This window comes from Ovis canadensis, chromosome 17, assembly GCF_042477335.2.
Source record: "Ovis canadensis isolate MfBH-ARS-UI-01 breed Bighorn chromosome 17, ARS-UI_OviCan_v2, whole genome shotgun sequence".
In the NCBI taxonomy this organism is placed as follows: Eukaryota; Metazoa; Chordata; class Mammalia; order Artiodactyla; family Bovidae; genus Ovis; species Ovis canadensis.
In genome coordinates, this window is record NC_091261.1 from 61187402 (window position 1) to 61315687 (window position 128286).

General features: G+C 46.5%; 3 protein-coding genes, 1 long non-coding RNA gene and 5 other non-coding genes across 10 annotated transcripts; 7 read left to right on the forward strand and 2 right to left on the reverse strand.

The window, feature by feature from the left end:
• Positions 1-14560: 14560 nt before the first annotated feature.
• BRI3BP (BRI3 binding protein) lies at positions 14561-37286 on the reverse strand. The gene is made up of 3 exons (XM_069557399.1): positions 36923-37286; positions 25456-25558; positions 14561-17455 (listed from the first exon to the last, which is right to left on the reverse strand). The coding sequence occupies exons 1-3, from the start codon at positions 37124-37126 to the stop codon at positions 17034-17036; spliced, it is 729 nt and encodes a 242-aa protein (XP_069413500.1). The 5' UTR covers positions 37127-37286; the 3' UTR covers positions 14561-17033.
• Positions 37287-41264: 3978 nt separating this feature from the next.
• On the forward strand, positions 41265-72111 carry DHX37 (DEAH-box helicase 37). 2 transcript variants are annotated; one of them, XR_011250066.1, is made up of 27 exons: positions 41265-41472; positions 44452-44621; positions 47530-47642; positions 48911-49277; positions 52453-52601; positions 53444-53536; positions 54692-54788; positions 55650-55763; positions 58507-58608; positions 58782-58896; positions 59502-59597; positions 59802-59884; positions 60710-60857; positions 61310-61386; positions 61683-61915; positions 63693-63804; positions 65447-65553; positions 65644-65832; positions 66291-66415; positions 66510-66626; positions 67879-68051; positions 68850-68964; positions 69088-69225; positions 69406-69514; positions 69608-69681; positions 71347-71444; positions 71601-72111. XR_011250066.1 is itself a non-coding variant. In XM_069558605.1 (27 exons), exons 1-27 carry the CDS (start codon positions 41367-41369, stop codon positions 71684-71686), a joined length of 3492 nt encoding a protein of 1163 aa, XP_069414706.1. In that variant the 5' UTR covers positions 41265-41366; the 3' UTR covers positions 71687-72111. The 2 variants fall into 2 exon arrangements, 1 of the variants encoding a protein (XP_069414706.1); XM_069558605.1 differs by having other exon boundaries at positions 69420-69514.
• A 4691-nt stretch (positions 72112-76802) lies between these two features.
• TRNAA-UGC (transfer RNA alanine (anticodon UGC)) lies at positions 76803-76874 on the reverse strand. Its single transcript has one exon. It is a non-coding gene; the product is annotated as a tRNA-Ala (tRNA).
• A 263-nt stretch (positions 76875-77137) lies between these two features.
• Positions 77138-77209, forward strand: TRNAD-GUC (transfer RNA aspartic acid (anticodon GUC)). The gene has a single exon. It is a non-coding gene; the product is annotated as a tRNA-Asp (tRNA).
• Positions 77210-78741: 1532 nt separating this feature from the next.
• On the forward strand, positions 78742-80859 carry LOC138422936 (uncharacterized). The gene is made up of 2 exons (XR_011250067.1): positions 78742-79046; positions 79618-80859. It is a non-coding gene; the product is annotated as an uncharacterized lncRNA (long non-coding RNA).
• TRNAF-GAA (transfer RNA phenylalanine (anticodon GAA)) lies at positions 79439-79511 on the forward strand. The gene has a single exon. It is a non-coding gene; the product is annotated as a tRNA-Phe (tRNA).
• TRNAD-GUC (transfer RNA aspartic acid (anticodon GUC)) lies at positions 80016-80087 on the forward strand. The gene has a single exon. It is a non-coding gene; the product is annotated as a tRNA-Asp (tRNA).
• Positions 80860-83414: 2555 nt separating the features above from the next.
• Positions 83415-83486, forward strand: TRNAA-UGC (transfer RNA alanine (anticodon UGC)). The gene has a single exon. It is a non-coding gene; the product is annotated as a tRNA-Ala (tRNA).
• A 6642-nt stretch (positions 83487-90128) lies between these two features.
• On the forward strand, positions 90129-94596 carry UBC (ubiquitin C). Its single transcript, XM_069557163.1, has 2 exons — positions 90129-91086; positions 92010-94596. Exon 2 carries the CDS (start codon positions 92013-92015, stop codon positions 94539-94541), a length of 2529 nt encoding a protein of 842 aa, XP_069413264.1. The 5' UTR covers positions 90129-91086; positions 92010-92012; the 3' UTR covers positions 94542-94596.
• Positions 94597-128286: the final 33690 nt, after the last annotated feature.

A 128286-nucleotide genomic window follows, 5' to 3' on the forward strand; every position in this document is an offset into this window, starting at 1 on the left:
ACAATGGGCATTACTACTACTACTAAGTCACTTCAGCTGTGTCCGACTCTGCAACCCCAGAGACGGCAGCCCACCAGGCTCCCCCATCCCTGGGATTCTCCAGGCAAGAACGCTGGAGTGGGTTGCCATTTCCTTCTCCAGTGCATGAAAGCGAAAACGGAAAGTGAAATCACTCAGTCGTGCCCGACCCTCAGTGACCCCACGGACTGCAGCCTTACAGGCTCCTCCCTCCATGGGGTTTTCCAGGCAAGAGTACTGGAGTGGGGTGCCACTGTCTTCTCCACAATGGGCATAGGTAGGACAAATAAAGTGTGGAGGGACGGGGGGGAATGGGAAGCAAGTTTATCCATTAGACTAATGATGTAAATGCACCTTTTCATTCAATCTCCATAGATTGGTTTCAAATTTTCTGCAGCAAGGGAAAGATGGGTAAAATGAAATTAACAGCCTTGTTCCTAGAAGACTATAGGCAAAACTAAATACTTAATGATGTTCTATTCTATTCTGTTATATCATTATGTGTGTTATATATTAATGTTACAAAGTGCTATAGTTGCACTGAGTGCAACCCCTTGCATAAAAGTCATAGAAACACAATGGGGACTTTTTAAAAATATTTATTTATTTGGCTGCATCAAATCAGTTGCAGCATGCATGATCTTTTAGATATAGTATGTGGGATCTAGTTCCCTGATCAAGGATTGAACCCAGGGCCCTTGTGTTGGGATCTTGGAGTCTTAGCCACTGGACCACCAGGGAAGTCCCTAGTATGGGAACTTAAGGTCAATAAGTCAAATTGAACAAGTGCAGCTTCTGTTGATCAGAACAAATTTACTGACATTCTTCATGTCCATCAATAAAGGAATGTTTAAATACAATGTGGTATATCCATAAAAATGGGATACCATATGCCAAAGAATGGCACAGAACTCTGAGATATATGTACAAAAAACAAAACAAGGTTCAGAAAGTGTATATAATATGCTATTATTGGTTAGATAATGGTACGTACATACATGCTTCTGTAGTCCTTGGCTATCGCTTGCATGAGTCACAAGAAACTGATGAAGAGGTTTGCCTTGGGGAGGAGAACGTGATGGTCACGGGAGCAAGACCACTAGATATTGTTCTCCCAACCCCCTTTTGTTCCTCTGAACTGTGTACTATATGATTACTTATCTTTAAATTTTTTTTTAATTTTTATTTATTTATTTGGGTACACCAGGTCTTATTTTCGGCATTTGGGATCTTCAGTTGTAGCACATGGGATCTAGTTCCCTAACCAGAGGTGGAACCCAGGCCCCCTGCTTTGGGAGCAAGAAGAGTTAGCCACTGCATCACCAGGGAAGTCCCTGATTACTTACCTTTGCCAGCAGGTCTCAAACTTTTGGGTTTCAGGACTGCTAAAAATGGAATGTCTATGTTCCTCCAAATTCATATATTGAAACCCAACCCCCAATGTGATGGGCTTTGGGAGGTGAGTAGGTCATGCAGATGGAGCCACCATGAATGGGATTAGTACCCTTATAAGAAGAGCTAGTTCGCTTTTTTCCTGCCATGTCAGGACACAGAGAAAAGACAGCCTTTTCTGAACCAGGAAGCAGGTCCTCACCAGACACCACGTCTGTGGGTGCCTTTATCTCAGACTTCTCAGTTTCCAGAACTGTGAGAAATAAATGTGCAAGCCACCCAATTGATGGTATTTTTGTTATAGATGCCCAAACAGACTAAGGCAAGGAGCTTTATATATATATACTTTGACTTACTGAAGACTCCAAAATCTTTTGGTTTTGTGCTTTATTAATTAGAATTAGAATCTATCAGAATTAACAATCAAATTAGAAATAATTACCAAATTAGAATAAAAACTGAGAACCTACACACACACACACACACACACACACACACACACACACACACAGTGTTGACCAAATTTCTTTTGGGTTTTTCTTTGTAAAAAATCATATAGAAAAACCTGAACAAACTTTTTGGCTAATCTAATATATTTATTTAAATATAATAGAGACTTCTCTGTCAGTCCAGTGGTTAAGACTTCACCTTTCAGTGCAGGGGGTGCAGGTTCAATACCTGGTCAGGGAATTAAGATACCACAAGTCTCCCAGCCAAAGGGAAAAAAAAAAAAAGAAAAAAAATCAAAACATAAAACAGAAGCAATACTGTAACAAATTCAATAAAAACTTTGAAAATTTTCCACATTAAAAAAACTTTTAAAAATTAATGATAAGTTCATTACATAGTACTGTAAACAACGTATTTTTGGAAAAATAATTACACTTTGCCAAACAAAAAAAATTAGAAGAATGGCATTGTTTTCCATTTTTACAAATCTCTAATGATTCACTTTGCCTGTGATGTTTCCCAGCAACAGGGTCTTTTCCAATGAGTTGGCTGTTTGCGTCAGGTGGCCAAAGTATTGGAGCTTCAGCTTCAGCATCAGTCCTTCCAGTGAATATTCACGGTTGGTTTCCTTTAGGATTGACTGACAGAGGATGAGATGGCTGGACAGCATCATCAATTCAACGGACATGAACTTGGGCAAACTCTGGGAGATAGTGAGGGACAGGGAGGCCTGGTATGCTGCAGTCCATGGGGTAGAAAAGAGTCGGATATGACTTGGCAACTCAACAACAATGTCTCACTTAAGGAAAACAGCAGAATCTTCATCTCTGCTGGCAGAGAGAGAATGCACCTTCAAGAAGCCAGTGCAGGTGGAGCAGAACCGACACACAGAAGGCTCTGTTTGTCAGAATCACCACTGTCACTTAAGGTGGCCGTGTTATCATCGTCTCCTGTTACCTTTCATGTTGACCTGTGGGACCGTTGGTCTTAAGAACTCATCTAAGGGAAAACTATGCAATATTGCTCTTTACAGCATCGGACCTTGCTTCCATCACCAGTCATATCCACAGCTGGGTGTTGTTTTTGCTTTGGCTCCATCTGTTCATTCTTTCTGGAGTTATTATTCCACTGGTCTGTAGTAGCATATTGTGCAACTACCGACCTGGGGATTTCATCTTTCAGTGTCCTATCTACTTGCCTTTTCATACTTTTCATGGGGTTCTCAAGGCAGGAATACTGAAGTGGTTTGCCATTCCCTTCTTCAGTGAACCACATTCTGTCAGACCTCTCCACCATGACCCGCCCGTCTTGGGTGGCCCTACACAGCATGGCTCATAGTTTCATTTATTTAGACAAGACTGTGGTCCATGTGATTAGACGGTTAGTTTTCTGTGATGGTGGTTTTCAGTCTATCAGCCCTCTGATGGAGAAGGATAAGAGGCTTACAAAAGCTCCCTGATGGGATAGACTGACTGAGGGAGATACTGGGTCTTGTTCTGATGGGTGGGGCCATGCTCACTTCAGTTCAGTTCAGTTCAGTCGCTCAGTCGTGTCCGACTCTTTGTGACCTCATGAATTGCAGTACGCCAGGCCTCCCTGTCCATCACCATCTCCCGGAGTTCAATCAGACTCACGTCCATAGAGTCAGTGATGCCATCCAGCCATCTCAACCTCTGTCGTCCCCTTCTCTTCCTGCCCCCAATCCCTCCCATCATCAGAGCCTTTTCCAATGAGTCAACTCTTCGCATGAGGTGGCCAAAGTACTGGAGTTTCAGCTTTAGCATCATTCCTTCCAAAGAAATCCCAGGACTGATCTCCTTTAGAATGGACAGGTTGGATCTCCTTGCAGTCCAAGGGACTCTTAAGAGTCTTTTCCAACACCACAGTTCGAAAGCAACAATTCTTCGGTGCTCAGCCTTCTTCACAGTCCAACTCTCACATCCATACATGACCACAGGAAAAACCATAGCCTTGACTAGAAGGACCTTAGTTGGCAAAGTAATGTCTCTGCTTTTGAATATGCTATCTAGGTTGGTCATAAGCGTCTTTTAATTTCATGGCTGCAATCACCATCTGCACTGATTTGGGAGCCCCCCAAAATAAAGTCTGACACTGTTTCCACTGTTTGTCCATCTATTTCCCATGGAGTGATGGGACCGGAAGCCATGATCTTCGTTTTCTGAATGTTGAGCTTTAAGCCAACATTTTCACTCTCCTCTTTCACTTTCATCAAGAGACTTTTTAGTTCTTCTTCACTTTCTGCCATAAGGGTGGTGTCATCTGCATATCTGAGGTTATTGATATTTCTCCCGGCAATCTCGATTCCAGCTTGTGCTTCTTCCAGTCCAGCGTTTCTCATGATGTACTCTGCATATAAGTTAAATAAGCAGGGTGACAATATACAGCCTTGACGCACTCCTTTTCCTATTTGGAACCAGTCTGTTGTTCCATGTCTAGTTCTAACTGTTGCTTCCTGACCTGCATACAGATTTCTCAAGAGGCAGGTCAGGCGGTCTGGTACTCCCATCTCTTGAAGAATTTTCCAGTTTATTGTGATCCACACAGTCAAAGGCTTTGGCATAGTCAATAAAGCAGAAATAGATGTTTTTCTGAAACTCTCTTGCTTTTTCCATGATCCAGCAGATGTTGGCAATTTGATCTCCGGTTCCTCTGCCTTTTCTAAAACCAGCTTGAACATCAGGAAGTTCATGGTTCACATATTTCTGAAGCCTGGCTTGGAGAATTTTGAGCATTACTTTACTAGCGTGTGAGATGAGCGCATTTGTGCAGTAGTTTGAGCATTCTTTGGCATTGCCTTTCTTTGGGACTGGAATGAAAACTGACCTTTTCCAGTCCTATGGCCACTCAGTAAATCTTTAATCCAATTTTCTGTTGACTGTGGAGCTGTTTTCCCTCCCTGCTGTTTACCTGGAGCCAAACTATGGTGGAGGTGATGAAGATAATGGTAACTTCCCTCAAAAGATCCCAGGCAAGTACTGCCATAGTCCATGCCCCCAACCCTGCAGCAGGCCACCAATGACCCATGCCTTTGCCAGAGACTCCTGGACACCCACAGGCAAGTTTCCTGTGGGGTCACTGTTCCTTTCTCCTGTGTCCTGGCGCACAAGGTTCTCTTCATGGAACAACAGACTGGTTCCAAATAGGAAAAGGAGTACATCAAGGCTGTATATTGTCATACTGCTTATTTAACTTATATGCAGAGTACATCATGAGAAACACTGGACTGAATGAAGCACAAGCTGGAATCAAGATTGCCAGGAGAAATATCAATAACCTCAGATATGAAGATGATACCACCCTTATGGCAGAAAGTGAAGAACTAAAGAGCCTCTTGATGAAAGTGAAAGAGGAGAGTGAAAAAGTTGGCTTAAAGCTCAACATTCAGAAAACGAAGATCATGACATCTGGTCCCATCACTTCATGGCAAATAGATGGACAAACAGTGGAAACAGTGACAGACTTTATTTTTGAGGGCTCCAAAATCACTGCAGATGGTGACTGCAACCATGAAATAAAAAGACTCTTAGTCCTTGGAAGAAAAGTTATGACCAAACTAGCAACATGTTAAAAAGCAGAGACGTTACTTTGCCAACAAAGGTCCGCCTAGTCAAGGCTATGGTTTTTCCAGCAGTCATGTATGGATGGGAGTTGGACTATAAAGAAAGCTGAGCAGCAAAGAATTGATAGTTTTGAACTGTGGTGTTGGAGAAGATTCTTGAGAGTCCCTTGGACTGCAAGGAGATCCAACCAGTCCATCCTAAAGGAGATCAGTCCTGAATGTTCATTGGAAGGACTGATGCTGAAGCTGAAACTCCAATGTTTTGGCCACCTGATGCAAAGAACTGACTCACTGGAAAAGAACCTGATGCTAGGAAAGATTGAAAGCAGGAGAAGAAGGGGACGGCAGAGGATGAGATGGTTGGATGGCATCACCGACTCAAAGGACATGAGTTTGAGTAAACTCTGGAAGTTGATGGACAGGGAGGCTTGGCATGCTGCAGTCCACGGGGTCGCAAAGAGTCAGACATGACTGAGCCACTGAACTGAACTGAAGGGAAAACTACTTCTCTACTCACAACATTCTGACCTCCAAATGAGTGGAGTCTCCCCTTAATATTAGGTATTTGCGACAGTATCTACTTGAGGTTGGTGCAGACCACATAGGTTCCAGGCTCAGTCCACTAGACTGCCTCCCACCCCTATTTCAGATGCCAATCAAAAGTAGTGGGTCCCCAATGATAGTAAAGCAATCAAAGAGGTAATACGTTAAGATCTTATCATTAAAAAATAGTTGTGAGGTGAAAGTGAAAGTGTTTGTCACTCAGTCCTGTCCGATTCTTTGTGACCCCATGGACTGTATGTAGCCTGCCAGGTTCCTCTGTCCAAAAAGAGTGGATATATGTATATGTATTACTGACTCACTTTGCTGTACACCTGAAACTAACACAATGTTTTAAATCAACTATATTCCCATAAAACTTTTTTTAAAAGTTGTGAGGTGGGGAGAGGGACAGTTTAGGAGATTGTGGTACTGAGAAGTAAAAGTGAAAGTGTTAGTCACTCAGTCTCCTTCAACTTTGCAACCCAAAGGACTGTAGTCTGCCAGAGTCCTCTGGCCATTGAATTCTCCAGGCAAGAATACTGGAGTGGGGAGCCATTCCCTTCTCCAGGGAATCTTCCTGACCCAGGGATCAAACCTGGGTCTCCTACACTGCAGGCAGATTCTTTACTGTCTGAGCCACCAGGAAGGCCCTAAATACATGCTGCTGCTGCTGCTAAGTCGCTTCAGTCGTGTCCGACTCTGTGCGACCCCATAGAAGGCAGCCCACCGGGCTCCCCCGTCCCTGGGATTCTCCAGGCAAGAACACTGGAGTGCGTTGCCATTTCCTTCTCCAATGCATGAAAGTGAAAAGTGAAAGTGAAGTCGCTCAGTCGAGTCCGACTCTTAGCGACCCCATGGACTCCAGCCTACCAAGCTCCTCAATCCATGGGATTTTCCAGGCAAAAATACTGGAGTGGGGGGCCATTGCCTTCTCTGAAATATACGCTACTCTATATAAAATAGCTAATAAAGACCTACTGTATAGCATAGAGAACTCTGCTTAATACTCTGTAATGACCTATATGGGAAAAGAATCCAGAAAAAAGTAGATATATGTGTATGTATTACTGACTCATTTTGCTATACACCTGAAACTAACACAACATTGTAAGTCAACTATACTCCCATAAAAACAATTTTTTTAATAAAACTTGAAAAAAAAATTTTAAACTGAAACAATGGGTCCCCCAGGTTACCCACACTTCTGTCCAACCTGGCTACAGATCAGTTTCCATGTACCCCCTCCTTGGGTTCAATAATTTGCTAGTTTGGCCCACAGTACTCGGGGAAACACTTTTACTTACTATTACTAGTTTATTAGGGAGGATGTGATAAAGGATGCAGATGAACAGCCAGTGATAGCAGAGCCTAGGGTAGGGTGGGGTCCGCAAGGGTCCTAAATATAGGAGGCTCTGTCCCTGCAGAGATGGACAACTCCCTCTTGGTACAAGGATGCCTCCCCCAAATTGGGGGTTGCTGTTGTTGTTCAGTTGCTCAGTCGTGTCCTACTCTTTGTGACTCCATGAACTGTAGCATGCCAGGCATCCTGTTGTTCACCGTTTCCTGGAGCTTGCTCAAACTCATGTCCATCAAGTTGGTGATGCCATCCAACCAACTTATCCCTTGTCATGCTCTTCTTCTCTGGCCTTCAATCTTTCCAAGCATCAGGATCTTTTCTAATGAGTCGGCTCTTCACATCAGGTGGCCAAAGTATTGGAGCTTGAGCTTGAACTTCAGCATCAGTCCTTCGAATGAATATTCAGGATTGATTTCCTTTAGGATTGACATCTCCTTGCAGTCCAAGGGACTCTCAAGAGTCTCCAATACCACAGTTCAAAACCATCAATTCTTTGGTGCTCAGCCTTCTTTATGGTCCAACTCTCACATTCATACATGACTATTGGAAAAGCCATAGCTTTGTATGAACATTTGTTGGCAAAGTAATGTCTCTGTTTTGTAATATGCTGTCTAGGTTGGTCACAGTTTTTCTTCCAAGGAGCAAGTGTCTTTTAATTTCACGGCTGCAATCATCATCTGCAGTGATTTTGGAGCCCAAGAAAATAAACCTGGGTGATGCAGTGGAAATTTCAAACCTCTAATGACACCACTGGTTCCTTCAAAGGATGGGTGCTTTATTAGTATAAACCCCTGGGTTGGGAAGATCCCCTGGAGAAGGGAAAGGCTACCCACTCCAGTATTCTGGCCTAGAGAATTCCATGGACTGTATAGCCCATGGGGTCGCAAAGAGTCGGATGTGACAGAACGATTTTCACTTTCACTTTCTTTTCCCGTAAGATTGAAAGGGTCTTGATATGAATAACAAGGGACATTCCCTTCACCATTATCACTAAAGAAATTTCAAAGATTTTAGGAACTCTGTGCCAGAGATGAAGACCAAATACATATTGTACTATCACACCAGGCTTCCCTGGTGGCTCAGACGATAAGGAACCCACCTGCAATTTGGGAAACCTGAGTTCAGTCCCTGGGTTGGGAATGTACCCTGGAGAAGGGAATGGCAACCCACTCCAGCACTTTGCCTGGAGAATCCCTTGGACAGAGGAGCTTGGCAGGCTGCATACAGTTCTGCAGATGGTGACTGCAGCCATGAAATTATAGGACGCTTGCTCCTTGGAAGAGAAGCTGTGACCAACCTAGACAGCATATTAAAAAGCAGAGACACGACTTTGCCAACAAAGGTCTGTATAGTCAAAGCTATGGTTTTCCAGTAGTCATGTATAGATGTAAGAGTTGGACTATAAAGAAAGTTGAGCACTGAAGAATTTTGAACTGTGGTGTTGGACAAGACTCTTGAGAGTCCCTTGGACTGCAAGGAGATCCAACCGGTCTATCCTAAAGGAGATCAGTCCTAAATATTCATTAGAAGGACTGATGTTGAAGCTGAAGCTCCAATACTTTGGCCACCTGATGTGAAGAACTGGCTCACTGGAAAAAAGCCCTGAGGCTGAGCAAGATTGAAGGCAGAAGGGGATGACAGAGGATGAGATGGTTGGTGGCATCACCCACTTGATGGACATGAGTTTGAGCAAGCTCCAGGAGTTGGTTGGAGAAGGCAATGGCAACCCACTCCAGTACTCTTGCCTGGAAAATCCCATGGATGGAGGAGCCTGGTGGGCTGCTGTCTATGGGGTCGCACAGAGTCAGACATGACTGAAGCGACTTAGCAGCAGCAGCAGCAGCAGCGGGAGTTGGTGGTGAACAGGGAAGCCTGGCATGCTGCTGGCCATAGGCTTGCACAGAGTCGGACACAACTGAGCAACTGAACTGAACTGATACTATCACATCATCATTCCCTAGGGCCACCCTCCCCTGCCATGCACACGTGCATTTGTCTAATTCTACCTCTATAATTGGAAATCCTCCAGCCTCATCTTTATCTGAATCCTCTAGCCCCTTGACAGTGGTTTGCAGAACAGAGGACTACTATCAAGCTGGGAAATCTGATGGTGTGTTTAATTGTCTTGTTATCAGGGTTGATTATCCCACAAGGAGACCATTTCTAGACACAGATTCAAGTATAGTTTGAACTGTGCAGATGAAATACTGTCCTGAATTATGAGATTCATTTCTTTCCCAACAAATATGACTTGAGGCTCTATGTCTGGCATTGAACCTCTGTTTTAACTTGCTAAGTAGTGTCAAATTCTCTGTGACCCTATGGACCGTAGCTTACCAGGCTCCTCTGTCCATGGAATTCTCCAGGCAAGAATACTGGCGTGAGTTGTCATTTCCTCCTTCAGGGGACCTTCCTGACCCAGGGATCAAACCCAGGTCTCCTGCTTTGCAGGCAGATTCTTCACAGTCTGAGCCACTGGAGAAGCCCGTGTCTTGCATAAAGATCCCTAAGCTCACATTTCTCTCCTCCCTGGGGACCACATAAGCTCACAGAGCCAGGCATTACTACCAAGATGCTTCAATGTCTTGAGCACAAGAACCTGAGTGATTCATGCTGGCCGTATTCTGGCACTATTTATATTAATATAATTCAGTATAATTATACTGAAAGCCACAAATGCAAGCCACACGCGCAATTTAAATTTCCAGGTAGGTAGGGACTTCCCTGGTGGTTCAGTGGTTAAGACTATGCACTTCCACTGCAGGCTTCTGCAGGCTTCCTGGTCAGGGGACGTAAGATCCCACATGCCATGTGGCCTATTTAAATAAAATATTTTAGTAGCTACACTTAAAAATTTTTTATTGGAATACAGTTCCTTCACAATACCATGTTAGTTTCAGGTGCACAGCAAAGTGAATCAGCTGTTCAAATACTCACATACATCCTTTTCCAGATTCTTTTCCCATATAGGTTATTACAGAATATTGAGTCGGGTTCCCTGTGCCATACAGTAGGTCCTTACTAGTTATCTATTTTATTTTTTGACCGCACCTCACAGTTTGTGGGATCTCAGTTCTAAAAACTAACCACGAGACCACCAGAGAACTAAGTCCCTATCTATTTTATATATAATAGTGAGTATATGTTATCCCAATCTTCTGATTTATCACTTCCCCCCATACTTCCCCTTTGGTAACCATAAAGTTGATTTTGAAATCTGTGAGTCTGTTTCTATTTTGTAAATAACTTCATTTATATAATTTTAATATTAGATTCCACATATATGTGATACCATATATTTGTCTTTCTCTCTTACTTCAATCAGTGTGGTCATCTCTAGTTCTATCCATGTTGCTGCAATTGGCATGATTTTCTTTTTTATGGCTGAGTAATATCTCATTGTATATATGTACATATCTTCTTTATCCATTCATCTGTCGATGGACACTCAGGTTGCTTCCATGTCTTGGCTATGGTGACCAGGGCTACTACGAATATTGGGGTGCATGGATCTTTATTTTAAAAAGATGTGTGCTCTTGCAAAAGGATGAACCACACATATTAATGCACTCAGATGAGTGATGTTATCATTTCTCCTTCTGGTCCCTACTTTCGCACCCAGCACTGATGCTGTACCTCACGGCTACACTGTCTTTCAGGATGTGGAGTCCCGGCTTTTGACTTGTTCTCTCTCCCAGCTAGGCCAGCCAGCGGGCCTCCAGATAACGTCACAATGACTTGCCTCAAACGGTTTTCTGGAGACCACTCTGTGATTTTCTTTGCAATATAAACATTCCCAGGAGCAATACTCTCCACTGGTAAGTGCATTTAATGTCACCTGCGGTCTCACATGGCATGGTATGCCTGTTGTCTCTGGGGAACTGCGGGAACATTTGTTTCTGAATGCTGGCTAATGCTAAGGAAATAATTTTTAGCACCCATGAAAGCATCTCAGTTCAGGGTGGGGTGGAGAGCCGTACATCAGTTGCTGTACCCTGCTAGCATTGCCTGAATTAGCAAATAAAAATACAGGACACCCCATTGAATTTGAATTTCAGATAAGCAACAGCTCTTCCCCCCCCCCCCCTTTGTTGTAAGTGTGTCCTAAATACTGCAGGGCACACACACATACTAAAAAAGTATTTGTTGTCTATCTGACAAATAGACAGGTATCTTGTATTTTATCTGGCAACCCTACCTCCAGTTAAACAATTAAATTCAAGATGGTATGGCCACTCTTCAGATTGGGGAAGAGGATCACGGAATCAGCATGACATGTCAGGATTGGGAAAACTGCACACAGGCTTGATTGGAAGTAATGAAATATATTTAAGAAGTCTGTACACAAAAATTACAATAAACATTTATTAAGATGTAATTTTCACAATATTTTAATTCTGTTCTGAAATTGGCCTACAAATATCTCTATGTAACACCAAAGCCAGTGATTTAATAAATAAGAGAAATGTATGGATTGCTTTGCCAAAAAAATAAGCCTTATACATTTACGCCTATTTATGATATTTGTAGAATCAGTTTCCCAAGCTCATAAAACTAAAGTGAGCACACGCCACATAGGCACACGCACACACCACTATATTAAAATCAGATGGATTCAGAGTATCAAATCAAATGCCATGTAAAATGTATAACCAGATACACGAAATGTGAAGTTGACTCATGAATACACTGTGGATCATGGGTACCATACCTCACAAATATGATTTCCAGTTGAGAAGAGGGAAATAAGTGCTAAGCTGGATTTTAAGTGAGCGCTAATCACCATCACCATCACAAAGAAATCAATTTAATTACAGTATTCAAAGAGTTAACACACATGCGGATATTAAATTGACACTACAATAAAATCTTTAAATCTGCAAAAAGATATTAGGACATATGGTAGAACATATGGGTGAACACCACTAGCTGCCACAGATTTTCAGGAGATGGTGCAAAGGGCAATCAGGTTTTCATACCACCACCAGGGAAACACTGGTCCTGGTGTATCTCCTACTTATCAAGGAATCAGTGAAGAGCAGCGTGCAGACTTCAGTAGGCTGGACAAGCTTTGTTTATTCCAGATCCTATTTATCACATTGATGGTTGTCCAAGTCTAATTTGAAGGCTACTGTGTTAGATCCTGCAAAAGTATATGCTTCTATTATTCACAATAAGGAGCAATGGTTGAAGTACTCAAGTGGCCATAAACAAAAATGTTGCAGAATGGTGATATATTATCTAAAAAAAGTTGGGGGAGGTGGGTGACACCTTTAGGTCTTGGAAATTCCTTCTAATTTTTTGGCCATGCTATTTCCATCAGGGATTGAACCCATGTCCCCTGCTTTGGAAGCATGGAGTCTCAACCACTGGACTGCCAGGGAAGTCCCCAGAAATTCCTGCTAAAGTGAGCTAGATGGATGGCTGTGTGTGCTCAGTTGCATCCCCTTTGTGACCCCATGGACTGTAGCCTACCAGGCTTCTCTGTCCATGGGATTTTCCAGGCAAGAATACTGGAGTGGGTTGCATTTCCTACTCCAGGGGATCTTGCTGAACCAGGGATCGAACCTGCAACTCTTGCATCTCCTACACTGGCAAGAGGATTCTAAGCCACTAGGGAAGCCCCATACTACACTTGGTCTTAGCCAAAAGGCCGAGAAGTGATGGCAAGAGCTGGCTTTTTGGTCAGTCAGTCAATTCAAAACCCATCGAAGAAGTGATCAGGTATCAACCTATAAGGCAGAGAGCCTTCCTCAAAAGCATCTTAAGTAGCAGCAGAGGGAATTATTTGGCAGTCCAGTGGTTAGGATGCCACGCTTTAACTGCAGAGGACCTAAGTTCCATCCTTGGTTGGGAAACTAAGGTTCCATGAGCTATGCGGTGCAGCTGGAAAAAAAGGAAAAACAAAACGTAGCAGGAAGCAAGAGAATGAAATAAAGCAGGATTCCCGATAGTGAGAAGGTGTCTTGTCCATGTTTTAGCTTCTGCACTGGACGTCTGACATGGTATTCCTAACCTCTCTAGAAGGCTACTGAAACACCACCAAAGTGGTTTGCATCTTCCCCACAAGCCAGCCCTGATGGGTAGGTGTACAAAAGTCCTTTCACAATCCTAAGTACTGACGCCACCCTGCATGTTCACCCTTAGTGCCAACAGGCAATGTCTCCAACTAGCTACTCCCTGCCAGTCAGCAGGCATAGATCCTGCTCTCCTGCTTCTTGAGCCCACGTGTGACAGGCTTCCTGTGGTCTTGAGAGGCATGGTATGCCTATCGTCTGCAGGCAACTATGGGTATTTAAAATCTCTTTCAAAGGCACTAACCTCTCTCCATGATGTCACTCGGTCCCCTTCATAAATTAAAGACCCTAGTACAATTCACAAGGCCAGCTTTCAGGAAATTCTGTTGTTGCATTTTGCTACAAGAAATGATAGGGGGTTAAAAAAAAAAAGGCAAGCAAACAAACAAACAAAAAAACCTAGAAGGCAAGTAATGCTGATTGGTATTAGAAAATACAAAAATGGAAAATATGAAAGGCTGAAGTGCCACAATAGCATCTTTGCCAGGATGTCAAGGAAGAGATTGCTCCAAACATTGATCCCCAAATATCCATGGAAATCCAGCAAGTTGGAGTTAACAAATCCTTTTTCTTTTCTGGGCTCTTTTCTGCTCTTGGTATTTACTGTGATATTGAAGCATTGGGAAATTAACACTGATGAACTTGAAGATACCTAAAAAACTGAGTTTTAACTATAAGAGAGATTCACAGTAGTTTTCGTCAGGATGTTTTCATATCACACTGAATGATATGTTACACTAGTGTACTCTACAGCCCTGAAGATATAAAAAATTTTCTCTTCAAGGTATGAGATATGATACAAAAATACATTTCTCATGTACAAAAAGAGAGAAAAAAGGAGATGAGGGGTACTGGGGGAGGTCAATTATCCTACAAGCTTCCAAGGAAAGAAGAAAAAAAATCCAAACTATCTGAAGATAAGAGGATGCCCAAGCAAAAGTCAAATTTACGCATTAAAAGACAGGAGTTATGCATATTGAACCTCCGTGACTTCCATCAGAATTTCAAGGACTATTCTACCCTGAAGTGATACTCTTAAGGAACTAACTTTTGTTAAAAATTAAGACATCTTTCATTTGGGTGTATCAGATTGTTCAACTGGCTTCATAGCCTATACTTAGCCAATCCAGAAAACAAGGTGCATATTATTTTAAGTATTTATTTATTCACATATTTGGTTGCATTGGGTCTTAGTTGCGACACATGGGCTTAGTCGCCTCACAGCAAGTGGAATCTTCCTGGACCAGTGATTGAACCCATGTCCTTGCATTGCCAGGCAGATTCTTAACCCCTGGGCCACAGGAAAATCCCAAGGTGTATATATTCTTAACAATAATTTCCAGTTGATGATGAGGCCTCAGTCTACCAGTACCCAGATATATGAGCCTTCCTCAATTTACTATAAGTTAAAATGATTTTTCTGCCAGGGTCTCAAGACAGCACAGTTCCATCAGGTTTCCAGGTGTGAGGGTGGGCAAGAGAAGGGTAGATGTTGTACCCACACAGTAATTTAAAACTTAAAATCTTTGTGCAGAGAACGTCAATTATCCCACTGCCTAACATGAGCAAAGCAAACACCCAGACATGCCAAAAACATAGAAATCAAATGCACAAAGGGAAAGAAGGCAAACACGACCTCCGTGGAGTTCTCTATAATCTGTGTGAAAACATCTGTCTCTAAGTATCTGCTGCTGCTGCTGCTAAGTCACTTCAGTCGTCTCCGACTCTGTGCGACCCCATAGATGGCAGCCCACCAGGCTCCCCCATCCCTGGGATTCTCCAGGCAAGAACACTGGAGTGGGTTGCCATTTCCTTCTCTAATGCATGAAAGTGAAAAGTGAAAGTGAGGTCGCTCAGTCGTGTCCGACTCTTGGCGACCCCATGGACTGCAGCCCACCAGGCTCCTCCATCCATGGGATTTTCCAGGCAAGAGGACTGGAGTGGGGTGCCATGGACAAAACTGGAACGGCTTCAACACAGAAACCAAGGATAAAGATTTGCCCAGGCAAATTCTAGAGGACATGTACATAATCTCAAGAAGTGAGCTGCAAATGCAAGAGAGTTTGGGTCCCGTTAATTGTGCACCTTAAAAACAGAAGTTTCATAAACATTCTTGAAAAACACCTGCTTCTCTTTTCCCAGTACTTGCAACTTCAAATAAAGCAGCACAGAAACACAGCACGGGAAGAGCTGAAAGGATACCTGGCCCAGAAAGTCTTGGTTCTACCCTATCTGCCAGGGGTCCCTGCAAACCTGTGTACAGGGGCTCTGAGAGGGCTGCCAGGATACACAGGTGACCAAGGAACGCTGATGGAGACGGCCATGAAGCCTAGTAGCAAAACCTGGGTCACCCTTTCCTTGATATCCTGTGCTTGTTTGGTACCCAGAAAGGGCCATCTCCACTAGCCCCTGATCCAAGCCTTACAAAGCCCCCTTTGTTTAGGACCCCCACAGCTGTCTGCCCCCCATGTACTTCTCTTCACCACTAGAGACCACCTAAAATGAAGCCAGCACATATTCCAAACCAAAAGCACCTAACATATATATTGTAAAAATTTCAGATAAAATAAATCTTCTCCAACTCTGGTGGGTTTCTGCTTATTGTTCCTGAGAATGCTTTGTAAGCAGCAACAGACTTGAAAGGTTATTAGCTGCTATGCTTGGTTTTCCTTCTAAGGTCCTGAGTCAACCAAAAACCAAAATGAAATAAGTATACAAAAAACCCTGGAGAGTGTAGCTTTCCTATATCCCCCTAGCTGGCCAATGGTAAAATTAGGACTCAAATCAGATACCTGAATGAGCTTCGATGCTCGCTCAGGCAGTTCTTGGTATCAAACTCCAATGATATTTCTTTGTCTGGTTCTTGAATTTTCCTTTAGAAAATGTGGAGGTTAAAATACATCAAAGTACAGAAAGGAGAGGGAATCTTAGGTTTTCTACAAATAATGACTTCTTCAGTCAGAAATCTGATTGATGGGGGCTTGGTTGAATCATCTAGGATCTCAAAGACATTGAGTTTCAACCTTGAAACCCAACAGTCCACATTCAGAAGCGACACAATTCATCAAATCAACATCAACCAAAAACAACATGAAATGAAGGTCACAGCTTTGGAACATGAAAAGAACACACTCAGACCTCACCCACCAATCCCTGTGCTGCAAAAGCAAACACTTGCCTTGAAACTTTCACAAAAGATCGAATTAGCAATTTCTTCCCCTCTGTGTAAAGTTTTAATAAACTCAACTCGATCTGCCTTTATTAAAAAACCTTACAAAAGATGTATTTAAATGCTTGAAAAAATTAACTTTATGCTCTATGCACAGATAAACTTCTCTTACTGTACAGCTAATATGGTTATATCCTTTGTTTAAAAAATATTTTTTTCCACTAATGACACTTGGTGGGTAGTCCTACATCAACGATCTTGTCAGTTCCTCCTGGAAGATGTCCTAAGAGTTGACATGTGGCCGGAAACACCCTCACAAAGCGCCCCTCTCTTGCTCAGGCATGTTTATTAAGGTTGTTTGGGGTTTGGCGTTCTTTTTTTCCTTCTTCTTTTTTGTCTCCGGAGAGAGGGCGCTGGTGCGGGGGGAGCCGGCCGGCTGGCTGGTTGTCACTTGCTGTTGGGGCGGTCAAGACTCTCCAGCACACGGGTGAGGCGGATGTTGAGCAGTCTGACCTGGTTCTCCAGTTGTTCCAGCTTCTCCTCCACGCTGGGGCCACTGGGGCTGCCTCGCCAGTAGAAGCCCATGGGCCCGGTCATGAAGTAGATGGCCACCACGAAACACAAGGGCAGCACGGCATTCTCAGGCTCGCCCTCATACTTGTGCAGGATGTACACGCAGGACATGGAAAACAGAATGACCCGCACCACCCAGAAGAAGCGGCCGAACACCACGTGTAGGGCGCTGAAGGTGAAGCCCAGGGCCAGAGACAGGAACCAGTAGGCCAAGAGAACGACGCCCACCAGCAGGAGGGCCCGGGCGGGGCTGCTGGCCACCGAGCTGGGGTTGAAGTACTGGGACAGGTTCGAGACTGCAGGACAGAACAGAGGGACAGCAGCCAGTTACAGGGAGTCACAGGGCTTCTGTGCGAGTTGGGCTAGGTGGCTCAGCTCACTGGCTGGGCTTCTTCCACACTCTGAGAAACTAAAGCTGGCTGCCTGGGTATAGAACCCTGGGAGAAGACAGGGCAACACTGTTCTATCATGGGTTTAAAACACCTTTCAGGTAGGGCAGAGCCTGTACACTGGCCTTCAGCTGCCTTCCTTCCTGTTTTCCATACCCAGCATTAGGCTGGGTGCACAGCTGCCTAGAAGGGTATTTCACAGCCTCCCTTGAAGTTAGCTACATAACTAAGTTTTGGTCAAGGAGAGGTGGGCAGAAATGTTTTGGGATGGCTTCCTAAAAGTAGTGGTAATAGGCCCTTTACCTCTTCTTCTTCTGCCTGCTGGAATGTGGATGCGATGGCTGGTAGAGGAGCAGCTGTCTTGGGTCATGAGGGAAAGGAAGTCACCTATTGGGGAGTAATAAGATGGAAGGGGCCTTGGACCTGAGGAGAATGTGCTGCAAAGCCACCTACCTGTGAACTTTTCACATAAGAGAAATATAAGCTTCCATCTTGTATAAGCTGCTGTAATTTGGGGGTCTCTGTTACTCACAGCCAAACCTAATTGTAACTGGTACCCACACATGAAGTTCCATCTTAAGAATGGAGTGAAATGGAGGACGTGCATCTTCTGTGTGCCCGACTTAAGAAAATTTTCAAACAGAAAAGTTAAAAGGATGGTAATATAAATACTCCTAATCAAAATTATCTAGGTTTAACAATGTTAACATTTTGCTCCATCTCTAGTCACATATCCCCCCCTTTTTTTAACCAAACCATTCGAAAGAGGCACACATCATACTTCAGCATGCAACTTTCTCTCCCACGTTTATTGAGACATAACTGACATACAGCATTATTTAAGTTCACGGTATACAGAATGACTTGACTTATATTGTGAAATGATCAAAATAAGCTTTGTTAATATCCATCATCTCCACAACAGTGTAAAGCAAATGTGTTGCAATTAAAAATACATAAGCAAAACAAAAAAATGTCCATCATCTCATAGATAGGGAAAAAAAAAAGTTTTCCTTTTCCCGAGAACTTTGAGGATCTCCTAACTCTAATAACTTCCAACTATACTGCACAGCAGGGTTAAATACAGTCATCACATTGCACATTACACCCCCAGGATTCATTTATCCTATAACTGCAGTTTGTACCTCTTAACCATCTTCCTCCAATTCCCCTATTTTCCATTCACTGTCTCTGGCAACCACAAATCTGATCTCTCAATTTATGAGTTGGTTTTTTTTAAGATTCTATATATAAGTGAGATTATACAGTATCTGCTTTTCTCTGACTTATTTCATTCAGCTTAATGCCCTCAAGGTCCACCCATGTGGTTACAAATGGTAGGATTTCCCGTTTTATGGCTGAAGAATACTCCAACGTATATAGACACGCCAAAATTTCTTTATCCATTTACCTGTCAGTGAACAGTTAGGTTGCTTCCATGTCTCAGCTATTCTAAGTAATGTTGCAATGTACATGACCGGGGACAGGGTGGGGGTGGGGGTTGGCAGTGATGGTGTAGTTATTTCTTTGATGCAGTTTTTTTGTTTCCTTCAGATATATTCCCAGAAGTAGAATTGCTGGATCGTATGGTAGTTCTACTTTTAATTTTTTTTTAAATTTTATTGATTTATTTTTGGCTGCGCTGGATCTTGGATGCTGCATGCAGGCTTTCTTTAGTTGTGGCGAGTGGGGACTACTCTTGGGTCGCAGTGTGTGGGCTTTTCACTGTGGTGCCTTCTTTTGCTGCAGAGCATAGGCTACAGGGCATGTGGGCTTTAGCAGCTGTGGCCCACAGGCTAAGCTGCTCCAAGGCATGTGGAATCTTTGCGGACCAGGGATGGAACCTGTGCCTGCTGCACTGGCAGGCAGGTTCTTATCCACTGCACCACCAGGGAAGTTCTCTGCTTTTAAGAGGAACCTCCATACTGTTTTCCATAGTGGTGGACTAATTTACATTCCCACCAACAGTGCCCAAGGGTTCCAACTTCTCCACATCTTCAGCAACATTTGTTCTCTCTTATCTTTTTGGTAACAGTCATTCCAATAATCAAATTAACATTTCATTGTGGTTTTGATTTGCATTTCCCTAATGACTAGCAATGCTGAATTACTGGTAATACAGTATCTTTTCATGTACCTGTTGACCATTCATATAGAAGGAATGTGTCCTTTTTTTCATAAATATGAAAACATTCATATTCATGTTTCCTTTTTTTGGAAACAATGTCTATCCAGGTCCCTTGTCATCCCATCACCCTTTTTTTCCTGGCTGTACCATGAAGCACGTGAGATCTCAGTGCCCTGATCAAGGATTCAACCCGCACCCTCAGCAGTGAAAGCTCAGAGTCCTAACCACTAGACCATCCAGGAATTCCCTTTTGTCCATTTTTTTTCTTCTTTATTTTTGCTATTGAGTTGTGTGAGTTCTTTATCTGTTTTGGATATAAACTCCTTAACAGATATGTTTGCAAATATTTTTCCATTCTGTAAGTTCATTTTGTTGATTGTTTCCTTGGATGTGCAGAAACTCTCTACTTGATGTAGTCCCACTTGTTTATTTTTGCTTTTGGTGTCAAATCCAGAAAATCACTGCCAAGGACAAGGTCGAAGAGCTGACTGCTTGTTTTCTTCCAGGAGTTTTATGGTTTCTGGTCTCACATTTAAGTCTTTAATCCGTTTCGAGTTAATTTTTGTGAGTGGTGTGAAATAGAGATCTAATTCCATTCTCTTACATGTGAATGTTTTCCCAGCACCACTTATTGAAGAGATTGTCTCTCCTCCATTAAGCATGCTTAGCTTTGTCAAACACTAGCTAACCGTATGTGTATGACTTTATTTCTCAGCTCTATTGGTCTATGTGTCTGTTGTTATGTCAATACTATACTGTTTCAAGCTCCATGTTCTTTTAAAAAATATTTTTATTTACTTATTTGGCTGCACCGGGTCTTAGCTGTGGCACAGGGAATCTCTGATTTTCATTGAGGCGTGCAAGATCTTCAGTTGTGGCAGGCAAACTCTTAGCTGCAGCATGTGGGATCTAGTTCCCTGACCAGGGACTGAACCCTTGCCCCCTACAGAGAAAGTGCAGACTCTTAGCCACTGGACCACCAAGGAAGTCCCTGCTCTAGCAAATTAACTGAGCAGGAGAAGGAGGTCATGGGAACTTCTAGTTTGCAGCCAGTTGCTCAGAAGCACGGGTGATGACCTGGACTCATGATGGGCATCCAAAGTGGAGGGTGGTCTTGTGGGACTGAGCCTTTTGCCTGTGGGGTCTGATTCTGCCTCTAGGTAGACAGTGTCAGAACTGAGTTGAATTCTCTGTCACCCCATGGCATCGGCACCTTGCCAGCTGGTGGGGGGAAGTCTACCTGCACACACACACACTTTGGAAGTTGGTCCAGGAACCTTTTTCAGTCGCACACCTAGAGCAGAGTGGAGCTGGTATTTCAAGGTTGACAGAGCCCCCCAGTCCCCGCCCTGTCCTGAGGCAGCCTCCAAGAGGAATCCCTACTTCCCCCGTATTGTCACAAGTGTCACAAGGGCTCCAAGGCTTCACAGAAAGTCAACAACTTGAAGATGGGAGACTGAAATCCTTCCTTCTGACTCTGGATGCTATTTCCCAGAAAAGTGTCTTCAGCCAGGAGATCAAGGGTGGAGCTAACTGTGCTGTCATTACAGTGGACATCGAGCCTGGGAAACATGGCAAGTGTGAATCAAGATGTGCTGGGCCAAATACAGACTAGATTTCCAAGACACTAGTATGCCCCCAAATCTAAGACACCTCATTAATAATTTCCTATTGATTCCAAGATGAGATGACAATTTTTTTTTCTTGTGGCTGTGCGGGTGGTTTATATCAAATCCACACTCCCTCCAGTGGAAGCGTGGAGGTTCAAGAGAAGTACCAAGATGGCAATATTTTTAATCTATTGGGTTAACTAAAACACCTTATTCATTTCACTGGTTTCTTTTTACCTTTCTAACATGGCAATTAGAACATTTAACGTCACATATGTGGCTGGCATTCTATTTCTACGGAACCACTCCAGGCTAAGGACTCTCCATTTTAACCAGTACCTTGAAACATTCTGAAGTAGGCAATTAAAGGATTGTGCTCACGGATGCATTCTGTACCAGAAAATCCAACTCTGGAGTCCAGTTTCCTGCAAAACCTTTTGCACCTTCAAACATCTCAGGGTAAGACACAGACTCCAGAGGTCTTCAAATGCTTTGAAACTTAATGCATCAAGGGGGAAAAAACCACAACACAGAAGTGAGTTCCCCAGCCACCCTTCTCATGAACATGAGTATTCAGGGCATCTTGGCTGTGGAAGAACTCTTTGATCTTTGATCTTCACCGCGGCATGTGGGATCTTTAGTTTCGGCACATAGGATCTAGTTCCCCAACCAGGAGGCTGACTTGACTCCAGTCTTTCATTTCAAGCCGAGTGCAATTTCTTGCAGTCAGGTTTGTTTCTCCAGGGCTCATTGGTCAGGGATGGAAATACCGAGCGTTTAATGATCTGGGCAGGTGGTGAAAATGGATTCCAAGCGGGATTGCACTCAATTGCAGGAGCCAGGTTCCGTGTTGACTCAGCCGGAGTCCCAGGAGGGGCCCCTCTGTAGCCCCAGGGGGCTTGGATCTGCACAGCAGCCTCTCAAATGGCGATGCTGCTGCCTCTGATTCTCTGCCTAAGGCCTCTCAGAGACTGAATTCGGTGGTTCAAAGCCAGAGGGTGGGTTCCCAGGGATGGAGGGGATGACAGTAGGTACGAACCAGGGTATGGGTTTGGGCCAGCAGCCAGCTCAACTCCAAGGCCTGTCTCTGATCTGTAAGGTGGGAATGCCAGGGCCGATGGAGAGGGCTGGGGGTGGTGGATGGATTCAAAGAGACGGTGCGTGGAACTCAGAGAGTGTATTGATCTCCTTGGGCTTCTGTAACAACGACCAGACGTGGTGGCTTCAAGCAACAGGAATGGAGCCTCACTGTTCTGGGGGCCAGAATTCTGAAGTCAAGGTGTGGGCGGGGCTGCACTCCGGCTAAAGCTCCAGGGGAGGCTCTCTCCCTGCCCCTTCTGGCTCGTCGACTGCACCCCTCCTTCTCCATCTCTGTTTTCACATTCACATGGCCATCATCTCCGTCTGTTGTCTGTGTCTCTGTCCAAATTTCCCTCTTTTTAAAAAATATTTATTTGGCTGTGTTGGGTCTCAGTTGCAGCATATGGGATCTTCGATCTTCATTGGGACATGCGTGATCTTTAGATTCAGCATGTGGGATCCAGTTCGTGATCTTTAGATTTGGCATGTGGGATCCAGTTCCCTGACCAGGGATCAAACCGGGGACCCCTGCATTGGGAGCTCGGAGTCTCATCCACTGGACCACCAAGGAAGTCCCTTCGTCTTCTTATAAGGACACCAGACATTGGATTGAAGGCCCACACTAACCTAGGATGACCTCATCTCAGCTTGATTACATCTGCAGAGACTTCATTCTCCAATAAGGTCACATTCACAGGTGTGGGGGTCTTGGGGGGCACTTTTGGAGAGGGACACAACTCAACTCACCAAAGCAGTGAAGCAGTGGGGCCGACAGGCCTCCAACTCTTACTGACAATGGGCCTTTTTGTACCAGGGGCAGAGCCAAGGCCAAGGTTGCAGCCTGGAGAAGGCATGCAAGACTTTGCTCATGGGATCGCAGAGGGGAGATGAGTAACACACACACACACACGGAAGGAGGACAGGAGGTGGAACAGCACGAGTGTGAGAACTGAGCATGAGGTTCCTCACACAAGGTGGTTAGGAGGGGCTTCTTGGAGGAGGTGCCATTTACCAGAGAACCAAGCATGGGAAAGATGGGAGCAGGCAAAGGGCTGGGAAGACCATCCCCAGCAGGGAACACACAGAGACTGGAAGGCGTCAAGCCGGGTATGTCTAGGAGCTAGGCAGTGTCCTTGGTGTGAACTGTGCCAACTGAAAGTGCATCAGGAAATCATTGGGCAGTTTTAATGAGAGGGACTTAATCTGACTTTTATATTTTGTTTTTTTAAAATCAGTAACAAAAAAAATAGTAATAAAAAAAAATCACTCTAGCTGATTTGTTGAGAAGGGACCCTGGTTAGGAGATAAGCAGGAAAGCGCTCACCCAGCAGGCCTAAGGCCACTTTCCAGAAAGGTTTGCAAGTTGGGCCCTTGGCCAGCATCTGGGAACTTGGATTTCTGGAGCGTGAGATTGGGATGCATAAGAAATTAGTGGCCTTCATCCCCTTTTCTGGCACAGGCTCCTAAAACCCTTACAATTTCCTAAGTGATAAGAGCAATAAAGGTGTCTTGATAATTCACAGCCCCTTTCACACATACCTGTGTTTGTTAATCAGGTGATTCTGAAAAGCCTCTAAAAATGTAGGCTGGTTGCCAAGGGAACCAACTTGGTTATTAGAGGGTTGAGGCTCTCGATTGACCCTTCTGACCTCTCGGGAGGAGGCGAAGGCTGAATCGATCACCAGTGCCCAGTGAGTCAGTAGAACTTGGAACGTGGAAGCTCCGAGTCCTGCCCAGAAACCCTGCCCCATGCATCTCCTTCACCTGGCTGTTCCTGGATTACATCCTTTCATAAAAAAACAGTTATCTACTGAGTAAACAGGTTTCCTGGGTTCCACAAGCAGCTCGAGCAAGTTACTTGAACCCAAGGCGGGGACGGGTCATTGGTACTCTTGATCTATACCAGCCGGTCGGAAGCACTGGTGACAACCTGAACGAGTGTCTGAAGTGGGGGCAACTGTGGGACTAAGCCTTTGATCAGTAGGATCAGATGCTACCTCCAGGGAGGCAGGCCAGAACTGAGTTCAATCTGGGCCTGGAGGTTTTGCACAAACAATGTGGTTCACGCTGATATCTGCTTTCCTTCCAGGAGCCTGGAATTTAGAAGGTGTGAGGCAGAGGGTACTTACATGACCAGCCCCTCAATAAACACCCTGGGTGCTGAGCCTCGACTGGATGTCCCTGGTTGAGGACACCTCACATGGGGATCAAAGCGTGTCCTGTGTGACACGCCCACCCCCGTCCTGGAGAGGGCTCTGGGAGCCTGTGCCGGGTTCCCCAGACTTCATCCCTTTGCTGACTGTGCTGTGTGTCCTTCCCTGTAACCATCACAGCTGAGGGTACCACCAAATGCTGGCTCCTGGGACTCCTTCTAGAGACGCATGGGACCTGGGGGTGGGGGGTGGTCTTGGCGACCCTGACAGACTGCTGCAGGCTTCCTGGAGAGAGGCAGCAGCCTGAACCAGGGCCATGAGCTGGAACGCAAAGGGTTCCAGCAGCTGCCTCCTGATTCCTGGACCAGCACATTGACTTCCTAGCGATCACACGTCACTCCTTCCGATGATTCTGTGAGCACCTCATTCTCTGTATTAAATCGCTTCCTGTCTGAGTAACTGGAGTAGTTTGTTACGGACCCCGACCACCCAAAGACTCCACCTCCAGTTCCCAAGGTTTGCCTGAGTGACAGTGGTGTCCGACTCTTGGCAATCCCATGGACTGTAGCCTACCAGGTTCCTCTGTCCATGGGATTCTCCAGGCAAGATTACTGGAGTGGGTTGTCATCCCCTTCTCCAGGGCATCTTCCTGACCCAGGGACTGAAGCCAGGTCTCCTGCATTGCAGGCTGATTCTTTACCATCTGAACCAACAAGGAAGCCTAGGGACAGACAAGTTGGCACTACCCACCTACACCTTCTAAGTAGCATCTGGGAATCCCAGCTACTTACAAACACAACTACAATAATAAAATAGGTTCTCTTGTATCCCTTCCACCAGTCTTCTCCTGCATCACCCGCCCTAGATACCACTCCCATAATTTGAGAAGCACCAGAATGAAACACGGCCTTCAAATGAATGCCCCCCAACACATACCGTCGAGTCCAAGAACTTCCAAGAGCTCTGCCCAAACTTTCCACACGGTTTCCACAAACATGTCCACTCCCAGCACGAACCTCTCGGTCAGCCTTGTCAGGAACTGCAGAAATGAGAGAAAAGTCATTACTGACTAGGCCACAGCTTCCTTCTTCCTAGTCCGGCCAAATTTACAGTGGAATGAGAAAACTCAGCCAGCTGATGACAAAGGCCATCCCAGGGCTTGGCCAAATCGCCCTGCGGATTAACGGAGCATGGAACCAGCTTGGGGCGCCAAGAACCAAGCGAATATGGTCAAATCTCCCTCCTGGACTTCCCTGGTGGTCCAGTAGTTGAGAACCCACCTGCCAATGCAGGGGACATGGGTTCAATCCCTGGTCTGGGAAGATCCCACCTGCTGTGGGGCAACAAAGCTGGTGTGCCACAACTACTGAAGCCCATGAGCCCTACAGCCCGTACTCTGCAAAAAGAGAAGCCACTGCAATGAGAAGCCTGCACACTGCAACTAGAGAATAGCCCCAGCTCTCTGCAACTAGAGAAGAGCTGCCTGCAGCATAAGACCCAGCATAGCCAAAAATAACAAATAAATAAGAAAAATTAAAAAAAATTAAAAAAAAAAGAAAAATATATTAAAAAAAAAAAAAGTCTCCTTTCTACAGGAGGAGGGATTCATCAGAGAAGCCAGAAGCCCTCTGCAAAGCTGCTCACTACACTCCTGATTACTTCCAGACTCTTCCTCTGCTGACTCTTGTCAAAGTCCCTGCCCGAATTCTCATTTCTAAATGGTGGAAGGTGTTGCAACCAACCTATTTCACCTGGAGGCCGGGTGCTGCTGCATGGGAGCAACTCTAAAGGGCGAAAACGGCAGTTCTCACAGTTGAGTCCCATTGTCACGTCTCGGGCACGTGCAAACAGTAGAGACGCACCTCCATCCCAGTTTTAAGGACCCGGGGGCCTTGGAGGGCTGCGGTAGCTCTCTCAGTATGAACACATGCAGTTTTATTTCACTTTAAGCAATATGCTATACACATGGTATAAAGTCTCACTTCCTACAACCTGAATCCCCCTTCCAGAGACAGCAGCGTTAACACTCGCATATGGATCTTCCCTTATATGCCTAGGTGAAGAATGGCACAGACAGGGACTTCCCTGGTGGTCCAGCAAATAAGACGACTCTGAGCTGCCAATGCAGGGGGCCCAGGGTTTGATTCCTGGTCAGGGAACTAAGATCCTGCATGCCCTGCAGTGTGACCAAAAGATAAAAAGGAAATGACCCCACCCCCCACCTACTAAATTATACACTTTAAATGGAAGGACTGTATAGTATTAATATATGATTTATTCCTCAATAAGTTGCTATTTAAAAACCGGAAGGATACTAGCCTAACACTGCAAATCAACGATAATTCCTTTACTTATTTACTGGCTGCATCTCATCTTTGTTGTAGCACTCAAGCTTAGTTGCCCTGTGGCACGTGGAATCTTATTGGACCAGGGGTGGAACCCATGTCCTCTGCACTGGCAGGTGGATTCTTAACCACTGGGGCACCAGGGAAGTCCTCAACTATACTTCTATTTTAAAAGAAAAAATTTTTAACTGAAAGAGTTGAAAATAATGGAACAGTTAACATTAAAAAAAAAAATCATGTGGGAAGGACAGAAGGAAGTATTTATGTCAGGGAGAAGAAAGGGGCCCTGGACCTCTCTTAGATAAGGGTAGGTGGGTGGGGGCATTTTGGAGACTGTACCATCCCCTGGAGAGAAGACACACTGGTGTCCGTTTAGTTACAATTCTTTTTTTTTATTAGAGAGTTTCACTGACGTATCATTTACATACCATAAAGTTCTTGTCTTTAACATGCACGATTCAATGTTGTTGTTTTTTTTTTAAAAATCCCCCATAATTGAATTTTAGAACATCTTCATCACCCCAAAAGGAGTCTTGTCCCCATCCGCAGTCGCTTCTCATTCCCTCCTCCCCTCAGCCTAGGCAACCACTAATCTTCCCGTCTCCACGGTTTTGCCTTTCCTGGACTTTCTGTACAAATGAAACCAGGCAATCCGTGACCTTTTGTGCCTGGCTTCTTGCACTCAAAATAATGTCAGGCTTCACCCATGTGGCAGCGTGAATCAGTACTTAGTTCCTCTTTCTTGCCAAATAGCATTCCCTTTCAGGGTTCTCCACGCTTTGTTCCTCCTCTCGTTATTCTTTAAAAGCATTACAATTTGTGCCCATTTGTCCACAGGTAGCAATTCCTACATTTTGTTCAAGTGGAGGAAAAGGGAAAGGACACCCTGGGGCACCTGGGAAAAAAATGAGCAGGCCATTCAAGGGCACCAGCTCCCCTAGAAAGGGTGTACGAAAGTAGCTATTTTGGGAGGAAGAGACATTACAGCTTCTGCTGCCACTGACCCTCTCTGTGCCTCAGTTTTCTCAGCTGTAAAATGGGACTAAGGAAGAATAGACATTAGGGAACTTCCCTGTCCACCAGTGGGTAAGAGTCCCTGCTCCCAATGCAAGAGGGCTCAGGTTCATTCCCTGGTCAGGGAACTAGATCACAGATGCCATAACTAAGAGTTCAAATGCTGCAACTGAAGATCCCACGTGCCGCAACTAAGACCCAGTGCAGCCAAATAAATATTAAATTAAAAAAAAAAAAATATGTGGGGACCCCTTAGGTTGTCTGTGTCAGATCTGAGGACAGCTGGGCAGCAACCCAGTGCATCCAGTAAGGTTGGAGGTCTAGTCCTCTCTCCAAAGGAGTTTTCTCCTTCCCACCAAACAACTGTCTTTGGGCAGGTGCTGGGAAACCCACTGGCCTGGACAGGACCTGGCTGTGCTTAGAGGAAAGGTCAGGCATACCTTGGGGACCAGCCGGGGCAGGAGAGGGTGATACATGGAAAGGCTCATCGTGGGCCTTTTGGACTGGATGGGAGGGAACACTCTGCCCCCTGGGGCTGGCATCGCTCACTGTGGTTTCTGCTCCAGCAAGTTAGTCCTTGGCTCCCTTGTCTGTGTGAAGACACAGGAGCCCTGAGGGGTGCTGCAGGCAGCACTGTATTCCTCCAAATCTCAGTGAAGATGAAATGAGGCCAATGTGGAGGACCTGGATCCAACAGGACTGGGGTCCCTACAAGAAGAGATGGGGGGCTTCCCCACAGGTCCTCCAGTGGTTAGAACTCTGCGTGGTCAATGCTACAGGTGCAGGTTCAGTCCCTGGTCAGGGAACTAAGATCCCACATGCTGTGCAGCGTGGCAAAAAAAAAGTTAACACTGCTTTGGATGGAAAAAAAATTAAAAAATTTTTAAAAAAAGAAAGAAAATGAGCCCACTCCAGTATTCTTGCCCAGGAAATCCCATGGACAAAGGAGCCTGGTAAGCTACAGTCCAAGGGGTTGCAAAGAGTCAGGCACCACCATGCCCATGTTTAACTGAATCTCTGCTGTACACCTGAAACTAAACCAACACTGTAAATCAACCATACGCCAATCAAAAAATTTTTGAGAGGAAAAAGAAAATGGGGACACAGACATGCACAGAGAAAAGATCACGTGAGGACACAGGGAGAAGACAGCCATCCGTAAGCCATGGGGAGAGAGGCCTCAGAAAGCAGCAGCCTGGCTTACACCTTGATCTCAGGTTTCCAGCTTCCAGACGGTATTTCTGGGTGAGCCAGCCAGACTGTGGCCCTTCTTCAGGGCAGCCCTGCAGACTAAGGTGGGGTTCAGCGAAGCCCAGAGCCTGAAGCAGTTCACAGAAATAGATGAAAAGCCAAACCAACGGCACGGCATGTTTTTCCTACAACCTATAAAATATAGCCAATATTTTATAGTAACTATAAATGAAGCATAACCTATAAAAAGCGTGAATGTTGTACACCGGGAACTCAAGACTCAACAGCATTGTACAATCATATACTACTGTACATCAACTATACCTCAATTCAAAAATTTAATAATAGAATTAAAACAAACAAAACTTGGGCATTCCCTGGTGGTCTAGTGGTTAGGATTTGGACTTTCACCACGGAGGCCCAGGTTCGATCCCTGGTCAGGAAACTGGATCCCAATTCAAATGAAGCACTTCTGCATAAAGATGTTTTGAGTTGGTCAGGGAAATAGAAAAATGGACTTGGGAGGGTTATTAAAAAATTGTCAGGAGCTATAATGATGGTATTGTGCAAACCATTTTTGCAAAACGTTTATCTGTTAAAAGACAGAGACTGAAATATTCAAAAATGAACCAATATGTCTTGGATTAGTTTTAAAACACTATGCCAGGCTTCAAACATTTTTTGATGGGGGAAGAGATACAACAAGAATGTCAAAACTGGGTGAAGGGTATAGAGGTTCATCATACGATTATTTCTCCCTTTGTGTCTCCTGGGCAATATTCAGGATGGAAAGCTAAAATTAAAAAGATTCAAGAGAGCCAACTCAGGAGGCCCACAGCTACAGCCAGTCCAAGGGAGAAGACACAATTACTCCAGCTCAGCATTTCATCACCCCGTCCTAAATCTGGAGGGCGTCCTAAACTCTCCTTACCCCCATTACCCCCAAGCACATTTAAACTGGCTCCCAAGCATTTTCAAAAGAAAAGCAGCAAAGGAGCAGTTTAGAGGTTGCCTAAGGATCTGAGGAACAGGAAGTAAGACAAAGTTAATGGGAACTGAAGTGCTGGAACACACAGGAGGATCAGGAATGCATTACAAAGGGGAAAAGGCACCTCTGGGAGGGTGGGTCAAAGCAATGGGACAAGATGACACCAATGTCCTGACATGCTGCCCTCTTAAAGACACAAGGCCCTCAGGTAGAATTCTTACTGGAATGGCAAGTCCTCAATCTAACCCAGAGGAAACAGATTAGATGCATCACGGGACAACTGAAAAACCAACTGGGTGTCAAAACCACAGGGAGAGGGACTTTTCTGGTGGTCCAGTGGTTAAGACTCCATGCTTCCAATGCAGGAGGCAGGGGTTCGATCCCTGGCTGGGTAACTAAGGTACCATGTGATATATGGTGAGGCCAAAAAGTAAGATAAACCACAGGGAGAAACCATGTCAGTCCCACTAGAATGGTTACGCTCAAAAAGACAGACAACCGTCAACAGGTGAATGGAGAAAGATGTGATATATACAAACACACACACACAAACCGGAATACTAATCAGTCATTAAAAAAAGAATGAAATTTTGCCATTTGCAACAACTTGGATGGACCTGGAGGGTACTCTGCTTAGTGAAATAAGTCAGACAGAGAAAGACAAATAATGAGACGTCCCTGGTGGTTCAGTGGTTACAACTCTGTGCTTCCACTGCACAGGGTGCAGGTCCTGGTTGGGGAACTCGGATCTGACATGCTGTGAGGCAAGGCCAAAAAGATAGACAAATACTGTATGATAACACTTTGGGGGGAATCTTAAAAAATATAACAAAGTAATGAATATAACAAAAAAGAGGCAGACTCACAGATACAGAGAACAAACTGGCGGTTACCAGCAGGGAAAGGGAAGAAGGGGGATGGACGAGATAGGGGTAGAGGTCTAAGAGACACAACTACTATGTATAAAGTAAGTCACAAGGATATATTGTATAGCACAGGGAATATAGCTGATATCCTATTATGATAGCTATAAATGGTATATAGTCCAAAGATATTGAATCATCGGGTTGTACACTTGAATCTAGTGTAATATTGTAAATCCACTATATTTCAGCTAAAAATAAACTGAATTAAATATATCCAAGGGGTGGTGGGGAAGACAGGAACTTATGTTGGCGAGGATGGGGAGAAACTGGAATCCTTATATACTGCTGATAGAAATGCCAAATGGTCCAGCTGAACAGAAACCCCTTGAGATGTCCAAGCTGCCATGTGCTGTGCTGTGCTTAGCCACTCAGTTGTCCAACTCTTTGCGACCCCATGGACTATCCATGGAATTCTCCAGGCAAGAATACTGGAGTGGGTTGCCATGCCCTCCTCCAGGGGATCTTCCCAACTCAGGGATGGAACCCAGGTCTCCCGCATTGCAGGCAGATTCTTTACCATCTGAGCCACCAGAGGAGCCCAGAAAGTCCATGCCTAGGTACATACTCCAAAGTAAACATATATTCATGGAAAAACTTGCACATGAATGTTCGGAGCAGCACCATTTAGTAGCCAAAAAGTACAAACAACCCAAATGCTCATTAACTGATAAATGGATCAAAGGGAAACCCTAAGAAGGAAGGAAATACTGACAAAAGCTTCAAAATGGATGAACCTTGAAAACATAATGCTGCGTGAAAGAAGCAAGATGCAAAAGATCACCTACTGTCTGACTCCACTTACAGGAAATGTCCAGAATGCATACGCAAATCCATAAGAACAAAGACTATGGGCCGCCAGGGGCTGGGGGAGATGGGGTGACCACTAAGAAATTTAGGGTTTCTTTAAGGCAGGGAGGAGTGATGAAAATGTTCAAAACTGATTGTGGTGATGTACAGAAATGTGGTAAAATGTACAGAATGTGGTGATGTACAACCCTGCTGAGTATAATAAAAGCCATTGAACTTTCAGTGAATGAATTGTATAGTATCTGAATTATAACTCAATAAAGCTGTTAAGAAAAAGAAGACATAAACATCAATGTCATAAAAGCACCGACTCCCATTCCCAAAAAGGTAAAGGGACTGTGATAGATTAAAAGGAACTAAACTAAAGAGGCATTAAAACCAAATGCAATGAGCTGTTGATAGGGTGCTGTATTTTTTTTTTTTTAAGCTATAAAGGAAATGTGAATATGGGCTGTATATTACAAAATGTTATTGAACTAAATTTAAGTTTGGGGGCAAAGGGGCCATGGTATTATGGTTCTGTAGGAGAAAATATTCTTGCCTGGAAAATCCCACGGACGGACGAGCCTGGTAGGCTACAGTCCATGGGGTCTTGAAGAGTCAGACATGACTGAGCGACTTCACTTTCACTTTTCACTTTCACGCATTGGAGAAGGAAACGGCAACCCACTCCAGTGTTCTTGCCTGGAGAATCCCAGGGACGGAGGAGCCTGGTGGGCTGCCGTCTATGGGGTTGCACAGAGTTGGACACGACTCAAGCGACTTAGCAGCAGCAGCAGCAGGAGAAAATATCATCATGTCCACAATTTACTTTCAAAAAAAAAAAAAAACAACAACAACTCTGTGTGTGTTTGTAGAGAAAAAGAAACAGTTTGGGGAGAATATGGTATCCCAGGTGGAGTATCTCACTGTTAACTTATTCAATTCTTCCAGCTTTTCAAAGAAAAAGTCAGACATTATTTTGATGATGGTAATGATGTCAGGGGTATATCCATATGTCAAAATTTACCAACGCGTACACTTTTGTCCCACTTTAAATGTGTGCAGTCTATGTCGATGACACCTCAATAAAGCTGTTAAAATGTTGGTGGGGGAAAAAAAGACCGGAATGTGTCAAAGTTACTCTGCTCAAAATATTTTCTTACAAAGCAAAAAAAATGCCAGCCTCTTAAAAAGAAAAAGACTAACAGTTTCAGTAATGGCAAAGGAAAACAAAAATCAGTTCCCAGTAAAGATGCCACTGGATTCCGAAAAAGTGAAAAGGTCACCTATCTCACAATAAAATAATAAAACCAAATAGTTTACTGACACCTCGTTGGAGAGGTACTGGAAAGCAACCCTCACATGTATGATAGGAATGGAAACTGGTGTAACTGGGGAACATTTCAGTAATGTCTCTCAGTACTCAAAATATATACGAACTGGAACTGTGTATAAAGGACACGGCAGACAAAGCTAGTTTATGTTGTCAGAGTTAGGAGAGAGGTTATCTTGGGGCTAGGGGATTGGACCCCTATATTTCCAGTGCGATGTGTGGGTCACATGGGCATGTTTGCTATATGACAATTCATTTCACTGTATACTTAACACAGAAAAGTGCACTTTTTATATTTCAATTAAAAAATTTTTAATGCACAGACCCTTTGGCTCAGCAATTGACTTTCTAACAATTTACAGATGAACCTGTATATGCACGCTCCAAAAAATCTAGATAGAAAAACCTTTACTGCAGCCAGCATTGGAGTGGCCAATCCAATCCAATCGGAAACTAACAAAACATGCACCATCAGGAGGAGCTGGTTAAATGAGGGTACATCTTTATACTAAACACACCAGATGAATCCTTATATCTTCTACCATTTTACTAAATACTTATTCAGTGCCTGGTATTGTACACCATGACTAGTCACATTCAGCCTGCCAATTTATCCCCTTTGCACAAAGGAGACACACAGAGGTCAAGCAACCAGCCCAAGGTCACAGAGCTAGTAAGAAGCAGAGCTGGGATTCGAACCCAAGTCTCTGGGAGAGCAAGGCCTAGGCTCTGAACCAGAAGGGCTGGGGTTAATTTTAGACAATTCCTAGATAGAGCATAGAGTGTCTCATTAAATACCCTCAAACTTTACAACCCACTAAGAAGGTCTGGCTTGTTGAAAACTATAGTTGCTAGTAGATTCAGTTTTCCTTTAATTATAATTAACAGAGCAATTTCCCCAAGCCTGGCTGGTCTAGGCTACACTCCACAGGAAATGTCAGGGAGCTTCATTTTGGACGCTGCACTGATTGAGGGGCTCAGGGAGAGTTGTGATACCAAAAAAGCAGTGAAGGTACCAGCGTGGACTCCAGACCCACTGTGTACATGTGTGTGTGCATACTCGGTTGTGTCCGACTCTTTGGAGCCCTCCAGGTTCCTCTTTCCATGGGATTCTCCAGGCAAGAATACTGGAGCGGGTTGCCATTTCCTACTCCAGGGGATCTTCCTGACCCAGGGATTAAACCTGCATCTCCTCCATTGACAGGTGGATTGTTTACCACTGCACCACCTGGGAAGCCCCACTATGCCTGGGTTCAAATCCTGGCTCTGCCACCCAGGCTGACTTGAAGCCAGTCACTTTACCACTCTGTGCCTCAGTTTCCCTATCTGTAAAATGGAAATATTAACAGTACCAACCTTATAGGCCTATTCTAAGGATGAAGTGAGTTGTTCTACTTATAAAAGAACTTAGAACAGGGAGTGCTTATATGCTAGAAGGGATGTCGCCCAATTCACAAATTGCTGACTAAAGCCAATTATGATCTTAAAAAAAAGAAAAAAGGCATGGATTTCCCTAGGGGTTCAAACTCTGCACTTCCACTGCAGGGGGCATGGGTTTGATCTCTGGTTGGAGAACTAAGATCCCTCATGCTGCTTGGCCAGAAAAAAGGAAGTGCATTTTAAACAAATGTGCGTGCTAAGTTGTGTCAGTTGTCTCCAACGCTATGTGACCCCATGGACTGTAGCCCGCCAGGCTCCTCTGTCCATGGAATTCTCCAGGCAAGAATACTAGAGTGGGTTGCCATTCCCTTCCCCAGGAGATCTTCCTGACCCAGGAATCGAACCCACATCGCTCATGTCTCCTGCATTAGCAGATGGGTTCTTTACCACTAGTGCCATCTGGGGAGCCCTTCAAATATCTGTTTCAATTATTAACAAATATTAGTTAGTATTATGGTCATCTCTATTGAAAGCACAAACCTTGGTTTACCTCAAAAGGAATTCTGATTTCAAGATTCTCAGATACTTTGCCAGAATACAGATGTCTTATCGATACGAACCCACATCTGAACCCCTAAATATCTACTTTGTATTTCATGTCTGTGAATCTCAGATTCCCAGATAGAATAATCAGCCTTGACATGGTGGCTTGTGCTTAACCCTCCCCCAAAAAGGCCAGACTTCTTTTTGCTGTGAGTGAGTGAAGGTAGCTCAGCTGTGTCCAACTCTTTGCGACCCCATGGACTGAAAAGTCCATGGGATCTCCAGGCCAGAATACTGGAGTAGGTAGCCTTTCCCTTCTCCAAGGGATCTTCCAAACCCAGGGATCGAACCCAGGACTCCCGTATTGCAGGTGGATTCTTTACCAGCTGAGCCACAAGGGAAAGTCTTTTTGCTGTAAAACAAATTATTTCTGCCTTCAAATGGCTAAGGCACACAGCAGGAGGTAGGTGCAGATTCACCCTGCATACTCAGGCAGTCTGGATGGCCATTTCTCTGCACTCAGGTGTTCTGTGCTCTCCCTCTGAAGCCAGCTACAAAGAGATATTCCCCCGCCCCATTTATCCATAACCTTTACAGCCTCTCAGAACACCCATAGGAGAGGACAGTCAGAAGTTAACAGTTTTCCTAACAAATTAACCTATACTTCATTTCATCCAATTAGAATATTCAGCCAGTCTGATTTGGGGTTTAATGTTTTCTTTCCCCTTCATCTCAAGCAGCAGAAAACATTTTTTTAAAACCTGAAAGCGCTGCCAGCAGGGCTAAGCAACCGAGATTTGAGCATTGGCCAGGATATAACTAACAGTATCTGACACTGATTCAGCCATGACTCTGGGCCAAGAAGGGACCAACGATTCATAATTACAAGAGGATATGATTATCCCCATTGAAAGAATAAAGAGACTGAGCCTCAAAAAAGTGAAGCCACTTGCCTGAAGCCATCCAGTCAGAGGTGGAACTTTTCTCCACTCCAAAAGCCCAAGGCTGGTGCAGAGCAAAGAGCTTAAGAGAAGGAACAGTATGGGCTGTACTTCAGGAACCGCCTGACCACATGCAACCGTCCCCCTTATTCACTTCCCCTTGCTCGGTGGACTGTTTAACCCCCAGTGGCTCACCCAGCTACCTAGGGCAGAACGGGGAAAGGGCTCCGGAGCGCTCAACACCATCCCCAGGGGCCAGGGGCTCCTCAACAGCTCCAAAGTAAATAAAACGCTCCAAGTGAGAGGCCCAGAACACAGTAGGTGCTTAAACGGGTCACTGTGCCAGGTTGCCAAAGCAACGGAGCAGACTGCATTACTCTCATCCTTAAAAAAATTACAGTAAAATAATAAAAAGCCTAAATATCTTCAAAGCAGAAGGAGGAGGGCCTAAGGTGCCCAGGGGAAGTGGGTCGGCGTTAAGGCTACAGGAAATTCGGGGTTGCTGGGGAGAGCGCAGCAGCGTGGGGAGAGGGCGCCGGCGAGCAGGGCGCCCCCTGGGCAGCCGCCACGGTGCCTGGCTCACAGTAGGCGCTCATTCAAACGTGTTGAATGAATGAATGAGAGGCGCGGCGGCGTCAAGGCTGCCGAGGGGAGGCCCGGACCTAGTGCCCTCGGGAGCAAGGTTCAAGGAGAAGTACCGCATGGAACACAGGGCGCGCCGAGGCCCTGCGCACTAGACCTGCGCCGGAACTCGCCCCCAGACACGACGCTGGCCCAGCCCGGGCTCGGGCCACAGGCGGCAGGCCCGGACCCACGCCCCAGACCCGGGCCTCCCTTTTTCTGAGCCCGGCCGGCCTGCAGCCCCGGAGGCCGCGCACGGCCCAGGAGGGCCCTGGGCGCCAGGTGCGCGGCGGCCGAAGCAAGGTGACCGCGGGCGCGGGCCCAGCGCCCACCTTCTGAGCTGCGCGCACGTTGTCCTCGCCGAACAGGCTGCTGACGCTCTGCGAGAAGGTGTTGACCGTGCGGCGGTAGCTGTTCTTCTCGGTGCCGCCACGGCTCCGCGCCCCCTGTGCGCCCGGGGCCACCAGCCCGAGCAGCAGCAGCAGCAGCAGGAACCCTGTCCGGGCCCGGGGTCCTCCCGAAGCGCGCGCACCCATCCTGGAGCCGGCGGGATGTCGGGTCAGGAAGAAGGATGAGGGCCGCACGGTGGGACGCCGCGGCTCCGGCGGGGATCGTGTTGGCGCGCTACTGGGCCGCGCGCCGCACCTCTGCCCGCGCGCCGCCGCCGCCTCCGCCGCCGCCGCCGCGCCACCTGCCCCGCCCCTCGCGCAAAGGCGCGACGGCCCTGCCCACGCCTTGCCCCGCCCCCGGACGCGGGACCTGCCGACGACCTGGCGGGAGCGCCGGACAGCTGGGAGGTTACCGATCTCCCCGCCACCCTCCCCCTTGAGCCCTCTTGTGACCTGGGTGGCCTTAAATCTTTCCTTTAAAAAACCCCCAAAACTTTATCTTAAACTTTTCTAGAAAAAGCAACCCAAGATTGTAAAGGTGAAATAGCCCCAACAGGAAGGATGACTACCATTGATCGGGAAATATGAATTATATGTATTTTGCATATCGTTGAATTTATAACACCCAATAATTGGCCGCTTTTGCCGATGGCAGGGGCACCAGCTTACTCATTCATTCTGAAATGTTTAAAAGAAAAGCATTAAGCACTCCCTCCTGCCCTTCTTGAACGAACTCTATTTCAGAGTCAGAAAATAGTTGAGAACGGGAAGTTCTTTTTAGGAAATCCAGGTAGTAAATGAAAAGGAAGTGACAGAGATTAGAAAATAAGTTTGCACCCCTTAGTGAAATGATGGATCCAGGCCATGATCATCAACAGACTGAAACGAAAAGGTGACATGTTGGTGGAGAAATTGAAAATGGAGGGGCCTGGACCCACCAGTCTTGGTGGTAGAAGTATCAAAGCCGCTTGTGTGATGGATTCTTCCCAAAACACTTTGAACCCTAACTTGATGTGACCTCCACATCTAACTCACGGTTTACAGGAAACATGGGGGATGGAAGCAAAAAAATTAGAAACAGCAGAAGCTAAAGTCAGAATGTGGAACATTCAACAGGATAAACGACCTGTTTCTTCAATAAGTAAATGATATAAAAATAAAACTTAACTTCTGTCAACCCAGAGTGAAAAGTTACCTTTTTAAATATTTATTCATTTATTTGGCTGCACCAGGTCTTCATTGTGGCAGGCAGGATCTTTCAATTGCAGCATGCGAACTCTGACTTGCAGCACGTGAGATCTAGTTCTCTGACCAGGAATCAAACTCAGGTCCCTTTGCATTGGAAATATGAAGTCTTAGCCACTAGACCACCAGGGAAGTCCCTATATCTTGTTTTGAACTTACATTTTTCTAGATTTCTGGTGAGGTTTTCCTATATTCACTGGTGTATATTTCATCATCATCATAAACAAATATTTAAAGTAAACTTTAAAAAATTGAAGTACAGTATACAAGACACCCTAGAGGTTCAGGTGGTAAAGAATCTGCCTGCAGTTCATAACTAGAGTTCAATCCCTGGGTTGGGAAGATCCTCTGGAGAAGGGAATGGCTACCCACTCCACTACTCTTGCCTGGAGAATTCCATGGACAGAGGAGTCCGGTGGGCTACAGTCCATGGGGTCGTGAAAAGTCAGACACAACTGAGTGGCATACAAGCAGAAAAATACTGTCATAAGTGCTTCTCTATGAATTTAAACAACACACAATGTGACCAGCACCCAGGTCAAGAAAATGAACATTATCAGTTTTGCCAAAAGGCTTCCTTTGCCCTCTCCTGTTCACTACGCCCCCTCCAAAATTTAGGCAAAATTCATTTTGCCTATTTTTGAACTTCTGTGAATTGGATCATAAAATATGATCTTTTGTGGTTGGCTTCTTTTGTTCAACATTAAGATCCATGCTGTTGTGTAGTTTCCTTTTTCCTTTTACTTTATGCTGCTGCTAAGTCACTTCAGTCGTGTCCGACTCTGTGCGACCCCATAGATGGCAGCCTACCAGGCTCCCCCATCCCTGGGATTCTCCAGGCAAGAACACTGGAGTGGGTTGCCATTTCCTTCTCCAATGCGTGAAAGTGAAAAGTGAAAGTGAAGTCGTTCAGTCGTGTCCGACTCCTAGCAATCCCATAGACTGCAGCCTACCAGGCTCCTCTGCCCGTGGGATTTTCCAGGCAAGAGTACTGGAGTGGGGTGCCAGGAATGTTCTTTATATCTTCTGGAGGTAATCCTTTGGTATATAATATTTCAGAAGCAAATATAAGAGAATATACTATTACCTACCTAATAGTAACTTTTTATTTACTTAAATAAGCATATTTAAAGAAGAAACTGTAATCTGCTATTATCCTAAGCAATAAAATCCATGAAAACACGTTTGATTTGCTCATTGTAACTTTTCCCCAAAAATCCTTTTTAATTATTAAAAGAATGTTCATATGTATGCTATCACAATCCCTTCATTCTCCACCTGTATGTTTGTGGGGATATATTTTTGCTTTTCTGAAGAAGAGGGGAGCTTGTCCAGATTAATCACAGTTATCATTCATTCTTACCTTCGACAACTGTTACTTACCTAATTGGCAGCCAGCTCCTGTTCTGGATTATTCAAATGCTTTTCCTGGGGCAATGACTTTAACTCTTGAAAATATCCTCTCTAAAATTCTAAAATAACTTCTAGCGCCTTCACTTTTTTTTGATGATATAATTTATTTACCCTTAACCATTACCCTTAACCATTTATGCTTTTCGGAGAAGGCAATGGCACCCCACTCCAATACTCTTGCCTGGAAAATCCCATGGACGGATGAGCCTGGTGGGCTATAATCCATGAGGTCGCTAAGAGTCGGACACGACTGAGCAACTTCCCTTTCACTTTTCACTTTCCTGCATTGGAGAAGGAAATGGCAACCCACTCCAGTATTCTTGCCTGGAGAATCCCAGGGACAGGGGAGCCTGGTAGGAGGCTGTCTATGGGGTCGCACAGAGTCGGACACGACTGAAGCGACTTAGCAGCAGTAGCAGCAGCATTTATGCTTTTAATAGAAAAAAAATGGAGACAATCAGTTCAGTTCACTCAGTCGTGTCTGACTCTTCACAACCCCATGGACCGCACTACGCCAGGCCTATCTGTCCATCACCAACTCCCAAAGCTTGCTCGAACTCATGTCCATTGAGTCTGTGATTCCATCCCCAACCATCTCATCCTCTGGTGTCCCCTTCTCCTGTCTTCAATCTTTCTCAGTATTAGGGTCTTTTTCAATGAGTCAATTCTTCACATCAGGTGGCCAAAGTATTGGAGGCTTGAGCTTCAGCATCAGTCCTTCCAATGAATATTCAGGACTGATTTCTTTTAGGATTGACTGGTTTGATCTCCTTGCAGTCCAAGGGATTTTCAAGAGTCTTCTCCTTTCGGTGCTCAGCTTTCTTTATGGTCCAACTCTCACATCCATACATGACTACTGGAAAAACCATAGCGTTGACTATATGGACCTCTGTCAGCAAAGTAATATCTCTGCTTTTTAATATGCTGCCTAGGCTGGTCATAACTTTTCTTCCAAGAAGCAAGGATCTTTTAATTTTAGGACTGCAGTCATCATCTGCAGTGATTTTGGAGCCCAAGAAAATAAAGTCTGTCACTCTTCCCATTGTTTCCCCATCTATTTGCCATGAAGTGATGGGATTGGATGCCATGATCTTAGTTTTTTGAATGTTGAGTTAGTGAAGACACAGTATAGCTGTTCTATTTACAAAATAATTACAGAATTCAGAAAATACAATATTTCCGAGTGCAGTGCAGAAATGTGATGTGGTCATGAAAATGCAAAGCTGTCTAATTGATGCCTTCTTTTACTTTTTCTGTCTTTGTAATGAAAATATTTAATGCCTTTTTTACTACACAAATAATGTTGCTTGTAAGAATATCAGAAAGTACAGATAAGCTAAAAAAAGAGGGAAGAAGACTGTATTAGGAGTAGGTTATATTTTTAAAGCCGACAAAACACTCTCACTCCCAAATTAATATTAGTAGATAATTCAGATTTAGAGGTTCAAACCACATTCCTGCGAACAGCCCTGGGCTTAAACATGACTCTCGGGCACCTCAGGCCCCGCCCCTCCCTAACTTGGCCCCGCCTCACTCCGCCCCCACCGGCCTTGCTTTTTAAAGTGACCCCGCCTCTAGCCCCGCCCGCAGAAGGTCTGTTAGTACCAGCTCTCGCGAGAGCGTAGCCCGGAAGTTTTCCGTCCTGAACCTTGGTGGGAGCCCACGTGGGTTGGGCTTAGAAGTGCGCGGGTCTTGCTACCCTACCTGCTGGAGCAGGAATTCGGGCGCCATGGGGAAGCTGCGCCGGAGGTACAACATCAAGGGGCGCCAGCAGGCGGCCCCCGGCACCTCTAAAGGCCCTCCCGAGCCGCCCCCCGTGCGGCTGGAACTGGAGGGTAAGAAGGCCCTGGACAGGGGCTGGGTTTCGGGTGAGAGACCAACCAGGGCCTTGGGACCAGGGCTGGCCAGGGGGGCTAAAGGACGCTCGGACTATGTCCTGCTTCTGCGACTCCGGAAGGCTCCCGGAGAGAGGCCCCCCACCTCAGATGATCCAAAGAAAGAGGGAATAATGACAGTTTTCGTTTTAACTGAGTTTGGAACAATACCTGGAGTTTCTTTCCAGTGTGGTCGTAGTATAGCAACGTGGGGAATTTGGACAAGAAAATAAGGTAATTCCATTCATTTGATGGCATCAATTATAACCTCCCTACCAGCGACCTTTAAGTTTGTATTTTTCAGCCCAGATCTGTCTGTTTAGCTCCAGGCTGCTTGACATTTCTGCTAAGACTCCTCCGTTTTGTTCGGGAAGACTGGTGTGCCAGTCTAGGAGAGTAACAGAAGATGAGATTAAGGTGGAAAAAAATCCCTGTCGTGCACAGTTTATATGCTTTTGGGAAGAGACAAGTAAAGGAAAACAGAATATATAGAATATTTTGCATACATTCGTACTAAACAGGTAAAGTACAAGAGGTGTTTGGTGGGTTGCAGAGTTTTCGTGTGGTAGAGGGGGAAGGCCCCATTGAGAAAGCATTGAATCCTTAAGACCTGAGGGCCATCAGAATGGCTGAGTGGAGATGAAATATTAAGTAGGGGCAGGATGGGTAGGACCTGGTGGGTCATGGTGAGGACAGTGGACCTGCAGGGTTTAGAGCAGAGGAGGAACAAGGCATGGGCTTAGGTTTTAACAGCATCACTCTGGTGCTGTGTTGAGGAAGAGCAGGAGAGGGCAAAGAATCAGGTTGATTAGATAGGAGGCTGCTGAGTACAGTCAGTAGGGCAAGAGCTGATGCTTGGTCCGGGACAGCAGCAGCCGAGAATGTGAGAGGTGGTTGAATTCAAGATGTATTTGGAAGATGGAGCTGATAGGATTTGCTGGCTGACTGCACAAGAACAAAGGAAATGTCAAGAATTAATCCCAGGGTCCAGTGCCTGGAAGCTGGAGAAGGCGGGGAGGGGGCCCGCTTGGGAAGAGGCCAAGAGCTTGGTTTTGGATATGAGTGTTTTGAGGGCCCTGTTAGATATCCAAGTAGAGGGATAGTCAGGCAGCTATTGACTCAGATGCTTAGAAGAGGTAAGTCCAGGGGAGATAGCAGTTTGGAATCATCACTGTGTGTAGATGATATTTATTTAAGTCTAAAGACTGGACCAACTCTCACTGAGCGATAAGTTTAGCCCAGTGAGGTGGGAGGAGACCCTTGGGAGTGTGGTTGTCCAGGGACCATGAAGAAGACCCACCATTTGTGTCGTGTTGCTATGGGGTCAGGGAGGGAGAGAAGGACCCATGGATGTAACACCAGGGAGGCCATCAGGGACCTTGATGGGTCCAGTTTCGCAGGAGAGTTGAGGATGAAGTTATTGAGTGAGTTTGGTTGTCTTGCTGACCCTTGAAACTGAGCACGCTCCAAAGTTAAACTCATCCGGCTGCTTGTATAGGATCCCTGAAGCTCAAGCTGATTTAGGCATTGGGGAAGAGTGGGCCTAGGTTCTGGAGGTGGAGCAAGGGAGAACGGGGCCCAGTGGGGAAGCCTGCTTCTCCTCCACACTCTCCTCTTGGACCCTGAAGGCAGTGAAGTTATGGGAAAGATGGTCAAGGTGGGAATCTGGAGTCTGAATTCCCTCCTCAGAAGTTGCAGGGATTGGCTGGGAGTTGAAGTAACTCGCCTGACATCTCTGTGCCTCAATTTTCTCTGCTGTCACATGGGTCCAGCAGTTACATGGGGTGGTATTTTGGGAGAATATATTTGTAACTGAGAATGCTTTAAAAAGTAAAGACAGGCTGTGTCTTTACTGACCTGTCCTGTGATGGGCATCGTTCGTTGTAACAGCAGTGACAGCTCAGAAGGTGAGATAGACTGACAGTGAAGTGAGCACAGAGGAGCCTGAGGTCTTTTAGACCCAAAGATTTGGGAAAAGTTTCTCACCCTAGAACAAGACATCTCCATTTATCCTTGAGACTTTTAGGGGCCAGAGGGACCTTATAAGATTATAAAGCAGCTTGCCTTCTGCAAAGAGCCTTCTCTGATCACTGATCCAATGTTGTTACCCTCTTTCTTATTTTTATTTTTAGCATATCCCCCCTTTTTTCTTCCTATGACACACTGGTTCTCAAATTTTTTCCTCTAAGGACATTTTTAATGTTCTTAAACATTGAAGACCCCAAGTGCTTTTGTTAATGTGAGTTCTATCAAAATTTATCATATTAGAAATTAAAACAGGGGTTTAGGGGTTTGGGGTTTTTTTGCTTTTGATTGATTTTTGGCTTCAGTGGGTCTTTACTGTAGCACACGGGCTTCTCTTGTTGTGGCACGTGGGCTCAGTAGCTGCAGCACACGAGCTTAGTTGTGACGCAGGATTTTAGTTCCTCAACCAGGAATGGATTTGTACCCCTTGCAGTGAAAGCATGGTGTCTTAACCACTGGGCCACCAGGGAATTCCCAAAAATGCCGACATTTAAAAATAGATATAACAGAAGCTCAGTACTTAGTCCGCTGTACACCCAGAAGAGAGTATCTTTTAGAGTTATTGTAAAAGTGGTTTTGATCTCACAGACTCTCTGAAAGCAGGAGCCTACTGGGAGGAAGGCACTGGTGTAGTTTATTCCCTCCTTGCTCTATCTCCTTCTGTCTTCCCAAAACACAAGGGTGGAGGTACCCCGACTCGTGGTGGAGGGTGACCTGTGGCAGATGCTGGATGGACAGTGTAGTGAAGGTGCGGCGAGCCTACATCCCCGTTCCTGTGCAGGTGCTTGGATGGCTCGCACAGAGGGCAGAAGGGCCCCCCCAGAGGAAAACAGCATTAAGATAGCATCTTGAGACCCTAGGCATCCTGGCTCTCTAGCCTGCAAGGGCTGTGGGTCAGGCATCATATCTTTTCAGATAAGGACACGTTGAAAGGAGTCGATGCAAGCAACGCTCTTGTCCTTCCCGGGAAGAAGAAGAAAAAGACCAAAGCCCCTCCCCTGTCCAAGAAGGAGAAGAAGCCCCTGACCAAAAAAGAACGGAAGATGCTGCAGAGAATCTTAGACCAGAAGGAGAAGAAGAGCCGGGTAGGCATGCTGTGTCTGCACTCAGCCCTCCAGGCTGGCGAGGGATGGGGAGGGAAGGGGTCTGTGTCCCTGACATGATCTCTTCAATAGGACCATCAGGTAGAACTTTTTGGAATGAAGGACAAGTTCTTTGTCTGCAGCATCCAATATGGTGGTCACTCGCCATGTGTGGTTGTTGAGTAGTTGAGATGTGGCCAGTCAGATTGAGGGGTTGATTTTTTTTTTTTTTAATGTATTTATTTGGCTGTAGCTTGTCTTAGTTGCAGAATGCGGGATCTTTAGTTGCAGCATGGGGGGTCTAGTTCCCTGACCAGGGATCGAACCCAGGCCCTCTGCATTGGGAGCATGTCCAGCCACTGGACCACCAGGGAAGTCGCAGAGGAATTGAATTTTTAATGTGATTTGGTTTTAATTAATTTAAATGCAAATAGCCACATATAACTAATGCCCCTTGTGGGACACAAAGAATCAGAACCTTCCAGCCCTCGAAGGAGGACATGCTTCTGGGGTGTCTATCAGTCTGGAATGGGTTCAGGTTTGTAGAGACCATGTTTGTTGAACCAGGAGTCAGTCGATCAACGTGCTCACTGTTTACTCTCCACCCCGCATTCATTTTATTTTTTAAACTTTATCCTAGAGCGTTTTGACCTTTTTTACTTAATATTTTCTTAAGGAGAAAATTTTATATTGAGAAATTCTAGCATATATAAAAGTAGAGACATTAGTGTCACGAGGTCCCGTGTACCAGTCACCAGCTTCAACAGTTGTTGGGCCCATGGTCAACCTTGATCATCTCCATGGCCAGCCGGTTTCCTACCCCATAGATCAAAGCCCAGGCAGCCTCAATCTGTACTGTTTCTTTGGCTGTTCTGACAAATGACCACCAGCTGGGTGTCTTAAACAATGGAAATGGGTTCTCTTGCTGATCTGGAAGCCAGAAGTCTGAAATCATAAGGGTGTGGAGGGCTATGCTCCTTCTGAAGGTTCCAGGGGAGGGCAGTACCTGGCCTCTTCCAAATCCTGGTGGCTCCAGGTTTCCTTGGCTTGTGGCCACATCACTCCATTCTCTGCCCGCATCTTCACATGGGCTGCTCCCCTGTGTGTCTCTCCTCTGTGTATCTCTGATAAGGACACTTGTCTTTGAATTTAAGATTCACCCGGTTATTCCAGTATCTCATCTTGAGATCCTTAATTACCCTTAACTTGAATAAGATCCCATCCTGGGACATGGGCTTCCCAGGTGGCACTAGTGGTAAAGAACCCGTCTGCCAGTGCAGGAAACGTAAGAGACTTACGTGTGATCTCTGAGTTCAGAAGATCCCCTGGAGCAGGGCATGGCAACCCACTCCAGCATTCTTTCCTGGAGAATCTCCATGGACAGAAGAGCCTAGCAGGCTTCAGTCCATAGGATCGCAAAGAGTAGGACATGAATGAAGCAACTTAGCATGCACTGGGACATGGATGTATTGTTTTGAAGGGCCACCATTCAACCCATTATGTAGCATTGTATCCCTGAGTGTTTCAGTTTGCATCTCTAAAATAAAGATCATTTCCAATAACCGCAGTGCCTTTAATACATCCAGATTTTTTTTAAAACACCATCAAATATCCAGTAAATAGTCAAACTTTGCACCATTTCGTTGCACTCCCCACCCCATCTCTTGTCTTTCCCCCTTACCATTTGTTGCAGAGATTGGTTTGTCTCAAAGACTTTCCCATGGTCTGGGTTAAATTTGTTTATCTCTGTAATTTAAAAAGTGTTCTTCCACTGTCCAATTTCCTATACATTGGTATTCGGGTCTGGGGCAGTGACTCAACAGAGACAGTTTTGCCCCCGCTGAGCCCATTTGGCCAAGTCTGCAGACTTTTGGAGTTGTGACGATTTGGAGGATGCTACTAGCATTTTGCAGGGTAGAGGCCTGGGATGCTATTAAATAGCCTGCAGTGCCCAGAACATCAAAAAATTATCTGACTCTGAATGCTACTGTGTGGAGACCAAGAAACTTGATCTAAAGGCTTCAGGAGACTACCTCCTGACAGTCTTTTTAAATTGGAATATAATTGCTTTATAATGCTGTGTTAGTTTCTGCTGCATAGCAAAGTGGATCAGTTATAAGTATACATACATCCCCTCCCTCTTGAACCTCTCTCCCATCCCTCCTTAGTCTTTCTGACAGGGTGACCACACAGGGTGCTGTGACCACCAGGCGACACACACCAGCCTGCGATTAGCAGCTCTGACATCAGTCCCTGGAGCTCTTCATCCAGGGGAGGACTCACTGTCCTGTGATTGGGTGCTGTTTTTAATCCATCTTTGCTTGCTGTTTTGTACGTTGTTTTTTCTTTTCTCAATTAAGAAATTTGTGCACATGTGTATATATGTGTGTGTACATATATACACATATATGAGCACATATTAAAATATCTATAATTTCAAGAATAGTGAAACAAACACTCCTAACTCGTTCACCCAGAGGAAGGCGGCCAGCTGGGCCCACCTCTCACTGCTTTATTCCAGATAGCGTGGGGACTACTTCCCATCACACAAAGAGCTATTCCTCCCTTGTACTAACTGCCGGGGAGTCTTGCATTATACAGATGGGCCCTACTTTATTCCATCTCCCTTTGATGGGCATCTGGCTAGTCGATAATCTCTTATGACACACCATGGGGCAAAGAGAACCTTGTTTATCCAACCACAGGCTCTGTAAGGGGACGAGAAGCCACCCCAAGCTCACATGTCTGTCAAGGTTAAGAACACTGTGACGCCAGGCAATTGAAGTTCAGCCTTTGGTTTAAAAAAGACTGTGGGTGTTAGAGATGCTGTAAATTTATTTAGAGTCTCAACTTCCCTTCTAAAGAGAGGCTCATGATGCCAAATGTATAACACACTCGTTTCCTTCCCCAGCGAGCTGAGATGCTACAGAAATTGAGTGAAGTCCAGGTTTCAGAAGCTGAGATGAGACTCTTCTACACCACGTCCAAGCTGGGCACTGGAGAACGCATGTACCACACCAAAGAGTAAGTCACCAGGTTCCTCTCTGAAGCCCATTCCTCCCTCCAGGGCTTCCAGGGTGGGGGAATGTCTTGGGAGTCATGGGGTCTTCTGGGGTTATGAGAAAATACATTTGCAATGACCCATGTGCTAAAATACGTCCAGTGGGTAGAGACCTCACATGCTGCTTAATATGCTGGGATCTTTTGCCCACATGGGGGTCTTCGAGAGCTTCAGTAACCAGGCACCACAAACCAGGTACCTTAACGCAAGAGGAATTTATTCTCGTGGCTCTGATGGCCAGAAGTCCAAAGTCAAGTGTCAGTGGGGTTGTTTCCTGCCAGAGGCCGGAGAATCTGTTCCATTCTGTCCCCCAGCTTCTGGGGGGACAGCTTCTGTCCCCCAGCAGCCCACGTCACCCCAGTCTGTGTGTCCTTGTAGTGTCCTCCATGTGTCTCTCTGAGTCTTCCATGGCCGCCTCCTATCTGGGTCTGGGTCTCTGTTTTCTGTTCTTATAAGGAACCTAACTCAGTTTGACCTCATCTTCATGACATCTGCAAACACCCCGTTTGCACATAAGATCACATTTTGAGTATGTGAGTGACCGTGAATTTTGGAAGACAGACACTTCCACAGTCGATATTTAAGAACTAGGAGATTTCATGTTGAAATCCGGGTTCCTCTTCCTGCCCCAGTCTTGACCCGTTGAATGATGTGGCCACACCAGCTGGCATTCCCATAGGGCAGCTGGTCTTAGGTAGGGCCTATGTGTTCCCTCAGCTCAGGCCCCTGCTCGCTGCTCCCTCACACTTGGCCCACTGTGTTCATTTGCAGTCCCGTCCCATAAGACTTGTGGCGCATTTAATGACTGCTTATTGAATGCAAACTGCATCTCAGGCTCTCCTCTGGGCCCTAGAAATAGAGCAGTGCACAAAAATAAAGTTTCTTCCCATAAGGAGCTTACGTTCTAATAGTGGGGAGATGGGCAGTAGTTAGATAAATACACATAAATCTAGTGCTGTAATTGCTCAGTAGAAAAGAGCAGGGCAAAGAGGATGGAGGGCGTGGGAGAGGTGATTGAGGCTGCAGAGTCAGGGGAAGTCTTCCTGAGAGGCGACCTTTGAGTCAAGTGAGGGAGAAGCTACCTGCAGGGACCATGGACAGCGGGTGCAAAGGCCCTGAGGCAGGAAGGGGCATGGCCTCTGAGTCCTGCCTCTGATGAGCCTTCAGCAACCCAGAGCTGCCTCAGGTTGGCTGGCCCATCCTAGAGTCTGATTTCTGGCCTTCCCTGCAGGAAACCGGATGATATGGCAGCCCAGGGTCCAGAGAGGATCAGCAGCCTCAGTGGGGCCCACCGGAAGCGCCGCCGCCAGGAGGCAGAAGAGGAGTCTGAATCCTCAGTGGACTCTGAACCCGAGGAGGCTCCAACAGATAATCAGTCAGAGGCCCCAACAGACAATCAGTCAGAGGCCAGTGCAGAGTCGACCCCAGCGCACCTGCCACCAGCTCCGTCTGGGACCAGTGGCCAGAGCCCAGTGCCCAGCGGCCCAGCCAAGACTCCTGCCCCTCCGGCAGCTACTCCCGCGGCAGTCTCTGCCCTGGCCAGGCCTCCCTCGAAGCCCGCCATCTTCATCCCTGTGAACCGCTCCCCTGAAATGCAGGTTGGTCACTTTGGTGTTTGATGGAGAGCTTAGGGGATCAGGTCAGTACAGTGGGGGCTGTGGGTGCAGCGAGAGGGCATCCTGGGATCTGAGCAGGTTGCATCGCCTTCTGTGTCTAGGTTTCATCATCTGGAAAAGGGGAATAGATGTGCCCGCCTTGTCAGGCTGGTGAGCGAGTGCCTGGCATGTGGTGGGGCTCTTGAGATGGGTGTCACCTGCCTTTCTCATCTTCTGGTCGCTGTCACCTGCAGCCTCTGACCACGGGTCCTGGTCCAAGTGTCCACTCCTCGGGATAAGAGCTTAGGCTATGGAGTCAGTTGGCCTGGAATAGAGTGCTGATCCCTCCACCTCCCAGCTCGTTCCTGGGCCCTGTTTTCTTGATTGGTGGAATGGGGGTACCTGTCTACTCACAGGGGTTCCACCTCTCTGCACTTGTTTTCCTTGTCTGGTAGAGTGAGTATCTTACTGGGTTGTCACGACCACAAGATTAAGGGATAGGAAGCTCGAAGCCCATGGAAGAATAGAATAAAAAATATTAGTGCATTGTGCCCATTAAGAATAAGTCGTTTAATGAGACTGCTTTGAGGTTGGTGATGCCTCAGGGTTTGGCCCATTGTAGATGATGGTTACTCCGTCCACCTGCCAGCCCAGGAAGTAGAGCAGTCTACAGCCTCTGGAACTTTCAGTCCAGCAGACAAGACCAAGATGGACAATGCAGTGTCACACAAGGGGAGGGACAAGATCCGTGGAAGGGAAGATCGGGTACCATGAAGGGGCAGTGTAGGAGTATAGGCTTCTCAGGGAAAGTGTCTTCTAGGGTAAGAGCTCAGTGACCAGCTGAGAACAGGGGGGCCATCCCATACTAAGAACTTGGTGAGCAAAGGCCCTGAAGCAGAGGGCTCATGGGTCTCAGAGCAGCAGTTTCAAACCACAGATCAGATTGTGGGAACATATGGGATGTAACCAGCATTTTTTTTTTTTTTAATGGAAAAGAATAGAAAATATTAGTCACTGTTCCATACGAAAAGTAGTAGTTTACTGAGAAGGCAATGACACCTCACTCCAGTGTCCTTGCCTGGAGAATCCCAGGGACGGCGGAGCCTGGTAGGCTGCGGTCTGTGGGGTCGCGAAGAGTCGGACACAACTGAGTGACTTCCCTTTCACTTTTCACTTTCATGCATTGGAGAAGGAAATGGCAACCCACTCCAGTGTTCTTGCCTGGAGAATCCCAGGGACGGCGGAGCCTGGTGGACTGCCGTCTATGGGGTCGCACAGAGTTGGACACGCCTGAAACAACTTAGCAGCAGCAGCAGTTTACTGAGAGGGCTTCCCAGGTGGTGCTAGTGGTAAAGAACCCAACTGCCAATGCAGGAAACGTAAAAGACGCAGGTTTGATCCCTGGATCAGAGAGATCCCCTGGAGCAGGGTACAGCAACCCACTCCAGTTTTCTTGCCTGGAGAATCCCTGGACAGAGGAGCCTTGTGGGCTACAGTCCATGGGGTCGCAAAGAGTCGAACACAACTGAAGCAACTTAACATACACAGTTTAATGAGATTGCACTTCCTGTCACAGGTACATTTGTGTGCGTATATATGTTAGGTAGTTAGAATAGGAAAAAGGAGTCCAAAATGGTGGTGGCAAAAAGACAAGGAAAGGAAAAGCCCATGAAAATAGAACAAAGGAAGGTCTGAGGACCAGAGTGAACACCTCAGGTAAAACAAACGGCACTTCTGGCTAGCCCAGTTTGTATAGAGCAGGCTCAGGGGGAGGAGGAAAAAACATATAAAGAGAAGAGCCAAACTTGGGCCTCTATTCTCGTCTTGTCTTTTGGGTCACATGCCCTCACGCCTTGAGGATGTATTTTTCTTTACTTTCTGAATAAAACTGAGCTGTAACACTGGTCCATCCAAGGGCTTTTGACCCTGGTCCGTCCAAGGGCTTCAGATTTTTGCTGCGATGAGACAGAATCGAGGAAATTACAAATTCCCTCGACACATAGAAAGAATTAGGGTGAGCTCACTGCTCAAACAGACCTTGAAGTGCCCCTGGCTGCATGCCACAAAGGTTTCCTTGTCAGTGATGTCAGAGCCTGATGCTATCCACTGGCAAGTGAGGAGTGTGGGATTCTGCTCCACACATTGATTGAGTGACCCAGGCTCCACCATCCAGCATCCCTGGTGCCCCCCGGGGTTCCTCCCTTGGCCTTTCTCTGTGGTTTTTCCACAAGCGTATTCCTGAGCCTAGGTGTATAAGTGGCCTTGTATCATATATGTTTCCTGCACTTTGTTTTTTTGTTAATCATTATGTTCCTGGGATTTACTTATCTGTGAAGATGTATGTCACTGAGGTCCATTTGGTTTGGTTGTGGTTTTGAAACTGCTATAGAGTATTCCTCTGCTTGAATAGAGCACGGTTTAAGTAGTCCTCTCTGGCTGGACATTTGAGACGTTCTTGCTTTTTGCTCCCATCTTCTCTGCTGCTTTCCATGTTCTTGTCCTCTTCTTGCCATCACAGATGCAAAACTTTGGGGGACAGGGTTTGCAAACTGGAGGTCACAGTCATCATGGGGTCATGAGATGGCCAGTACTATTTTTTTTTTAACCAATAGAATAGAAGTAGAGAACAGAATTTTTAAAATTAGGCATGCTTCACACATAATCAGAGCAAGCAGGGGTTCACAAAACTCCTCCCTCACTATGTAATACTTGTGTGTGCGTGTGTGTGTGTGCATCTGCATACACTCATGTGTGTGTACCTAGCAGAATCACGCCTGGGATGTGACGCTGTGTCTCACATCCTGAATTTTGGTAAAATTAGCACCCGGTTGTTTGCTGAATTGACTCTTCCATAAGTGTGAACTCCCCCAGCAACAGAGGGTTCTTGTGCCGCACGGGGGCTTCTCTGTACCAGGCTGACCCTTTGGATGCCAGGTGTGACATTCCGAAGGACCCAACCCATGTCTCTGGCCCCCTCCCCAGCCATCAAGGCTTCCATCCTCCAGCGGGGCCCACCTGTTCCCCTTAACTGGGTGCCAGCTGCTGCCTTTGTAGGAACCACATCACCTGTATAGTCTTGCTTTGAACAAAGTCCCCTCATCCTGTCTGCCCTTCTGTAGCGGCTGCAACCCCCCTCTGCCCCCCATTCCCTGAGTTCTGACTTCCTCTCTCTCACCAGGAAGAGCGGCTGAAGCTCCCAATTCTCGCTGAAGAACAAGTGATCATGGAGGCAGTGGCTGAGCACCCTATCGTCATCGTATGTGGTGAGACCGGCAGCGGGAAGACCACCCAGGTGCCGCAGTTTCTCTACGAAGCAGGCTACAGCAGGTGGGGGCTGGCCACAGGGTCCCCCGCAGGCCTCTCAGGTGGCAGTGAGACGTGGTTCCCCAAAGTCGTCAGGAGCACGGGCTCCTGAAGATCTAATTTCAGTTCCGTGGTTGACATGCCGTGTGACTTGAGGCAAGCTCCTTAACCTCTCTGGACCTCAGTTGCCTCAGCTGTGAGATGGGGGCTCATCACTGCCACCTACTTCGCAGGGTTGTTATGTGAGGAAATGACTGGATTTGTGTAAAACACTTAGATCAGTTCCTAGTGGGAACGGCGGTGTGTCATCTCCTGTTAACCCTTTTGACCCGTGTATGTCGAGGCCCCCAAGACCGCTCAAAAGTTCAGCAATTTTCTTGGAAGACTCCCAGGTCGTACAGTGAAGGACACAGTGTTCCATCAGCAAAGGAGGAAGGCACGTGGGGTGAAGTCTGGGGGAACCAGGCACAGGCTCCCAGACCCCTCTCCTGGAAGGTCACACAGGACATGCTTCTTTCCCCCAGTGATGAGTTGTGATAACACATATGATTATCCTCTACTAGGATGCCCATAGAGATTCAGCGCCCGGGGTTCTTCGTTGGGGGTTGGTCACGTGGGCACTGTCTGCCTGGTACCTGCCAAATTCTAGACTCCCTGAAGGAAAGCAGTTGTCAGTATGAACCGTGTGGTTTGTACTGACAGTCCAAGCCCAGGGAGCCCCTCTTATCCATCAGGGAGAGGTGGGAGGCCCCTGAAATCCAGGATCGCAGACACCAGCCAGGGACGTTTGTAGGGACAGCAGCCTCGGGCCTGCTGGGTCAGCTCTTTCCTGCCTGAAATTCAGCCCTGTGTTCTCCCCCTCACAGTGACAACAGCATCATCGGCGTCACAGAGCCCCGCCGAGTAGCCGCAGTGGCCATGTCCCAGCGAGTAGCTAAGGAGATGAATCTGTCGCCACGGTGAGTGCTGTGCTTCATGGAGGAGGGTTGAAGGTGGCCCTCCAGACCCCCTGAGCTGAGCCGTGACACGCCCTCGTTCACCCTGGAGGCTATTCACAGATGTCTGTATCTTTCCTATGCCATTTCATTGCATATCTTGAAATTTATAGTATACACAAAGCTGCCCCCACTTTCTTTCATCCTCTTTATTTAACTTGTTAGTGTTAAGTTTCCACAAAAGTGGAAAGACTAGTATAACGAGCCCCGCCATGTACCCGAGACCCGGTTTCAGGAATTGTCACCTAGTGACCAGCTGTGTGTCATCTGTGCCCCGTGCTCTCCCTCAGTTCTTGGGGAGCAAGTTTCAGATGTCTTATCATCTCAGCCTCAATATTTCATCGTGTAGGTCTGAAAGATCAAGCCTCTGTTTTGGGGATTTTTGTTTATGTGTTTTTGGGTGCCCCTCGTAGCTTGGGGATCCTAGTTTCCCAACTGAGGACTGAAGCTGGACCCCTGCAGTGGAACTCAGAGTCCTAAACACTGGACCACCAGGGTGCCTAGTTGCTCAGTCTTGTCTGACTCTTTGTGACCCCATGGACTGTAGCCCACCAGTCTCCTTTGTCCGTGGGGATTCTCCAGGCAAGAATACTGGAGTAGGTTGCCATGCACTCCTCCAGGGGATCTTCCCAACCCAGGGACTGAACCCAGGTCTCTTGCCTTGCAGATGGACTCTTTACCGTCTGAGCCACCAGGGAAGCCCTGTAACTTTTTTTTTTAAGGACAACTATAAACATAATTGCAGTACCATCACCATCACTAAAAAGTGTGTCCTAACTCCTGAGCGTGTTCCTTCCGTGTTCCCATTTCCTGGGTTGCCTCCTAAAAAATTTTTAGAGTTGATTGTTTACGTCAGGCTTCAGCCAAGGTCTATGTGCATGTGTGGTTAACATGCTCTGCACTTGTCTGTGAGCTCCCCTCACCCCTCACACTGGAGGCCAGGGTCCTAGAGAGGTAGGCAGAGTGGCCCAGTGTCTGGGCCTTGGTAGGTGAGCTGGTGAGTCCTGCCCTTAGCCGCCTGCCTAGCAGGACCAGGCCTGCTCTGCTTGTCTCCTTGGAGTAGCCACCACCCCAAGCAGCTGCAGCTCTAGGGGACTGATCTGTAGCTTGTGCCTGCAGGGTTGTCTCCTACCAGATCCGATATGAAGGAAACGTGACCGAAGAGACCAGAATCAAGTTCATGACTGATGGTGTCTTGCTCAAGGAAATCCAAAAGGTTGGTTGCTTTTCTCATGTCACAGAGCAAGGCTGGTGAGCGTAAGAGTGGGAAGCTAGGATGTCACCCAGGGTGTGAGCAGCCAGCGTGACAAATTTTGGCAAAGCACTGCATTTACTGTTGTATTGCTGTGTGATCTTGGATAAGTTACTTAACCTCTCTGGGCCTTGGTTTCTTCATCTGCAAGCTGGTACCTTCCTCCTAATTGCTTTAAATCATGTGAAGCATGAAAGCACTTTAGCAGAACACCTAATCGGTGTTCATTACATGTGAGCTTGTATGTTTGTTGCAGTTTGGTTCACAGACTTTAGGCATTAGCCAACAGCAAGCACACTGCTACCCACTGGCTGTCTGAGGTCCCCCTGGGCAGGGGTCTCTGGGGAGGGCAGAGGTGACTCCTGCCTCCTCTGCCACGAGGCCAGCCAGGATCACTGTGAAGGCGGCTGTGGGAGTGCTTTGGGTTCTGATGGCCCCTGTCTGTGTGGTGTGTGCTGCCCTGTTTCCCCTGGTCCCTGTCTCCTGCCTGCCTCCCCACCATCCGCATTGGTAGCTCGGCTCTAATAGATCACAGCTGCCTTTTCTCTGCCAGGCCCCAGGCTCTGTGCTGTCTGCTTTATAAACAGTAATTGTCATCGAAATTTCTCCATGACCTCTTGAGATGGGTCCTCTTGTCCCATTTTACAAATGGAAAAATAGGCCTGGGGTCATAGGCCACAACCCGCTGCAGGCCAAGTGCTCTTGTATCCGTGCCAGCTACCAAAGGAGTTCATTGAGTGGGTGCTTTGGGATGCACACTCATCCTGGGGTGCTCCAGTCCATGTGGCCATCCTCATCCTGGACCCCCTCCCCACTCCTCCCTAGGACTTCCTGCTGCTGAAGTACAAGGTGGTGATCATCGACGAGGCCCACGAGAGGAGTGTGTACACTGACATCCTCATCGGCCTCCTGTCCCGCATCGTGTGTCTCCGGGAGAAGGTAGGCGGGAGGTGCCGGGGAACCCCGAGGCCCACTCAGCCCACGCCCATCCACACCCGGACTGCTGCCATGAGAGGGTCTCCTAGAACTGCCTCCTCCAGGCCAGGAGCGAGGGCTCTGGGTCTTGGTGTAAATAGATTCCACCCCTAGGTTCAGCCTCCATCATGTTACCTTTCCCTCCATCAGAGCAAGAGGCTCAAGCAAGGAGCTCACGGTGGGCCAGGCGACACTGTGGGCTTCCCAGCTGGCTGAGTGGTAAAGAATCCACTTGCCAGTGCAGGAGATGCAGGTTTGATCCCTAGGTCGGGATGATCCTTTGGAGAAGGAAATGGCAACCCACTCCAGTATTCAATAGACAGAGGAGCCTAGCGGGCCATAGTCCATGGGGCTACAAAGAGTTGGACTTGATTGAACACGCGTGCACTTAGCCAGACCCCACTGCATCTGGCTTTAAGACACCAGCCAGGTCTTTGAAATCCACAGAACTGGTGGGGCCGCCCACCAAGCCCGTATGCTCCATGTGCTGTGAGACACCCTGTGCCCGGCCTGGGGTCAGCTTTTCCCTCCATCTCCCCCCGTCCCTCGATTGGACGGGGATGGTCATCAAAGGGATGCTGTGCTAGGATGGGGTGCCATGGAACAGTTCCCGCCAGTCCCACTGAGAAGTTGATGCTTTTTCATGCCTAGTTCTTAGAAGTGCAGAACCTTTGTCATCAGACATCAGTTCTATGTGTGCTGTGTGCCAGGCACCGATCAGATCTCAGTAAACAAGACAGAGGTTCCTGCCTTCATGGGGTTTCCATTTAAGGGAAGGCAACTGGCAGTAAGCCACTCAGAAACCTGTGAACTCCTGGTGGACAAAACCAGAAAGAGGGAGCAAAATCAGGCAGAAGGTAGGAGGGTTGGTAGTGTGATGAGACTCACAGAGACGGTGGCCTTTGAGTGGGGGTTGGGGGAAGGGAAGGAGTGAGAAGCAGCTGCTAAGAGGAGGAGATTCTAAATGTCAAGAAAAGCAGGTGCAAAGACCCTGGGGCAGGTGTAGGGCTTGTGTCGGGTTTTCATTTTGGGTTTTTTTTGTTAACTGTATGTAACTGATGCATTTAAAGTGTGCAATTCAGTGGGCTTCAGCATATTCAGAGTTATATGCCATCAGTACAGTCAACTTTAAAATATTTTCATCACCCTGAAAAGAAACCTTTTAGCTATCTCCATGGTCCTCCCCCACTCTCCCATCTCAAGGTATCCATAGTCTGTTTCCCGTCTCTACGGATTTATCTATTCCATATATTTCACGTAAATGAAATCACGCAGTATGTGTGTGTATTTTTTTTTAATTTATTTGTTTGGCTGCACCAGGTCATAGTTGTGGCATGCAAGATCTTTGATCTTTGTTGCAGTGTGCAGGATCCAGTTCCCTGATCAGGGACCAAGCCCAGACCCCCTGCACTGGGAGCACAGAGTCTTGGCCACTGGGCCACCAGGGAGGTCCCAGCATGTGGCCTTTCGTGGCTGGCCTCTTTCACTTAGCACATTTTCAGAGTTCATCCCCGTTGTTGCGTGTGTCAGTGCTTCATTCCTTTTTATGGCCGAATCATCATCCATTGTGTGGCTGGACCACATTTCATATACCCATCCATCTACCGTTGGAGACTTGGGCTCTTCCCACTTTCCATCTCTCGTGAATGTCCATGTCCAGGTGGCTGTGTTTCCTTTCTCTGGGGCCCGTGCCAGGGGCAGGGTTGCCGGGTCCCCCAGGGGCTCCTTGTGTTCATCTGAGCCGCTCCTGACTGGCTTCTGCAGTGGTCACGCCTCCTGTGTTCCCGCCCACAGTGTACAGGCTGCCTTCCACGTCCTCACCCACACTTGACATTTTGCGTGTTTTTAGTCCTCAACCATTCTAGCAGCATCTCACTGTGGTCTTGATTTGTGCACTGAGGATGGTTAGGCAGCTGAGGGTGGTGGAGCAGAGCGAGTGAGGTGGGAAAAACAGGAGACGCATGGGGTCATAGAGGTGCATGGGGTGGGGCCAGACAGGGAGGTTGTGTTGGGGAGGAGGCAGAACCTTTGGTCTGCACTGTGCCTCTCACCTTGGCTTTTGTTCACCAAAGACTCTGAACTTCCGGGGTTTGCAATTTACAAGCTTCAGAAGACAGCTTCCACGGGCTCGAGAGCAGAGCCCACCACAGGGGGCACAAGAGGTGCTGCTGAGGTAGCTGAAAACCAGGCACACCCACTGCACCCATCCCTGAGTCAGGCGGCACCTCCTTGTCCATTTTGTGTACAGACAGTCATGATGTCGAGCGGGGGCTGACAGCAACCGTACCCACTGTTCCCGTGTGTGGGGTGGACCCCAAGCTCAGCCCTCCTGTCTCGCCTAACGTCATCAGGGCTTGACTCGAGAATCTTTTTTTTTTAAGCCTTTGTTTGTTTTTTGCCATGACACACTGCTTGCACTGTCTTAGTTCCCCGACCAGGGATTGAACCTTGGTCCCCAACAATAGAAGTGCTGAGTCCTAACCACTGGACCTCCAGGGAAGTCCCTCAGGGGGATCTTAAGGGCTCCTTCAACAGGCCACTACCATCCACTTCTACTTTTCTTGGGTCTTTGGCATCCAGAAGAGGGGCTGAGGAGCAGGTTTGTGGGGCTGGAGATGAGACCAAGAGGGCAGAAGTCTCCCCCAATGCTGCCGTCAGTATTCCTGGCCTCGGGTGGCCATGGGTCCCCGGGTCTCTCGTTCCCCAGAGGCACCTGCCGCTGAAGCTGCTCATCATGTCGGCCACACTGCGAGTGGAGGACTTCACCCAGAACCAGCGGCTCTTCACCCAGCCACCCCCAGTCATCACGGTACCATCCAGGCCAGGGTCTCAGGGCTGCCGGCGGGAGGAGGGCCCCTCTGTCAGCCGTAGCAGAGCTTGGGGTTGCCTGAGGGTTGGGGTAGTAGCAGCCTTCATGGTCAGAGTTCAGAGAAGTGGGAGGGCTCAGGTCATCCCCACCCCTGACCCCGTACCTCCCGGTAGGTTGAGTCCCGGCAATTCCCGGTGACGGTGCATTTCAACAAGCGGACGCCACTGGAAGACTACAGTGGGGAGTGCTTCCGGAAGGTCTGCAAGATCCATCGCACGCTGCCCGCAGGTGAGACCCTGGCGGGGTGGGCCGGGGGTCCTCCCCGTGCGGACCCAGGCGTGCAGGCAGCGGGGGCTCGGGGTGGCACTTGCTCTCTCTGTACCTCAGTGTCTGCAGTGGTCCCGGGGCACTCACCGCACCTGTCCTGCCCCAAGGATTGCAAGGCTTCAGGGACTAACCGGACAGTGGGGCTCTGGGTGCCTTTTGTCCCCACATATACAGAGCAAGTGGGCAGGTGTGTTCACCTGAGTGTCCCTCCTGATCCCCCCAACCCCCGCCCGCCCTCACAGTTCTCCGCACATCCCCATGGCACATGCTCTGGTAGTTCCATTTATCCATTTGCCAGGTGATGGATATTTGGGTTGCTCCCACTTCCTGGGAGTAGACCTGCTTTCCCAGTGCTCATGTCCAGGGATTCAGTGCCTGTTTCCATGGTAAAGGTTTACCTCCTCATCCCAGCTCGTCCCATTGCTCGTCTGGGCCTCTGCAGCTTTGATTTAACCGGTACCTCCTTGCGCCCCAGCTCTCAGATCAGGGCCTGGTACACGGTCATTGCCAAGGCTGCATCTGCCATGTGAACAAGCGGGTCACGGTGGGTCTGGTTCTCCCTGCAGGCGGCATCCTGGTGTTCCTCACGGGGCAGGCGGAGGTGCACGCGCTATGCCGCAGGCTGAGAAGAGCCTTCCCCCTCACCAGACACAGGCCCCCAGGTAATCCCAAGTGGAAGCCCATCACCCAAGAGGCTGGGGGCAGGTCGCCTGGCCTTTGGAGCCTCCCTAAAGGAGCCAGTCCCTTGCTTGCCCTCCCTTCCCCATGAATGGTGATCAGTGACCCTGGACAGTGAATGATGGATCCTGCTGACTTGGCATGAGCCCGGAGATGTCTTCCTTTCTAATTGGTTCATCTTTTCCCAGAAAAGGACGATCAGAAAGATTCGGTAGAAGAAACAAGGAGGTTTAAGAAGTCACGGGCACGGGCAAAGAAGGCCCAGGCCGCGGTACGTAGAAGCCAAAAAAGGCAGCCCAGGCTCTGAAGCTGCCTTGTCTGCGTGGTGGGCACCAGCTCTGTGCACCTGCACAGACGTAAAGTTAATTAAACCACATAAGGGCCTTCCCTGGTGATTCAGTGGTTAGGACTCAGTATTTTAACTGAGAACCTGGGTTCAGTCCCTGATCAAGAAGCTAAGATCCTGCGAGCCACACAGCATAGCCAGAAAAAACCCAGATAAAATTAAGATTCAATTCCTTGGTCATTTTAGGTACTTTTCGGGTGCCCAGTGGGCCCTCAGGGCTGCTGGTGACCTTGTTGGGCAGCAGGGATCTAGAACCTTCCTGCCAAGGAGGGAGTGGTTGGCTGGTGCTGCTTCAGGGGCTGGAGGGTGGGCTGGGATTTCAGACATTCCAGGCTTCCTGTGCTGGGGGCTGGGAGGAAGCTTCTGGAAGGCCCAGCCCTGAGGCCTTGAGCTGGGCCTGCAGAAATGCCCAGGAGGGGTGGGACAGAGAAAGTGGCCTTTGGGGTTTGCTGGAGAGCTGGGGGAGGGTAGGCTGGGCACTGGGGGCTTTCACCCCAGGGCATTTGCACGACTTCAATATTGCCTCTATACCATACTAGGCAGTGGTCTCAGGGCTTCACGTGTGTTAGCTCTGCATCCTCAGGGCAGCCCTACGAGCAGTCCTGTGACCACTCCTGACTCCCAGATGATACTGAGGCAGGGGTATCATGCGACCAGCCTGGGGTCATGTGGCCTCGGACTCTGCTCGCCACACCAGTCTCCACGTAGGGCCACCTGCAGCCCTCCATGCTGACGTCTTGTTTACCGTAGATGCTGCCCCAGATCAGCTTGGACAGTTACTCAGTGCTGCCAGCGGGCGAAGGCGATGAGGACAGGGAGGCAGAGATGGATGAGGAGGAGGAGGCGGCCCTGGGCTCCGACCTGGACCTGGACTCAGGGGACCTCGGGGCGGACGGAGGTGGGACCTGGCAGGGACTCGCTCACTGCCTGTTGAGCCCCAGGCCGCTGGTTCCTGCTGCCTGGGCCAGGGTCGAGCGAGGAATCCTCCCTGGGGATGACAGGGGAGCTGGGGTTTCTGCCTGCTCCACCCTTTGCTGTCTCCTGAGCTCCTGAAACCACCGAGCACAGAGGAGGCCTTCAAGTATCTCTTGTGCTGGTTGTCATGGGGGCGACACTCCCAGGCTCAGCTTTGCAGGCAGTGTGGGGTTGGAGGGGCTGCGATCAAGCCCTTGGGGGTCCCTCTGCAGGACTGGGGGCTCTCCCGAGGAGAGACTGCAGTGTGCCCACCCTCTGCCGGTGCCCAGGGTTGAGGCCTGGCAGTGGAGCTGCAGGGGAGCCTCTCTGACAGAGCAGGCAGGGGTGCCAGCAGCTGAGGCCACAAGATACAGCCGACCTCTGCTGCCCCTGCAGGTGAGCAGCCCGATGCCTCGCTCCCCCTCCACGTGCTCCCTCTGTACTCGCTGCTGGCCCCGGAGAAGCAGGCGCAGGTAACTGGGTGGGGCCTTGGATGGATGCCCAGCAGGGGTTCCCAGGACGTTGAGATGGGGGCAGATCAGGCCCTGGGTCACCTCCCCATCAGCCGTTAGATCAGCACTCCAAGAGCATTCCCATGTTTAGTTTGGGAACAGTGGCCGTAGGCAAGGAGAGAACCTATCGAGCTGGTCACCTCCAGGGCCCTGCCCTGCCTGCTGACTTCCTCTGACCTCAGTCCCATGATTTCTTCCCTGACTGGCGAGACTATGGTCAATTTTCTTGCTGCCACCCGCCTTCCCCTCCATCCTAGGTCTTCCAACCTCCCCCAGAGGGGGCACGGCTCTGTGTCGTGGCCACCAACGTGGCCGAGACGTCCCTGACCATCCCGGGCATCAAGTACGTGGTGGACTGTGGGAAGGTCAAGAAGCGGCACTACGACCGTGTCACCGGCGTGTCCTCCTTCCGCGTCACCTGGGTCTCCCAGGCCTCAGCTGACCAGCGGGCTGGCCGCGCGGGCCGGACAGAGCCCGGCCACTGCTACAGGTGGGGCTCCCTGGGGCCCCTCAGTGTCCTCAGGGCTACTGTGCAGTGGTCACCCACCCTCGTCCGGGGAAAGGGGGCCCCATGTCCCACTGGAGGCCGGCACTTGAATCATTCATTATTCTGCTACTGATAGCAGGCCCTGTGTTTATTAGCACCTTTGTTTTTATTTTATTAATAGCTTTATTGACATCAGATTCCCATAGCATAAAGCTCACCATTTTGAAATGTGCAATTCTGTAGATTTTAATATGTTCAGAGTTGTACAACCATCACCACTATTAATTTTCTTCTTAAAAAAATGTATTTTTATTTATTTATTTTGCTGTCCCGGGTCTTAGTTGTGGCGTGTCGGATGTAGTTCCCTGACCAGAGAATGAACCTGGGCCCCCTGTATTGGGAGTGTGGAGTCTTAGGCACTGGATCACCAGAGAAGTCCCACTACTGTTCATTTTCAAATATTCTCATCACTGCAAAAGAAACCCAATACCCAGTAATCAGTTTCTCCCCACACCTCCCTACCATCCCCACCCCCCAGGATCTGGCAACCACTATCTACTTCCTGTCTGTATGGATCTGATCATTCGGGGCATTTTCTGTAAAGAAAATCAGACGGCATGTCACCTTTTGTATGTGACGTCTTTCACCCCACATCATGTATTCAAGGCTCATCCATAGCCTGTGTCAGTGCTTCGTTACTTTTAATGGCAGAACAACATTCTGTTGCACACTGGAGGGACCCCATCTGTTCATCGGCTGATAAGACACTTGGATTGCGTCCACATTTTGGCCCCTGTGTATAGTGCTGCTGTGAACACTCATGTACAAGTATTTGAATGTCTGTTTCCATGTCTCTCAGGTAAATACCTAGGGAGTAGAATCTCACAGTTATGTGGTGATTCTGATATTTTGAGGAACACGCCAGACTGTTTCCGCAGCAGGCACCCCATTTTATATTCCCACCTGCAGTGTGTGAAGGTTCTAATTTCTCCACGTCTCACCAATGCTTGCCGTTTTCCACTTCATGGGAAATGAAAGTACAGGTGGTATATCGCAGTGGTCTTGGTTTGCATTTCTCTAATGACATTGAGCATCTTTTCACATGCTTATAGGCCATTGTACGTGTCCTCTTGAGGGATGTCTGTTCAAATCTGTTGTTTATTTTTCAGTCATGTCTGTCTTTTGATTGGTGAGTTGTAAGTATTCCCTGATGATCCTGTCAGAGGTAGATCCTTGTCAGAGGTATCATTGGCAGATAATTTTCTCCCAGTTTATGTGCTGGTGTTTTTTTTTTTCCTTCAATAACTAACTTTACACTGTTCTTTTCAACTTTGCTTTAAATTACAAAAAAGAAAAAAAAAATGAGAAACTATGCAAAGAAAAGTAGTAAGAAATAAAGTAGTTGAGTGCCATGTGCCAGGCACAGTTCTAAGCACTCTGTGTGACACCTAAAGTATCTTCACCGGGGACTTCCCTGGTGCTTCAATGGTAAGACACCACACTCTCAGTGCAGGGGCCGCAGGTTCGATCCCTGGTCAGGGAACTAGGATCCCACATGTTGCACGCCGCAGCCAAATAAATAAATAAAGTATCTTTCCCAGTCTCGACAGGGTAGCTGCTGTGTTAGCCCATCTCACAGGTAAGGAAAGTGAGGCAGGAAGAGGGTAAATACCTTGCCTAGTAAGGTGGTGGAGTCAAGATTCAATCCCAGGTAGTTTGGCTGAGTCTCTTTGTTTACTTCCTTTTCTTTTTTTAATCTCTGGTGCTTCCTTCTGCTCAGACTCTACTCATCTGCAGTTTTCGGTGACTTTGAGAAGTACCCCCCTCCTGAAATCACCCGGAGGCCAGTGGAGGATTTGATCCTTCAGATGAAAGCTCTCAACATCGAAAAGGTCAGTTGTAGCCACAGCCCTGCCCTCGCTCCAGTGACCTGCCAGTGTCCCTGAGTTCAGGCTGGTGTTCTTGGGCAGCCTGAGCCCCCTCATGGGCTGTTCCCCATTCCCTGTGGCCCTGAGAGCTGAGCCACGTGGTGCTCACCCAGCCCCCTGGTGGTCTCCTGTGAGACCCCTACCTTCCCAGTACTGTGCCTTCTGAGGAGAGGGTGGTCAGTGACCTTGGGACTCAAGGGATGTTCTGCCCACTTGGTCTTCTAGGGGAAGGGTCACTCGCCTCTCCCCTGCTCCCTGAGGGGTGGTGTAGGCAGAGAAACCCCCTCCCCATCAGCTGTCACTCCCAAGCCTTCCTCCCTCGAGCCACTGGCAACCATGAGTCTACTTTTTATCTCTGTGGAATTTACATTTTGGACATTTCATAAAAATAGAATCCTTTGATACTTATTCTTTCTTATCTGACTTCTTTCAGTCAACATTGTGGATTTTTGTTTGTTTTAGCCAATTTAAAATTCATTTATCAATTCAGTTCACAGTAAGATAACATCATAAAAGAGGATCATGCTTTTCATTACATTAGTATGTTTGGGTTTTTATTTTTCACTGTCAAAGAACCTAGCTGACAGTTTGAATTAGTTTATTTCGGAAAATATTGTCAATTGATGGCTGTTTCATATTTCTGTGTTTTGATCATCCACAGCTGAACTTACCAGCGGTTGTGTTTTAAAGGTTTGTCCACACTGACACACGTCAGAGTTTCCTTCCTTTTTATGGCTGAATCGCACTCCATTGTATGGATGGATGGACCATAGTTTGTCCAACTGTTGATGGACATTTGGGTTGTTCCCACCTTTTGGCTGCTACAACTAATGCTGCCATGAACATTTGTGTACAGCTATTTATTTGAACACTGGTTTTGAGTTGGTCACTCTTTCTAAGCAACCCTCAGGCAATCCCTGAGCCTGGTCGCTCTCTGTTCCCCGATCATCTCATTGTCCGGGCACATTTTCTCCCTTGAGACTGTTTATTCACGTGAGGCTGAGTATCACTCACTGGTCATCTGCAGTGAAAGCTCAGTGGGGCCAGAGCCTTTGTCTTGTTCGTATTATTTTTTTCATTTTGTTTTTATTGGCGTATAGTTGCTTTACAGTGCTGTGTTTATTTCTGCTCTACAGGAAAGTGAATCAGCTATATGTGTATGTATCTCCCCTCTTGCTTGGATTTCCTTCCCATTTAGGTCACCACAGGGCGCTGAGTAGAATTCCCTCTGCTATACAGTAGTTTTTTGTTAGCTATTTTATGCATAGTGTCGGTAGTGTTTACATGTCAATCCCAATATTCCAGTTCAGCCCTTGTCTTGTTTTATCAACCTCTGTCACCAGGAACAGCACCTGGTGCACATGAAGTGCTCAGTACATGCTCTCGAGTAAGAGACGATGTGAATGAATGAACAAAAAGAGCCTTTGGGGTTCCCCTGGCACATGGACTTTGTGCCCAGGCCCCCATGTCCCATGTTCTGAGCGTGAATGGTGCTTGGAGGGTAGGCAGTGGGAGCCCCATCCCCTTGCCAGACCTGCCCTCGCCCCCTCCTCCAGCCCTCCTCTGCATTCACACATGTCTCCCGCCACGGCTCCCTGTGTCCTAGGTCATCAACTTTCCCTTTCCGACACCCCCCTCCGTGGAGGCCCTCATCGCTGCTGAGGAGCTGCTGATTGCACTGGGTGCCCTGCAGGCTCCCCCAAAAACAGAAAGGTAGGGGAGGGACTTGAGGGAAGCGGGGAGCCCAGCTCCCGCCCCATTCTCCGCTCTGACCCCTCTCCGAGCTAACCTTCCATCCTCCAGGGTGAAGCAGCTGCAGAGGTCCCGGCTGAGCTGCCCCATCACCGAGCTGGGCAGGACCATGGCCACGTTCCCCGTGGCGCCACGCTATGCCAAGATGCTGGCGCTGAGCAGGCAACATGGCTGCCTGCCCTACGCCATCACCATCGTGGCTGCCATGACCGTCCGGGAGCTGTTCGAGGAGCTGGACAGGTAGGGGGCTGTGGGACGGGCATTCAGGGATCTGGGTGGGTGGGTGGGGGGCGACCCCCCTGGGCTGAGCAATACTGTGAAATCCAGCCTCCTGGGGCATAACTGACTCAGTGAGTGGTCTTGTATGAAATCTACATCCTCCCTGTGCCCTGCCAGTGTTCCAGTCTTTACAGATCTCCAGATGGGGGGTCGGAGGGTGGTTTGTTTTTTAATATTTGCCCTGCCACAAGGCTTGTAGGATCTTAGTTGCCTGACCAGGGATTGAACAAACCCGTGCACCCTGCAGTGGAAACCTAGAGTCATAATCACTGGTCCTCCAGGGAATTCCCAAGACCACGATCATGGTGATCAGAGACCCCACCAGGCATTTTCTGGGCCCAGTCTGAGTAACTGGCAGGTCCCCTGCCCCTGTGGCCACAAGCATCAGGGCAAAAAGCCCAAGTGGCGTGTGCTCGTAGGCCAGCCGCCTGTGACGAGGAGCTCGCCAGACTGAAGGGCAAGCGGGCCCGCGTGGCTCAGATGAAGAGGATCTGGGCAGGGCAAGGAGCTTCTCTGAAGCTTGGAGACCTAATGGTGCTGCTTGGTGAGTGCCCAATATGGGCGTGGCCTGTGGGTGGTGGGGAGGGTGGGAGGGCAGGGCAGGGCAGCAAGCAAGTGCTCCCCTCCTCTTCGCACAGGCGCTGTGGGAGCCTGCGAGTACGCAGGCTGCTCACCCCAGTTCTGCGAGGCCAACGGACTGCGGTACAAGGCCATGATGGAGATCCGGCGCCTGCGGGGCCAGCTGACCACCGCAGGTACGGCCCCCCACCACCCTCTGGCCTCCTCCCATCCTTGGGCAACACCCGGCAGAGAACTTGACCCTGTTGACATTCTGAGCAATGTCATCTACATATAGTCAGTTCTCATTTTGCGAATTTACATATTCAATAAAATTGACTGTAGTGTGTGGCACTTGTGTGGTCCTCTGAGGACATGCACACGAGCAGGGCAGTGATACCTGGACGCTCTCTCATCAGGTTGTATGTCAGTCTCTTTTTTTCCTTGATGATGTCCCTCTCATTGCCCTCTGTCCCAGGCCTAGTGTGGACCAGCTGCTGGCTGCACCTCCTGCCCAGTGGCCACATTTAGGGGTCTCTACTCTTAAGTAGGGTCCAACCCTGGTTTGTTTCTCCAGCAGTGGAGGGGGCCTCTCTTGTTGAAGTTGGGGAGCAGGTGGCAGTTCAGCTCCCCACTTTCCACTCCCATTTGGTCTGAACAGTGAGGACCGGACCTGTTTGAAACCACATCAGGGCCTGGTGTGGGTGGCAGATCTTCTTTGTCCAGCCCAGGGATCTGCTTCCTTCCCCTTTTTTTCCTTCTTCTTTCTCTTTTAAGTTAAACAACATGGGTTTCACTGAAGGTTTTCTAGAGAAGACAGATCTACATTGCAAACCTCATAACAGAAAGCCCTGGAATTCCCTGGCAGTCCAGCAGTTAGGACTTGGGGCTTCCGCTACAAGGGGCGCAAGTTCCATTCCTGGTCAGGGAACTAAGATCCACAAGCCCACTCTTCCCTTCTGCCTTCCCGGTCCTTCTTGTTTTCACCCTTCTGCTCCCTCCCACTCATACAGCAAGGCCCAAAGCCCCATCTCCTTTCTCCCTGGTGCACAATGGGCTTCAGATCCTTCTTGTGTGGAAGGAGGAGGCCTCGCCCTGGGTCTCACGCCAGGGCTCCGCAGCACAGGGCCCTCGGGAGAGATGGTCTGTCTCCACACTGTCCTGCTCAGAGAGCATGGCCCGTGCACTGTGTCTCCTGGGTGGGTGTGCTCCCTGTCCCGAGGCCGACAGGGAGGCGGGTGCACGTTGTCTCAGCATAGTCTGCTGCCCACAAGGAAACTGGGGTTTTGTCCCAAGAAAGAAGCAGACATGTGTGGGCAGCTGTTTCTGCCCCACTGGGGGCTTTGTCTCCCAGCAACCTCTGTGCACAGGGGCCTAGATACACAAGTGGCTGAGGCCAGGCAGAGCCAGCCCGGGCCTAGCTGTCCTGACACCTGGCTCTCTTCTCAGTCAACACCATGTGCCCTGAGGCCGGGCTCTTCGTGGACCCTAAGATGCAGCCACCTAACGAGAACCAGGTGACCTACCTGCGGCAGATTGTGACAGCCGGCCTGGGTGACCACCTGGCCCGCAAAGTCCAGAACGAGGACCTGGTGGACGACAAGTGGAAGAACGCCTACAAGGTTTGCCGCCGGCTCGGGAATGGCCAGTGGGGCAGTCATGCCCAGGGCCCCTGCCCTCCTCATCCTCCCGTCTGTCTCGTGTCCTAGCAGCCTGGGCGCTTAAGACACCTGGCTCTGGACAGTGTCAGGATGCCTGTGAGTGGCAGCTGGGGGGACCCTTGGCTCTGGGTGGGCCTGTCGTCCTCAGTCACTGGTCCCACTGCCCCCAGGAAAGTTCCCACCTAGGACCAAGGTGAAATGGCAATGCAGCCGCTTCTCCCTTTGGGCGTGAGCTTCCCCCCAACTTCATTGAACAGAGACAGAAAGCACATCCCATACTCACCACTGTAAAATGTACAATTCAGAGGTTTCTGGTCTATTCACAGAGTTGTGTAACCATCACCGTAGTTAATTTCAAAACATTTTTATTCCCCCAAAAGAGACACCCTGTACCCATCACCATATCACTCCACGTTTTCTCTGAATCTCCACACCCCTTGAGTCTGCTTTCTGTCTATATGGATTTGCTGTTCTAACGCGTTTCCCATGAATGGGATCCTGCACTGTGTGGCCTTTTACACTGGCTTTTTTAGCTCAGTGTCCCATTTTGGGCAGGTCATAACTGTACCTTTGTCTGTACCTCTCCCAGCAGGCTACCCACTCCATCGGTGGACACACCCTGCTGGTGTAGCCATTTGTCTTTTGATGGATGCTGTCCTGCTTTTCTGGCCAAGAGTGTAACTGAATTTCACAGGGGTCAGCCTCACGCGCTGCTCATGTATCTCCCAGACTCATCCCCACCTACCATCTCTCTTGCAGACCCCCCTCCTCGACGACCCTGTCTTCATCCACCCCAGTTCTGTGCTCTTCAAGGAGCTCCCTGAGTTTGTGGTCTACCAGGAGATCATGGAGACCACCAAGATGTACATGAAAGGTAGTGCAACTGGCTGGACCCTCACCTGACCCCCTTCCTCTGGTGAACTGTGTCACCGGACCTGTGTGAGGAGAGCCCACAAGCCCCTCACTGAGACCCTATCCCCTACTTCCGGGCCCCCAGGTGTCTCAACCGTGGACATGCAGTGGATCCCAGTCCTGCTGCCTTCTTACTGCCAGTTTGATAAGCCCCTGGAGGAGCCGCCCCCCACCTACTGCCCCGAGAAGGGGCGGATGCTGTGTCACCGGGCCAGCGTGTTCTGTGAGTCAGGGTGATTTCCCAGGGGCCTTGGGCTCCAGACACGTGGTTCCCCACCCTGTGTGCCCTGGGAGGTGTCTGCGTCCTGGGCAGTGTCATCCCAGGCTGCAGGACCCTGCAGATGGGTGGGGATGGGACTGAGCGGGGAGCCGTGGGGATCCATTGCGGCCCCTCGCTCACCAGCTCCTGTGCTCCAGATCGCGTTGGCTGGCCGCTCCCGGCTGTCCAGGTGGATTTTCCAGAAGGCCTTGACTGCTACAAACACTTTGCCCGGGTTCTCCTGGAGGGGCAGGTAAGCAGCCCAACAACTCCCTTGGCCTCTTCCTTGGCACCATGGGCAGGTCGTGAGCCCCGGATTCCCCACTGTCCTGTGATCTCTCCCCAGGTCTTCCCCAAGCTGGCCTCATACAAGGGCTGTTTGCTGTCCAGCCCCAGCACGATGCTGAAGACATGGGCCAGGTATGGGCTTCCCTGGGAGCATCGGGGCAGGCAGGTGGTGGAAGAGCTGTGTCTTGGGGCTCCCATAACAGATCCCTACCCACTGAGGGGCTTAGAACAGCAGACGTGTATTCTCCCATAGTTCTGGAGGTTAGAAGTTCAAGTTGGGGTGTCAGCAGGGCTGTGCTCCCTCTGAAGGCTCCAGGGGAGGAGCCTCCTAGCCTCTTCCCACCCTCGTGGTTCCAGGCACCCCTTGGCCACCACATCCCTCTAGTCTCTCCCTCTCTTCCCGTGGCTTTCCCTTGTCTCTGTGTCTTCTCAGGTTATCGGATCCAGGGTCCACTCTCTCCTATTTGACCTTGTCTTAATTACATCTGCAAAGACCTTCTTTCCAAATAAGGTTACATCCTGAGGTTCTAGGCAGACATGGATTTTTGGGGAGATAACTAGCCAACCTGTTGGCTTCAGATGGCTCAGTGGTAAAGAATCTGCCCACAATGCAGGAGACTTGAGTTCAGTCCCTGGGTCGGGAATATTTCCTGGAGAGGGAAATGGCAATATTCTTACCTGGAGAATCCCATGGGTAGAGGAACCCAGTGGGCTTCAGTTCACGGGGTTGCAGAGAGTCAGACACGACTTAGTGACTAAACAACAAGTCAGCCTATTATAGAGCTGCCAGGTCCAAGCAGGAGGCACCCTGTACACCTGTGCCCTGGCTACACCTGTGCCCCTGGGGGCTTCTGCCCAGTGAGCAAGAAGCCACCCCCATCCCACCCATCATCTTCCTCCTCCTGCCCTTCCTCCTGGTCTCGGCTTATCCCTGCTCCTCTCTTTAGGCTTCCCTGGTGGCTCAGATGATAAAGAATCCGCCTGCACAGTGGGAAACCTGGGTTCAATCCCTAGGTTAGGAAGATCGGTCGGAGAAGGGAATAGCAACCCACTCCAGCATTCTTGCCTGGAGAATCCCCATGGACAGAGGAGCCTGGCTGGCTGCAGTCCATGGGCTCGCAGTCAGACGTGGCTAAGCGGCTAAGCATACACACTCCTGTCTTTCTTCTTTCTGCCCATGGACCAGTCCCAAGAAGCTGCCTCCCTCTTCCTGAGGCTGGCACCCCAGACCAGGCAAGGGGCTTGAGGCACCAGAAGCAGGCAGACAGGTGTGCACACACACCTGCAACTCCCCGGGGATTCACGTTGGGGCTGTGGTTCCAGGAGCCCCTGCATACCAGGTCATTCACCCAGCGCTTGGTTTTGAGCATCCACTCTGTGCTGGCCATGTTCTCGTGCTGGGATCGAGCCACGACCATGTCCTGTGCGATGTTCCAGTGCAGGGAGGTTGAACAACTAGTACAAATGGCAGTTGGTAGCCCAGCCACGAAAGGACAGAGCAGGACGTGGAGATGAGGCATCGGGCAGGGAAAGAAAAGGAAAGCCTGACTGAGCAGGTTCAGGGGAGGCAGGGCTGTGAGGCAGGCAGAGGTCTGGAGGAAGGTTCTAAATGAGACAAGCAGCAAGTACAGAAGCAGCCTGGGTGGGTGGACCAGAGGCAAGTGGTGGGAGGTGATGGAGTCTAGATCCTTTCATCCGCCCGGCACCCCTAGTGAGATGGAGGGAAGGAGACCTCGTGGGCAGGGCTGGCCTGGCAGTGGACTTCAAGATGCTCCATGTCCTGCATCCCATGCACAGGCTGCAGCCCAGGACAGAGAGCCTCCTGAGAGCCCTTGTTGCCAAGAAAGCCAACTGCCGAGATGCCTTGCTGGTGGCTTGGAGCAAAAACCCCAAATGTGAGCCTGACCAGGGCGGGTGTCCCACAGCAACGGGGTTGGTGGGACGATGGGATGGGGCCACCCAGGGGACCTGGGGGTGGTGGGAGGGTCTGCCCTGCAGCTGGCAGGCGGGCAGAGAGCCACTCTGACCCCCTCTCCCTCCCTTCTCTGCAGACCTGCTAACCGAGTACCTTGAGTGGCTCCCACAGGCCGTGCACGCTGATGTTGAGAAAGCCTGGCCGCCCACCCGTGACCACTGACACGGCGCCTGCTTGCAGGCCGAGGGGGCCTGGCAGCGCTCAGGGTCTGCTGTGGCCACCCTGACTCCAGACTGCACCCAGGGACAGGTGGAGCCCTGGGACACCGTCTTGGCTTAATCCTGGGCACAATTTGCTGCCATCCTGGGCAGTCCAACCTAGGGTGACTTTTCTTAAATATTTATTACAAAATAGAAAATGGATTTATCTCCCACGCTGGTCCCATTTTAAACATGCTCTGTGGACTACATTAGTCCCTTGTAGAGCAGCAGGGCCTCCTCTGCTCTTCGTTCCCTGCTGGTATGGTACAAGCCCCTCCCCTGCCCCAGCCAGGGAGGGTCCCCAGGGCTCCAGCTGGCTCCTGTGGAGCTGGTGGGGTCAGCTCCCCACAGTCTACATTGCTGTGTAATAAATCCTAAGTGACAACAGCTGTATACTGAGTCTAGTACATTCTTTTGGTGAGTCTCCATATTGGGGGGGGGGGGGGGGAGGCGGGTCTGGGAACATCCTGCCTCTGCATACTTGCACACTCAACACACGCACGCATGCATGTGGAAACTAGTCTGAGTAGATGCTCACAAACGTGTTAGTGGTGACACAGGGCACAGTGAGCCTATAGAAGTTGATCAGTTTTCATTTACTTAGGTTTTTGCCCTGAATCAACTTGCACAAATAGAAACACATAAATTCGGGAATTTCCTGGTGGTTCAGTGGTTAGCACTCTGCACTTTCACTGCTGGGCCCCAGGTTTGATCCCTGGTCAGGGAACTAAGATCCTGTAAGATTTGCAGTGCAGCCAAAAAAATAAACACATACATTCCATAATATACATACATAAGACAGAACAACAAAGATACGTGGGGGTTAATATTTCCAAAACTATTTACTTTCTCCATAGCATGGCCCGAGTGTTCCCCAACTAGGAGGTATCCCCTACTCCTCCGCCCACATCTAAGCCATCTGCCAGGTCTATATCTATTAGTTCGCTTCCAGGATCTTCCCCTTGCGCTTCCCACTTCCACTACTGGGTCACCCCCACTTCCACTGCCAGGGTGCCACCACCAGCTCCCACTTGGGCCGTGGCAGTGGCTTCCTGGCTGGCCTCAGGTCCCCTCTGCCCAACTATGATGAATTTTCCACATGGCAGCCAGAGGGAGCCATTTAAAACATATCACATTCTTCCCCTGCAACAGGTCTTCCAGTGTCTTGGAAGAGTCAACCCTTTCCCGTTGTTTAGTCGCTCAGTTGTGTCCAAGTTTCTGTGACCCCATGGACTGCAGCATGCCAGACTTCCCCTGTCCTTCACCATCTCCTGGAGCTTGCTCAAATTCATGTCCATTGAGTCGGTGATGCCATCCAACCGTCTCATCCTCTGTTGTCCCCTTCTCCTGCCCTTAATCTTTCCCAGCATCAGGATCTTTTCCAATGAGTCAGTTCTTCGAATCAGGTGGCCAAAATATTGGAGTTTCAGCTTCAGCATCAGTCCTTCCAAAGAATACCCAGGTCTGATTTCCTTTGAAATCGACTGGTTTGATCTTGCAGTCCAGGGGACTCTCAAGAGTCTTCTCCAACACCACAGCTGGAAAACATCAATTCTTTGGCACTCAGCCTTCTTTATGGTCCAACTTTCACATTCGTACATGACTACTGGAAAAACTATAGCTTTGACTATATGGATGTCTCTGCCTTGTAATATGCTGTCTAGGTTTGTCATAGCTTTCCTTCCGAGGAACAAGTATGTTGATTTCATGACTACTGTCACCGTTCACGGTGATTTTGGAGCCCAATATAAAGTCTGTCACTGTTTCCATTGTTTCCGCATCTATTTGCCTTGAAGTGATGGGACCAGATGCCATGATCTTTGTTTTATTGAATGCTGAGTTTTAAGCCAGCTTTCCACTCTCCTCTTTCACCTTCATCATGAGGCTTTTTAGTTCCTCTTTGCTTTCTGTCATAAGGGTGGTGTCATCTACATATCAGGTTATTGATATTTCTCCTGACACTCTTGATTCCAGCTTGTGCTTTATCCAGCCCAGCATTTCTCATGATGTACTCTGCATATAAGTTAAACAAGCAGGGTGACAATATGCAGCCTTGACGTACTCCTTTCCCAATTTGGAACCAGTCTGTTGTTCCATGTCCAGTTCTAATTGTTGCTTCCTGACCTGCATACAGATTTCTCAAGAGGCAGGTAAAGTGGTCTAGTATTCCCATCTCAAAGAATTTTCCGCCATTTGTTGTGACCCATACAGTCAAAGGGTTTAACATAGTCAATGAAGCAGAAGTAGATGTTTTTCTGGAGTTCTCTTGCTTTCACTGTGATTCAACAGATGTTGGCAATTTGATCTCTGGTTCCTCTGCCTTTTCAAGTTCTCTGTTCATATACTGTTGAAGCTAGCTTGGAGGATTTTGAACATGACCTTGCTAGCATGTGAAATGAGAGCAATTATGCAATCGTTTGAACATTCTTTGGCATAGCCCTTCTTTGGGATTGAAATGAAAAATGACCTTTTCCAGTTCTGTGGCCACTGCTGAGTTTTCCAAATTTGTTGGCATATTGAGTGCAACATTTTAACAGCATGCAGCCTTGCTAATCCTAACTATTTAAGGATTTGAAATAGCTCAGCTGGAATTCTATTACCTCCACTAGCTTTGTTTGTAGTGATGCTTCCTAAGGCCCATTTGACTTATCAATCCAGGATGTCTGACTCTAAGTGAATGATCATATCATCGTGGTGATCTGGGTCATTAAGATCTTTTTTGTTTAGTTCTGTGTATTCTTGCCACCTCTTCTTAATCTCTTCTGTTTCTGTTAGGTCCATACCATTTCTGTCCTTTACTGTGCCTATCTCTGCGTGAAATGTTCCCTTGGTATCTCTAACTTTCTTGTCCTTGGACAAGGAAATGGCAACCATTGCAGTATTCTCGTCTTTCCCATTCTGTTGTTTTCCTCTATTTCTTTGCATTGTTCACTTACGAAGGCTTTCTTATCTCTCCTTGCTATTCTTTGAAACTCTGCATTCAGATGGTTATATTTTTTCTTTTCTCCTTTGCCTTTCACTTCTCTTCTTTTCTCAGCTATTTGTAAGGCCCTGTCAAACAGCCAATTTGCCTTTTTGCATTTCTATTTCTTGGAGATTGTTCTGATCACTGACTCCCATGCAATGTTATGAACCTCTGTCTATGGTTCTTCAGCCACTCTATCAGATCTAATCCCTTGAATCTATTTGTCAATTCCACTGTGACAAATAGTGGATGATTATTATATCTATTACTGTGGGCAAGGATCCTTAGAAGAAATGGAGTAGGCCTCATAATCAACAAAAGAGTTCAAAATGCAGGTTTTGGTGCAATCTCAAAAACAACAGAACGATCTCGGTTTGTTTTCAAAGCAAACCATTTAATATCACAGCAAACCAAGTCTATGCTCCAACTACTAATGCTGAAGAAGCTTTAGTTGAATGGTTCTATGAAGACCTACAAGATCTTCTAGAACTAACAACAAAAAAAGATCCTCTTTTTATCATAGGGGATTGGAATGCAGAAGTAGAAAGTCTAGCAATACCTGGAGTAACCAGCAAGTTTGGCCTTGGAATACAAAATGAAGCAAGGCCAAGGCTAGCATAATTTTGCAAAGAGAACACACTGGTCAAGAAGAAATACCTTCTTCCAACAATGCAAGAGATGACTCTACACATGGACATCACCAGATGGTCAATACCGAAATCAGATTGACTATATTCTTTGCAGCCAAAGATAGAGAAGTTCTATGCATAGTCACTCACTTCCGTCATATCTGACTCTTTGCAACCCTATGAATTGTAGCCCACCAGGCTCCTCTGTCCATGGGATTCTCCAGGCAAGAATACAAGAGTGGGTTGCCATGCCCTCCTCAGGAGATCTTCCTGACCTGGGGATCCATCTCATGTCTGCCTGCTTCCCCTGCATTGCATGCAGATGGATTCTTTACCCACAGGAGCCACCTGGGAAGCCGAAAAAAGCTCTACAAAGTCAAGAAAAACAAGACTGGGATCTGACTGTGGCTCAGATCATGAACTCCTTATTGCAAAATTCAGACTTAAGTTCAAGAAAGCAGGGAAAACCACTAGGCCATTCAGATATGACCTAATCAAATCCCTTCCAGTTATACAGTGGAAGTGAACTCTGTTCTACTCTCATTCATTAAAGGCAAATTCCATCCCCCACTGCTCTCAACCTCAAGGCCTTTGCATCTGCTATGTCCTCTGTTTCTGCAGTGTCCCGCCACTCACACACTTTATCTATGGCAGCTCCCACATCCTCCCTCTTTAGTCTCCATGTCATCACTATTACTGTCTTCATAAGATTTACTGCTCCTTGCTTATTGCTAGCTTTCTAAAATGGAATACCAAGTCTGGGAGGGGTGTGAAATCTTGCATGCCATATCTGGGGATTCAAGGGTAACTGACACTACCGGAGCACACAGTAGGTGCTCAGTGTGTCCACTAGGTGCTTAGGAGTCCTTAAATGAATGAATGGCCAGCTGCAAAACCCTCCTTAGAAAGTTAGTGTTTTCCAACTGCTCGATGACCCGATTCACTAGGAGTGTTAGTTAGTTAGACACTAGTTAGTGTCAGGTCAGGCTCCCTGCTGACCTGAATGGGAATCTTCAGGGGAGGGGACAGGGGCATCTGTGATTGAGACCAGGGGCATTTGACTAGCACTGCCCTCTCCAATGAAACCCACTTCTTAAGTCAGATGATACGGAGAATTTAGGTCCCCTTTCCTGATTTGCTGTATGACTGATCCAGCTGCTGCTGCTGCTAAGGCGCTTCAGTCGCGTCCGACTCTGTGCGACCCCATAGACGGCAGCCCACCAGGCTCCACCGTCCCTGGGATTCTCCAAGCAAGAACGCTGGAGTGGGTTGCCATTTCCTTCTCCAATGCATGAAAGTGAAAAGTGAAAGTGAGGTCGCTCAGTCGTGTCCGACTCTCAGCGACTCCATGGACTGCAGCACACTAGGCTCCTCTGTCCATGGGATTTTCAAGGCCAGAGTACTGGAGTAGGTTGCCCTTGCCTTCTCCGGACTGATCCAAAGGAGGTGGTTAAAAAAAAGAAAGAGAGAAGAAAAGAAAGACCTGGAGATGCCGGGGATTGAACCCGGGGCCTCATACATGCAAAGCATGCGCTCTACCACTGAGCTACATCCCCTCCCTTACAATGCTGTCTTCTTGGAATGAGGATATAGGAAATCACATTTTTCTCCTCTTTTTCCAAATATGGCGTTCGTTCTGGACATTCAGAATTCAGTCCGTGAGTGCCTTTACCAATTCAAATAGGTCCACATCCCGAGGAGCCCGCTAGCCAGGGACGCCCAGCACTGAGCGGGTGGAGATTGTAGTGAGGAGTGCATGTGGCAGCGAAAGAATGTTATTTCTTTATGAGTCCGGCTGGAGAACGCTTAGTAAGTTGCGTCCTCGTTAGTATAGTGGTGAGTATCCCCGCCTGTCACGCGGGAGACCGGGGTTCGATTCCCCGACGGGGAGGCTAACAAGACGTTTTAATTCACTACAATCTCCAAAATGTCTCCCTAAACAGTCTACGGATAGATAAACGAAAGCCATGCTAATCGGTTTGTGACCAGTACATGTAAGTCTCGAAGGATGTCCGTGGCTCCAAGAACATAGTGAAAAGGACCTGGTACTCAAACCAGAAGCCGTACAAGCTCTCTTTTATGTCAGAATAAACATGCAGTGAGTGTATTCATATTTGTATGTTTAAGAAAATTTATTTTAACACATTTTTATGGCTATAGTTTAAAATGAAAATTGCTCAGAGAACAGATTTCACATGCTATCATGACAAGAAAAGAAATGGTTATCGTGTCAGATAATGAAAAACTGTACTGTGGTTAATTTCAGACTATATAAATGTATCTAATCACATTGTACACCATAAACTTACACAATGTTAAATAATTATATCTTAATAAATCGATAAAATTTTAACAAAATCTTATATTTAAGTATAGTTGATTAGCAATGTCGTCTTGGTTACATTTCTCATCTGATCACAATTAATGACAACTAGAGCACACGTTATATAGCTCCTATCGCGTGCAGGATAGCATGCGCAAGCGCTTAGCAGGTGTGCACTCATTTAGTCCTCACAGCAAGTCTGGTGCGGGTCAGTTTATGATATTAAACAGATGAAATACAGGCACAGAGAAAGGGTCCAATAACTTGTCTAAGGTCACATAAATCACAGTCTGGTCTAGACACTGGTTACTTCTGGGGAAAACTGGGATAAGGTGGGAGTGACTCTGCCTTTCCAAAATCCTGTACTTCCGTGGACTGTGGATTTTTTCACTCTCCTTCCCTTCCTTCCTTCCTTTCTTCCACACTGGATTTTATCAAGCTGATACACTACTATGCTTTCGTGAAAAGCAGCAGTAGGGTCTCCTGCCGTATCTCCTCTCTCCTGAAGGAATTCTGGAGATGCTGCTTTGGTGTATTGTTATCTCACTGGTCTTCTTGCTGCCACTTGAGTCCCTCCTGTCCATTCTCCACAAGAAAGCCAAGGGAGACTTTAAGACGTAAATAATATCACTCTCTCCCCAGAGGCTTTCCCACACAGAAGAAAGTACAAACCCTTTACCACGGCCTTCAAGACGGGCAAGACCTGGCCTCTGTCCACCTCTTTCTCCTTGCCTCCTACCTTCTGCCCCCTCACCCTCTCTGCCTCTTCCACACTGGCTTCCTTTCCATTCCTACAAATAGCCCGGCTCTTTCAGCCCCAGGGCCTTTGCGTTAGCTTTGCCTCTACTCCAGAGGCTCTTCCTTAGCGGGCTCTTCCTGCTCCAAGTCTTCCCAGCATTCCCTTCCTCTTACTGCCCCCATAACCAGGTATTCCACCCCCTCACTACCATTTATTTTGCTTCTTAGCATTCCTATCACAAGGAACTAGTTTGTTACCGTTTTTGTGACTGGATCACATAGATATTAAGTGCTTCGCAAACACTTATTAAACGACTTCACATCATGAAGGACCTACCCACTTGCTCAACCTCTCCCAAACAGTACGCCCTACGCATCCATCTCCCAAGGGCAGGGAAGCAGAGAGAGCCGAACCTGGATGCCGACCTGTTGATTTCTTGGTGCCTTGAAGCTGAGCAGGTGTCACGGGTGAGGTGGCTATGCTTAGAGTCTGGATTTGAGTCACTGCCTCGAGGAAAGCCACAATCTGGCCTATAAGGCATCCCACACGCCTTGGCGTGGTCAGCATCCTTGCTATGCCTTGGGCTGCTCCGGGAGCTGCACCCAAGGGGAGACCTTATCCTTTTGCTCAGAGAAGAGATCCTGAAAAAGCGGAACTCTGAGAAAGGTAAGATTCAACTAATATTTTTAAGCACCTATTAAGTGTCAGGCACTGTTGTCGGCCTTAAGCGATACAGCAGTGACCGAGGCTGATGACTTCTCTGCCCGTCTTTGGATCTGTCATTCTCGCTGGGGGAGGGAGGCAACAGATGGCGGACAAGGAAAACAGTACCTAGGCTAACAGTGAACAATACAGGGCTGGGGTAGTGGTGGGAGGCGTGGTCAGGGAAAGCTTCTCGGAGGCGACGACCTTGAAGGACGAGAGGGGGAAGGTGCGGGGCAATCCTAAAATGCGTGCATTCCGGCTGATCCAGGTCCCCCAGCAGCGGATCTCCTGGTCGATGACGCGGGGCCCGTAGATCACGAGGAGGAAAGAAATGCAGCCTTACGCCAGCAGCAGCCGAAATAGCTCAGTTGGGAGAGCGTTAGACTGAAGATCTAAAGGTCCCTGGTTCGATCCCGGGTTTCGGCAGCAATGTTTTTTTCTTTTTCCCCCTTTCCTCCTGTGTCGGGGGAAAACAATACGAAACTGTTCTTTCGAATTAATAAAAGGATTTCATTTTCTTTGTTTAAAACAGCTTCAAGTACTATCAAAGGGAAGCCAAGACGGTATGGCAACTTCCTCACACTTCCCCGACTGGAAAAATCCGACAAGTCCAAGAATTACTTGACTCCATTTCTTTCATTTCCTAAACTACCTCTGTTAGACGTTTGTTGACGTCTGTTGGTTACTTTTTGCTGGTTATTTTTTGCTGCTTATTAATTTCCGTTCTCAGAACCCTCGCGACTAAATCATGAGCAGAGGAGGAAACGGACTTTTTAAGACGGAATTAAATGAAGTAGAACTTTGCCTTTTTGTATTTTGTAAGAAAAGATGAGATATTTAACCTTTTAGAACACGTCACTGGTTAAGGAACGCTAAGGAACACTGAGTATACCTTTAAGGGCTGAGCTGAAAAGCCACTGACAGAGCTAGTCCTCGTTAGTATAGTGGTGAGTATCCCCGCCTGTCACGCGGGAGACCGGGGTTCGATTCCCCGACGGGGAGGCGACTTGTTTTCTACCCCGTGTATTTTAATTTCATTTCTTTTTCAAGCCAATGCTTCAACGTTCATAAAAATTCCTTGCTGCTGCTGCTAAGTCGCTTCAGTCGTCTCCGACTCTGTGCGACCCCATAGACGGCAGCCCACCAGGCTCCCTCGTCCCTGGGATTCTCCAGGCAAGAACACTGGAGTGGGTTGCCATTTCCTTCTCCAATGCATGAAACTGAAAAGTGAAAGTCAGGTCGCTCAGTTGTGTCCGACTCTTAGCGACTCCATGGACTGCAGCCTACCAGGCTCCTCCGTCCATGGGATTTTCCAGGCAAGAGTACTGGAGTAGGGTGCCATTGCCTTCTCCGAAAAATTCCTTACTCTTCTCTTAAAAAATGAACCTGGCAAGCAAGCGAGATTTGGTCGGGCGGTTGTCTTGTTAACTGCTTGGTTACAGTCACCCACGAGCACCCTCACTTCTTTCCTTGGTTACAAGAAAGAAAAAGTTCTCACATTGAAGCGGAATTTTCCATTTCCGGCATGCCACAACGCCGCTGTCAAGTGTTTGGTTTATATAATGGTTTCCCCAAATAAAACTGTTTCCCTCTAAAACCAGAAGATGCTCACTCTGCTGCAAATATTTCATCTTCTTAGGTCTTGCGCCGGCTCAGAGGTTGGCCTTCAGAAAATGTTAATGGATTTGAAACAGAGCGACTCTAAACCGAACTGTTTTCTCCTCTTAATTCACTTGCAGACTGAACTTTTTAAATATAGCTATCATTCTCCCCAGGCTCCTAGTCTTCATTAATTTATTTGTCTGTTCATTTTTTGTTTGTTTGTTTCACACTAATTCTATGAATATCTACTGAGTAGTTGTCTGCCAGGCACTGTTCATGGCACAGAAGATAGAGCAGAAAGCAAGACAGAGGAGGCTCTGCTCTTATGAACCTACCAAGTTAGGGACACAGACAATTAACACAGTGTAAAAACAGGTTCTGAGACCGATATATACTATGAAGAAAACCAAAACAAATCAAAGTGAATGCAAAGGATTCATGGGTGCCTTTTTTATTAAAAACCTAAAAAAAGAATTTTTTTTTGGCCATCAGCACGTCAGGTGGCATCTTATTGCCTCGACCAGAGATCAAACCCGCCCCCCTGAAGTAGGAGGGTTAAGTCTTAAAGACTGGACGGCCAGGGATATCCCCACAGATCCTTTTAGAGAGTTAGTCCTTTTAGAGAGTTAGTCAGAGGAAGGCCTTTCTGAGGACCCTGACAGTAAGAAAAAGATGATCATGAGTATATCTGCTTTCCATGCCAAAAGAACGGCAAGTGCAAAGGCCCTGAGGTGCAGGGAGTCTGGTCTGCCTGAGGAACAGCAAAGACAGGTGTGTGGCTAGAGTTCTCCTAGAGAAGAGAAGGGGAGTATGGGAGGGACACTGGTGGGGCAGGGTCCCCCAGATGCCAGATCACAGAGTTGCCAAATCACTGAGAGCCTTAAAGGCCACAGTTAGGAGCATGGGTTTGATTCTAAGTTTTACACATGAGTTTTAAACATGATCGGGCTTGTCTGGAGCAAAGCAATCAGGGACACTTACTGAACTGACTACAACCCCTCAACTGGCTTCCAAGCCAGGTCCAGAATACATCCGCCGAAGCCACTATCCTTCTTCCATTCTGCAGGTAAGGTCGCTCTTGTGGTTGTCCCCTTGAGCTACGGGAATAAGGTCAGACAATGGCTTTCTGCGGAGCCCCATTCCACACTGCACCCCAGTGCCCTCCTGTTCTTTTTCTGTTTCACCAAACAGCATCAGCAAAGCATCAGTCCACACATGGGGTGATTATGCAAAGCAATAGGCCTTTGCTGGAGTTCATGAAGTGAAGTGAAGTGAAGTGAAGTGAAGTGAAGTTGCTCAGTCATGTCCGACTCTTTGCTACCCCGTGGACTGTAGCCCACCATGCTCCTCTGTCCATGGGATTTTCCAGGCAAGAGTACTGGAGTGGGTTGCCATTTCCTATAACAGCATTTTTAATAATGAGAACTGGCATTTTAGAGCACGGGTCTTGTACCAGGCACTGTTCTAAACCTCTGTGTGAAGGAGACGTATCATTTGACATCCCTTAGATGTGGAATATAAAAAGAAATTATACAAGTGAACTTACTTACAAAACAAAAAGAGATTCAAACTTAGAAAATGAACTCACGGTTGCCACAGGGAAGGGATAGTTAGGGAGTTTGGGAAGTCATGTACACACTATATATTTTAAATGGATAACAATCAAAAGCCTATTGTCCAGTACATGGAGCTCTCTTCAATGTCATGTGATGGCCTGGATGGGAGGGAGCTTTGGGGGAGAATGGGTACATGTATGGCGGCCTCCCTTCACTGTTCACCTGAAACTAACACAACATTGTCAATTGGCTATAACCCAAAACAAATTGTTTCTGGAGTCAAATGAAAATGAAAAAATAAATAAATAAAAAGACCAACCTTCTCTGTATATCATTCAACGGTCACAATCACTCTATGAAGTAGTTACTATTCAAATCTCCATTTCACAGAGAAGGCTCAGAGAGGTAAGATAATGAAATCACAGCTGCTGGGTCCAGTGTCCTGGGCACCAGTTCATTTGGACTTTACTTTGAAGAGTTTCAGGTATCCACAGACTGGAAGAGAGATGATCAATTGAGGACTGAGGTAGCAGGGTATTTTCAGGTGTGTTCTGCACATCATAGTAAGTGACTCTTTCCTACCAGGAAATCCCAAGTGCTGGTGGGAAAATGTGAAGCCTCAGTTTTCTGTGTTCTCCTTGTCTCTCACCTAACCGGTGAATGGCAACTTGTTGACTTGAGGGAAACTCCATTTTCATCAAAGTATAGTTAATTTACAGTGCTCTGTTAGTTTCAAGTGTATAGCAAAGGCCATGCATATATATATTCTTTTTCAGTTATACATAGATAAAAATATAAGTCACCGAAAGTTGGAATGATTGTAAAGAACAAGAAACTAGAGATTTCTGGGTGAGGGTACAGTGGGGGCAAGTCCTTATTCATTGGAAAGAAACTCTTTATTTTCCTTTCCTTCTTTTCGGACTGTGAGGAGCAAAGAATAGGTCTGTCTCCTTTTGTTCCTTGGTTCTGGTATCAGTTAGAATTTCGGCTGCTGGCTGCAGAGCTATGAACCACAGGCCTAGTTCAGAAACATAAAAGTCAAGTCCGGATTTATTTTGGTTTGTTTTTGCTAAACTGCAACACCCATTTAAATATACAAAATTTTATTTGAAAAAAAAATCTAAAGAATAGACTATAGCAGAGAATTTCAGAAACTACATCAAGGAGGGAGGGGGATGTAGCTCAGTGGTAGAGCGCATGCTTTGCATGTATGAGGCCCCGGGTTCGATCCCCGGCATCTCCACTATAGCATCTCTTTTCTCGTGATTTCATTTTACTTCAATTTCTGCAGGTGTTCACCATACAAACACCTCGGACGTGATTATAACAGAAGGTATTACAGTCAATCCTAAAGGATCAGCCCTGAATATTCATTTGAAGGACTGATGCTGAAGCTCCAATACTTTGGCCACTTGATGTGAAAAACTGACTCATTAGAAAAGACCCTGATGCTGGGAAAGACTGAAGGCAGGAGGAGAAGGGGATGACAGAGGATGAGATGGTTTGATGGTATCATTGACTCAATGGACATGAGTTTGAGCAAGCTCTGGGAGATGGTGAAGGACAGGGAAGCCCGGCGTCCTGCAGTCCATGGGGTCGCAAAGTGTTGGACACGACTGAGGGACTGAACTGATTACTCCTCCAGTCACTACGTGAAAATGAGATTTTTACAATAGATGTGACCTCCCCTTGCTTAATTCCCTAATACTCCCAAGTAATTTTGTTCAGTTCAGTTCAGTCACTCAGTCGTGTCCGACTCTTTGCGACCCCATGAATCACAGCACGCCAGGCCTCCCTGTCCATCACCAACTCCCGGAGTTCACTCAAACTCACGTCCATCGAGTCAGTGATGCCATCCAGCCATCTCATCCTCTGTCGTCCCCTTCTCCTGCCCCCAATCCCTCCCAGCATCAAGGTCTTTTCCAATGAGTCAACTCTTCGCATGAGGTGGCCAAAGTACTGGAGTTTCAGCTTTAGCGTCATTCCTTCCAAAGAAATCCCAGGGCTGATCTCCTTCAGAATGGACTGGTTGGATCTCCTTGCAGTCCAAGGGACTCTCAAGAATCTTCTCCAACACCACAGTTCAAAAGCATCAATTCTTCGGTGCTCAGCCTTCTTCACAGTCCAACTCTCACATCTATACATGACCATTGGAAAAACCATAGCCTTGACTAGATGGACCTTTGCTGTTAGAAGAGGCAAAAGGAAACAGTTACAAGAAACATGTCAAGGCAAAACCTGACGTGATGACTGAAACCACAGCAAAAGTGAGAACAATCATTTAGGGAGTTTACCCCCTGCTTCCTGGCATTTGACTGCAGTTAGAAGCTTGGAGGCCTGGTGACTCATTCCAGGACGTGAGACGGCAAGCTTGGAAGTCCTTCAAAGGTCTGAGCAACTGTGCTGGCCCTTGCTCTTTTTTCTGCTCTCAGTAACGACCATTTTTCAAAGGCAGCCACCCAAAAGGAAACCAGCAGTTCGAGGAGGCAGCATTTTGCTTCCCGCGTCCTCCCCAACAGGCCACAAATGAATGCATGAATGGCTGTGGCGCACAAACCTTTTCAAACTATATTTGTACACCGTATGTATTTTATCATTAAAAATAAAAGCTATTTTATTAAAAGAAGGGATCCTGTTGCACTCTGTGGGGCTGGCAGTTCTTTGTCAGCCATCAAATCCTTTCTCTCATTTGATCTGACCTCATATTTTAAATCATAAAAACAGCTCAGCTTAGAGCTGGAGGGATCTGACTCTGCACAGCCCTCATGTTTTGAGATAAAACTGAAATTCATGAAATGACTCACCAGTTAGGGAGTCAAATACCGGTGACAGCTTCTCTTTGTAAGGAAATTCCATGAAGGTTATTTCTCCCTAAATGTCAACAAGGTTTTAAGAGAAAAAAAAAGTTGAGATTATTTTTAAAGTTATCAGACCTCACATGAAATGAATCGTATGCTTCTGTTTTACTGTGTATCTTATGATTAAATATTTCTAATGGCACAATGATAAAGAAAAAAACACCATAAGGAAGAAAGAACAAGGCTTGCGCTGGGAAATGGAGCTTTCTAGAAAAGATGTCTTGAATCTTTGGGGGAAAAAATGTTTTCCAATCATTAGATCTGGTTTCACAATTTAAAAAAATCAAAGCCCTTTGTATGAGGTACCAAAAGTAGTCACATTCATGGGACTGCCCTTATGGTCCTCTGGGTAAGACTCCACCCTTCCACTGCAGGGGGCAGGGGTTTCATCTTTGGTCAGGGAACTAACATCCCTGCATACACTCTTCCAGGAGTAAAAAACAAAAAACCAGTCAAATTCATAGAGACAGAAGGAATGATGGTCGCCAAGGATTGGGTGTGAAGGATTAGCGTTAGTGTTTAATGAGTACAGAGTTTCAGTCTTGCAAGATGAAGAGTGGAGACAGATGGTGGTGATGGTTGCATGTGAACTGAAAATTGAAAGGTAGAAGAATATACCACATGAAAATATGTTCCTTTGATATTATTTTGAGCTATTGGCACTTGAAAAACAGCAAAGCGAGGTTTTCACTGAACTCCCCTTATCTGGCCAAACACAGATCCTTCAAAAGCAGCTCAGGGGTCCAAGATCCTCTTCCCAAGAGTTTAACTAATCAGAGAAGGTTGGCTTTTGACATAGGGGAGACTAAAATGACACTGAACTTCTTTGTCACAAAGTTCAGTGTCATATCTCTATCTATCCTTCTGTTCTCCCAGTAAAAACCATTTACTCTCCCTTATGAGACCTTTCAACCAGTCCATTCTGAAGGAGATCAGCCCTGGGATTTCTTTGGAAGGAATGATGCTAAAGCTGAAACTCCAGTACTTTGGCCACCTCATGCGAAGAGTTGACTCATTGGAAAAGACCTTGATGCTGGGAGGGATTGGGGGCAGGAGAAGGGGACGACAGAGGATGAGATGGCTGGATGGCATCACTGACTCGATGGACGTGAATCTGAGTGAACTCCGGGAGTTGGTGATGGACAGCGAGGCCTGGTGTGCTGTGATTCATGGCGTCCCAAAGAGTCTGACACGACTGAGCGACTGAACTGAACTGACTGAAGAGACCCTTCTATATTAAGATGGTGTGTGTGTGTTAGTTGCTTTGGGACCCCATGGACTGTAGCCTGTCAGGCTCCTCTTGCATGGAATTCTCCAGGCAAGGATACTGCAATGGGTTGTCATTGCCTTCTCCAGGTGATCCTCCTGACCCAGGGGTCAAACTCCGGTCTCCAGCACTGCTGGCTGATTCTTTACCAACTGAGACACCTGGGAAGCCTGTTAAAATGGTATGTAAGCCTAAATTCTAAAGTCTCCTCTCTGAGTGACACATTTTCCCTCTGGAGTATCTCACTAACATATATGAGGTGTGCATGTTAATAAACTGTTAATATTAACTGTCTTTAATATCTCTTGCTAAATCTTTCATTACAGGTGTTTTGGCTAAGAACTTAGAAGGGTAAAAGGAAAATAATTTTTCCTCCCCTACAATATACTTAACACTACTGACTTTTACACTTAAAAGTGGTTAAGAAGATATATTTTGTGTGTATTTTGCCACAATCCAGAAACAACAAATTAAAACACAAAACAAAGCAAAGACCCAATAAGTTAACTAACTGCTTAACATTCCTATACTAGGCAAAATTGGGGACTGGAACTTCAGTATGATTTTCTCACTGGTGGTTTATGAAATGGGTTGTTTTGAAGCTGGACAATCAAATACACACATGTACGCAGGGAAGGGAGCGGAGTCTCTAGGGCTTCTCTTTTTCTTCCCCCAAACAGTAGGTTTCCTTGACTTCCTTTTATGGTTATATAACTGATGACACTGTAAGGCAAAACTTTCCCATCTAGCTCTCCAATTTCACCCTCTCTCTTGGGAGGAAAACATTTGTTGGTCATTTTGTGGACGTTCTCATGATGCTGAGTTAAGTCCCATACAATGTTGTGACCTTCAAAGGGAAGGAGGAAAGGCAGGCAGACAAACAGGCACCAGTCCAGTCTCCTGCAGCCCAACAACCAGGCCCTTTGTGAGCTCAGCTCATCACATGCTCGTGCCTGCCTGCCAATTCTGCCTTGTTGCTGGGCCTGTCACTCTTCCATTGGTGCCAGCTCTGAAGCAATCCTTTCTGGGGTGTCTGCAAAGGACGGATAAGTGGGTGGAAGAAACTGAAAATGGATCCAGTGACTCATCCTGCTTCTGGCATGTTCTAGCACATTGCATTCTAGGTCAGGGGATTTTAGGAGCGTGACTTGGATTACTGAATCCAAGTGGGACATTTAAATCTTGGGAGCCCTTCTCAGCAAATAGAAAAGCAGTTGTAACAACAACAATAATCCTCTGTAGAGCAAGGTTTGTCAACACAGTGGGTTACTGACATTCGGGGCTAAGTTAATTCTGTATTGTGGGGGAATGTTCACCGCAGATTGTTTAGCAGCATCCCTGGCCTTCCTCACTAGATATCAGTGGCACCCCTGAACCCCAATACCATAGTGTGACCACCAAAAATGGCTCCTGGGAATTCCCTGGAAGTTCAGTGGTTAGAACTTATGCTTTCACTGCTGTGGCCTGACTTCAATCCCTGGTTGGGGAACTGAGATGCTACAAGCCTAGTGTTGGGCCAAAAAAAAAAAAAAAAAAAAGGTCTCTAGACATTGTCAAATGCCCACCCAGGGGCCAAATCTCTCACGGTTGAAAATTACCGCTCCGGAGAAATAGCAGCCACCTGTCTTTGGAGAGGTCATTTTTCTCTCCCCTCCCTCTTACCTCAGGGCTAGACCTTGGGCAAATTTTTATTTCTATTTGCTTCAACCAAACCCACAATTAGACTTAAATTAGAGACTGCAAGGATATTGTAGAGAACTCTTCTGATAAAGACAACATCAGTGTTTGTTTTCAGTTCATAAGAATATAGTTTTCTCTGGAGATAACCCCTGGCCCATTCCCCCTTCCGCTCCCCTCCCTCTCCTTTGAGCCCCTCTTCTCTCTCCTCTTTATCCTTCTTTCCTCCCATGTCTCTGAAATCAGGCCTGTTTTTCTCTGTACCTTTTGGATTCTGAAAAAAACTATGTCACAAAGCTTGTGACTCAGGCTTTAAACAGCATGAATCACAAGGCTTCCAGCAAAGGAACAGCCCAAAGCAAACAGGGTGTGGTTTGAAGCCAGTCCTGGTCATCTGAGAAAGAACCTCACCTTTTTGTTCCTCTGTAAATTTCTTCTGAAATTTAGGGAGCCGGGGGGTGGGGGGAACAAAAACAAAAACCTAGAGCCTCAATGTTCTGTTCCTTTAAATCCCCTTTCCAAAAATTTAGAAATAACTTTCACAGAAATCTGTATTAGAAGTCATTGTGAAACCACAGAAATCTGGTTTGCAGGGAGAAGGGGCTCTAAGGAGCTCCAGTTCTGTAAGTTTCAGTACAGAAAAAATTTGATGAGAGGCAAAGTGATAAATAAAAAGTGATTTATTAGACTAAGGTAATTGTAAGGCTTACAAGTGGCTGGGTGAGATGGTGCTGCGCGCCAGGTACTTAGTGGGCTACAGTTTTATAATCAAAAGAAAATTGGGGAGGGGGAGAAGACCATCTTCCTCATTCTCAAGTAGACTTCTCAAGTAGACGTAAAGCTGCCATCATCAGTACCTCCTCCCTATTGGGCAGTGTAGTTTTCTTATCCCTACATGGTCGAGTCAGGATAGTCACGGCATGATAGAGATGAGCAAAAAGGTGGTAACATATACTAAAAATGGTAAAACATGTCAGGTTTCAGTATAATGTCACCCTTTCTTTATATTTTTTAATGTGCCCAGAGGAGCATGTCCTAGGAATCAATAAGTTATTGAGCTCAGTGGGCAGGATGTGGGTCTCATTCTACCATTGTTTCATCGGTTTGGGGGCCTGCCTGATGCTTCTGTTGTATGGTTTTATTGCTGAGCAAGCCTGCTTGCTTTTGTGGTTAAGCAAAGCTGCTTTCTTGAGTGAAAGACCCCTTAATTTACAACGATTTCCCTTACTCTTTTCTCTTATAATCCCCTAGGGGATTAACTATTTAATCACCAGCTTTGTCTCTTAGTCCCTATCACCTAGGCTCTACTAACATGAAAAGTGACATTTTAAATTTTAACTTCCCAGTAATAAACTCATTCTGAAAAATGTTAAAAATTGACAGAGGTTAAAGGCTGTTTAGAAAACCGCTGGATCTTTTTCGTAACTACATATATATGGGTTACCAAAGAAAATATATGTTTTGTTTTTATTCACATTTTATGTATAATCTTTAAATTATGTAATGTTCATAATCTCAAGCAGGAATGTAGTCTTTTCTTAACGGCAGAATATTTCTTAGTTGGTTGCCTCTTTTTCTATATACATATATTTTTGAAGGCGTTAGCGGTAAAAACTTAAAAACACCCTCCTTTCATTTACAGAAATAGGAAATATTCTAGAAGAGTCCAGAAAGAACAGTAGCTGGGAAATTGCAGACACGAGGAAGATTTTTCACTGTAAATATCATGTAAACATGTTAAAGTGTTTTAAGGTCTCATCATATTCATATGGTTTAAATACGTTTAAAAATCTGCTGCAGAAATGACATAGAGATCAATCACAAAATACATTGTCTTAAAAAAATAAAAAAGATCTAACTGGTAATCTTTCTTTTACCCAAATGAAATTTGCCTATAGAATTAAGTTTTATGTTTGGGATATTAATTTCACCCCCAGGAATAAACAGAACTTAGATTCAATTAATATCTTTTTAAAGTCTTGGGCTTAAACAGGTTTGATTTCTGAGCTCAAGTAAATATCAACAGAATTCAAATCCTGACGCCTCCCTGTTTACAAATAAAGCACAAACCAGGAAGAACAATCTGGAAAGTTCTATCAGCTTCCAGGTCCAGCTCAAAGAGTTTTACACAGCTGTGTGGAATTTGTGCTTTTCTTTTCAAAATTCAGTGTACACCTGCCATAGGGATTTCTCCCTTGGAAACATTTTTCATTCCTGTTCGGAGGAATTCCTGAGGGTTCTGACAACCTATCTGAGGCGGGCTTTAGACTGTAGCCTTGATATTTGCCGAGTCATTCACCTTGTCCTGGTGCCCGCCCGGTGGAGGACGGGCTCGGCCGCCACAAGTTGGGGGCTGGACCCCCGGGGAGGCCTCGCGACGGGCTGAAGATAAGGGGGTTAGGGAAATAGTGTCGTTGTCTAAAGTAGATCCAGAATAAAGACCCCTCTTTATTAGCGATGTGGGGGGAGGGGCAGGGAGGCGTGCGCACCTGGGGACCCGGACCCTGGCTCGGCTTGAGGCGCTAGACCGGACCACAGTCCGCCTAGGGCGCGTCTAGCGAACAACGGGGGCCGTCTGGGCTGAGAGGAGGGGGCAACGGGCCCGGTTGGCTGGACAAACCATTCCGGACGCCCAGATAAATCCGTGCCGGGTTTTCGCGCTTGCCGCTCTCCACCTCCTTCCGGGCAAGTCGAGGGCCGGTTGCTTCCGTTGTCTACTGTTCAGCGAACGAGCTGATCCCTCCGCTCGGCCGCTCAGGACGGCCGCCCGCTCCCCAGAAGACTTGGTTCCAAAGCCCCAGTCTTCATAAGAGAGCATCTTAGGAAGAGAATGAGTCGATTCTGGGGGACTGCTTTTCTCTTTAGAGGGTGGGAGGCCTGCGAAAAGTAGTCCCTTTCCGGCGTTTTTGCGGAAGAATCCACAGGGGCGGGGCTGCCCATGACTATATAAGGAAGCCCCGGGTGTGGCGCAGGCAGTTCCGTCCGGACTGGGAGTTCAGTCTTCATCTCTCTCTGTTTGCTGCTGGCACCAACACCAATTGGTGAGGCGGGGTCCTCGGGGTCTTGCGGCCGTGCGGCCGCTGGGGACGCGGGTGGTTCACCGGCCACCGCGGGCCGAGGGGCATCCGGGGCCTACAGTTCCCTCTGGCGCGCGAGCAGCCGGGTGGCCCTGAGGGGTAGGAACGCGGCAAAATGGCGGCCGTTCCCGATCCCTCAGTGGGAGAAGGCAGGCTCTGAAGCTGGTTTTGAGGTGGGACGCGAGGATAGGGGGCAGGGAGGGGACTGTGAGTGTCAAGTGAACGCGAGAGGCTCATGAAGTCTCCATGGCGGCGGGGTCCAGCTTTCTGTGGGACGAGGGTTGGGTAGTGTGTGAAGGAGTCGAATATTAGGTCACGGTTTGACAGGTGCGACTACTCGGTTTCCTGTCGCGGTGGTGGTGTTAATTCGCTCAGTCGTTTCCGACTCTGCAAGCCTGTGGGCTACAGCACGACAAGCTTTCTTGTCTTTCGGGGGCCGGCTATTAATTGCAGACGCCACTGAGCCGTCCTACGCCCGTGATGGGGGAGGGGACGCGCTGGCCCTTGCAGTTAGGAGACGTCAGCCCTTTTGTGGGCTCATAATCTAGGGTGGGGCCGTCTCCCGGCACGTATGTGGGGAGGTGTTTACTCGTCTTGGGACACAGGGTTTGGGCCTGGGGTGGACGCTGCAATGTTGACAAAGGACAGACATCCAGTGAGGGGGGAGGATAAGTGAGGCCCGTGAATTGACTTGGGTCAGGCTTCCCTGCTTTTCTTTCTTAAGTACCTGAGACTCTGTTTTTGAGCTTGTCAAGCTTGTGAGTTGTTGGGCAAGTTAGTTGTCTGGCTGGTAAATAGTGAAGTTTTTAACATAAGGTGTTGGTTGAGCTGTGAATTAACTGCTAAATGGTGGGGCTCTTTTTTGTGTTATTTTTTTGTTCCAACAGACAATGCAGATCTTTGTAAAGACCCTCACTGGTAAAACCATCACCCTGGAGGTGGAGCCCAGTGACACCATCGAGAATGTCAAGGTGAAGATACAAGAAAAAGAAGGCATCCCCCCAGACCAGCAGAGGCTGATCTTTGCCGGGAAGCAGCTGGAAGATGGGCGCACCCTGTCTGACTACAACATCCAGAAGGAGTCCACTCTGCACCTGGTCCTCCGCCTCAGAGGTGGGATGCAGATCTTCGTGAAGACCTTGACCGGCAAGACCATCACCCTGGAGGTGGAGCCCAGTGACACCATCGAGAACGTCAAGGCCAAGATCCAAGACAAAGAGGGCATCCCCCCAGACCAGCAGAGGCTGATCTTTGCTGGGAAGCAGCTGGAAGATGGGCGCACCCTGTCTGACTACAACATCCAGAAAGAGTCCACTCTGCACCTGGTCCTCCGCCTCAGAGGTGGGATGCAGATCTTCGTGAAGACCTTGACCGGCAAGACCATCACCCTGGAGGTGGAGCCCAGTGACACCATCGAGAACGTCAAGGCCAAGATCCAAGACAAAGAGGGCATCCCCCCAGACCAGCAGAGGCTGATCTTTGCCGGGAAGCAGCTGGAAGATGGGCGCACCCTGTCTGACTACAACATCCAGAAGGAGTCCACTCTGCACCTGGTCCTCCGCCTCAGAGGTGGGATGCAGATCTTCGTGAAGACCCTGACCGGCAAGACCATCACCCTGGAGGTGGAGCCCAGTGACACCATCGAGAACGTCAAGGCCAAGATCCAAGACAAAGAGGGCATCCCCCCAGACCAGCAGAGGCTGATCTTTGCCGGGAAGCAGCTGGAAGATGGGCGCACCCTGTCTGACTACAACATCCAGAAGGAGTCCACTCTGCACCTGGTCCTCCGCCTCAGAGGTGGGATGCAGATCTTCGTGAAGACCCTGACCGGCAAGACCATCACCCTGGAGGTGGAGCCCAGTGACACCATCGAGAACGTCAAGGCCAAGATCCAAGACAAAGAGGGCATCCCCCCAGACCAGCAGAGGCTGATCTTTGCCGGGAAGCAGCTGGAAGATGGGCGCACCCTGTCTGACTACAACATCCAGAAGGAGTCCACTCTGCACCTGGTCCTCCGCCTCAGAGGTGGGATGCAGATCTTCGTGAAGACCTTGACCGGCAAGACCATCACCCTGGAGGTGGAGCCCAGTGACACCATCGAGAACGTCAAGGCCAAGATCCAAGACAAAGAGGGCATCCCTCCAGACCAGCAGAGGCTGATCTTTGCCGGGAAGCAGCTGGAAGATGGGCGCACCCTGTCTGACTACAACATCCAGAAAGAGTCCACTCTGCACCTGGTCCTCCGCCTCAGAGGTGGGATGCAGATCTTCGTGAAGACCTTGACCGGCAAGACCATCACCCTGGAGGTGGAGCCCAGTGACACCATCGAGAACGTCAAGGCCAAGATCCAAGACAAAGAGGGCATCCCCCCAGACCAGCAGAGGCTGATCTTTGCCGGGAAACAGCTGGAAGACGGGCGCACCCTGTCTGACTACAACATCCAGAAGGAGTCCACTCTGCACCTGGTCCTCCGCCTCAGAGGTGGGATGCAGATCTTCGTGAAGACCTTGACCGGCAAGACCATCACCCTGGAGGTGGAGCCCAGTGACACCATCGAGAACGTCAAGGCCAAGATCCAAGACAAAGAGGGCATCCCCCCAGACCAGCAGAGGCTGATCTTTGCCGGGAAACAGCTGGAAGACGGGCGCACCCTGTCTGACTACAACATCCAGAAGGAGTCCACTCTGCACCTGGTCCTCCGCCTCAGAGGTGGGATGCAGATCTTCGTGAAGACCTTGACCGGCAAGACCATCACCCTGGAGGTGGAGCCCAGTGACACCATCGAGAACGTCAAGGCCAAGATCCAAGACAAAGAGGGCATCCCCCCAGACCAGCAGAGGCTGATCTTTGCCGGGAAGCAGCTGGAAGATGGGCGCACCCTGTCTGACTACAACATCCAGAAAGAGTCCACTCTGCACCTGGTCCTCCGCCTTAGAGGTGGGATGCAGATCTTCGTGAAGACCTTGACCGGCAAGACCATCACCCTGGAGGTGGAGCCCAGTGACACCATCGAGAACGTCAAGGCCAAGATCCAAGACAAAGAGGGCATCCCCCCAGACCAGCAGAGGCTGATCTTTGCCGGGAAGCAGCTGGAAGATGGGCGCACCCTGTCTGACTACAACATCCAGAAAGAGTCCACTCTGCACCTGGTCCTCCGCCTCAGAGGTGGGATGCAGATCTTCGTGAAGACCTTGACCGGCAAGACCATCACCCTGGAGGTGGAGCCCAGTGACACCATCGAGAACGTCAAGGCCAAGATCCAAGACAAAGAGGGCATCCCCCCAGACCAGCAGAGGCTGATCTTTGCCGGGAAGCAGCTGGAAGATGGGCGCACCCTGTCTGACTACAACATCCAGAAAGAGTCCACTCTGCACTTGGTCCTGCGCTTGAGGGGAGGTGTTTTAAGTTCTCCCTTTTAAGCTTTCGATACATTACATTGCACTTTTCTCTCAATAAAGTTGTTGCATTCCCAAATAGTGTAATTTATTTATTTAGTTAAGGGTGGGTAAAAGTTCAAGGTTTTTGTTCCAGCAGATGTGTTAGTAGTAACCTGGAGGTAAGAAATGTCAAGAAAAGGTGGCCTTAATTAGAACTGTAGTGAATGAGTATAAATAGAAAATTTGGAGTTCGTAGTTAGAATTCTAATGTACACTCATATGTAGTTTTACTTATAAGCTACTGATTTTTAAAAGCACTGCATTTGGGAGTTGTGCTTAAGAGTGGGAAAGTTTCTGGAATACCAGCAGGGAGGTGGTTATTAAAAGGGGTGGGAATGGTGGAAGAGAGCCTGCAGAAAAACCACCTTCAGTACATAGTTGCAAGGTCACCTTGAGGTACATAGATAATCATTTGACCAGATTTTTTTAAAAGATGTGGCATAGTCTCAGAGTTAATGTAGAAAGTTTGGGATTTAGTAATTGAAGCTATTGTCATTTTTGCTGTAGTAAAGTTGTCAAGATTCCTTAATTTGATATGACTATATGAAGAATTTTTATACAGCTTAATTTTGGGTGAAGCAGTTGGCTCTTGGTGTTCTACAGTAGTGACATCAAATCAGGTGCTGCTGCTGCTGCTAAATCACTTGAGTTGTGTCCGACTCTGTGCGACCCCAGAGACGGCAGCCCACCAGGCTCCCCCATCCCTGGGATTCTCCAGGCAAGAACACTGGAGTGGGTTGCCATTTCCTTCTCCGGTGCATGAAAGTGAAGTCACTCAGTTGTGCCTGACTTCACAACCCCATGGACTGCAGCCTACCAGGCTCCTTTGTCCATGGGATTTTCCAGGCAAGAGTACTGGAGTGGGTTGCCATTGCCACCTTCAAAATCAGGTGCTATTGGTATGCTTTTTAAGTGATGAGAGCCAAGGTTTTTGAAAGTTGGAAGGAGCTGGTGGGTAGGCACTGCTGAAATCACACACTGAAGGAGTTTAAATAGGTTGTTTACTCCAAAGAACAAATTGACTCCAATTTCTCCCTTCCACTCCCATATTTAGGGCATCCACATATAGCATCTGTGCAGAGAAAAATAGGTGTCACTGAGATAGCTAAGTAAGGCCTAGGTATGGGGGACAAGAAATGCCATTTGGTAAATTTGTAAATCTTAGGCAAATTCGTTACTTGCGGTTTTTCACTTGTCATGAATGCCTGTGTATCTCATTGGATTTTCATGATTCACCCATAAAAATGAATACATAGGTCAAGAAGCAAGATGACAAGGATATTGGTACTTCACACATCTAGTCACTATGTGAATCTGGTCAATATGTGAATAGACCTGTAACCACATTTAGTCACTGTGAATAGTTATTGTATAGTTGTGTTACTCATTGGAAATGAGTGGTCATAACTAGGGGAAAAACTTCAATAGCATCTTGAAAATGGCTGTTCTGTGGGGTAGGTTTTGCACAATTCCATCAGTGTTATTGAATGATGAGTTCTTTGTCTTCAACTGTGAGTGTGTCAATGGCTAGTTAGCACTCGAGAAGGTGGGGCTGGGTCATTTCACCAAGACACGTGTGCACTGCAGTTGGAAGGGTCTTCGCTCTGGAGCAGTAAAGCATATGTCTAATAAAGCTGTGTGGGTATTTCAGGGTGGGGATGCTTACTGGAGAAGTCATTTAAGAACACGTGGTTCCTTCCTGTCAAGTTTAATGAAGGAAATTGTTAATCACAAATGTAAATACTTGAAAAGTTTTGAAAAACAAGTACAGGTTAATACAAACATTAAAATTGTTGTAGAAAGTGAAAGTTCCATATAAGCTTATTCAGGGGGGGAAAATTAGTATATTTGCCTCTTACTGTTTATAGTTAAAATGTTTACACAGGTGTTTTACAAAGTCAAAGGTAGCCCACGTCAGTCCCTAAGTGTGTGTGTGTACTCATTGCTCAGTCGTGTCAGACTGCTAACCATGGACTAAAGCCTGCCAGTCTCTTGTCATGCAACTTTCCAGGCAAGAACACTGGCATGGGTTGTCATTTCCTACTCCAGGGGATCGGTGTCTCCTGTGTTGGCAGTCGGATTCTTGACTAGTTAACTACATCTTACCAGTTAGACATTTTTTGGACCACTCCAGCATGTGGGAATCTTAAGTTTCTCAACTAGAGGTTGAAACTTCGCCCCCTGATGTGGAAGCAGAGAATCGTAACCACTGGACTGTCAGGGAAGTCTGCTACGGATAACTAAAATTAGTTTGGTGGTATTTTGGACTCCTGTATAGTAAATGCATGTATGCATATATATGTATACATACGTACAAATACAAATAGGACCATTCATGTAGTGTTTCTCAGCTTTTTTTTTCTTTTTGACTAGGCAATTGTGGACATCTTTCTGTGACAGCATATCAATATTGCTGTCATTCTGTTTAATATTCCAGTATTCAATAGTATAGATGGCCTATGATTTACTTAACCTGTCTACCAACATATGTTTCTAGGTTTTTGCTGTTAAGATGCTGGTGAAGTATATTCTCATACATGTATTTGTCATATGTTAATACTTGGATAGTATAAAAACAAGATTTCTATTTAATGAAGTTCTTGGTGATAATTTAAAAATCAGTCAACAGTTTTATAAGTACTGTCATATTTTCCTACTTTTTTGAGTAAATGATACTTGCATGTGTTACAGATATATAAACAGTATATAGTGCAAGATCTTCCGTTTTTTCCTCCCAGTTCTCCACCTGCCCTAGTATATACTTCAGAGTTTCCCCATGCATGTACAACAAGCAACTACTAATTAATTGCTGGTTTACAGTTTCTTGCACCATGCTTTTTCACTTTATATCTTTTATAGTTTGATAGAGCTCTTACATCCTTTCATTCTGTATAAAGGATAAATACACTTTTCATGTAATTTTCTCAAAGACCACGAGAGCAACACAATCCCTAGTGAATATTTACAGGACTCTCTAACAATAAGCTTGTCGGGAACGATGATAAGGTGATGAATGAGAAGAATTTCTAATATCAAGGGATCTACTCTCTTGTTAGAGAACAGAAATGTTAGACTTGTTCAGTTTCTGAAAGTTGAATGATTGCTAAATCCGAAAGTACCCCAAAGTTTGGTTTCACACATAGTTAATACTATGTAAGGATTCAGTTACATAGATGTGATCATGTGAATGTTGAATAAACCAGAAAAAAAATGAATAGCTCATATTTTTTAGTATTCCTTTTTTGTCTGAAAGCACAACAAAATCCTCGTCGCATTATTATAAATATGGTTCTCACAGAGGTATGTGTATTGATTGGCAAGTGCTTTTTAAACTGATACCGTCCTTAGTGTGTAGTGCCTATCTGCGGGAAGAGGAAGCTACGGGGATAGATTTTTGGTTTAGTCATGTAGCTTGCAACGCCCTCAAGCGGTTGTGGATGGCCAGGCAATTTGTGCTTTTAATACTTCTCTATTTCTCAGAAGGTTGCTTACTCATCAGTAAAAGTTAACTTACTGTTCCCCTAATTCCTTTTACTTTATCCTTTTTCTGCCAGTCCTGAAGCCATCTCTTTCGATTTCAGCTGGAATGACGCCACAGCATCTAACAGCTGTTATTCAATGTAGACTCCGTTTCTTACAGCATCTCATCAGGTCTGACCCCTTAAAATGATCTGCCTGCTTCTGTTAACTGCTGGTCACTTTCGTTTTTTCCATATGCTCTCTGACATTTTCCACTTTGTTTCATTCCAGCTGTTCTCTTTTCCTAATATTCCATTACCCTATCTCTGACTTAAAATCTTTATCCTTGGCTGTGATGAAGAAAGAGCTGGGTTCCTGGAACAGCACAGAGAGATTAAGTAGTTTCTCAAAGAAGGCACGTATAGGATCGCAAGAGGTCACTGGCAGAATTTCCTGGGGCAGGAGGCTGGCTGAGAAGTGACTATCAGCAGAGACTTGTGAAAGGTATAAGTATTCCTCAGAAACCCCCAAAAATACCAGGAAAGGGAAACTGGTAAGTGGACTTCCTAGAGGGTCATATACAATGCAAAACAGACTTTTCATACAGGCTTTAAAGGAAATGCTGATCCCTCCACACTGGTTTACGCACTCCCTGCCCCCTCCTCCTTACTGGGAGGGACTGGATGGATGGAAAGAAGAGATTAAGGCTTTGGCTGGAACAAGACATGGAAGAGGTACTAGGTGAAATGATAAGATGAGAGGTGGAGATGTGCAAATTTGAGGACAGTAAATGTGTTCTATTATATATTTTTCAGAATGGTGCACATGCATGAGGAAACAGACAAATCCAGAATGGGAGACATTTATTAAGTCAGCTGGTCTGGTTCATCAAAGTCTGTCCTTGGGAAAAAAAGCATAGGGTTGTTCTAGATTAAGAGAAGAAATTCTAGATTAAGAGAAAGGAAATTCCTTGGTGGTCCAGTGGTTAGGAATCCACTCTCTCATTGCCAAGGCACCAGTTCAATGTCTGGTAAGATCCCCTACCTGTTAGGATACTGATAACTCAGTCCTCACCATGCAGTGGGCTCACTTCAATCTGAAATTTTCTTTAAAAGCTTTTTATGATATGGACCATTTTTTAAGTCTATTGATTTGTTACAATACTGCTTCTGTTTTATTTCATTTTGTTGTTGTTTTTGGCTATGAGTTGTGAGGAATCTTAGTTCCCCAACCAAGGATTGAACCTGTACACCCTGCATTGGAAAAGGATATCTTAACTGCTGAACCATCAAGAAAGTCCCTCAGTCTGAAACTTCTTAGTGACTCTGTGACAAAGGCAAATTGGAAGATAAGAAATGTGTTCCAGATTTTCTTGATGCAGAAACTGAGGCATAGGAGCTAAAGGGAGGGCACCAGACAGTCTGGCTCCAGTTCCATGCTCTTTTTTTTTTTTTCCTGTTACATATTTATACTGACTTTTTTGGTATTTTTAAATGTTTATGCAACTTCCCATTTATAATTATGAAATATTGGCTATATTCCCTGTGTTATACAATAAATCCTTGAGCCTGTCTTATCCCCAATAGTTTGTACCTCTCACTCTTACCATCCATATCCATTCTTCCTCCCTTCCCTCCCTACTGGTAACCACTAATTTGTTCTCTGTATCTGTGAATCTGCCTCTTTTTGGTTTTATTCATTAGTTTGTTATATTTTTTTAGATTCCACATATAAGTGATAACATACAGTGTTTGTCTTTGTCTGACTTATTTCACTTAGCATAATGCCCTCCAAGTTCATCCATGTAATTACAAATGGCATTATTTCATTGTTCTTATGGCTGAAGAGTATTCTGTTGTATATATATATAGTATACCACATCATCATTTGATGGGCACTGGGCACTTAGGTTGCTTCTGTATTTTGGCCATTGTAAAGCTGCTATGAACATTGGGGTGTGTGTATCTTTTTGAATTAGTGTCTTTGGTTTTTTCGGATTTAGACCCAGGAGTGGAATTGCCCACTCTTAACCACTGTGTTCTCAGATCCCCATGGAAGCACCATGAAGACTGAGGCTTTTTCTGTTTTATTGCTCTGACCTTGGCTGTCAGTGCTAAGGACCTAAAATGTCTGAATCCGGGTCCAGTTCCAAGAAGAAGCGTTTTATCTCCTTGCTGGGCTGGGTGGCAGAGCCATTGCAGCAAGCTCTGGGCCTCAGGAATAGTCAGCCACGTCATGCGTGTCAGAGAAAGAACAGCTTCAGGGAAGTCTCAGGCATAACTCATTAGTGTGGATAAATGAAAGTCAAAGCCAAGTTGTTAGAAGTTTGTAGCTCAGTTCCAAGAAGCTAACCACATATGGCTATTTACTTTTAAATTAGTTAAAATCAAATAAATGTGTTCATCTATTGCACAAGCCACATATTAAGAGTTTGGGATGGGGGGAATTCCCTGGTGATCTGGTGATTAGGATTTGACCCTTTCACTGCTGTGGCCTGGGTTCAATCCCTGGCCAATAAGATCAATAAGATCTCTGCAAGCCTTGTGGCCTGGCCAAAGTTAAAAAAAAAAAGTTTAGTAGAGACATGTGACTAGTGGACATGCTCCTATCATGGCAGAAAATCCTGTGGAATGGTGCTGGTGTAGATGGACCATCATTTAGCTAAGCATTCTTCTACTATTAGATATTCTTGTTGCTTCCAATATTTTGCTACGATAATCAGTGTGACGATTATAAAACTATTCTTTCATTAAAGTTTTCTTTTTATAAAATTTTTTTTTTTTTGGTCCTCAACTTGTGGTTTGTGGGATCTTAGTTCCTTGATCAGGAATTGAACCCAGGCCCTTGGCAGTGAGAGTGCAGAGTCCTACCCACCGGACTGCCAGGGAATTCACTATAAGACCGTTCTTACACATAGATCTTTGCCCATGTGTGCGTGTATGTCTGATAGCTACACTTCTCAAGGGAACTTGTAGGTAAAAGGGCACATGCATTTTACATTTAGACTTTGCTAAGTCTCCCTTCAAAGAGGTTACTCAAATTTACACTCTGCCAACAAGAATCAACACCCACAGCCTGGCCAGAACTGGGGCTTCTCAACCTTTGATCTTTGCTTGTCCACTAGGTGAATAATGATATAATATTTTTAATTTGGAAATTATTTTACGTTTCTCCTAACACCATTAGGACCTCATTCATTATTCCAGTGACAAAAGTACTTTCAATATGACAAACATTTTTCCAAGTCATTTGTATCTTAGTTGGGGACTTTGTCCTTCAGGACAGTGTCTACTGTTTATATTGATTGCCTCACCCGTCACTGGTTTTGAACTGTGTGCTGCTAATTATTAGCTATGGTGGATGCAGAGCGAAAGGCAAAATTGGATATGGAACACCCAGAGCTATGAAACTATAAAAGGGCCTGGCTGTCACTTAAAAATAAGTATGATGCTTTTCATAAGAGACTCCATTTCACGTACAGCTTGTTCATCTAACTGGACAGATAAGGGGCTATCACCTGGTTCTTATCCTCTTGAGTGGTTGACTGACTTGCTCTGGGAATGCAAATCTGCAGAGACATACACACAGGACTGTTGTTGATTTTTAGGACTGCTGATTCTTAAACTGTATAGGGACTTCCCTGGTGGTCCAGTGGTTAAGACTCTTTGCTTCCAATGCAGGAGGGGATACAGGTTTGATCCCTGATTGGGGAACTGAGATCCCACATGCTGGTTGGTCAAAAAAAAAAAAAGACCCCAATGAGGTGGATGAACCTAGAGCCTATTATGCAAAATGAAGTAAGTCAGAAAGAGAAAGACAAATATTGTATGTTAACGGATACATATGGAACCTAGAGAGAGGGTACTGATAAACCTACTTGCAGGGCAGCAAATGGGACGTAGATATAGAGAACACACTTGTGGATCCAGCTAGGGAAGGAGAGAGTGGGACGAATTGAGAAAATAGCATGGAAACATATACATTACCATATGTAAAATAGATAGCAAGTGACCTCTCTAGGACCTCATATTGGAGAAGAAAATGGCAACTTACTCCAGTATTCTTGCCTGGAGAATCCCAGGGACAGAGGAGCCTGTTGGGCTGCTGTCTATGGGGTCACATAGAGTTGGACATGACTGAGCGACTTAGCAGCAGCAGCAGCGGGACCTCATATAACCAGACTTGTACAGTATTTGTCTTTTTATGACTGGCTAATCTCACTGAGCATAATGCACTCCAGATTCATCTATGTTGCAGCCTGTGTCAAAATCCTCTTCCTTTTCGTGGCTAAGCAATATCCTAATATATGTATATACCACATTTTGTTTATCCATTTTTCTTGTTGATAGACATTGTGATTCTTTCCATTTTTGGCTATGGAATAATGCTGCTATGGACATGGGTGTACCATCATTATCTTTAAATGTTACACAGTTTGGGGGTCTTTTTAAATTACTTAGAAAGAACACATTTGAGTATCATTCTATTGGTGATGACAATTGAACAATACTCATAAAGCAACTGTTCTTGAGTAATAATTATCAAGATTATAATTGTACATTATTGAGAAGTATATAACAAAATGCAAGTATTGGAGGACAATTGCCTTATATGTGTGTGTGTGCGTGTATATACATGGAAAAGTGTTTAGGAAACAGATGGAAAAATAGAAAATAGTCATAGAGGCTCTCGCTTGGGAAGGTTTTTTTTTTTTCTTTTCTTTGGACCGGCCAAGTGGCTTGCGGAATCTTAGTTCCCCAACCAAGGATGGAACCTGGCCTTGTAGTGAAAGCACTGAGTTCTAACCACCAGACAGCCAAGGACTTCCCTGGGAAGATTTTAAAATGTTATCTGGAAAATGAACCATCTGTGATTACCCCAATGTATAGGTTTCTCCCAGATGCACAAGGGGTTGGAGCATCGGGGTGGAAGAGGGCGCTAGTGAAAAGTTTTACAACCTAAATGGAGAGTCCAGTTCTCTCCAAGGTTAGCCCAAACTTCAACAGCCACCAGGGGCCATGGTAAGGGGTTTTGTACCACAGTACTCAACACCACTGCCCTGTACACTTATAAGTGGTTAGATGGTTCATTTTATGTTATGTGTATTTTAAAATTACAATTAAAAATTTTTTTAATGTACTTTCAAAAAACAAGCAGAGCAAACATGTTGTACTATTAAGGTTTGAGCTTCCCAGGTGGCGCTAGTGGTAAAAGAACCCACTTGCCAATGCAGGAGGCAAGAGATGTGGGTTCTATCCCTGGGTCCCGAAGAGCCTCTGGAGAAGGAAATGGCAACCCACTCTAGTATTCTTGCCAGAAAAAAGTCCTATGGACAGAGGAGCCTGGTGGGTTACAGTCCATTGGGTCGCAAAGAGTCAGACATGACTGAAGCAACTTAGCACGGAGCACATTATTCTCTGTCCTTTCTTGAATGTTTAAAATATTCCACAATTAGGAAAAAACTCTGAAAGTAGTTCTTTAGGATACATGGGCAAAAAACTGTGATCTAGAATCCTTTTAGCTTATGAAAATCCTTAGACTTTTTAAAAGGAGCAATAAGGCTTTGATTATCTTTTTCAAGTTAAAAGCCTACCTATTCCCAAGTGGCACAGTGGTAAAGAATCTGTCTGCCAATGCAGGAGGCAAAAGAGGCATGGGTTCAATCCCTGCATCAGGAAGATTCCCTGGAGGAGGAAATGGCAACTCCACAGAAGTTTAGTGGGCTACAGCCCATGGGTTCACAAAGAATTGGACACGACTGAGCACAGTGGGTCCAGTGGTTAAGAATCTGCCTTGCAATTCAGGGGACATGGGTTTGATCTCTGGTCGGGGAACTAAGATCCCACATGTCATGGGCAACTAAGCCCATGCACCACAACTAGAGAAGCCTGTGCACCACAGGAAAGATCCAGTGCAGGAACCCGTCCCTGCCCCCTGCCCCCAAAAAAGAGCAACAGTATGGCTTTGATTATCTATTGTTGCTTTGTAAGCCATTCTGAACTTAGTGGTGGAAAATAATTATGATTGTTTATAATGATATCACATGGTTTTTGGTTACTACAGGGATCTCTCGTGCTTGGGGTGGAAGATGGCTAGAGGAATCAGGGAAGCTTCCTTACTCACTCGTCTGACATTGGAAGCTGGTTTTGGCTGAGACCTCTGTGGCAGCTGTTACCAGAACACTGCATGGATCAGCTGCATGTGGTTGAGGGTTCCTCCCACTACAGCGGCTGGCTTCCAAGAACCAGCCACTGTTGAGAGCCAGGCAAACGATGCATGACTTCTACCACATTCTATGCATTAGAATCAAGTACAGTTAGAAGGTACAACTTCAAGATCACGTTATTAAAGAAAGAACTGGTTGTCCTCCACCCTCTCTTTCCTTCTTGCCTTGGGCTTTGATGTGGACAGGTTGCCAGTGCACCAGCTTTGACCCCAGGGAGGGAGTGGCAGAGCTGCGAGGCAGCTGTCCACACTCAAGGGGAAGATAATCAGTTTCTACATTTTTATTCTGTTTTTTGCGTCCCCCTACCCCCACAATGTGGTTAAGAAAAACACATAACATAGAATGTACCATCTTAAACATTTTAAAGTAAGGAGCTCAGTACTGTTAACTGTATGCACATCATTATGACAGAAGCGCAGAACATTTGCATCTTATAAAACTAAAAGTCATTAAATAATAACTCCCCACCCACTTCCACCCAGCCTTTGGTAACCAGCATTCTACTTTCTGTCCTTAAGAGTCTGACTACTCTCGAGACTTCATGTAAGTGGAATCTTACAGTGTGTGTCTTTTTTGTGTAACTCTCCTATTTCACTTAGCATAATATCGTGAAATTTCATCCATGTTGATAGGATTTCCTTCCTAATTGTTAAGGCTGAATGATATTCCATTTTATGTGTATACATTTTGTTTATCTGTCTGTCAATGGACACTTGGGCTGCTTCTATCTCTTGGCTGCTATGAACATGGATGTACAAATACCTCTTTGAGATTCTGCTCTGAATTCTTTTGGGTATATTCTCAGAAGTGGAATTCCTGGATCACATGGTAGTTCTGGGCTTCCCAGGTGGCCTTACTGGTAAAGAACCTGCCTGCCAATGCACTAGACATAAGAGACACAATTTTGATCCTTGAGTCAGGAAGATCCCCTGGAGGAGAGCATGGCAACAAACCACTCCAGTATTCTTGCCTGGAGAATCCCATGGACAGAGGAGCCTGGCGGGCTATAGTTCATAGGGTCCCAAAGAGTTGGATACCACTTAGCATGCATGGTAGTTCTATTTTAATTTTTTGAGAAAGTACCATACTGTTTTCCATAATGGCTGTACCATTTTACATTCCCACCAACAATTCCCAATTTTTTCACATCCTTCCCAACACTTGTTATTTTCTGTGTGTGTGTGTTTTAATATAGTAGCCATCCTAATGGATGTGAGGTGGTATCTCACTGTGGTTTCGATTTCCATTTCTCTGACAGTCAGTGATGCTGAGAATCTTTTCATATACTGGTTGGCTATTTGTATATCATCTTTTCAGAAATTTCTATTCAAGTCCTTTGTCTACTTTTAAATTGGGTTATTTGATTTTGGGGATGTGGAGTTAAAAGTCTATATTCTGGATATTAACCCTTTACTAGATGTAGGATTTGCAAATATTTTCTCTCCCATTCTATAGGTTGTCTTTTCACAACCTCTCCCATCTTTTCATGAAGAAATGTCCAAGAATTTGCAAATATGTTTTAAAGTCACCACAACATGAAAGGGTTTGGGGGAAAAAAATTCTTGCTGTGCTCTGATTGCCCTCCCTAGAGATAATCTCTGTTACCAGTTTATTGTGTAGCTTTCCAGAGATTTTCTTTGAGGCTTTGGGATGTAATGTCTCTATAGAAATTGCACAGAGTTTGTATTTATGCAAAGTGAACTGTGAAGTAGACACTGGCTTCTCTGGGACAGGTTTCTCCGAACCTCATAATTCTGATTTGTAACACAGGACAGTTGGAGTGGGTGATTTGTAAAGACCCTACATCCTGAATGAACATGGGCCACATGCTGGGAAAGAGTGCTTTCTCACAAGCTTCTGGAGCCTCCTTTCACTCAACTGATGGAAGTTTGGGCTTGTCTTGGAAGGTGATTTCTTAAAGGAGAAAGCATCTACTCTGAGCAGAGTCTGAGTTGCTGTTATATGAGAATCTGAGCCTGTGTTTCATTTCATTTAAGTAAGAAAACAGTTCCTCTTGTCAGTTCTTCAGTTCTGTGCTGGGCGAAACTTTCATTTCAGTTCTTATTTTTCAGAAATTACAAAGGATGTGAAATGTGGCACAAGAAGAAAACGAATCTGCTGCTCCACCCTAAAATTATTCCCCAAACTGAGATTCATAGTGTTGAATAAAAAGTTTCTCAGGCTCCAGTCAGGGAGCATCACGTTGGACTCCATCTTGGATTAACAGTGCAGAATTCTTGGAGTTTTGACTCAAACCTGCGGAATCAATCTTTGGACTTGGCTATAAATATACAATTATACTTGTCATGGAAGAAAAGATCCAATTTACAATAGCAACCATAATGATGAAATATTTAGTGGCAAACTTCTCAAGATATGTGGAGGATATAAATATAAAAGATGTTAAAATTCTACTGTCGCATATAAAAGAAACCTTGGATGAATAGCTAGATGATCTTTGTTCTTAGAGAAGATGAATCAATTTTGGAACAACGTCAGTTCCTTAGATTTAGCCAGAAATTGATGCAATCCCAATTATATAACCAACAGAAAATTATGGGGGAATTTGAGAAAATGATGCTGAAGTATATAAAAAAATGAATGCATAAGAATTGCCAGGAAAAGTGGGAAATGGAGACTAGTGAGGGGAAATTTGCTTTACAGAGCAGAGATTTAAAAATAGAAACACCTACTAAACACTGGAAGAGAATGTAGATTTAAAAAAAATTCTTGGTTTGGGAGCCTTTTCTTTTCTTTAGCAGACTGTCTTTTCAAACATTTTTTTCTTTCTTTCTTTCTGGCTGTGCTGGGTCTTTGTTGCTGGATACAGGCTTTCTCTAGTCACAGTGAGTGGGAGCTACTCTCTTGTTTTGGTGTGCAGGCTTCTCATTGTGGTGTCTTCTATTGTTACAAAGCACTAGCTCTTGGGTTCTTGGGCTTCAGTAGTTGCAACATGTATGTTCAGCATTTGTGATGCATGGGCCTAGCTGCCTCTTGGTGTATGGGATCTTCTTGGTGCAGGGGTTGAACCTGTGTCCCTTGCATTGCAGGCAGATTCTTTACCACTGGACAACCAGGGAAGTCCTGGAAGGCTTATCTGAATATAACCCAAAACTAAGAATTCATAGAAATAAATCTGATCATGAGAATTTCATCTTTTGCAAAATATCAAAAGCAAAGCCAACTTGGAAAATATATTCAGAATTCCTGTGTCAGGCAAAGAATTGCATATGTCCTTCATATACAAAAAGTGAGCATTAACAAACAAGCCAGTAGAAGAAATAATCATGGGAGGTCAAAATGAAGTTCAAAAACGGCAGATAACTATATGAAAAAATGTTCAGCCTCATTTATAATGAAAAGAAGTGCAGAGCAAAGCAATTAGTAATCTTTTGTGTATTCAGTATGTGAAAATAAAGAGTTTGATGATAAGTGTTGAGGATACAGAGAAAACACTACATATATTGTTAGTGGAAGTATAAATGGTGATACTTTTTGGAGACTGGCTTGGGGAAGTTTTTCAAAATTAAAAAAGTGTATACTTTGGATCCAGCTCACAGTTGGGTATTCAGCCTAGGTGGCACTAATGGTTGTCCCACCAGAATCTTTTTTTTTTAATTAATTTTTATTGGAGTATAGTTGCTTCCCCCCCCCCCCCGCCCCCCGCCAGAATTGTACTCCTTCTGCCTCCTCTGGAGCAGAACTCTTTCCTCTACAAGGCATGTATCTGTGTGAATGCCTATGTGCCCATCCAGCAAGACGTAGGCAGGGCCTCCAACAAACCCCTAAAATAAGACTTTCTGGTGACTTTTAAACACAGGCTGAAATAAAAAGAATGGGAAAGCCACAGCTGATTGGAGAGTGTTTCCAGGCAGAGGGAATAGTGCATACAGAGGCTCGTGGTTGGAAGGAGTAGTAGCTGTAGGGGTGTGGGTTGCAGGACTGTATCACTTTGAGGGCTCTGGGTGGCAAATAAGAATAAATCCAATCAAATTTGACTTGAGGGACTTGCCCGGTGGTCCACTGACTAAGACTCCGTGTTCCCAGGAGGCCTAGGTTCGATCTCTAGTCAGGGGACAAGATCCCACATACTATGGCTAAGACCCAGCACAGCCAATAAATAAACAAAACAATTTTTAAGGAGACTTGTTGCTTTGCATAACAAGAAGCCAGAAATGAGGCTGCTCCAGTGGGGGTTAATTTAGTATCTGAATATCACCACAAGGACTCAGGTACTGGTTTTTCTCAGTTGAATGTCGGGGCACAGAATTGAATGAACCATAATTCATGGTTCATAGCACAGTCTCATCATTTGGCCCATACAAAGTCTGTTTATATTCTTTTAAGAGTTAACTGGATGCATTTATATGAACTGTGCAGAATAAGCAAATCCACAGAGAAAGAAAGTAGAGTGGTGGTTGTCAGAGGATGGAGGAGGGGGAGCAGGGAATGACTTTAAAATGGTATGCTGGGGTTTCTTTTTGAGGAGATGAAGATGTTCTGCAATTAAATGGTGGTAATCATTGTACAACATTATGAATATACTAAAAGTCACAGAATTATACACCTTAAAAGACTGAATTTTATGAATAAAATTGTTTTTTAAAAGAGGAAGTTAAGAGACTTCCCTGGTGGTCCAGTGGTTAAGACTCTGTGCTTCCACTACTGGGGGCACAGATTCGATCCCTGGTCAGGGAACTAAGACCCTGAATGCCATATGGTATGCCCAGAAAAAGAGAAAAAAGAAAAAAAAGTTGATTATTTTATTTATTTAAAAATTAAAAAAATTTGCTCTCACTGTGCAAATGCGCACAAATATATAGAGATGCAAACTGTGTGTGTGTGTTTTAAAACTTCCATTGTTTTTAACAGGGAGGGATAAATTGGGAGTTTGGGATTGACATATACACACTATTATATTTAAAATAAATAACCAACTAGGATCTACTATATAGCATAGGAAACTCTGCTCAATATTCTGTAATAACCTAAATGGGAAAAGAATGTGAAAAAGGATAGACACATATATACGTCTAACTGAACAACTTTGCTGTACCCCTGAAACTAACACAATATTGTTTATCAATTATATCCAATACAAAATGAAAAATTAAGAAAAATTCCATTGCTTTTACCTTAGCATTATAATGGTTACCTATAATATCATAAGGATGCCAGATCCTAGGCCTGGGGAGGGGTTAGCAAACTCTGCTGGTTAAATACTGTCAGGATTCTGTGAGACAGGGAGGAAGGGATGGGGAATGGCCGCTGGGTAGACCTCTGCTATTGGAGTTTGGAGTGAAGCTTTTGAAGGTTTTAAACTCTGAAAAAAATTATGGGCAAAGAAGTGATTCAAAATAACCCCATGGTTTAACAGTAAAGTGGGTAAAGCAAGTTTAACACCTGTTTTTTTTTTTTTTTCTCTTTGGCTGTACCTTGCGGCATGTGGCACTTCCCTGATCAGGTATTGAACTTGGACCCCCTGAAGTGAAAGCCCAGAGTCTTAACCACTGGATCTCGAAGGAAGTCCTCTAACAGCTTTATAATAATCTCACGCTGGCCACCTTGATGTGTTTTAAAAATAATAAATACGAAATTCTTCAGAATTTAAAAAAAAATTTATTTATTGGTTGCACTGGGTCTTTGTTGCTGCAAGCGAGATTTCTCTAGCTGTGGCCAGCGGGGACTACTCATCACTGCAGAGTGTGGGCTTCCCATTGTGGTGGCTTCTCTTGTTATGGAGCACAGGCTCTAGAGCCTGTGGGCTTTATTGATTGTGGCTCACGGGCTTAGTTGCTCCACAGCATATGGAATCTTTCGACTAGGGATTGAACTGGTGTCCCTTGAATTGGCAGGCAGATTCCTATCCACTGTACCACCAGGGAAGTCCCTCAGAATTTGTAAGAGTGAAACAAGTAGCTGGGGGACAGGCAAGGGAGGGGACTGAATTCATCAGGTAGGCCTTTCTGTTTACCTTGAATCTTGTAGCACTCAGGCTCTAAAAATCTGAAGACTTGGCTTCCAATCCGGGCTTGGTCACTTCTTGGTTGTGTGACCTTGGACAGGACACCTCACTGTTCTGTGCCTCAGTTTCCTCATCTGGAAAGTAGGAATACTATGGGTTCTGACATCAGAAGGTCAGTGTGATGATTCAGTTAGCTAAGATGTAAAGCATTCAGAATAGCACCTGGCACAGTCCAGGGTCCCTAAGTGTCAGCTATTGTTATGATCAACATCTGTTATGCATTGAAGTGTGTGCTCCAAGAAGCCATGTGGATCCCTAACCTCAAGCACCTTAGAATGTGACCTTGTTTGTTTATTTATTTGGAGGCAGCACTGCACAAAGTAATGCTGAAAATTCTCCAAGCCATACTTCAACAGTGCATGAACTAAGAACTTCCAGATGTCCAAGCTGGATTTAGAAGAGGCAGAGGAACCATAGATCAAATTGCCAACATCTGTTGGATCATAGAAAAAGCAAGAGAATTTCAGAAAAACATCTGCTTCATTGACTATGCTAAAGCCTTTGACTGTATGGATCACAAAACACTGTGGGAAATTCTTCAGGAGATGGGAATACCAAACCACCTTACCTGCCTCCTGAGAAACCTGTATGCAAGTCAAAAAACAACAGTTAGAACTGGACATGGAACAACGAACTGGTTCCAAATTGAGAAAGGAGTATGTTAAGGCTATATATTGTTACCTTGCTTATTTAACTTATATGCAGAGTACATCATGTGAAATGCCGGGCTGGATGAAGCACAAACGGGAATCAAGATTGCAGGGAGAAATATCAATAACCTCAGATATGCAGATGGCACCACCGTTATGGCAGAAACTAAAGGAGGAACTAAAGAGCCTCTTGATGAAAGTGAAAGAAGAGAGTGAAAAAACTGGCTTAAAACTCAACATTCAAAAAACGAAGATCATGGCATCTGGTCCCATCACTTCATGACAAATAGATGGGGAAACAATGGAAACAGTGACAGACTTTAGGGCTCCAAAATCACTGCAGATGTGACTGCACACATGAAATTAAATGACATTTCCTTCTTGGAAGGAAAGCTATGACCAGCTTGGACAGCATATTAAAAAGCAGAGACATTACTTTGCCAACAAAGGTCTATCTAGTCAAAGCTACAGTTTTTCCAGTAGTCATGTATGGATGTGAGAGTTGGACCATAAAGAAGGCTGAGCGTCAAAGAACTGATGCTTGATGTTTTTGAACTGTGGTGTTGGAGAAGACTCTTGAGAGTTCCTTGGATGGCAGGGAGATCAAACCAGTCCATCCTAAAGGAAATCAGTCTTGAATGTTCATTGGTAGAACTGATGCTGAAGCTGGAGCTCCAATACTTTGGCCACCTGATGCAAAGAACTGACTCAATGGAGAGGACCCTGATGCTGGGAAAGATTGAAGGCAGGAGGAGAAGGGGCCAACAGAGGATGAGATGGTTGGATGGCATCACCGACTCAATGGACATCAGTTTGAGCAAGCTCCAGGAGTTGGTGATGGGCAGGGAAGCCTGGCATGCTGCAGTCCATGGGGTCACAAAGAGTCCGACATGACTGAGCTACTGAACTGAACTGAACTAACTGTGAGGCAGATAAGCTCTTAGCTGCCAGACCAGGGATTGAAGCCACATCCCCTGCACTGGAAACACAGAGTCCTAACCACTGGACCACCAGGGAAGTCCCAGAATGTGACCTTATTTGGAAATGAAGTCATTGCAGATTAGTGAAGATGAGGTCATGCTGGAATAGGGTGGGCCTCTAATCCAAGGTGACTGATGTCCTTATGGGAGAGGAGACAGACACCTTTTATCAAGTCTGTGGGTCAGCACTCTGGTACAGCTTAGCTGGATGTTTTGCTCAAGGCCTCTGAAGACACAAAGGGAGAAGACAGCTACGTGATGAGATGTGTCTACAATTCAAGGAACACCGAGGAAGCCAGCAACCACCAGAAGCTGGAAGAGGAAAGGAAGGATCCTCCCCTAAGAGCCTTCACAGGGAGTGAGGCCCAGCTTAATGCTTTGATTCTAGATTTTAGCCTCCAGAATTGTCCAAGAATACATCTCTGTATTTTAAGCAGCCCCTTTTGTGGCAAACATTTTGTTACAACAGGCCTAGGAGAGCAATACTATATCTATTCAAAATTATTTGATAAATTCAAAGAAAAGTGATTCTTTATCTATTTCTTCCTGTGTCTGGGATGAGTTCTCACAGCTGAGACCAGGTAGTGAAAGTGGCTTTTGAAGGTGTTTGGACTTTGTCCTGAAGGCCCTGAGAACTCCTCGGGGTTTTAAATTAGAAAATGACTGTTTCTGAGGTGAGTTTTAAGAAGCTGTCTGCCTGCGGGTGGAAGGCAGAAGAGACAGTTTAGGCCAGTTAGGGGATGAGTCGGTCATCCAGGCAGCATGATGGTGTTTCAGTGATGCTCAAAGTGTGATCCTCGAAGTAATAGCATCAGTGTCTCCCAGGAACTTGCTAGAAATGCAAAATTATAACCTCATTAAAACCTACTGAATTTGGCACCCTGGGTAACAGGGGGCAGTACTTTCAACCTCTCCCCTGCCCCCAGCCCCATCAGGTAACTCTTCTTTTTTTAATTTATTTTATTTTAAAAAAATTATTTTTTTTTAAATTTAAGAGACGGGAATACGAGACAACCTGACCTGTCTCTTGAGAAACCTATATGCAGGTCAGGAAGCAACAGTTAGAACTGGATATGGAACAACAGACTGGTTCCAAATAGGAAAAGGAGTACGTCAAGGCTGTATATTGTCACCCTGCTTATCTAACTTCTATGCAGTACATCATGAGAAACGCTGGGCTGAATGAAGCACAAGCTGGAATCAAGATTGCCGGGAGAAATATCAATAATCTCAGATATGCAGATGACAACACCCTTATGACAGAAAGTGAAGAGGAACTAAAAAGCCTCTTGATGAAAGTGAAAGAGGAGAGTGAAAAAGTTGGCTTAAAGCTCAACATTCAGAAAACAAAGATCATGGCATCTGGTCCCATCACTTCATGGGAAATAGATGGACAAACAGTGGAAACAGTGTCAGACTTTAATTTTTTGGGCTCCAAATCACTGCAGATGGTGATTGCAGCCATGAAATTAAAGGACGCTTACTCCTTTGAAGGAAAGTTATGACCAACCTAGATAGCATATTCAAAAGCAGAGACATTACTTTGCCAACAAAGGTCCATCTAGTCAAGGCTATGGTTTTTCCAGTGGTCATGTATGGATGTGAGAGTTGGACTGTGAAGAAAGCTGAGCACTGAAGAATTGATGCTTTTGAACTGTGGTGTTGGAGAAGACTCTTGAGAGTCCCTTGGACTGCAAGGAGATCCAACCAGTCCATCCTAAAGGAGATCAGTCCTGGGTGTTCATTGGAAGGACTGATGCTGAAGCTGAAACTCCAGTACTTTGGCCACCTTATGCGAAGAGCTGACTCATTTAAAAAGACCCTGATGCTGGGAGGGATTGGGAGCAGGAGGAGAAGGGGACGACCGAGGATGAGATGGCTGGATGGCATCATCGACTCGATGGACATGAGTTTGAGTGAACTCCGGGAGTTGGTGATGGACAGGGAGGCCTGGCGTGCTGCAATTCATGGGGTCGCAAATAGTCGGACATGACTGAGAGACTGAACTGAACTGAATGAATATATTTTGCTGTACCAGGTCTTAGTTGTGGCACATGGGATCTTAGTTCTCTGACTAGGGACTGAACCCAGGCACTCTGCATTGGGAGCATGGAGTCGTAAGCCAATGGGCCACCAGGGAAGCCCCCTCTCTTGTATGAACACCAGTCATTGGATTTAGGGCCCACCCAAATCCTGGATGACCTTATCTTCACTTGATCTCACCTGCAAAGACCCTGTTTCCAAATAAGGTCACACTCACAGGTCCTGGGGGTTGAGACTTGGACATAACCTTTTTCAGGGCACACAGTTTCACACACAACATATGGAGAGACATGAAGGGATTCGAGAAATATCAAAACAAGAGAAATCTTAATGATTATTTGAGGGGGGGAAGGAGGGAAAACAGAACAAAGAGTAAAATGACTCAAATACTGTTACATAAATAACAAAGCCTGGAGTGACGCTGGTGTCTTGCTCCTCTCTGAATGAGTTCCTTAGGGTAGGGTTTCAGGAACTTGATTCCAATATATTGGGATCAGTAAACATCTTGCTGAAATAAACTTTCTGCCTGAGAGCCTATCTCCCTTACCCGTGGGGCAGGTCTGGGGAGGGAGGAGCTGGAAGGGCACATGCCCTTCACCCATGGAATCCCCAGCTGATTGCACTAACTTCAATTCAGAACACAATGGAAATCCAAAATCAAGCTCACAGAGAGCTGGGGACACCTGAAGCTGCTCCATGTCTTAGCTGCCTCAAGGAAAGGATGGGATGGGAGACCATGGGCCTCTCTCAAGGAGGAGCATCTAGAGGACCAGTGGATGCGGGAGCCCCTCCTTTCTGACTCAGGCTGGACTCAAAGCACTTGCTCTCCTGGGAGCTTGTTTCCCTCCCTTTTTGCAGTGCCCAGAGGTTCTGATCCCCTGGAGGACTTGGGAAGACACAGATCACCGGGCCTCACCCCAGAGGGTCTGATTCAGCAGGTCTGAGGTAAGGACCCAAAGTTTGCATTTCTCTGTTGTTCCCATTTCTGAGAATGGAGAACCACAGCCAGAGATGAATGGCTCCGAGCCCTGGTTGCATGCAGGGGTCACTGTTCTGTGCTGTGCTTTGTTGCTCAGTTGTGCTGGACTCTTTGTAACCCCATGGACTGTAACCTGCCAGGCTCCTCTGTCCATGGGGATTCTCCAGGTAAGAATACTGGAGTGGGTTGCCATGCCCTTCTCCAGGGGATCTTCCCGACCCAGGGATAAGGGGAGTTAAAAATACTAATGCCAGTGCTGGACCCCAGACTGCCAGAATCTTCAAGGATGGAGCATTACCTCTGACTTTAGAGCACCCGAGGATGCTAAAGGATAGCCAGGTTTGAGGTTAGCATCATTCTATCACTATGATTGGCTGAGCAGTAGACACAGTGTCCACAGTGTCTGGACAATAAGACAAAGGGGTGGTTGCTGGGGGACTTCCAGGTTAATAACCACTATCTTACATCGCAGAAGATACTATAGCAGGGAGACAGAAAGAATCTGAGTTCTCAGTGGTGTCCATACTTGACCCCTGACACTGAGAACCCTGAAGCTGCACCATCTCAAGACTTCCTGAGATGTGGAAGTAATAAATGTCTTTATTATTAAACACAATGGGTTGGTGCTTTCTAGTACTTTCAGCTGAAAGCATTGCAATTGCTGCAGATGTGAAATCTTTTGGCAAGGAGCCAGCAGCCGTAATCAACAGCTTTATTGATTTCTTTATTCAGTGAAAGTCTACTGAGGGCATTCTGTGTGTCAGGATGGTTCTGGGTAGAGAAGAGCTTGAGAGAGGGCCTTGCTGTCATAGAGCTGCATTCTAGTGAGTGAAGACAGACACAAAAGTAATAATTTCAGATAATGTTCAAGAAAGAAAATAGAGTGGTTTGAGAGTGCGGGAGACTGGGGCTTCCCTGGGAAGGTGACATCTGAGCAGACAACTGGATGAGGAAGAGCCAACCATGTGAACATCCCTGCAGGAAGGATTCCAGGTAGAGGACACAGCAGGTGCAAAGGCCCTGGGGTGGGAGTGAACTTTGTTCAAGCATCTGAAATGTGGATTGTGAAGGTGGCATGATTATGGCAGAGGTTTTCAGGGAAGTAGCTAAAAGCACACAAAAGCTCCACAGTCCAAGTTTCTGTCTCAATTTCTTAGGGCTTTTGTTCTTAGGCCCAAAGTGTATGAGCTCTGGTTTGCTGAAATCTGAGTGGAGTTTTTCAGGCTTCTCTTCCTAACTCAAGAGAACCACTTAACCTCTCACTGTGTGTGGTCAGCTGTACACTGGTTTTTTTTCAGTGAAAGCCAAGTGTTTGTGCTTCAGCCTAACTAAACGGCTCCATCTGCAGTAAGTCTCCGTCTGTTTTGCTATTTTTTTTTCTGCCAGAGCAACATTTTCTGTCTTGCCCAGAAAACTTTAGCTCTTGTCATGCCCCCTTCCTTTCCAATACCCACCTCCTTTGCCTGGGGCCTGCTGAGGCCTGGGGCCATATCCCACAGCCTCAGAGCAAGAAGATGGCTAGGGCTTTCCTGGTGGCTCAGTGGTAAAGAATCTGCCCATCAGTGCAGGAGACATGGGTTCGATCCCTGGTCCAGGAAGATTCCGCATGATGTGGAACAACTAAGCCTAGCTATTGAGCTTGAGCTCTAGAGCCCAGGAATGGCAACTTCTGAGCCCACACACCCTAGAACCCATGCTCCGCAATAAGAGAAGCCATTGCAATGAGAAGCCTGTGCAGCACAACTAGGGAATAGCCCCTAGTCACTGCAACTAGAGAAAAGCGCGTGCTGCAGCGAAGACCCAGCACAGCCAAATATAGATAAATAAATAAAATTGTTTGAAAAAGGAAAAAAGAGGATGGCCAGGCAGGAATGTTGTTGAGGCCAATGTTGGTACAAAGACTCCTTTAGAATAGAAAAGTCCTTTGCCCTTTTAAAAAATTCCATTCAACTTCAGAACAGCAAAGTTGCCAGTTTCTTTCCTAAGGGGGACATTGTTTCTGGGCACCAGACTGAGATGTGTGTGCCAGAGGTGGCTGAAACCTAGGTACAAGCAAGTTCCAAAAATATTGTTTGGCAACCAATGGATGGCGACACTATTCTGCACATTGCAGCCAGCTGCAGAAAATCCTTTAGGCAAGATGTGGTGGTACCAAGGGGGACCACTGGACACTCACTCACAGGGCTTTTTAACTGTGTTTGCCGAGAATTTCCAAGGGAGGAGAGGGGGACACAGCCTCACACAGGTCCCAGACCTGTGGTGACAAAAGTATTATTTTCACATCAATGAGTCTATAATGCCACCTGAGAAAAATGCTCTCAGGGAAAGAAATCTGCTTCAGGGAGGGTATATTACAGAGGTCACAGAGTGGACCTGTTTCAAAGCAAATAGGATCAAGTTACTTCCTGCTTAAATCCCAGGGATAAAGCCCAGACCCCTCCCCAGGGCTCACAAGGCCCTGAAGCTCTGGCCCTGGCCCAGGTGCCCCACTTTCCCCCCTGCCACTCCCTGAGATACAAGCTTCCTAGCCTCTTGTGTGGATCATCTGTTGTGTTCAGGCTGTGCTCACCCCAGGACCTTGTTATGTGCTGTGCTCACTGCTCTAAACACTTTTCACAGGTCTCCATTAAAGTCTGGCTCCAATGACACCTTCACAGACAGACCTCCCCTGGCCGACCCATCTCAAGTAACTCTCCTGTCGACATCTTCTTATCTTCTTTTCATGACGCTCTGACTTCACCCTGCCTGATTGCTTATGTCTGTCTCTTCCACTGCTATGAAAGCATCACAAAGGCAAAGACCTCGCTTGTCTTCACAGCAGGGCCCAATGCAAACCCATTCCATGGTTTGTGGAATGAATGATGGAGCTACCCGACCCCATCTGGACCAGCCAGGGAAGGCTTTCTAAATTGACATCTAGTGGACAAGGAGGGCCTCTCCTCTGCTTAGTTTTGTTTTGTACTGTGCAGCATGTGAAATCTTAATCTTCAGATATATGAGCTTATTTGATTCATATCTGCTGCTAAGTCGCTTCAGTCATGTCTGACTCTATGCGACCCCACAGACGGCAGCCCACCAGGCTCCTCCGTCCCTGGGATTCTCCAGGCAAGAACACTGGAGTGGGTTGCCATTTCCTTCTCCAATGCATGAAAGTGAAAAGTGAAAGGGAAGTCCCTCAGTCGTGTCCGACTCTTAGCAACCCCATGGACTGCAGCCTACCAGGCCCTCCGTCCATGCGATTTTCCAGGCAAGAGTACTGGGGTGGAGCGCCATTGCCTTCTCTGATTCACACCACAACTCTCCAAAATAGGTATTATTAACCCCATTTTACAGATAGGGCAATTGAAATCCAGAGGAGTAAGTGTCAAGTTGAGCCAAGATTTGAACCTGGACTCTGGATACAGACTTGCTGTTTTTTATGACTATGCTTTCTTACTTCCAGGCTTTTGCCCTCAGAACATTGTCTCTAGGAGTCTCTTCTTTCCCAACTAATTCCTTTTTCACCACCGTATCAGTTCCTGTATCTGTCAGGTTCCAAGAAGGAAGAGAACAGTGCACCTCAAATAGAAGATTTTGAAGAGGCTTTAATATGAGGACTGTTTTAAAGCTATTAGGAAAACAAGAGGTCATGAAGATGTTCTCCCTCCTCGGGCTGCAGATTGGAGGGGAGGGAATGATTTTAGAAACTGGAAGGAGAGGGTCTGCCTTGCCTGGAAAGGATCACTACCAACCTGAGTGTTTCTGTTATCTGTTGCTGCTAAAAAAAAAACCACTCCAAAATGTAGTGATTTTGAAGCAACAAAAACTTAGAATTTATTATCTTCTGGGTTGAATAGTTCTGGAATGCTGAGATGCCTGACAGGTCCACAAATGCTAGTTGCTAGCTGGGAGTTCAGCTGGGCTGTTGTCTGAAGGCGAGGTCCTCACTCACAAGGCTTGGGCTTCTTTACAGCATGGTGGCTGAGTTCAAGAAGGAGTGTTTCAGGAACTTCCTTCGTAGTCTGCAGTTAAGATTCCACACTCCTAACACAGGGGGCCTGGGTTCAATCCCTGGGGAACTAGATCCTGCATGCCACAACTGAAGATCCCACAAGCCACTAGTAAGACCTGGCACAAACAAATAAAAACAATTTTTTTTAAAGGAATGTTTTAGGAGGTGAAGGCAAAAGCTTCTGATGGCTTAAGGCCCACTCTTGGAGGTGACACAGGGTCACTTCTGCCACAGTTCAACCTGTGATTGAAACCAATCTGGGTCACAGTGTCAACCCAGATTCTGGGGGAGAGAAAATAGATTCACAATAAGAGGAGTAAGAAGGGGATTAGCAGTATAACTTTTTTAAAGTATTTATTTGTATTAGCATGGATAACAAGCTGTCTGTTAAATTCAAACCTTTTATTTTTATTATATTTATTTATTTATTTTTGGTCACACCATGTGGCATGTGGGATTAGTTCCCTAACCAAGGATTGAACCCACATCCCCTGCATTGGAAGTGTGGAGTCTTAACCACTGGATCACCCTAGAAGTCCCAGGGGTATCTTTAATCTATGGAAATATAGCTGGAGGAGGCTGGAGAACATCTCATTTTTCGTCACTCACCTTCTTGGGGTCTCCTAATTCCCATTGGCTAGAACCAGCTAAAAATCAGAAGACAAGGGAGCTTGCTGACCTGGTTCCTGTGGGTCATCTTCTTAAGGAAGACATTAGGGTGGAGAAGCAGAAGGTGGTTTTGAGGGCGAGGATAATATCCTGGCATAGGACCTCCCACTCTCAATTCTGCAAGAACTCTTTTTCCTTTGTTGTGCAATTTCTAATTTGAGGCCTCTGTGATTATTTATCTGTCATCAGTCTCCAGGACCGAGAGCTCCAAGAAGACTGGTGCCGTGGCTGCTTTGCCCACCTTTGGATCCCCCCAGGCCAGCACTGTGCCCGTCTTTACTCTTGACTTTCAAGTAGCAATCGGGGAGATGTATTGCTATTATTACTATTTTTTAAAAAGGAAATTGTCTTTGTCTGTTCAGTCTGCTGTAGCAGAATACTACAGACTAGGTGACTTCTAAACAGCAGACATGTATTTCTCACAGTTCAGGAGGCTGGAAGTGCAAGACCAAGGGGCTGGCAGATTCTGTGGCTGGTGAGAACCCACTTCTTGGTTCATAGATGGTCACAGGCTTCCTGGTTCTCATGTGGCTGAAAGGGTGAGGGAGCTTTCTGGGGTTTCCTTTATAAGAGCATGAATTTCATTCGAAAGAGCTCCAACTTCATGACTTCATCACCTCCCAGAGGACCCATCTCCAAATACCATCACGCTGGATGTTAGGATCGAATATTTGAACTTATGGGTGGGGAGGGGGAAATGGGATGCAAACATTCTGTCTATAGTAGGAACATACACAAAAGTAGAGAAAATCGTACCATGAACTCCCATGTACCTGTTTCTCAGATTCAATTATTACCAAGCTTTTTTGTTAAGGTTGCTTCATTCATTCTTTTAGTAAATTATTTTGAAGCTAGGCTTAATCATGATGGCCTTTCCCCCCTACATCTTGCAGTATGTACATCTAAGAAGTATGAACAGGTATTTCCCTGGAAGTCCAGAGATTAAGACTCCACCCTTTCAATGCAGGAGACATGGGTTTGATCCTTGGTCCGGGAACTAATCTTCCACATGCTGTGTGGTGTGGCCAAAAAAAAAAAAAAAAAACAAACCAAAAACCATAATGCTGTTATCACCTCTTCAAAATTAGCAGTCATTGAAATATATATATATCTATATATTATAGGCTGCGTTGTGTGGCTTGCAGGCTCTTAGTTACCTGACCAGGGAGCAAATCCACACCCTCAGCAGTGAAAGTGCCAAGTCCTAACCACTGGACCACCAAGGAATTCCTGAAAGATATTTTAAAACCTAAATCAGGTCAGATAACTCTTCCGCTATGAGACCTATGTGGCTAAAAATTGGAATTTTTTATCACGGCCTAAGGAAAACATGATAACTAAATTTATTGCACAAACTTTGAGAGTAAGAGGGGGCTGCTATCAGTAATGATGTTGGGACAAGAGCTATAAACTGGGTGGTTGTGCTGAGGGGCCAGCCCTTCATGACGCCATCTCTGCTTATCTGATCCTTGCACAGATGGGACATCTCCTTGCACAGGGTCTTTGCATTTATTGGCTGTTTTGCCAGAATGTCCTCCCTGGTCTGTCTCACCCTTTTGGTCTCACCCCTCCACCCCCTCATTTCTCTGTGGTATTACCTCATTTGTTTCTCTCATTGGCACTTTCGCATCATCAACATCCTTGTTTACTTGCTTAGGCATGTTTTGTTTTGTTTTAAAATCTCTCCTACTAAAAAGGAAGGCCAGGCCAGAGTGGGGACTGTCTTGTTCATTGTTCTGTTCCAGCCCTTTGTACACAGTAGGCCTGGCACAGAGTGGGTGCTCGCTGAATATTTGCTATGTAAATGAATGGATGGGTGTAGATCCCTTCTTTGGGCCAGTCCGGCAGGGCCAGGTGACCTCAGAGGAGCCTTCTGGGTCCTAGGACTGGAACCATCCTCACATCTCCAACTGTTGTGGGCTGTGGGAGCAGACAAAGGCTCTTCTCTTGCAATCTGGCAGAAACAGAGCAGAGTTATTAGCCCCTGGCATCTGGCTGAGCCCTCCCACACACTTATACCTTTGATCTGGAAGGTGGTTTTGTGTTGGAGGCTTAGCTCTTGCCAGGGAGGCATGCCTCAAGTGCTGAGAGGCGGGGGCAAAGGTGAAGTTCAACTGCCAGCTCTTTGAGAAGGAAGGTGGCTGGAGATGCCCAAGGTGGTGGGTGATTCTGCAGGAAGTGGGGCTTGACTGAGCCTCCTAGGGGATGTGGGGGGCAGTGGTTTGGAGACCTCCACTAATATTAATATTCATACAATTGCAAGAGTCTGTGTGTTTCCAAAATGGCGTCAGTGAAGGATGTGAATACCCAGGGTGACACCAGCATCATCTTGGGCAAGAAACACTTTGAAGTGCAAAAGGGGAAGGTGGGAGTGCCTGAGCCTGGGTTATTGTGGTTGGTAACCGTGCCACCAGCAGGAACCATGTTGTGGATCCTCTCATAGGACGTCAAGCCAACCAGGATTCTACTACTTCTGAAGAGCGCACTGTTGCATGGGGAGTCTGTAAACACGATCACTGTATCTCCTGCTGGTTTAAACACAGCAGGTGTGGGACTTCCCTAGCAGTCCAGTGGTTAAGGATCTGAGCTTCCACGGCAGGGGGCACGGGTTTGATCCCTGGTGGGGGTAGTGCAGCCGCAAAAATCAAAACAAAACACAGCAGATGTGTTCATTAGACACAGAGAGCAGGAATCACAAGAGCGTGGGCCCTAGAAAAAGGGAATTCTTCCATGAAGCTCAACTGTTTTGTTATTCATTTAATGACTTGTCCCCCACTACCCTCTGCCACCGTTACTTAATTAAACTGGGTCTTTCCTCCTTTGTTTTTTCAGTTTGCTATTCCTACAGCCCTATTGTATTGATAAATACAATAATAATCTACTTTCCTAAATTCTAAATAAGTGTTTTTTGATTGTAAAAAACAAAATGCAAGGGTCATTTTCACCTACTGAAGAGAAACAGCTCCTAAGAAGTCATTTGCAACAACATGAGAAATCAGCATCTTAAGGAAAATCTATCCAGACACACTTCTTTCTCAGGACCTTTGCACTGACTGTTGCCAGGGCCTGAAAAAACATTTCCCCAGATATCTACATGGCTTGTTCCTGCACTCCTTTTAAGTCTTTGCTCAAATGTCATCTCACAGAGGTCCTCCCCCAACCACTTCCCTTTAAATTGCAACCCTCCCCACTGGGAGCACTTATCCTGTATTTTTCCTTCTAAAGCACGTATCATGCGCTAATACAGTTCAGTACAACAGAAAAGAAATTTTAAAAAATTTTAGTAGCTGCATATATATGTGTGTATATATATATTGTCCATGCTGTGCAGCCTGGGAGATCTTCGTTCCTTGACCAAGGATCAAACCTGGGCCTCAGCAGTGTGAGCTCAGAGTCCTGACTACTGAACTGTTAGGGAATTCCAGTAGCTGCATTTAAAAAGGAAAAAGAAACAGGCAAAATTCATTTTTATAACATATTTTTATCTAGCCCAATATATCTCAATGTTATCATTTAACTGTGTAATCACTATAAAAATATTGAGATATTTTGTGATCTTTCTTTCACAGTAAGTCTTTGAAACCTGGCGTGTATGAAGGACATAGCAACTCTCACTTGGGGCAAGCATGATTTTGAGTGCCCTGTCACCACGCATGGTCAATGGCAATCATATTGACTAGTGCAGCCCTGGCATGTCATATAATTGACCAGTGATTATGCTTACCATTTACTGATCTTGCTTGTCTCCTGGAACAGAAGATCCACAAGGCCAGGGAGCTTTGTCATGTTCATTGCTGGGTCCCTAGTCACTAACAGAGTGACTGACACATAATAGGTGTTCACAGTAGGTGTTCATCAACTGAGTGATAGACTGCCCTAATGGTCCAGTGGCTAAGACTCCACACTCCCAATGAAGGATGCCCCTGGGGGCTCGACCTCTGGTCAGGCAGCTAGATCCCATGTGCTGCCACTGAGAGTTCCCATCCTGCAAAGAAGATCCCACGTGCTGCAGTGACATAGGCTCCAGATGTGGCCTAAAGTGATAGCTTTTGCTTCCTGGTTGGCTTTTTCTTTCTTCTCTGTGCTTTCTCTCACTCTTCCCACCATCTACCCAGCTACTTCCTCTTTTCCCTCTCTCCACTCTTTCTTCAGCTAAGAGAGTAGTAATTCACATCTAGGCTCTGGAGCCAAACAACTTTGTTCCATCCCAGCTCTGCCACTCACTGGCTATGATTCTCTGAATCAAGTCATTCAGCTTCCCAGAAACACTTCTCATGCTTTGCTCTGGGGGCTAATGATTCTACCTGGGCTGGGGTGGAGCAGACAACATGTGACAGCCTGCATGGAGTGTTGATTCCCTGTATTGCTGGCACTGTGTTAAGCATGTAACCAGGATGCCCACTCACACCAGGCAGTGGGCACTGTTGAGATGATCTGTACTGCCTAAATAAGGAAGAAACCAGGGCACAGAGAGGTTAAGTGACTTGCCCAAAGCCAACCAGCTATGCAATCTGGCTGCAGAGGTGTGTACGTGTGTGCTAAGCTGCTTCAGTCCTGTCAGACTCTTTGTGACCCCATGGACTGCAGCTGGCCAGGTTCCTCTGTCCATGGGATTCTCCAGGCAAGAATACTGGAGTGGGTCGCCATGCCCTCCTCTAGGGGATTTTCCCCACCCACGGATCGAACATGAGTCTCTTAGTCTCCTGCATTGGGAAGCAGGTTCTTTACCCTTGGCGCCACCTGGGAAGCCCAGGTGCAGAGGTAGGTTTATTTATTTATTTATTTGTCTGTGCTGAGGGAGAGGGGAAAGCGAGGTCAGGGAGATGAGGGTAAGCTTGTGGGCTGTGATAAGGACTTTGACTTTTACTCTGAGTGAGGTGGGAAATGTAGGAAAGTTCTGTTGTTGTTTGCTTTGTAACAGCTTTATTGACATATACTTCAATGATGCTATAGTTCCAACTCACTCATTGAAAGTGTACACTTCAATGAATTTAGTATTCACACAGCTGTACACCAGCCCCACAATCAATTCTAGAATGTTCTATTACCCCGAAAAGAATCCTTAGTAGTCACTCCTGGTTTTTTCTGCCCCTACCTCCCCTCCCTTGCAAGCGTAGGCAAACACCAATCTGCTTTCTGTCTCTATGGATTTGCCTACCCTGGACATTTCACAGAAATGGAATCACAAAGTACATGGTCTTTAGCAACTGCCACTTTCACTTGGGGTAATGTTTCCAAACTCATTCCATGTTGCTGCCTGTATCAGCACTTCATTATTTAATGCTAGTATTTCATTGTGGGGTATTTCATATTTTATTTATTTATGCATCAGCTGGGGGATATTTGGGTTGTTTCCATTTTTCAGCTATTGTGAATAGTGCTGATGTGTGCAAATTTTTGTGTGGACACAGTTTTCATTTCTCTTGTGTATCCCCAGCAGAGGAACAATGGGGACTTATGGTAATTCTGTGTTTAGTTTTTTATTAGAAAACTAATTAATTTACGTTTTGGCAGTGCTAAGTCTTCATTGCTGCACTCAAAGTTCCTCTAATTGCAGCTAATGGGGGCTACTCTCTAGTTGTGGTGCACAGGCTTATTGTGGTGGTTTCTCTTGTTGCGGAGCACAGGCTCTAGGGCACATGGATTTCAGTAGTTGCAGTTCCTGGGCTCTAGGGCATAGGCTCAGTAGTTGTGGTCCATGGGCTTAGTTGCCCTGTGGTATGTGGAATCCACCTGGACCAGGGAATAAACCCTGGTCCCCTGCATTGGCAGGCAGATTCTTAACCACTAGGGAAGTCCTGTACTTAGTCTTTTGAGGAGCTATTTCCAGACTCTTCTCCACAGTGGCTGGGCCATTTCACAATCCCACAAGCAGTGTATGAGAGTCTCAACTTCTCCATGTCTTTGTCGACACCCTCACCAACTGTCTTTTCCTCATGAGGGGATTTTGAGCTAAGGAGGAACATCGTCTGACTTGGTGTTTACAGGATGTCTCCAAAATTGACGTTGATTATATTTTGTTGCTGTTTTTCAGTTGCTGTCATGTCCAACTCTTTGCAACCCCATGGACTTCAGCACACCAGGCTTCCCTGTCCTTCACCATCTCCCAGAGTTTGCTTAAACTCATGTCCATCGAGTTGATATTGCCATCCAACCATCTCCTCCTCTGTCACCCTCTTCTCCTCCTGCCTTCAATCTTTCCCAGCATCCAGGTCTTTTCCAGTGAGTCGGCTCTTTATATCAGGTGGCCAAAGCATTGGAGCTTCAGCTTCAGCATCAGTCCTTCCAGGGAATATTCAGGATTGATAATATTGTACTGTCTTTTATCTTTCTTTTTCTCTTGCATCTTTGTCTTGCCTTGTCCTGGCAAAGCCTTTCCCTGAAACATGATGGAATATCTTTTCTCCAACTTCTTAGGTCACTGCCCACCTCCCCCCATCGGATGTGACTACCCCCTAGCAAGGTCATGGCTGGTCACGTGTCTCAGATATCCTTTCATCTCTGTCTTTCTCTTGTCAAGTGACAGTGTGGCGTGACATGAAAACACTCTTGCTGCGGCCTTGGGGGCTCTCTTGGGTAAGCGTCACGTACATTTGGACCTTGAAGATTTGAAAGTTAGATAGGGTGAGATGGTCAAGGCGAGTCAGTCCTTGCTGAGGGAAGCTGGGTATCAAAGAAGAGTGTGGTGTCAGGATGAGGACAGATCCCAGATTGTACTTAATTAGTTAATTTCCAAGAATTCAAAAAATCAGCAAACATAAGGCAATCCCCAGAGCTGATGGGCGCTGAAGGCCTTAAAGAATTCAAGGCAAGTATATTAACTAATTAATGAATTGGTCGATTAATTAAAGAAGTAATTATTTAAAGCCTTTAATGAGTATGTACGAGATGTCAGTCATTGTTCCAGGTGCCGGGGATACATCCATGAGCAAAAACAGGCCAGTTTGTCTCTCTTGGGAGCTGGAGAGAGAAAGAGGCAAACAAATAAATGAAGAAGACAATTTCAGATAAAATGGGGTGAGTTGATAGAATGATGGTAAACCTACATGGGAAGGAAATCCAGAAAAGAAGGGATATACTTATATGTACGGCTGATTGACATTGCTGTTCAGTAGAAACCAGCACAACATTGTAAAGCAGCTATACTTCAATAAAAATTAATTTTAAAAAAAGAGTGACTGGTGGGTTGGGACTTTCATTTTGGACGGATTCGACAGTGAAGGTCTCTTTAAGGAGTGAGGTTTGAAGTGAAACCTGGAGGAGAAAGAGTCACACCTGGTCAAGGGCAGGCAGAGGGAATAGCATATGCAAACGCCGTGTGTCTGGAACAAGCTGTTTAAGGAACAGAAAGAAGGGCCAGGAGCCTAGGGTACAGAGAACAAGCTGGTGAGGTTGGGAGATGCAGGCAAAAAGGTGGGCAGAAGCCAGGACAGCTAAGACCTCGGGGCAGCAATAACAAGAATAGTTAGCTTTATGGTGCTTTCATCCTGGGGCACTGTTCTATGTCCTGTTACATCTTCCCACTCATTTAATCCTCACAACAGCCCTTGAAGACAGGCTTTTATTTTTATTTATGTATTCAGTATTCTTTTGATACGGACCATTTTTAAAGTCTTTATTGGATTTGTTACAATATTGTTTCTGTTTTATGTTTTGGTCGGGAGGCATATAGGATCTTAGTTCCCCCACCAGGGATCGAACTCACACCCCCCTGCACTGGAACATGCAGTCTTAACCACTGGACTGCCAAGGAAACCCTAGAGAGAGGCTCTTCTTATTTTCATTTGATAGGTGAAGGAACTGAGGTGCAGAAAGGGCCAAGCCACTTTTCCCAGGACCCTAGGGTAGGAAACCCCGGAGTAAGGACTTCTTGGAGCCTGTCCCCATCTGACACTATAGCCACCTGATCCAGTCACCTCTGCCCCAGCCACCCTGATCTAGGTCGGGGGTTGGGTCTCTGCTCCTGGTAACCTGGACAATGCTGGGTCTCCCGAGAAGACAGTGGTAGGCAAGGCAGTCACAGCATCTGCTTGATACATACTGACTCATGCCAGGCTGTTGCTTAAGGATGGGCATGGAAGAAGGCTGCTTCCTGCCAGGGTTGAAGAAGAATTTCATTCTGAGCCCTCAGGGACTGGGCTGCCTTACCCATGTGTTGGGGATCCCTGCGTGACCCCAACTAGACAATGAGGGGACTGACTTACATCAGGGATCCAGGACTCAGTGCAGGGTCGGGGGGCCTTATGGAGGACTGCAGGGGGGCACATGCCCATGTTTTACTATTTTGGGGGGGGGTGTCAGTAATCCATCATTCATTTCCTCACTTGCCCATCCTCTGTCTTCCTGTTCATTAGAAAGCAGACACTTGGATTTGTTACCTAACCCGCTGTGCCTGTTTCCTTATCTGCAAAATGGAGTCGGTGTGGGCAAGGCTCTTAGCACAGAACCTGGCTCCCAGAAGGCTCCTCACTGCTTCATTCTAAAATGTTCCTTGTGAGCAGACATTCCTAGCCGGACAGCGTTCAAGCTACTGAGAAGGGGAGGGCGGGGGCAGAGAGACAAAGCTTCTTCCCCGTAGGATTTTAGGGCCTGGCGATGGTTGCAATGCAAGAACAAATGAACGTGGCACATGCCTGGTGGCGCCCCTTGATAAGGGTGAGGGGAGAGCTGACGCTATTCTGTTTCACACAGGGTGGCTGGGAAGG

What these genes read in the sequence shown, in the direction of transcription:
- BRI3BP (XM_069557399.1), bottom strand. Translation starts at nt 37,126, where the DNA reads ATGGGTGCGCGCGCTTCGGGAGGACCCCGGGCCCGGACAGGGTTCCTG. An exon ending in ACGTGCGCGCAGCTCAGAAG is followed by an intron (nt 25,559 to 36,922) that starts GTGGGCGCTGGG and finishes TCATTTCTGCAG; the next exon opens with TTCCTGACAAGGCTGACCGA. An exon ending in GGAAGTTCTTGGACTCGACG is followed by an intron (nt 17,456 to 25,455) that starts GTATGTGTTGGG and finishes TCTGTCCTGCAG; the next exon opens with TCTCGAACCTGTCCCAGTAC.
- DHX37 (XM_069558605.1), top strand. Translation starts at nt 41,367, where the DNA reads ATGGGGAAGCTGCGCCGGAGGTACAACATCAAGGGGCGCCAGCAGGCG. An exon ending in CGCATGTACCACACCAAAGA is followed by an intron (nt 47,643 to 48,910) that starts GTAAGTCACCAG and finishes CCTTCCCTGCAG; the next exon opens with GAAACCGGATGATATGGCAG. An exon ending in TGCTCAAGGAAATCCAAAAG is followed by an intron (nt 54,789 to 55,649) that starts GTTGGTTGCTTT and finishes ACTCCTCCCTAG; the next exon opens with GACTTCCTGCTGCTGAAGTA.
- UBC (XM_069557163.1), top strand. Translation starts at nt 92,013, where the DNA reads ATGCAGATCTTTGTAAAGACCCTCACTGGTAAAACCATCACCCTGGAG.